Source organism: Meles meles, chromosome 13 (genome assembly GCF_922984935.1).
Source record: "Meles meles chromosome 13, mMelMel3.1 paternal haplotype, whole genome shotgun sequence".
Taxonomy (NCBI): Eukaryota; Metazoa; Chordata; class Mammalia; order Carnivora; family Mustelidae; genus Meles; species Meles meles.
Window position 1 is genome coordinate 78,813,057 of NC_060078.1, and position 120,244 is coordinate 78,933,300.

At 49.1% G+C, this 120,244-nt stretch overlaps 1 protein-coding gene across 38 annotated transcripts; it reads left to right on the forward strand.

Moving 5' to 3' along the window:
- Positions 1–39,455: 39,455 nt before the first annotated feature.
- DMBT1 (deleted in malignant brain tumors 1) lies at positions 39,456–119,884 on the forward strand. 38 transcript variants are annotated; one of them, XM_046026304.1, is made up of 46 exons: positions 39,456–39,544; positions 58,938–58,994; positions 60,513–60,542; positions 65,809–65,838; positions 67,971–68,282; positions 74,617–74,661; positions 75,166–75,210; positions 75,979–76,302; positions 77,247–77,276; positions 78,125–78,169; positions 78,957–79,280; positions 80,656–80,685; positions 83,555–83,599; positions 84,375–84,698; positions 85,321–85,347; positions 85,944–85,976; positions 86,953–86,982; positions 87,837–87,881; positions 88,649–88,972; positions 89,597–89,623; positions 90,220–90,252; positions 91,228–91,257; positions 92,113–92,157; positions 92,909–93,232; positions 93,677–93,703; positions 94,300–94,332; positions 95,311–95,340; positions 96,194–96,238; positions 97,012–97,335; positions 97,961–97,987; positions 98,584–98,616; positions 99,593–99,622; positions 100,478–100,522; positions 101,273–101,596; positions 102,083–102,109; positions 102,706–102,738; positions 103,714–103,743; positions 104,598–104,642; positions 105,414–105,737; positions 106,174–106,200; positions 110,487–110,507; positions 111,789–111,939; positions 113,170–113,378; positions 114,188–114,372; positions 116,375–116,763; positions 119,253–119,884. In XM_046026304.1, exons 1-46 carry the CDS (start codon positions 39,484–39,486, stop codon positions 119,545–119,547), a joined length of 5,274 nt encoding a protein of 1,757 aa, XP_045882260.1. In that variant the 5' UTR covers positions 39,456–39,483; the 3' UTR covers positions 119,548–119,884. The 38 variants fall into 38 exon arrangements, with proteins under 38 accessions (XP_045882260.1, XP_045882268.1, XP_045882267.1 ...); XM_046026305.1 differs by lacking the exon at positions 39,456–39,544 and adding an exon at positions 48,680–48,755; XM_046026312.1 differs by lacking the exon at positions 102,706–102,738.
- Positions 119,885–120,244: the final 360 nt, after the last annotated feature.

Here is a 120,244-nt window from a genome sequence, read left to right on the forward strand (position 1 = left end):
CTCTGCGACCCAAGAACTCTCCTGTCCTGAGTTCCCAGAAAGCACAGGCTGAAGCCGAGTCCTGTTGTCCTGGGTGCTGACATCAGAACCAGACCTTAAGTCTTGAGGGGGAGGTTAGGGCAGGGCTCCCCTCGACATGCCCTCAACCAGGTGCGGTTTTAAGCAGCTGGAGATGCCTCGGTCTCTGTAAAAGCTTCCAGGAGTCTGGGAGGCTGGACCCAGCTAGACTGTTGCAGAAACTTAGCCTGAAGGTCAGCGCAGGCGTTTGTCCCTGTGGGGAGCACACACCAGAGAGGAGGCCCTACACCAGGAGCAGAGGGGAAAGCTTTTCACATGTTCCAGGAAAAAGGGGGGCCTTGGGCTGGGGGGCGTTTCAGTTTTCTAGACTGAGAGCTTAATCCTTCCTTGACCAGTATATCGCCAAGGTCCAGTTCCTAACTGAAGAGGCTGTGGACAATGGCCAAGTTCAGTGTAGGGGACATCCAGTTAAGTGAGGCCCTCACAGCAGCCGGGGGCCTGGCATGCCTGGTACGTGCCTTTGCTCTCTACTTAGATGATCTCGGAAAGGTGGGAGAAGCCTGTTCCTTTCACCCTGGGCACAGGTTTTGCATGGCTTTCCTCTCCACCAAAGGTGATGACTCAGAGAATGGCTCCATCTGAGACATTTCCCCAGACATTCACCCAGCTGCTCCGGCTGGTCCCCGGCGCCGAGGTGCTGGCCCAGGTGGGGAGGGAGCACCGGGTGGCATTGAGGTCAGAGGCGGCCCCGGCCAGAGTCCATCTGGCCCAGCTGTCATGCACTTGGGAGATCACGAAAGGCTCTGCTGGAAGCCGTCAGCCTGGAGACCACAGGCTCGGCCCTCTGTAAACACTCCGCATCCTCTCCTCCTGTGGGGTGCGGGACTCCGGTGGGGCTGGAGTTTTGCCTGTATATGGGGTCGCATGCAAGGCCACAAAGATGGCAGCTTGGCACACGTTGACACACTGTGTTTGGTGCCACGGCCACCCTGACCTGTGGCACCCAGGGTCCCGTGCTGGCTGCACCCCACGCTCCCATGGCAGGTTCTCACAGGCCCTCTTAGGACCATTGTTTACTCTTCTTGCTTTGGGTGCTGATGGAGACTTTTGCAATATAAAGGAGCCTCACAGCCTGGGAGGCAGACTTGAGTTGAAAGCATAACTTTTGGAGTTAGACACACTTGGCTTCAAATCTATGGTCTGTGGGCGCCTGGGCGGCTCTGTGGGTTAAGCATCCAACTCTTTGATTTTGGCTCACGAGCCCCATGTCGGGCTCTGCAGTGGGTGTGGAACCCGTTTGGGATTCTCTCTCTCCCTTTCTCTGTCTCTCTCCCACCCTAAAAACAAACAAACAAACAAGCAAACAAAAAAACAAAACCCCAAACATGGTCTGCGTCTTACTGGCTGTGTGACTTTGAACAAGTTACTTAACCTCTCTGTGCCTGTTTTCCATCTGTACTACTTCCTATGGCTGTTGTGGAGAGTAAATGAGTTAATACACAGCGCGTGGTGAGCATTTGATAAATATTAGTGACATGGATGTTCACTGATGTCTTCAAGCCTCAGTTTCCCCCTCGATAAAGGAGGGACTGATAAGTGTCCCCCCCTCGCCCTGGAGCTGTGAAGGCTGACCCCGAGGGCGCAGGCTGGAGAGATGTGCAGCTGCCTTGTTTCTGCTGTTACCAGCCTGGCAGGCTCAATAGAAACATCTGTGGGGCCTTGCTGCACGTCAGACTCCACGCCGAGCGTTTTACATTTATTCGCTGTTCCATTCTCTGATCAACCCTGCGCTGGATGCTATATTTATTCCCTTTGACAGGTGAAGAAATTGATGCTCAGAAATTAAGCATCTTAAAAAAAAAAAAGAAAGAAATTAAGCATCTTGCTCAAGTCACAGTGCTGATAAGCGGGGGCTGGGACGTCAGCCCACGAGGTCTGAGCGCCTGACCCGTGTGCAGGGCTGGCTGCCCCTCTTTCAGGGTGATAACTCCCAGCCTGTCCACCTCTGAGCCAGTCTCCATCCACCCCCACTTCGAGAAGCTGGTTACGGGGGCCTGCAGCCTGCCCAGTGTGTGGTTCCTCCAGACCCTTTCAAACGCGTCCATGGTCCCTTAACAACCCTGCTGGCTGGTGGGTGGGAGGCAGCGGCCCCTTCTCTGTCCCCCGCAGAACTCCTGCTCACCCACACTTCTCCCAGTCTCGGCTCCACGGCTCCAGTCCCTGCTTCCAGCTTTTGTGAAACCTTGAGTGACACCAGTTGGCACATATGCATGGCGTGGCTGGTCCCCACCCAGCCCTACCAGATGCTTCTCTAGATGCGTGGGCCAGGAGAAAGGCCACAGCATGAAGGGGGCTCCTTGCCATATCTTCTGGGGCCCAGCTGAGCAGGTGCTGTGCCCAGAAACCATGCAGGGTCCTAGTCTTTTCTGGCTCCATTTCTGCCTCTGCAAGTTTTGAAGAGGGCTCACGTCTGGTGGGTGTGGTGAGGAGCAGCCGTGTTTTTAGTAGAACGTGCACCGCGCTTGTCTCCACCCGGTCAGCACCTCTGACAGGCCTGAGACTGGGACAGTGGTGTGTTGACTGGCTAGCGAGGTCACTGGACCATTTCAGCAAACGTCCCTAAAGGGAGCCGGCCTGAGTCTGTGCAAAAAGGTGTGTATATATGGGCAAATGGCCCAGTGCAAGTTCAAGGTCACTATTGGAAAGCTGGCCTCTCCTCGAAGGTGGTTCCAGGCGAGGTGAGAGGTAGGACAGCACCGGGATGGCCCACAAGTTTCTACTGTGTTCTACCAGCGTGGAGCAGTGGGGAGGAAATGCCCACAGCCTGGGACTGAGCAGGTGGTAAGACCTGTGTCTGGGTGTCACCCTGGGCCATCCTGGAAAATGGCTGGAGGGCGAGCTTGCTCTCCCAGCTGCTCTCGGCCCCAGGCCCCTCACCTCTAGGCAGCTCCTCCTCACCCTGAGACCGCCTGGCCTTCATACTCACCTCTGCAGCTGGCTCCCAAGGCCAGCGTCAGCCGCATGCACTTCCTTGGCCCTCCTGCTGGGACCAGATTCCCACCCAGCTCTGAAGAACTCTCGCTCCAACTGACTCATGAGACGTGACTGCCACCGGGGATCTGAGAGGACCATCAGGATGCTGGCTTGCAGAGCCAGGCCCCTGTTTTAAAACACGTGTTGTGTGTTGTGGGCTGCATTTCAGAGGCCCCCCTGGCGCTCCCCCATACCCCTGCCCTCCCCCACCCCCCATGCACTCAGCCACAGCTCATGGAGAGTAGTCTGGCTGCTAAGCAGGAGGCCAGTTCTTGGAATCAAACAATGCCTGCCTGTTGGAAGCTCTGACCAGAGGGCCCGGGGCTTTGCAGGGTGCGAGGCACAGTCCCGCAGGAGCCATTGGAGCCACCGACCCTGTCCGTGTCCTGCATCCGGGGCCCGGTTGGGCGGACTCATGGCTGTCCGCGCAGGCTCCCCCAGGGGGCTGGCCGTGGCCCTGGGCCCTTCCATCACCCCGCGGGTGGAGCGCACAGCACGGCCTTCCTGCCATCGGGCAGGGGTTTTACTTAGAGCTTTTCAAAGTGGTGGCCTCGGTGTGGTGCCTGCCGAGAAGCAGCTAAGGTCAGATGAAGTAAACACTAATGACAGCATTTTTAGTTAGAAACAAATAAAAGGCAACTCGGACTCTTGACAGAACCATCCCCTCCCCTCCTCCTGCTCCTGCCCCCATCCCCCATCCTCCTCGTGTACCCCCACGGTCTTCACTGCCACCCGAACGCCACCTGCCACAGGACTCTGCCGTATGCGTCTCGCTTCCCAGCCCACTGAGGAGGCCGTTGTTGCTCCAATCCCCATTTTACAGATGAGGACACTGAGGCCGAGAGCATCAAGTAGCCAGCCGGGGGTCACACAGCGAGGAGGGAGGTGAAGCCGGCGAGTCAGAACTCGGGCTTCTAGCTCCGGAATCCTCTCTTTTCACCACGAGGCCGTAACCTGCGACAGGTTTCCATGGGGCCGTCTCTGAAGCGGTGAAGGCAAGTTGGCCCCGCGCGGGCTCCGTGGCTGGTTCGTAAGCAGCACTTTGCAAACCGAGAAAGCTCGGCCCCTGGTTCATGGGCAGCGCCTCCACGACAAGGTCATAAACACTGTGAGGAGGAAGCGAGCCCGCGGGGGCCCCATTTCCTTTTCGCCCGCGGACTGCCCGGGCCCCACAGGCTCCCCCAGTCCTGCCTGTCTTGGTGCCCTTCGCACCGTGTTGTCTCCCAGCGAGCCGTGAGAGCTGGACACGAGGGCTGAGGCAGTTCCCGGGTAAAAGTGTGCTTCACTGTCGAAGGCTCTGCCCTGATACACAGCATCAAGAGTGCATCCTAGAAACCTCAGGGAAGGGAAGACCAGTGCATCATGTACGTAGGACTCAAACTTCCTCAGAAATCCCGACAATCAAGCTGCCTCAATTTTTTTTTTTAAGATTGATTTATTTATTTGTTTGACAGAGAGAGATCACAAGTAGGCAGAGAGGCAGGCAGAGAGAGGAGGAAGCAGGCTCCCTGCTGAGCAGAGAGCCCGATGCGATGCGGGGCTCGATCCCAGGACCCCGGGATCACGACTCGAGCTAAAGGCAGAGGCTTTAACCCACTGAGCCACCCAGGCGCCCCAAGAATCCTCAATTTTTAAGGTTATTTTCTGGCTTGTTATATCCTGTTTTCTTCATAAATTAATTGCACTGACATTTAATGACTGTGATCAAGAGAAGCCACGTCGGCGTGGAAGGTTCTGAGCTGCTCTCTCTCAGTGAAAGTAGAGTGAAGCAGATGGAAGCTTCCAGAGAATGTTCTGTTGGATTATGACAACTGAGCGAGGGGCTTATCAACTCAGCTGATTTTAATCTTGGCTGAGACTTTTCTCCTGCACTGGTTTCGTGCCTGGCACTGTATGAAGGCTTGGCAGCCACCGTCCCAAAGAATCTGAACAGCTGACCATTGCTGCCCCTCTTTTCAGAGGAGGAAACCAAAACTCAGAGAGGCAGCTTTCCCTGTTCAATGACACACAGTAACAAAATTCAGAACAGAGACTGCCTGGGTGGCTCAGTGGGTTAAGCCTCTGCCTTGGGCTCAGGTCATGATCTCAGGGTCCTGGGATCAAGCCCTGCGTTGGGCTCTCTGCTCAGCGGGGAGTCTGCTTCCCCCTCTCTCTCTGCCTGACTCTCTGCCTAATTGTGATCTCTTTTTCTCTGCCAAATAAATAAATAAAATCTTAAAAAAATTTTTTAAAAGATTAAAAAAAAAAAAAAAAAGGTCAAAGCAGAGGGTGAAAACCAAGATTCTGCCTCCAGAGCCCCTGAGCTGGTTCCCACAGCAGCGGCCACAGCACATCCTCTTGGTGGCACCCGAGGGGTCTTGTCGTGGCTGCCTCAGTGTTCTGAGCCCTGAGCCCGGTCCCCACTCTGGATTTAGGTGGGGAAGGGGTCAAACATCTGTCAGCCACAGTTTTCTCAACACAAATGACTTAAAACGCGTGAAACTGGAAACCCACAAAGAGTAAAAACATTGAAAAGCATCTGGAAAGAAAACTCGTCCACACAAGGTCTTGCACACAGATGTTTAAAGCAGCTTTACTCATAATTGCCAAGACTTGGAAGCAACCAAGATGTCTGTTGGAGGTCAGATGGATGAATAAACTGTGGTCCACCCAGACAGCAACATTTTATTCAGTGCCCAAAAGAAATGAGCAATCAAACGATGAGAAGACATGGAGGAACTTCAAATGCGTATTTCCGAGGGAAAGAAGCCAATTTGCGAAGGCTGCATACTGTAGGATTCCAACTGTATGACCTTCTGGAAGGGCACAATTCTTTGGAAACAGGGAAAACTAATCAGTGGCTGCCAGGAGTTAGTGGGGGGAGAGAGAGAGATGAGTGATTTTTAGGGCAACGAATAAGAGACCTGCACATCTTTCCAAACCCATCGAAACTACAACAGGGAGCGTGAACATAAACTATGAATTCTGGGTGATAACAATGTGTCCGTGTCGGTTGTAACAATGTACCAGTCTAGTGGGAGATACCGATAATGGGGGAGCTGGGGGCTGGGGGTGACGAGGTACGTGGGAACTCTGTACTTCCCGTTCAGTTTTGCTGTGGGCCTAAAACTGCTCTAAAAAAAAAAATAAGGTCTATTAATTAAAATTAAAAAGCAAACTTCGGAACCATATGCGGTTCTAGATCAAGCCCTAGAGCCAAAGGAAGCACCTGTGTGACCCAGGAAAATGCTTCAGATTCAGCGCACTCCCACCAGCCGCCCGAGCGGCCCCCCTCCGCTTCCTTTGGCCCAGACTACGGATCCAAGACAGGCGTCCTGGGCAAAGGTGAGAGGGGAGTGTCCTTCAGAGAACTTCTGGAAGCCGCAGTCTCTCCCATCAGGTTCAATCCTGCAGAGGTGACCTTAAAACAAAAAAGAAAAAGCCAGTCTAACTGCTGTGGGTGTGACCCCAGGCTCCTCCACATGGTTCCAAGCCCTGCTCCTCACAACCTGACCAGCCCCAGCTTCCAGATCCAACCTTTTCCCAGGACGGAAACATGTGTTCCGCGGGAAAAATAGTCTGTTCCTGACCCCGGAGGCCTGGGAACGTTATGCCTTGGGCTGGAGTGGCGTTGTGAGGCACTCGGAGGCTGGGGTGGGGGGGACCATTGCAGGAGTTTCTCTGCCCTGGTGCAGACCCCTCTCCTGGGGGAGTGCCCTGTCCTTGTGACAAATTCCTTACAGAAAGGACGAGGGAGCTCTTGATGACCAGAGCTGGTTCTACTCCACGAAGCCACTCTCATGTCCCTCTTGGGCTCTAGGGTCATGTCATTCGCCCCGGCGTTGTGCACCTGCCCGGCCCACATGCTCTCTTCTCTTTAGGCATCTCCGCCTCTGCACTGTGTGGGGCTCCTCGGTTTGGGACCACTTGGTCTCTGCTCAGACAGGGCCCCTCTCCTCCCATGGGTTGTTCTCATAACGTCCTCTTGATCTGTGAGGTAGGCACACTGCATCCGAGCCCTTGAGTAATTCCTTACTAGGTTAGCAGAGTTGCAAAGTTTCCCTTGAACACCTTGGCTGGGGTGACGGCAGAGGTGTGTCCACTAGGGGGCGAACTGGCCTCGGGAAACTCTGGGAAGGTGTCCCGAGACCTGGAGGTGAAGGGGAACGATGCCAGGCGGAAGCAGCCAAGAGAGCAGGAAGCTGCGGACAGGAGCGGGCAGCTTCCTCGGCCCGGCCTGTGCATTGTGCGGTCCTGGGCAGAGGCTCTGAGCCCACCGGCTCTCTGCTCCCTTCTGCCCTCTGGTCGCCGCAGCCCTTTCTTGTGCACGGTGCTCCTGGACCCCACTGACTTGTTTATTGCGTCTCTGGTGGAAATGTCAGCCCCCTTAAGGGCAGGGACCTTGGGCCACAGCCCCATAGGAGGAGGAGAGCGTGGTAGGTGAGGAATGCTGGAGGAGAGGCTGAAGACAGGCAGCCGGAGAGACACGTCTGCGGCGTCTGCCTGTTCTCTGGGAGGCATCCTGCAGCCTCTGGCAGCCTGCGCTTTGGAAGTTGGGGCTATTTAGGGGCAGGGGAGCACCGCTTGGCCCTGGGAGCACCGCTTGGCCCTGGGAGCACCTCTCTGATCTTCCATTTGGGTGGCTTCTTCTCCCTCCTGCTGTATTTACCTTGCCTTGATGGCTAAGCATTTCTCCCAATTTTGAAAGTTAGCAGGATTTAGGTGCCCCCTGGCACTAGGCTGTGATCTGGTTTAAGCCACTGTGCATTTGCTCGTGGGGACACTCCTGGCCCGAGGACCCCCCGCCCCCCCACGATGGGTGCCTGACCCCACACACCTACCCAGAGCAGAGCCTGGGAACCTGCCTGCTAACGGACACTCCTGCTGAGAACCCCTGCCTGCAGAGACCAGACAAGGTGTCTCCTTGTCACGCTGGGCCAGAAACACTGGGAATCAAGGCGACAGACAAGTGGGTCTTCTCCAGGGTGGCAAACTGTCAGGCCGGGAACGTTTATTCACGGCCATGTCTGCCTTCCTCTGTGCCCACCAGGGCCCCTGGGTCCCCACCACCAGCAGATGCTTTCTCGGGCTCTGATGTCTGTCACTTGACCCTTTCCGGGGTGCTCAGCAAGCAGTTCCCTCTCCCTGGGCCTCTTGAGCCCTCACTGGTATTACCAGTGGTAATACCAGCTCGGGTCCAGCTCGGGGTGAGGCAAAGGCAGGAGCTGAGCAGAACCGGGTCAGAATATGCACTTGCTGTTGGCCCACAGCCGGGAGCGCATCTTCACCAGCATCTCAGGGACGCTGGAAACATTCTTCAGCTGCCTCTGGCCTTGGGCTTCGGTTTCTTCCTGTCTCTGACTCTGAGCAAGCAAACACCCCTTCTCCGTCCAACCACATTTAACAATTGTTTACATTTTGCTCTACTTCCTGTTGATAAATAAAAAAAGAAACACCCCACAAACATATCTGAGCTCTCCTTTGTCTGCTTTTGCGCAATCGCACTCTCCCTGCCCCTTACCCCCTTGTTATTAGTTCCGCGTGTCGTTTTTTTCATACACGTATATGTTACAGACGTACCTATGGGCAGGGTGTATCGTGTATCGGTTTATGTGGCTTTAGGAATTTTGTTAATGATATCTAGTGTGTACTATTCTACAACTTGCTTTTTTTGTAACTCAACTTTGTATTTTGAGATCTACCCTGTGTGTGTGTGTTTTTGTGTATATACACACATATACATTTACATATATATGTAAAATGTGCATATATATGTAAAATGTATATATATGATAGGTATATATATAATAAGTATATATTATGCATAATGTATAATACAATAATGTATGTTATAAAATAAGTATATATACAAACATATATTTCTATTTTGCTCCGTGTTAGTATTCCATCATATGAACATGTCCCAATCGATTTTTCTATTTCCAGAATGATTGGACCTTTATGGCGATGGGGTTCGGCCTCTTGATCTGCAGCACGGGAATTGCTACATCTCCGTCACGCACTGTGGAGCTTACATGAGGGGGCACAGGGGACAGTACCTTGCATGGTGACTGGCCACAGAACCTTCTCAAAACCTTCCAGGGGGAGTAGTTTTCCAGCTCCCAGGATAAGTGCTGGTGCAGGACACTCTATGTCCAGTGTCTTCTCCAATGTCCAGTGATGGCGGCCTCTCAGGTTGACCCCATGAAAGGGGGGCTTGTGACCCAGTGAGTAAGGTCAACACTAGGCTCCATTTCACAGTGGAAGAAACATTAGGAGTCATGTAACCCAATTTCCTGCACAAGGGACCACCACGGGCTGCCCGCCCTTGCGTGCACTCCCCCCCCAACCAGGAATGGGGAACCCCTAGCCCCAAAGGCTGTTCAGGCTTGTATTGGGTCAGAAATCTGTGTCCTGGTGAGTTCCACTTTTCTGTCTGCGGCTCCACAGTACGTGGCGTATTTAGCAGCGGCTGGTGTACCGGCCCCGACGCTGGTCTTTCGTTCTCCAGGCTAACGTCACACTTTAGAAAGGAGACGCGACTCTCCGAGGACACCTTCTCTCACACCCTTGCCTCCTGCTCATCCTCTGAATGTGCTCTGTTCGCAGTCCTTGGTGGTAAATTCCTGGCTGAGCTGAGAGCCGGCTGGAATGTTGGGCCCTGCAGGACACACCAGGGACGGCACGAGGCGCCCTCTGCGGCTGCTTTCTGCTTTTGTACAAACAATGTCATCCTGAATACCTGCTGGCTTTTCTGTCCTCGAGTCTTCTTCCCATTCATCACTTGGCTTGGAACTGACCTTTCACCCAATTCGCACGGAAATCCAGACGGGTGTCTAGGTAGCCTCTTAATCAGTGCGGCCTCTCTCCTGGCACCGTGAGGGGACAAGGGGGCTGGCAGCTCTGAGAGCCTAGACCCTTCCTTCCTGGGCCTCTGAAGCCCACTCCCACGGGCCCCCATTCTTTGATGAAGACAAGTGATGTTCAACTTCGGATAACTTGCACTTGAAAGCAGTTGCCTTTTTGCTTGTCTTTTCAGTGAGAACCAAGAGCTTCTGGGCTCCAGGTTGTGGGTCTCTTGGAAGGAGCACATGCAAATGCGAGAGCTGTCGGCCAGCCGAGGTTTCCTTGAGAAGCAGAGAAAATGCAACGAGAGAGAGGGAGGGCGGCGAAAGCAATAGAGAGAAGGGCGTGGACGGGCAGAGCGAAGGAGGGGGTCCCGGTGCGTTCACGCCCTGGTTCCCGACCACTCGTGCGGCCCACCAGACGCCCCGGGTGCTCATGATGAGTCTTCTCTCGGCACGAGCCAGTTTTGAAACCGTGCAGCGTCTCTTCCTTGCAACCGTGTGAGCCTTGATTGACGCAAACACGAAGCCGAGACAACTTTCTTGCCCAAACCAGTCACTTGACAAACTCCAGAGCCACTCCTGCCCCCTCTCTGCCCTGTGCCCGTGGCCCCTTGGCTGCTGTCCTCCCATGTGCACTTTTGCAATGTGTTTTTATCGTGAGCCATGCCTATTGCCTTGGATGGTGGGAGGGACACCACACGAAAATTGATAAAACGTGGGAACACAAGAGGAAACTCCGCGTTAAAAGGACCAATCTGGACTTTGTTAGGGACCCCGTTCCCCTAGTTCATCTGGCCTGGAAAGAGGAAAACAGCTGCCAGATGGAAAACACCTGGGCTTAGAACCGGTCTTTGAGTTTACGCAAGCAGAACCGTCCAGCCCGAGGCTGCAGGAAGTGTGCGGCTATCTGGGCCTGGCTCAACGTCAGGCACGCCAAGTTGCTAGAAAAATCGCGTTACCTAAAGAGAAAGTCTGCCCCCGTCCCTGGCCCACTTCGGGCCACCCAGTGCGGCAGCTCGGAGCCTTGAGTTCTGGAGCAGCTCTGCTGGGACGCAGGGGCCGCCTTGGTTCTGGCCTGAGCTCAGCCCCTCAGCTGGCCACCTTGGCCAAGGGAACCTTCACTTCTGTGGGTTGTTGTTGTTGTTGTTTCTTTTTTTTTAATGGTTGTAATGAATCCTGGGCCCGCCTATTTTGTAGAGTTTAGGAGAATGAAACGGTAAGAATAAGGAGTGAAGGAGTTTTTGCCGAGCAGCCACATGCATGACAAGAACGGCTGCCATGTTTACAGAACGTGGAAGCGTGTGGACTCTCGTATTTCGTCCTCTACCACCTGCAGAGGATGAGATGAATTTGGATTTTTCCCGGGCAGCCGGAGAGAAAGGTTAGCAGGCGCAGAAAATCCAAGGGCAGGGGGCCGCCGGCACAGCAGGTGATAGGAAAACAATGGGAAGCTCTTGAAGGTGTGAAGAACCGAAGGAAGGATTTCTCCTCGGTGTCCTGGCTCTTCTGGAAAGTCCCTTCCTTGCCCCCAGACTTCAGTGCAGGTTTGCTCAGGGGTCAAAGCCTGGCAGAGAAGAGCAACGGGGGAGGTGGTGGTACCATGGCAAGACCAGCTGGGGAGCGCAGTGGGCACAGGAAGCTGGAGCCTATAGTGACCTTGAATACGAGCTACAGAAATCATGGGGATTGTCTGGATGCCCTCAGCAGGTGGCAGAGAAGCGGGAGCCCTTTCTGCGTAAATCTTACAAACCTGGGCGACTGTCATGAAGAAGGGCTTGGAGTCATGGGCACCCAACACCTCCATGAGGCGTCACCTCTGCTTTCGACTTCCCCTCCCTGTTCTGACGTCACCTCTCCATAGCACATCCAGAGGATACTGGGTGTCTATCTGTCACTTTCTTGTTCCTGTGAGTTTATTCTCTCCCCATCCTAGGATTCTGGCACGCAGAGAGGAAGAGCGTGAGCTTCCCATGCTCCAAACTCACTGGCTTTGCACTTTTAAGAATCTTCGAGACGTACGGCCGAGTCAGCTGCCAGGATCATCACCCACAGTCCCCATCAGACCGATTTGTTTGCTCACAAAACCAACCCAATGCTTTAAAAGAAAACCTTCTCGGAGGAAAGCGGAGGACAGAGCATTTCCCTTGGTGGGTGTGGACAATACCCAGCATGCAGGCACAGCCCAAGATGGCGCTGCCCAGGGGCAGTGTGTGCTGGGTTGTTATGGAAATGGTTTCCTGACTGGAGCCAAGGGCATTTCCTTTGGCTTGACCACACCCTCAGCTTCTTTTTATTTTGGATGAAAATAGCCAAGGAATTTGGCAGGAGACCTTGACCACTAGATGTGGAACTCGTAACTTCTGGGAAAGAGAGTAGCACCGTAAGATGTTTATATGGTGACTCTTAGGATGCTACATTTTTCATGGACAATTTCTCTTCTGTTGTGTTCTTTCAGCCTCGAGGAGGACCAGTCCATAATGAGTTAAGGTAGGTGTCATCTCTGATGTTTGCAAATGTTCTATAGATTAGTTCTCTAGCTTAGCTAGGCCCTTTACATATATTATCTTATTTAATCTTACCGTAAATGAAATAGGTTTTAGTCTACGTAGAAGAAAACTGAAGCTTCAGGTTTGCCTGACTCCAAAACTCTTCTCTTCTCCCCCCACCTGACGTGTCCTTCTAAGCTCAGCTGGAAAGCCTCTTGTTCTAGAAAGCCAATTCCTACCACTGCTACCTAGGGACGCCCCCAGCCCCAGCCCTCTTTCCTGGATTCTTAGATCTGTGCTTGTGTGATGTTGCTGAGCACCCCTACCTCACACCACTACCATGTCTTCATCCCAGTTCCTGAAATCTGTCAATATGCTACCCTAGATGGCAAAACAGATTTTTGCAGGTGTGATTAAATGAAGTATCTTGAGATGTGAGGATTATTCTGGACTGTCTGGATGGGTCTAGTGTGACCACAAGGGCCCTCAAAAGAAGGAGGCAGGAAGGACAGAAGGAAAGAAAGGAGATGTCACTACAGAAGCCGAGGTTTGAGGAATGCACTTTGAAGGCAGAGGAGGGGACACGAGCCAAGGAGTCTGAGTATCTCCAGAAACTGGGAAAGGCAAGGAAATGGCCCCTCTCCAGCACCTCCGGAAGGAATATATGGTCCAGCTGACACCTGGATCTTAAACTGTGAAGCCCAGTTTGCTCTTCTGCCCTCCCAAACTCTACGATGATAACTTTGTGTTGTTTTGAACTACCCAGTTGGTGGTACTTTGTTATGAGAACAATCAGAAATGAATACAGTCTGTGTTGGGATTTCTTTTCCCTGCACTTACATCCACCTCCCTGTCAGGATGTACGTTTCTGAAGGCTGGAACCACTTAAGTCAGTAGCTATATTTTGAGCAATCACTCTATTTTTGAGCATCCTGGAAAGCAAGGCAGACGTGAGTGACACATGTCTGTCCTCAAGAGAGAGAGGTTCGTAAAAATACAAACTTTGTATTTTTAGGGATCCCACTCAAAACCTTGCACAAAAGAGATGAGCGGTAATTAGTGACCGAGGGTCAGCATGATACAAAGAAAAAATTTTGATAATACGAAAGAAAACACGAATATATTTAGTAAGCTTTTATAAATGAAACTAGAAATAGGGGTCCTCTGATTTTTAAATTAATAGTCGTGAAAGTAAAAATATCCTTAAGCTTAATTTAATTCCAAATGAAAGAGAACAAGGAGAAGGGGAGGCAGCTGGAACCTTGGCCATGTGAAGGAGGGGGGCATTGGTGAGAGGCTGGGGAAAATTAGCTGAAGGCTGTGAAGGTCGAAGAACTGGGAGGTTCTGGAAAGAGGAGGGGCTTGGTAAACTCCTCTAATTAAGTCTGCCTTAATGACCTATAACTGCTTTTTCTTGCCTTTGAATTGCTAAGTAAACCAATTAGACCAAGGTTAGAGTGACCTTTATCTTTACACCTTAGCTCTTACCTCTGAAAAGAATAGCGGGGAGCAAGAACTGGAGTCATTAGCTTCTGCTCCCTGCACCAGGTGTGCCTTGACCCCTATGTCAAGGACAGGCATCCTGCCAGGGACACTGCCCTGTACCCAGATAGATCAACTGCTTCAATGTGCAATTCTCCAAGATCACCTGTATCAGAATTACTTGATTCATATTAGGGTTCCTGAACCTTCCCAGACCACTTTTTTTTTTTTAAATTTATTTATTTATTGCAGGGGTGGGGTGGAGAAAGAGAGGGAGTGGGGAGGGGCAGAGGGACAGAATCCTCAAGCAAACTCCCTGCTGAGCATAGGGCCCAACTTGGGGCTGAATCTCAGGATCCTTGGGATCATGTTCTGAGCCCAAACCAAGAGTTGAACCCTTAACCAACTGACCATCCAGCGGAACCCTTAACCAACTGAACCACCCAGCGGAACCCTTGACCAACTGAATCACCCAACGGAACCCTTAACCAATTGAGGCACCACCCAGACCTCTTGATTCTGATGTTACCTAAGATTTGAGAACAGTGCAATTTTATAAAAATAACAATCTTGATAACTTTATGAGCGCCATTAGCATGAACTTTGGGGTCTTATTACACTTAGACTGGACCAACTGATTTTTGTGATTGATTTTCCTTTTAATCTCTAGAGAATTGGAGAGTTGGATAAACCATACCTCGTAATTGCCCTCTATTAAACCATTATCAGGTGTAAAAACAGTAGACATTTTATGGCCATTTCCAGCATATGCCAGTTGCACGAAATAAAAATTTATTACTCTACCCGTTTGACACATCCCATCAGATCAGTACGCTACTCAATAGCATGATAGATGGCTCTTGGAAGCCCGATGCTTGAAAAAATAGAGGATGGTGGACTTTGCCTGGAATACCTTTGGGAATCAGTGCTATCCATAATAATAAAGCCACTGTTGGGAAAAAGTATATTCCCACACTCCGAGAGTTTGATGACCTGGATGTCGGTAATTTGGTTGTTTTACAACATGATGAAGCAATGAATATTAATCTTTCTGGCAGATTATTTCATCACTCTTCATTACTGGCATTATCTAAGCTATAAATGATTAACGGCCATGTAGAGATGGACACACTGGGTAATGTCCCTGCATGCGATGCTAGGAGGCTGGTAGGATTCCTTGTGCTCATTTTCATGCACAAGGAACGAGTTTGATCAGCTAAGGTCGGGCAGCTCCCCAGCAAGTGGGCTTCTAGACACTAGCCCTGGGCTTGTGGTTGGAGATATGAGTTACTAATGATAAAATGATCGGAGAGTGGTGAATGGTAGATTTCTTAAAAATAGCATTAAAAAGGAAGGTCAACACAAGGACTTTAACTTTTCCTAGATCATGGGTCCATGTCGTGTGGTGTTCACGTTTAGAATTACACTGCATTTGTTTTTTTTTGTTTTGTTTTTTTTTTTTTTTTAGAGGGAAGGCAGGGGGAGGAGCAGAAGGAGAGGAAGAGAGAGAATCTAGGCAGGCTCCATGCCCAGCATGGAGCCCAATGCGGGGCTTGAACTCATGACCCTGAGATCATGACCTGAGCTGAAATAAGAAGTCAAACGCTTAACCGACTGAGCCATCCGGGCACCCTACGCCATATTTTTTAAATTGCTATTTTGAATATGCTTCCTGGAAAATCAAATATGTAAAAGAGATGAGCCAGAGGGAGTGTTCATATTACAGCAAAAGTTTTAAAGCAGGAGCCAGTGGGAAGCAGGCAGGGCTCTGGAGGTGGATAGAATTGGGGTTCAGCTGGTGCTCAGCTAGCTTAGTTACTAGCTGTGTGTAACTGGGCATTTTTCTCAACTTTATTTCATCTCTAAAATGAGCCAATAAAGTCTACCTTACAGAACTCTGGCGGGGTTTTGAGACACTTCACATAACACGGCAGCCCTGACGTTGGTCCTTGCTAAATGGGGGTGACAGTAGTGATCTTCAACCCCATTATCACTCTTCAGTCTGACCCCTTAAAATATGTGAAACAATAATTCATTCCTAATTTTTAGAACAGTACTGAATACAGAAAACGTATTCTGTCTCTTTCCACCCCCCCCCCGAGAGGGATATATGAAATGTTTTATTCATCTTTGCGATCACCTTCCCTCCCACAGTTACCTGGGGCCTATGGCCTTGTTAAGAGATGCACACTACGTAGACTGTGGTTGAACTGGGTTGGCAAAGCAGTCTTGACAGGGGGTGGGGAACTTGGGTTTCTCACCCTGTAAGCAGAACATAATTAAATAGCTAGACCTGAGAAGAGTCAACAGAGACTATTATGTCCATATATTTACCTGTAGTTAGGATGCACAATGGTTCTTTGAAATAGGTGTGCACTGGGCGCCACAGCTCCTAGCACGGCGAGATCTTGGGAACCTGTCTGGGTTTCCTTTTTTTTCTAAATTCGATTTTGCCGGAGATGTCTTTGGGGCCTTCTGGCCCCCGGCTCTGGATCCAGTTTTAGCAGCAAAGGGAATAAGCTAGAGTCCCTTTGTAATCATAGGCTCCTTGGCTACCATGGGCTCCCACGGGAGGTGGCAAGCATTTCTGACCGTAGAAGAGCAAATGCAAGGTCAGGGTTAAGCATTAAGTCCCGGCGCCACTTCATTGCTCTGTAAAGAGGGTGTGATCATAGCCGTACTTATCTTGGAAGCTCTGTGAGGATACATGAGATAAATGATGCCACCGTTCTCAGCGCGACGCGCTGAGCCAGATAGAGCTTACTGCTGTCATGTCGTCTGGTCTTCCAGGCCAGCTGGGTGCCCTCCTGTGGGTGACTGTGACCGCAGAGCATGGATTTCTGCACATCAGGCAACAGCCTGTACAGCTCAGACTCTCCTGAGAATTGGAGGAAAGCCGTGAATTCTACCCATGTCTAGCAAACGCACACACTCCCCACTCACTAAGTGTTCATGGGGCCCTCGATCCCGTAAGTCTGTGGGACTGGGTTTTGGAACATGTGGCTCAAAGGAAATTACCAGTAAAAGTATGGGGCACTTACTGTGAACTAGCCTTGAAGTCCATCAGGATGCAAAATGGCAAGGGCATTTATTACTTTTCACCAGCCCTTTCTTCCTCTTCTTCTTCTTCTTCTTCTTTTTTTAATATATACTATTTATTTGACAGAGAGAGAGAAAGATCACAAGTAGGCAGAGGGAGAGGGGGAAGCAGGCTCCCTGCTGAGCAGAGAGCCCAATGTGGGGCTCGATCCCAGGACCCTGAGATCATGACCTGAGCTGAAGGCAGAGGCTTAACCCACTGAGCCACCCAGGCGCCCCCCACCTTTCTTCTTTTTGAAGCTGAGTGTCCAGTGGGCTGACCCCAGTCTTCTTCCTTGAATCTCAAATTTGACCAAGGTCAGAATCTGGATCCCCATGGAGGAGATGTCTTTCCCAGGGAAAGGTCTAAACGCTCGGATGAGAACAGCCATACTAACGAGAATTGCCTTTATGGCTCTTCACTCACATTAGAAGTATTTTTTTGGTCAAGTTCAAGCAAGCTGTCCCAGTCAACTTCTTATGGGGAGGGATGAGGTCAATCTTGAACAGATCACATGGTTCTTTTCTGGTGGTTAGTAGGTAAGTCACTGAATAAGGTACTTTGGGGAATAAGACAAAATAGGAGTGGGTAAAGGAGAGAAATGCCGGTTCAGTCCATCTTTACCCACATGCTTGCTTGTTCCTCCTACAGTCTCAGAGCCCCAGGTAGGCAGGACCCCTGTGTTCTTGGCTCGCTGCACAATGAGTGCCTGGCCCATAGGAAACCCAATAAACAGTCGTGCTGTAATTGATGAGCTCTGATTCTCAGACCGCTGTTCTGTGGCAGAAAATCCACCAACCGGCATAAGCGCTTCCACGGGTATTTTAAGGACCCATGGGATGGTTTTGGCGTCTCTATTTGTGGTAGAAAAATATATTAAGAGAAAAATCGTCGGCTCATATAGAGCACTGAGCCATCCAATATATCTTTCCCAAAGTTCTTAAAAATTCAAACAAGGCTGGCACAGCTTATGCGAATTAAAATGTTTCTTTCATGGTTGTTACGGTCATCTTCGCTTTAGTAACATTTGCTGAATCTGTGGCTAATTTGTTGTTGAGTTTTTGACAAGGAACACAACATCCAAATACGATATTGTTTTTGTAAGCTTTTCGGTCATTTTGCATTAAAGCTTCGGTAGTTGGTTTATTATGAATGTATTTTATGTATGTGCAATAGATTCAAATGATGTCAAAGTTTACACGGTAGGAGGGGGAAGTCCCCTTATAAATTTACATTGCCACTTTCAGGGGCAAATATTTTTCATATCTTGCTGTTTAGTGATCCTAACTTTTACGGATGTTGGCATTTACCGATACGACTGGAGGGCCAGGAGATGGCTTTGGCAATGCAGGTACCAGTAGGAAATAGTCTGAGATCTCCTAGTGAAAATATAGGTCTTTGTCTGGTCTTTTGCACTCTTTAAGTGAAGATGTCTTAGGCTGGTACTGGCTTTAGCATTCCCTTCACAACTACAGGTCTCTCTTTTCACAATGATAGAACAAAACTCAGGTTCTGATCCATGTTAACCCAATCTGTATTTTTGAAAAGCAGAGTGTGTCCTTATAAGCACATTGCTTATACCTAGGAGCTCAGAGTTCAGCTCAGGAGATGAGAAGTAGACATAGAAGAAATTTGACAGTGCTACCTGCCTATGTGGAAGGCCCATCAGTGGGCAGACATTTTCTCATGTTCCATCAAAGGCGACAGCTCAAGGTGGGTCTTGGGGGGTAAATAAATTTGCAGAAGGAGCTGAGCTGTTGTAAGGAAATGAGATGAGTTGAGGCAGGGTAGGTCTATGACTGGGACATGGGTCGGCCGGGAGGAAAGTTTGTGCAGACGCCAGTGGATTGAATGGAGATAGAGGAACGCCTTGAATGTCAAGCTCGGAAGTCTGTCTTGTAGACGATGGGCACTGAAGGTTCTAGAAGACTGTCTGATAGCAGCTGGACACAGGGCAAAAGGCTAAAGAACGGATTCAAAGCCCAGAGAAAAAGCCCAAAGCATAGGGGTGGCTATTCCAGGCCTCTAGGTCCATTCAAAATTTCTGCAGGGAGAAAGCGGAGCCTCATTCTGCAGCCACAGATGCACCGTCTCTCCTGGATCAGACGCACGCACGCGGCTCACCACGATCGCCCACCCCAATCGGGCTCCTACGTGCTTCTGAAACCCAAGCTCTTGCCACTTGCCTTCCTGGATGTTATGCTTCCCTTGCAATTTTCCCAGCGTGCCTGTGCTTTGTTTTTTGTTTTTTTTTTTTTTAAAGATTTTTATTTTTTTAATTTATTTGACAGAGAGAGATCACAAGTAGGCAGAGAGGCAGGCAGAGAGAGAGGAGGAAGCAGGCTCCCCACGGAGCAGAGAGCCTGATGTGGGGCTCGATCCCAGGACCCTGAGATCATGACCTGAGCCGAAGGCAGCGGCTTAATCCACTGAGCCACCCAGGCGCCCCTGTGCTTTGTTTCTAATTCATGCCCCTATGGATACTAATCCCCATGCCCTGAAAGCCCTCCCCACCCGCCCTCCCTCCCCGTGCCTCCCCACTGCCGCCTCTTTTCTTTTGTGACTTGGCCCAAGCACCCCCTTTATGATTAATGCTCTTGCCCTGTGCCCTTCCCTCCAGCTGGGAGCCTTTCCTAGGTGTCCACAGAGCCTCTCTGTCACCTTATCATGCTCTGTTGTCACCAGCTTGCACAAGTCTTCCCGTCACATCATACACTCTTCAAGGGGGGAGACCTTCTTTTCCTCATTTGGAATGCCAGTACCTGGCCCAGGACTTGACAGGGAGCGATCGCTCTATGTACTCTTACTGAGTTCATGATGGAGATGAACTCTTCACTTTCTCCTCCCAGGAACTGACTTGAGCTAAAGCAAAACATTCTGAAGGGAGAGCTTCCAGGATGTAAGGATAGAGAAACCCTAGGAGTGTGGTTCTCAAGCATTGGGCTGTGGCCCCTTGCTGTGTTACAAACTCTTCTCAAGAAGGGTCTGTAGAGATAATCATATCAAAAAATGGGCAGAAGATAGGAACAGACACTTCTCCAATGAAGACACACAAATGGCTATCAGACACATGAAAAAATGCTCATCATCACTAGCCATCAGAGAGATTCAAATTAAAACCACATTGAGATACCACCTGACACCAGTTAGAATGGCCAAAATTAGCAAGACAGGAAACAACGTGTGTTGGAGAGGATGTGGAGAAAGGGGAACCCTCTTACACTGTTGGTGGGAATGCAAGTTGGTGGAGCCACTTTGGAGAAGAGTGTGGAGATTCCTCAAGAAATTAAGAATAGAGCTTCCCTAGGACCCTGCAATTGCACTGCTGGGTATTTACCCCAAAGATACAGATGTAGTGAAAAGAAGGGCCATCTGTACCCCAATGTTTATTGCAGCAATGGCTACGGTCGCCAAACTGTGGAAAGAACCAAGATGTCCTTCAACGGACGAATGGATAAGGAAGATGTGGTCCATATACACGATGGAGTATTATGCCTCCATCAGAAAGGACGAATATCCAACTTTTGTAGCAACATGGACGGGACTGGAAGAGATTATGCCGAGTGAAATAAGTCAAGCAGAGAGAGTCAAGTATCATATGGTTTCACTTATTTGTGGGGCATAACAAAGAACATGGAGGACATGGGGAGAGGGAGAGGCTGGGGTGGGGGGGAGGTTGTGGAACCAGGTGGTAGGTGATAGGGAGGGCATGTATTGCACGGAGCACTGGGTGTGGTGCAAAAACAATGAATAGTGTTACGCTGAAAAGAAATTAAAAAAAAGTGAAGAAAATAAAAAAGTACTCCCGTGCAAAAAAAAAAAAAAAAAGAAGGGTCTGTAGAGGTGGATCAACACTTACAATACATTGTGGTTTTATCTTACTATCATGGCGCTGATTGTAGGCTCACCGGGCTAAGCAGGGCCTTTGAAGGGCTCTTTCCCTGATCTTGCTTCTAGGAGGCTTAGTGTGACATTGGGTCACAGACAGACGTGGAGGTGAGGATGTGCGTATGGAAGAGAATATAGTCGGCAATAAATACTCCTGATCAAAAGGAAATATGGTCGCAAAGGGCAATTGAGTGACTATCCCACTATCAGTGGATGCTTTTATGGAAGGCCTGGGAATTCTGTTGTAATCTTTAATGCTGTTTGTGTCTTGAATTCTTCGGGTTCCTTCCTGCCAATATTCTGGGTGGGAATTGCTGCCCTAGAAAGTGTTCCTGAGGGTTTACTAGGCCCCCAGTCAATAGGTCACAGATCTTAGGGTGCAGACCATGGGAGATGTTAGTGGCCTCCTTGTTCCCTAAGCCCTGCCCCCATTTTTTTTCTCAAACTGATGAAATGATAAAAAGTCAAGGACTGCTTTGCTCTTGTTTTTACAAAATTGTCTCCCTTTGGCAAGTCCTACAAATGTGTCTTGTATTCCAGGTTATGTAACCACTTCCCAGTAGCAATTATTTTTCAGTTGGGCTATTCAGGGGCAGATGATTTTCAAGCTAAGAGAAAGGACATTCACAATCACAGTGTGGAAACTTACTACCCCTTTTACAATTTTCCTACAATTGTGTTAGTGGTTGGCTCTTCATCATAGATGGTGACTAATGTCTCCCTTCCATATGTGTCTCTTCTGCTTGCTTGATCAGTAAGTGTCTGAGAAAAACATGCTGAGAAAACCCCCCACCAGGCTTGTGGTTTTATGAATTTTTCTTTGCAATTGTGTCAGTTTTTGCTTGAGGTGTTTCGAGATGATTTTGACAGATGCAACCGAAGTTTGGTGGGATGTTTCTTTTATTACTCTGTGGCACTCCTCTTTCTATTAGTGATTTTTACCATAAGTTGTATCATATTTTGCTATCAATTAACGTCCCCATGCCAATTTTGATTTAGCACTTACGTGGAATGTACAGCCTTTCCCAATATGTTCTATGCCATCTTGTTTCAGGCGTAACTTTATAGACAGGATATAGCTTGATATTTAATAAAAAAATACAAATGGATAGCCCTTTTCTTTTAAGCAGTGGGCTAACCTATTTACATTTATTTTGATTCTTTGTATATTTGAACTGATTGTAAAGACCTCTCTTACGTTTTGTGCTTACCATCCTTTCTGTTTTTATCCTTTTCCCTTTCCTTCCCGCCTTTACTTAGACTGATGACTTTTTATTATGCCCTCCGTTTCCTCTTTTTCCTTCATAAATTTTGCATTTCTTTTTTTTTTAAAGATTATATTTCTTTATTTGAGGGAGAGAGAGGGAACACAAGCAGGGGAGCAGCAGACAGAGGGAGAGGGAGACGCAGGCTCCCCGCTGAGCAAGGAGCCTGATGCAGGGCTTGATCCCAGGACCCTGGGATCACGACCTGAGCCAAAGGCAGACACCTAACCAACCAAGCCACCCAGGTGCCCTGAATTTTGCACTTCTTATTTTAATTCTTGCCATTAAATTTCAAAATATAAAGTTATTCATATCTATGGTTTTCCATCTTATAATAGCTATTGGCATTTTGATAACATCTGTCCAATGTATTTATTGTGTGTAAACATTCTCCAGGAGTGATGTCATCATAACTCATTACACCCACATGCAGACTTACAAATACTTTGTCGCAGATTTCTATTGTTTGGGGTATTCGTTTTCAACTCTTTTGAAAATAGCCTTCCTTTTGCTTTTGGAAACTGGTTCATCCGGGTGGGAGTTGCCATGTTCTTGAGACCTCAACAGCTGCCCTTTGACGACTGGATGACGGGTGAGCATGTGACCTCACATTAGGCCAATCAGAGTCCTTTCTTGATTTTTTTGAATGGAAACAGGAAAAGAAGAGGGCTTGTCCTCTGTAGCCATAGAGGCTGGGATGGCTTGTGGGTGGTGCGAGTACCGAGGCCTCGGGTAGCCGCTTCTTCCAATCCTCAGTGGAAGAGAATGAAGAAACAACACCACCCCTCTAAGAGGCACCTGACTGAGTGGTACTTGACTCCTCAGGAGAAAGTACATGAACTGTCTGGAGGCTGTCAGCCTGCGGAAGGACCTAGATGGTCAAATGAGCACCTACATTTAGGGAGGAAAAGCCCCTTTATGCCTAAAGTACAAATGGTTTTGACTTTTCTGTGGCGATCTAAAAAGGGTGGGGGGGGGGGCGTTCAGAATTGTAATCATTGTCCTTCAGGGAATCGTGGGAAGAGACTTAGAGGTTCATGCACACAGATATACCACCACCTGAAGAAAGAGGAAGGAAGCAGCTTTGGAAAAGAAGAGGAAGCTGGAGTGGGATTGGAGAAAAGTTTCTGGAATCAGGGAGGTTGAAAGGATCAAAGGGAGTTACTCTTTGAAGTCCATGGAAGTGGCCCCTTCAGAACAAGGGACGGGACCATGAACTGTGGTATGTGCTAGAAGGTGAATTCATATACCGTGTGAACGTGAGAGATGGCACTGTCTAAAAGAGAACATTCAAAATGAATTTTGAAGAAATTTTGAATGACAGGCTTGGTTTAATACCCGACCTCTGCCTGAATCTTCTCTTGTTCTCTGTGCTGGTTTGGAGGTGCCCATATGTGCACCTGCTTACAGTGGGCAGAGGTTATGTGCCTGCCAGGCGGGAGCTCAAGTGGCATGTTCGTGGCCGCTCCAGCTCATTCCTGTTTGTGCGGGTCTCCCAGGAGGATGGGGCGGGGGGGGGGGGGTGGATAGTATTGACCCAGCAGTGCTGGGACAAAGGGAAATGGGTGATTTCTCTTCCTTATTTTGGGCTGTGTCTAACAACTTTTATTCTCTTGGCTTTTGTGCTTTATTTTCCATGAGAAAGGGTGAGTGAAGAGAATGGGGCCTTGGCTTTTGAACACCTTGCACAATGTGCAGGTTTCACCGTCAGGGCCTGCTTCAAAGAAATATCCTATAGCTTGAAGATGGGGGGATACGTTGGCTTCTTAGCGAGTCCCTTCTTGTCCGGAGATCTCCAGAGAGTACATCTGTGTGTGCTGGGGTGAACGTGGCGATGCCAGCAAGCCCTGGCCAGATGCCCTTACGGAGGACACCTGAATGCAGACGCTGACGCTTGGAGTGTTAGCTCACAAGCTCACGATGACAGATGGCTGCAACCCTCTGAACACATCCCGAGGCAAAGGAAACAGCGAAAGGGATAGCTGGGAGGGAGACCTGCTCCAGGCACATGCCAACAGGAAAGCAATCAGGAGGAGATGGGCAGCCAGGCCAGGGACAAGAAGCCCCGAGCTCTCTGGCGGGACCAATGTGACTTCTGAGATGGGGCTGCCCACACACAGGGTGGGCTGGGAGAAGGCGTAGAAAAAGGTCCTGAGAGCCAGCAAGGCAAAGGGGAAGCTAGGACATCAGCGGCTGTGGTTCCAGAAGAGCATGAAAAGAAAGAGGGGGATGGACCCGGAAAAGGTTGGAAAAGGCTAAGGCCTCCCAGCATGGAACAGCAGACACAAGGTGACGGCGTTGAGGCGATAGAGGGGAGTTGGGCAATCGTGTTGGCAGCACGAACAGGAAGCCGCCCCCGGTCCCTCGGCAGCCTCTGCCATCGGCACTGCCACACAAAGGGCACTAAGATAATCTGACCCTTGTGCCAGGGCTTCTGGGGCACCGTGGGGGCTGTGATGGATACTCATTAATAGACCGTTTCCTCAGTCCTTCTTCCGGAACACACTAACTGCCAAGGGCACCTGCGTGGAGAAAAAGCTGCGTGAGCTGCCCCTTCCCCCCACGATGGCTGTCCCATCACACAGGTCCCCCGCCTGAACTGTCTGGAGGACCAGCAGCTCTGTGCCCCCGCCTGCAGCTGCCCTTCCTCAGGAGGCCTTTTCAGAGGCAGAGTGACCAGTGGGAGGAAGAGGGGTCACGTCTACTCTACCGACTTCCCTGAAGCTCTGTGGTCTCCTCTGTGAAATGGAGGGAAGGAGAGAGAGGACTGGGCATGGATGTTCGCCGGGGGCCTTGCTAGTTCTGGGATCCAGTGACTTAGGGGCACCTTTGGCTGCAGGTGTGCGAGTTTCCAAGTGGAGAAGGGAAGGGGTCCTGGAAACTGACGTGCTCTTGCTCTCTGGACACAAGGCCAATTAATTTCCCTTTCTCAGCCAACCAGAAAGAAAAATTTAAGCTAAAAGTGAAGGGAACTAAATTAACTCTTGGAGTGACATGATAAGTAAGAAGCCCGGCTCCAGTTAGGGGACAAAGAAACAGCAGGGCTGGGAGGCACAGCGTGACCACGAAAGTCGCCATGGCAGTTCAGAGAATAGATCCTAAGAGTTCTCATCACAAGGAAAAAACACATTCCTTCTTCTTCTTCCCGTTTGCTGCCTCTATATGAGAGGCTGGATAGTAACTAAACTTACTATAGTTGTCATAAGTAACGCACATCATTATGCTATAAACCTTACACTTAAAAATGCTGTATGTCTGATATCTCAATCAAACTGGGGAAAAAAATGTCTGACTCCCCCCACCCCCAAATCACTAGGAAACATTATTTTAAGGTATGAGAGGGGTCGTGATGGATTCCTTTAAATAACCAACTTCCCCAATTGCCGTACAAATAGGGTCCCATTAACGCAATGTTTCTCACAAAGTTTGAAGAGCGGGTCTGTTGGGTAAAGAAAAATGTAATTAAGATTCTTTCCGGGGCTGGGTTTGTGACTCATAAATTCTTTAAGAATAGGCGGGAGCCTGTGTGTGATGGGAAGCCATTAATTTTATTATTTTATAATCTACTTAAAACTTGTGCTCATCCTTTAGAAATTTGCTAGTATAAGTGATCCACAAATTAGTGTAATTGACGATATCATCAAAACACAAGTTTACTTTTTGTTTTTTTTTCCCTTAAAAATGTATTCAATGGGAATCTCTTCCCCTATTTCAGTAAGAAAACTTGGGCTGGAACTTCTTCAGAAATAGAATGCTGTGGTCCTTTGACTCACAAAGTAGTTTTTGGGCTAGTGGCCTGGGGTCACTAAGCCTGGGCACTAAGCTTAGGGCTCAGACACAAAGGTCATCCACAGTTTTGTGATTCAGCTAGCCGGGGCAGAAAGCAGGTGCAGCAAGACCTGCCTCCAGCAGCTTCAGTGGCAGGTGGATGGAAAGACCAGGAGTGGCACAGCGTCAGTTAACCACTCAGGGAGGGTCATTGGAGGAGGCAGGAGGAGCGCTGAGAGAGGGTGGGTGTGGGCCTTCTCGTCCGCACTGGTGAATGAGAGGCTTATGGCCAGAGTTGATTAGGAAAAATTACCGTGGAATTTCTTCCATCTCAGTATTACAGGGCAAAGACAAAAACGTATTCTCCTTTCTTCTTCTTCTTCTTCTTCTTCTTTTTTTAAAGATTTATTTATTTATTTTAGAGCGAGCATGTGCGCAGGTGCATGCGCGAGCAGGGGGAAGGGCAGAGGGAGAGAGAAGCTCAAGCAGACTCTGTGCTGAGTGTGGAGCCCAACGTGGGGCCCGACCTCATGGCCCCAAGATCATGACCTGAGCCAAAATCAAGAGTTGGATGCTTCACCGACTGACCCATCCAGGGGCCCCTACAACTGTATTATCCTTCTTAAGGATATTTATTTGGGAAATGTATTTAATACAAATGTAAAGTGAAAGATGGGGATATAGTTTGCTCTCTTAAATGAAATAAAGCATTTTCTCTTTTAAAAAAATTGGAATTTTTCTTCCATTATGAAATTACAAGATCTGGGAACTAAATTTTGATCACTGATTGCAATGATTGGTCAACAGGACTGTTTTTGGTTTTGTTTTTGTTTTTCGGTTTATTGTTTTTGCTTCTGTTTTTGAGGAGACTGTTTTAAACTTGGGCACAAGTGATAACTCGGGACTCAGACTTTACCTCATTTTAACTCCCTCTGGCTGCTGTCCTGTCAGTATACTAGAATTATCTGAAATGGTTTGTGATCAGGCACTTACGAGATCTGGGGCTATCTCTCCTAGAACTGTCAAGGATCTTCCCGTCCCTATCTGCGGGGCCCAGTGGAAGCCCTCACCTGCTCTGTGGAGCCTGGGTAGATCCTCCGAGTCCACAGAACCGGCTTCACAGAGCCCCCCTGGCCCTAACCACCCAGCAGCCCCAGCATAGGCAATCTTTGTACTGTTCGTGAGTTCATTTTTACTTTTTAAATTAAAAAAAAAATCATTTGTATAGATAACAGTTCAAACCAACTGGTGATTTTCTATTTGTAAAAAGTTAATAGGTAATTTAGATGAAGATACAAATTTTTTAATGTCTAGGCACTGCTAGTTACCGCCTCATAAATCTTTTACTATTATGGATCTAATTCTTATCTGTGCCCCAGAGACAAGCTTAGAAAGGTCTTTGAATTCACTGAAGTCTGTTTTCTTAAAGCCATTTGCATCCTGAAGTCTCCAGGACGCGTCTCTAGCGCCAGTCCTGATTCAGAGGTCTCTAAGAGGCCAAGTGGTTTTCCTGCGTTATTTTCCGCTGTGCCAGTGACATTTCTCTCCAGCTGGATTGTAAGTGCCTTCAGGCAGGGATCGTTTTCTTCTTCCTCATAGGTTTCCAGACCCCTGGCACGGGGCATTGGGTATGACTGTGTTCTCGAAATATGTGTGCCTCCGTGTACCCCAATACGGACATGCTGTCATGTCTTGTTCTGCCGTCTGTCTTTATAAAACTCACCTCTCACCACTCTCCTCCTCAAAACCCTGCCAGAGCTCCCCATGTCCCACTGAATTATATACAGAGTCCTTGAGGAGCTATTTAAGACCAGCAACCCAAACCACTTTTCTGCTCATCTCACATGAATCCCCTGCGGCCCCATTCTGAATTTCCTCCCAGCCCTGCTCAGAGCGTTTCTCTAGGGGTGTCCCCAAACCACCCAAGAAGTTTGAACAGAAACATCTCCAGGCCCAAAACCAAAGGCGATGCATCAGAATCTCAGGGTGGGGGGCCCAGGCATCTGTGTTTTAAACCGGGTTCCATGATGATTCTCCTAGGGGACCCACCACGGCTCTGTGACCCCAATCTTAGAATGAATCCTGGGGAACCCCAGCAGCCCACCATTGCATGTGGTTCTGTTGAAAAACAAAATGGAAAATCAGCCAGCTCCGACCCGTGTAAGTTTCTGTGATTAATGAAGATCCTTCTAGTAGGACCTGGAAAAAACAGCTTGTGGTTTCTCCGTCCCCAGGGAGAGCCCTTCTCACCTTTGCGCCACAGGGTTATGGGAGGCAAGTGGTTTCTGGTTCAACCCGGAAGCCAACTTGGAGAAATCTGGCTCTCTTATCTCTACTTTTATCTAGCAGATTTCTTTACAGCTTGCTACGGGCCAGCGGAGCATGATTGAAGAGTGGCAAGGAGACCAGCCCTGAGAGCTCTGTAGGGATGCCATAGATGGACCAGGAAGACCCTTGACTAGGGGATCGGGAGACCGGGTTCCAGACTTGGGAAGACATATCCCCTTCTGGGGCTCCATTTCCTCCTTGGAAAATAAGGGACATTGATTAGGTGACCTCTAAATTCTCTTTTTCTATTGGGAAGATATCTAAGAAAATAGTCATTTCTAACCAATCTATTTTTGTTGATTCTAACATATATGTGTTTTGTTCTGTTTTTAACATTTCTCAGATGGGGAATCATCCCCACTCAAGCGACACTTTTTTAAAAAATGTAAATTCAACTAACTAACACATAGTGTATTATTAGTTTGAAAGGTAGACGTCAGGGGTTCATCAGTTGCATGTAACACCCAGTGCTCATCCCATCACGTGCCCTCCTTCAGGCCCATCCCCCAGCCACCCCGTCCCTGGCCCCCACATCCCCCCAGCAACCCTCAGTTTGTTTCCTAGAGTTGAGTCTTTTATGGTTTGTCTCCCTGTCTGATATCGTCAAGACACCATTTTAACATGTCTCATCCTTCTTCCTCCCTCAACACGGTCACTCGATCCAATAGCAAGACTTACATATAACCCACAACATGCTGTGATCGAGGACATTCTGTGTCTTTTATGTGGGGGAGGCAGTTTTCTCTCCTTTGGAGTGTGTGACTTTTTCCCCTTCTCCTTGGCTTCTTGGTTTCTGAGGAAAGAAGAGACAACTCTATAGAATTCTTGAGAGAAATAACAAATGTTAGAAGAGAAACTACCTTTCCTGGAGGCTTCTTAGCCCAAGTGGGGCTCGAACACATCACCCGGGCTGCTGGCAGCGAGGAGGAAGCGGAGGAGGAGCAGGAGCAAGGGCGTAGGGCACCCACGTGTGCAACCTCGTGTGTGGGATTGAGATTTTGCACACCTGTCTGCGTAGCAGAGTGAAAGTCCTCCAGGAGTTTGGGGTGTTAGAAAATAGGATAGGATGGAAGGTTTTCATCAAGTCAAAGTCAAAATTCCTGTCAGGCAAGAACTGAAAGGCAGCAGATACCTATCTCTGGGCTGCACAGGCCACACGCTGGGTGGTCCTCGGCGTTCAACGGCGTCGAGAGAGAGCAGCTTCTCTGCTGGAGCCGAGGCTGGTGGGAAGGAGGATGGCACAGAAGCACAGCCAGCCCCTCATCCTCTTCGTTCACACAGTGGCACCTCTGGGTGGGGGACTATGCCTGACAGTCACTGTTCTTCACCTGGGTAATCTGTCCATGAACCCTTTGGGAAATGCTTTTTTCAGGTCTGGGAAACAAGAAGAGTTAACACCTCTCGGAACAACAGATGGGTTAAATCTTATGCTGATCTCGTTTCCTTCTTTGCTTGGGTGCTAGGAAGCAGGCAGCCACAATTCCAATCGATCTCTAGCAACTACAGTCCTCTAGGGGAGGGCCTTATGGCATTTCCAGTTTGGTTTGTAATTTTACCCTGGCCTCATTTTCCTAGCCCACCATCAGTTTTCCCTTTACAAGGTCTCAAAAGTTTCTTTCTTTGCTGTCACTTCGTATGTGGTTTTGAAAATTGCATGAAATTGTTTTGGAGCAAGGGCCCAGCCCCACATGGCGTGTGAGAGAGAGGAGGCCCAGGGTGATCGTGGGCCCTGGTGGCCAGCAGAGAGAAAAGTCTTCCCCGAGGCAAGCAAGACAGACTAATCCTGGTTTCTGAAACATGGTTGGGCAATGACAGAGAAGGAAAGAGACCTTGAATAAGTCTCTCGTGGTTGAATGAGAAAGCGTTAAGGCCCTTCCCATGCCCTGGCACTTTTGGCATGAGGAAAGGGTTGAACCCTGGCATGCCTCCCAGTCTGTACCCCCTCCACAGAGTCCAAGCCACTCTGGGAGCGACCCCAGAGGTGCTGGAGGGCTCAGCTGCTCCAGCCCAGCCTTGGGTAAGCATGGCGCTTCCCACAGGGCTAGGGCTCTCTGGCCTGGCGCCAGCTCCCCGCAGGGCACTAATCTCTCAGCCTGATCAAAATCACACTTTAAGGTCATGGAAAAAATGTGTTTGCCCAGTTACATCCAGTGAAGTGGTGGGTCCGACCTCTCCCGGGGGATCCTGTCCGGGCACACATGTGTGCACACACTGGCGCGCGCACACACACACACACACACACACACACACACACACACACACTTGCGTTGGCTCTCGGGCCTTTGTGTTGTAATAAGGAAGAAGGAAATAGGAACGAAACCTTTCTCACTCAAGGAACCAGCTTGAGAGTCAGAGACAGCTCTGTGGAGGTCATCAGTCGTGGCTTCCTTCTTCACTGGACGCACATAAGACGTCCATTATGGCTGGGCTGTTGTCAAGCTCTGGGGACACAGCGGGCACATTTGTTTCTTTGGTTTGGCTGAGTGTTGCGTGCTTGTCCTTACCCCTTAGGTATTTAAAATTCTTCCTTTGTTCGAATTTCCTTGGAGTCACAGCATTTGTTGTGGTTTTCAACACCACCTGTCAAGGCCATGACAGAGACTGACGTGGTGGTTGTTGATGAATAAAGCAGTGGATTTGAACCAATGCCTTGAACGCAAGGTGAACCAGTTCTCCAGAGTGGAAGGGCCATGGCGATGGCTTCCTCATCTGCGGGGCCATACCTGCCACCTGAGCTCCCTTCGGACTACAGGCAATGTGGGCCACAGATGATCTTCTTTTTAAAGAAAAAGCTTTCCTTCTGGGTGATGGCTGTCCTTCGGGCTGCTCCCCTTGGCCTATTTGTTTGGAGTTTAGAGCCACTGCCTCCCTCCTCAGAGTCAGAAGGAGAGCAGGACAGAGGCAGCCTCTCTGAGCCTGGAAAGCAGGTGGTGTGGGCCTGATGGATGTCCCAGTGGACTCCCCTCGTGTTGACCTCCAATCCCGGGGCACCGAGAAGTGTGAAGATCTGCAGCGCTGGGAATGGTCAGGCTGGGTTTGAATCCGGGTCCCCTTCCCACCAGTATCTTCCCTCCTGTGAGCCAGCTCTGCTCTCTTCCTTGTTCCCTTTCCCTCCTCTGTCCCCGGCTAGTGCTTCACTGGCTTGTAAGGCTTATACTCCTTGTTAAAGGCGAGAGAGTGAGATGGACAGAGAGTTCCGGATTCCAAGGGGAGATGCTCCATCAAATCATCCCACCAGGATACTGGTGGAAGCGGAAGTGGGTTCCAGCAGTCAAGATACAGAGTCAGGATACAGAGTAAGAAGCAGGATGGTCTTAGGACAACTAGACAGACATGTGGTCCCGACCCAGGCTCAGCTGTGGAGTTTGGTCTTTCTGTGAATGCACTAGGATTGCCCCCGAAGGCTTCAGCAGAACAACGGGATCCATCCTGTTTTTTCAAGCTCCCTGTAGCTGCTGGATGGAGTTGAGATTGGAAGGGGGCCTAGGGGCTGTGGGGTGAGGCCAGGCTTGAGGTGGGGGGCTGGCCCTGGGGCTGAGCAGTAGGGAGAGTAGCCCTCACCAGCAGGTGACTCTGAACTAACATCCCTCCTCTCTCTTGGTGGTTTAGTGTCCATTAATTTATGAAATGGTGATGAAAATAGGGATTTAAAAACCTTCTCGGGGCGCCTGGGTGGCTCAGTTGGTTGAGTGGCTGACTCGATTTTGGCTCAGGTCCTGATCATGGGTGCTGGGATGGAGCCCCATGTCAGGCTCCGTGCTCAGCCAGGAGTCTTCTGGAAAGTCTCTCTCTCTCCCTCTCCCTCTGCCCCTTCCCGCACTCTCTCTCTCTCTCAAATAAATAAATATATCTTAAAAAAATTTTTTTTTCATTTACCAAATACAGGATGGTAGCATTGTGCTAATCCCAAAATAAAATCTATTTGAAAATCAACAGGTTCATAACAATAAATATGTGGAAACAGTAGGCCTGCCTGGAGTGTGACAGCCCAGAACCTTTCATTTCTTGGACCCTCTTCCCAGTGACATTCCTTTATCCTCCACGGCCATTCCCCTGGTCTTTGGAACTTCTGGAACCTCAGCCTGATGCTGCCAGACCCCAGTCCTGGCACAGAGCCCATACCCTCTCCTGTCCTTGGTGCCCGCATACGGATGGTGACCTATCCAGACCTCACCTCATCGGTGCCTCTGCTCCTCCTCAGTTCATCAACCACCCCATGCCCAGCCTTTCAGCACACCCATGACCTTCATGTTCCAGACCCCTGGAACCACTGACGGTTTTCTCCACCTTACCCTGGGCCTGGGCCCCTCTGATTCGTGCCCCAATCTCAGCCACCCTGGCTGCTTATTAGACCTTCAATTCACCTTTCCCAGGGCCCCTCTCTGGTCTCTCCAGGCTTAAATCAACTGAATATGTAGATGAGGGTTTTGTTCCAGCAGGTAGCCAAAGACAGGGGAAGCCGGTTGGGTAGAGAATCAGGGTCAGAGGTGCAAAGCTGTGGGGGTAGATGGAATCCTTTAGGGGAGGAAGAACAGGGACCGGGGGCAGAGCTCAGGAAAGCGCCCATTATTCCCAGTGTCATCCCCCCTCCTTCCTCCCGAGTTCCCTGTCTCAGGTGGTGGCTCCTTTAGTTGGTGTCCCAATGACTCAAAGCGGAACCGGACATTCTAGGCTCCCCCATCACTGTTCCCACTCCTCTGGCATCTAGCTGGACCCCAGCTTATGGCTCTGACTTCAGTGATCTCCCCCTGCCAAAATCTTCCCCACGGCCACTGGCCCTGCCACATTCCTGCAGTGCAGGGCTGTACCTCACTGGACTCTGTGCCCCTGGTTGGGGATACGAGCCAGGAACGTAGGTGTGCTCCCTGCAGTTTGCTTAGTTAGTGTCGCTGTCCTGTGAGCAAGTCTTGGGGTTACCTGAAGGGCCTTCCAAAGCATGGATTGCTGGGGGCCGCTCTGCAGCCCAAGATGTTTGGTTTTGACAAGTTCTTGGGTGATGCTGACCCTGGGGGTTCAGGAAACTCACTCTGAGAACCAGCAGTTCAGTGTAACCAATGCCTGGATGAACCTACATGAGTATTGATGTTCTTGCCCATCCGGAGGGAACTGGGTGCTCCGTCCTTCAAGGCCACGTGCAGCAATGAGGACACACTTGGATGCATGTGCTCTCAGTGGCGCCTTGTTCCACTGGGCTCTTACTACCTTCCCAGTCAATTCTAACCCTGCAGGTGTTGTAGGAGACGAGCATGAGGGACCATCTTATGGTTCAGGATGCCCTCTGGGTAGACATTGACCAATCATCAGCCCCTTTGGGTCCCAAGACTTCTCCTGAAATAACTAAACTTCAATCTCTTCATGTAGCAAAGCGACCACCAAATGTTATCCTTCTGAAACAAATAATCATGAAGTGAACCACACTGGCTGTGGCCCAAGCTCACCCGTGCTCTGGCTGGAGGTGTCCTGCCTAAGAGTCTCCCATGCTTCTTCCATAGCAGGGACAGCATGTCTGGGAATTGGGAGCGCAGTCATGACCACAAGCATTTAGAAGTGCCCTGAATAGTTCCTTTTGCAGAGACTTCCAAGAAAGGACAATGACAGGCTCCATTATCTTGATGAGAGTTTCTTTTGGATACCATCCAGTTTCCTTGTTCTTATTCTTTGCTCACCAAACTATTGGCATATAATTTGGTCTTTCAAGCAGACTGATTCTGGAGCCAAAGTATACTCCTATTGTAAATGAATGAATTGGCCCCCGGCTTACCAATTAGTGTCTGGTGAGTATAATTAGTGTAACTGGATTTCCTAGAACCTGATCGCCCTGGGGTGAATTGAACTTGAAAAGGCTAACGCTCTGTGATGCTGACGTCTCACATGAGGGTGCCCCCACCGTCTCCCAGGCTCTTTCCCCTTGCTTCCTTCCTTTCACCACTGGACCTTCACCCTTGGGGGCTCCCTGCTCAGTTATAACGACCCCCTTGGAGAGGCAGTGCACTGGGCCTCACTAACCTGTGCCTCGTGGGAAAGAGTTGTAAATAACTCTTTCGAGAATGGTGATGGTTGTTGAAGGGGAAATGGCTCCCGAGTGTCTGATGGTAGGGAAAGAAAGGGGCAGACAGGCAGCAGAGAGAGACTGGGAAACACAGTTCTGATTTCCTTTTATTTTTCCATTTTGTTGTGAGCCAACTCTGGACTGCAGCTACCTATGTGGCTTCCAGTTGTCTTGGTCTAGAGCTAATGTTGTCCTTAAAACTACTCTCTCTTCACTCCTTTGGGGACCTAGGGTCTTTCATAGGGCATAGGTCAAAAAAAATCAGCACTTGTTCTGAAGACCTTAGAGCCTATCTTCTTTCTTTACCCATTCCTTTGAATGTTTCTGAATATCAGGATGGCCTTTGGTGGATGGCACTCAAACCCAGGGCTCACCATTGGATTGGAAATGCAGTCTCCTAGGGGTAGGACGAGGAAGGTTTTGGGGTTTAGTGAGAAAATACCAGGTATTAGAGTCAGACTTCTGGGTCAAGTTCTAGCACTGCCACTTCCTAGCTGTGTGATTTTGAGTAAGTTACTAGCCCTCTCTGAGCCTCAGATTTCTCCAAAGCAGTTATTGAGCTACTGTGATATTTGGGTCACCTCGTCCCAAGTACCTCTTATCACCAATACTCTATTCGATCACCTTGTTCACTTCCTTCCTAATTCTTCCCACAATCTGAAATACTCATCCCTGCTTGTTTATTTCTTGTCTGTTCTCTGTGTTACCCTAAATTATAAAGCCAGTGAGGGCAGGTAGCATGTCTGCCCGGCTTTGGACTTTAGCCCCATTACTTAGAGCAGTGCCTGGCACATCATAGGTGCCCAGGACATATTTGCTGAGTGAAGAAATGAATAAATATAATCTTTAGCATGTGGTTGGTACCCAGCACCCAGTTAATGTAGAGCTCACTCTGTGTAAACAGTCCTGGTCTCCTTCCAGATCTCCTCACACTCATTCAGTCAATTCAGTCTGCAAATATTTTGGAGGCACCTACTATGTGCTAACATAGATTCTGGGGTTACAGCAGTGAACAAAACAGACACAGATCCCTGCCTTGTAGAGCTTGTATTGTAGCAGACAAGCAAAACAGTAAAGACATAAACTATAAGGAGGCCCCAGCTGGTGAGGGGCACGTGGAGCATGATAAGCCAGGATGGGTTAGGGAGCATTAAAGAGGGGTGGTTAGGAAAGTCTGCAGGGAGGAGACATATATCAGAAAAAATCTGGGGCTCCTGGGTGGCTCAGTGGGTTAAAGCCTCTGCCTTCTGTTCAGGTCATGGTCCCAGGGTCCTGGGATCAAGCCCCACATCGGGCTCTCTGCTCAGTAGGGAGCCTGCTTCCACCTCTCTCTCTCTCTCTCTGCCTGCCTCTCTGCCTACTTGTGATCTCTGCCTGTCAAATGAATAAATAAAATCTTAAAAAAAAAAAAAAAGAAAGAAAGAAAAGAAAAAATCTTAGAGAGGGAAGGGAGTGAACTCACAGATTTCTGAGGGAAAGTGTCTTCCAGGCAGAGGAGACAGCAAAGACCCTGGGGCTGGACTATCACTGGAGTAAGCTGGCCCTGTGGGGCCTGTACACCATGCCAGGGCTCTTGGCATTATCCTGAGACAGAGGGGAGGAACATGATCAGAGTTCTACTTTTCAGAGGTCATTAAAGACTTCGTTTCTGGAAGATTCTTCAGTTGGCTTGTGTCCTGATGGACAGTAAGCTGTATCAATCCTCTTACTCTCCATCCTTATGATGGGAGGCAGTCTCTGCTGGAAGTTGTCCTAGACACTGGCCTGGCTTTCTGTTAACCCCCCCCCCCCCCACCAAGATCTCAGTGTCCCCATCTCGAGGCTACATGTCGGTGACCCTGGAAAGCAGGAGTGGGACCTCCTTCTGAGACCCACCTTCCATATCCAATGCCTCTCGAGCCCCAGTCTGCTTGAGACACAGTGATTTCAGAGGAGCAGCAGGGATGGGGAGACAGTTTGGTCTTCAGATCATGGCCGGGCTGCACAGGGCGGGGGTCCCTTGGAGCTTGGTTGGGAAGACAGGGTCTCTGAGAGCAAAGCTGAATGGCAACATAAGCATCATAGACACGGTGCCCCAAGGGTTGTTACCATGGTAACAATGGCTAGCAGGTCTGAGCTGTCAAATCAGATTTTGGGGTCAACCTGACACTGAAGGGGAGCCACGGTCACACAGACTTCTGGTACCCAGGGGCCAGAAACACACAGCTGTTTCTGAAGCTGTGGCAGCCCACCCCTTCCCACCCAGGCTCTCGGGCCTCCCTCTAGTACCCTCAGCTCAATAACCCTGGTTAGTCCCAGGTCACAGGGCTCCTGGACTCAAAGAGATTGAGACCCGGTGACGGTGGCGGTGTTGGGGAGACTGTATCGCCTCCAGCTCCCCCTGGTGGCCGGCCGGGCACTTGTCCGTGCGTAGAGCCCGTCTGCAGAGAAAGGGGGCTAGGCCACCTAAGTTGAGGGCAGTTGCTGGCTCTGGGGAGTCTGCCTGGGACCCCAGCTCAGCACTGGGGCAGTGCCTCTGGCAATCCCCGGAGGCTCTCTAGGCCTCCAGTTCCCTGTCCTGTAAAAGGAGGGGTGGAAATCCCTCCAGGAATTCACACAGGCTGCCCTATAGGAGGAAATGGGGTGTGCTGTAAGAGAGAGGGTGGTGAGGACAGAAAGGAGGAAGGGCTGGCGGACCCGGCAGGGGACTCCTCCTACCATGGTCTGAAGGGCTCTACTGACCTGTTTTATCTTTGGGGGCTTCCCATGAATTTCTATTTAGGAAAGGTTTTTGCTGCTGGAAAAGTAAAAACTACATGCAAACCTATAGGGTTCCAGTGTGGGCCGTGCCTCCTGGATTGAGGGAAGGGGGCAGGATGCTTGGTTTCACCTGCAGAGTCTGCAAGCAAGTGGCCATCAGGATCGTGTTTGCCTGGGGAAGGTCCTTCACACATGGGGCCTGGGGGCCGAGCCTCAGAGCTTTGATGAGCTTCTCCGCCCTGTTGCTCTTACCAGCAGCTCCACAGCTCTGGTCTTCCGCCCAGACATGCTGCTGACACACGGGCTTCTGAGCCAGTGGGCAGGGGAAAGGCAGGCCCTGAGAGGGAGCAGATGCTGCTGGAATGGGGTGGGGGTCCCCCCCAGAGCCTCTTACCACCCACAAAGGGCCTCGGGACAAGGGCTTCCTGGTGATGAAAGACCTCCATGATGGCGGCAGGTGCTCTCAGCTCCACTGTGGTCTTCCTGCTTGCTCGGGACACCCACCTTCTTCCTGCTCCATGACATCACCCATTTTCCCACCGGGGTCAAGTGGCTTTGAAATGATGGGCAGGTTCCCTCCACTTCTCTCTCCCTGGAGTCTTTTAAACAAAAAGTTCACAAGCTCTCCTTGTCTTAGGCTCTTTACTGCTGATGAAAGAGGAGGAAGAACGCAGTCACAGAAGTAATAAAAATGGGGGGAGCTGTGTTGTTAGGAAAATCCTACCGAGTTCCAAGAAAGATGTTCCCAGTCTGAGCTGAGCTGTCGATGGGGTTTATCCCCCGGTCTTCTGGCAGGACACCCTCTTGCCGCCTTTCTCACATGGTCCAGAGAGTGATGCCTTGGTCCTCTCCGGGTCTTCCCCCTGGTGGTCACCGGATGGCCCCTGTTTATATATGAAGACTATGTTTAGGTGTCCCCCTCTCTGAGAAACTGCCTCTGTCATCTGATTCAGATACTTTTTCTGTGTGTTCCCAATGCACCTTGCTTGAATGCTCACCGGCCCTGCTGTAATTGTCACCATGTGGATCAGGCAGTGTGCTTCAAGAAAGGGAAAGACACATTGATCCCCTTCTCCCTCACAGATATTTCATACTCTTACCACCCCTTTGCTCTGCTCTGCTCAAGGCAGACATCACTAAGCAATCGCAGCTCCCTTGTTCTGCTGATCCCAGACCCACTTCCATGTTCATTTTCCGCCCAGCCCACCAGGATTTCTGCAGAGGAATCCGACGTGCTGTGTGGTCTCAGGCATTCCTAGCAGATGGGCTTCCTTGCTCTCCTGTCACCTGATACGTACCAATTGTTGGGCTGACAGCTGGAGAAGAAAAAACAGTGAGGCTCTCTTCCAGAAATGTGCCTGCTTTCGTCAGGGGGAGAAGTGGAAGTTGAGAACAACAGGATTAAAAGTGAAATCCCTAGGTTGAATGTATCTTTCATCTGGATGAAGCCAAGTGTGGGACGCCCAGCATTAAATCCTGATTGGCACAGGTTCCCGGTATCCTTCCAGAATGAAGCACCAGGAAAGGATGTGTTAGCACCTAATGGCAAGGCAGCCAAGTGGCGTCTGATAGTCTCAGTGTATCAGTGGAGAGGAGGGACACCGCTCCTCCAGGTCAGGATAACAGAGGCAAACGCTACAAAGCCATATGCTAGGGCGACCAACCCCTGGGAACATTTTGATAAAAATAAATGACAGGTAACCTTCTTGGAGATGGTAGGGGTTTACCAGAGTCTGGTGATAGAGGGCAAAGTGATAGCTACATAAGAAACCCAAGAAGAGGGACGGTGTGTGAGATAGCAGGAGGTCAAGGATTGTGGGTTTGCCAAGCTCCAAGAGTTATACAACGTGAATGCCAAGGGCCAAGAAATCAAAGCCTGTGATAGGGTTGGAAGTGGTTCGGTTTGAGGTCACATGTTTCTCAGCTCCTGTGCTACAGGATTAGTGTGAGATCCAGAAGATGGTGGAAGTTATTCGAGCCCACAGAACCTGCGCACTCAGCCTTCACCTACGCGCTCAGCCCTCACACCTGCTACTCTTCCAGCATGTGGTTTCTCCAAGGCAAATGGCCAGGAGGAGAGTGCATTGCCAGGACAAATCATCCCAGAGATGCTTTTCCCCTTGGCACCACGTCCTGTGTTTGCCCAGCAGCCCACATCCTGCTCTGCCCCGCATCTTCTGACTTCTCACAAGTTAATTCAATTTCTCCACGATTAAAATTGAGCCTCTATTCAGAGAGCACCTGAGAGTCCTTGAGTTGCTCCTAAAAGGAAATGGGGAACTGTATCACTGCCCCTGCGTCTGGCACTGGAGAACTGCCAGGTCATTCATACAGCAATCAATCTAACACACCTAACTTGTTCCCACTGATTAGCCGTCGACTGCTAGCTCAAGTCCTCACTTCCTTCACGCTGATTTATAGCAGCAATAGAAATATACCACCCTGGGCGACACGCCTCCTTTCAGCAGGGAACCTATAAATGTCCACGTATTTTTATTCGAATTGAGAAGAGCCCAGCAAAATGGGGATCTCCATAGTCATCCTTGAAATATGTCTTTTACTGGCTCCAGTTCTTTCTGCAGGTATATATCTCTAACTCTTCTATTTGTTAATTTCACTCTTGTGAATCCAAGTCATGGCAGATTCTATCTACTTATTCCCTGGTGCTAGACTTTCCATCGTGAGGGGAGTTTTGTACCAAAGAGGAGGCAATGCTTTGCTCATAATTGTCATTGCATGTATTGACAAGGAATGGCTTCGCTTTTTTTTTTTGGTTGGTTTTGGCTGAGAAATACAGTGGTCATAGTTAGAAAAAGTCAATCATTATGTCGATGTTTCGAGGAGTAGCTCAACTAAGGAAATGATTGATTTGCCGTAGAAAAATTCCTGAAGTTAAGGAAAAGGGCATGTGTACTATTAATAGACTATAAAACTTTGACATCGCTAGTTAAGGACGTGGTTTGTGTAGTCTAAAATGGGCAGTAAGACGGCCCCTGAAAACACTCATTACGTGGTTTCTTTCTGCAGGTGTCTATGGCTTGGTAGTATTTACCAAGTAAACTCAGGTCAAGTTGCTGAGCACAGACAAGATCATTAAGACTCCAACTTTGTGCCTGTCACTGTCTGCTTTAGAGAAATGATCTGAAGCTTAGGGTGTGAAGGTATTGAATGTACACAAAAGAGCCACTGGCAAGTCAGTGTGGCTGTGGCATCTCAGCGTCGATGGAGGGAGAAACTATGTGAGCTGGCCGGCTAGCCAGTCTGCCTGTGAGCTATCTGTGTCTCTCCCCTTCTGTCTGTGTCTCTGCCTCAGTTCCTCCGTTCTGTTTTCTCTTCCTTCCTTCCTCCTCCTTTCTCTGCCTCCCTCCCTCTCTCCCTCCCTCCCTTCTTCTCTTCTACCTCCCTCCTGCTTTCTTTGGTGTCACCTTTTGCTACATTCATGAATTTCAGAAGACAGGGCAAAAGTACCCTAATTTGTAGAGAACTTCCAGAACTCTCAGTCCTACCCCCAGGTTTGATTGGGGAAGCTCTGGAGATGCAGGTTCGTTTGGGAAATTGCCTTCATGAAAGCAGCATCCCATAAGGACGCCCCCTCACCCTGGTGCTGGTGATGGGCGTGGGTCTCTTCTCTGCGATGTGGGGGGCTGGCATCCTGTCGCAGGCGGACGGGTGGACAGAGGACGCCCACCTTCTTTTCTTGTCAGGGGGACAGCAGTGGGCCCTGGCCCGGGGGCCATCTGGGGGCTGGAAATTGTGTCTCCATCAAAATACTTGAAAATGGCCACAGTGTTGTTAGCTCTAGCTTTCATCTCTAGAATGTGGATTCGCTGGGCTTGCTTGGGCGCTGAAAGGGGACGTGGGATTTAAGTTGGCCCCTGAGGGACAGGGTGCGAGCAGCCGCCTTATTATGTACAGAGCGGATGAGGGCAGCAGCGCTCGTGGATTGAGGGAACGTGTGGTTTTCCCACGACGTTCTGGGCAAGCGCACGCGCACGCACACACATGCGTGTCCACGCTTGCAGTTTAGACGTGGGAGCGGACCTCCCCAAAGTGCTTCCTCTGTCCGGAGTGCCCAGCGCAGCAGCGTGCGTGTGTCCTCCTGCGTCACTCTGCTGACCACCCCAGAGCTCCGTGTCACCACTTGCCCATGCGGATGCGGGCAACAGCCCCGGGAAGGGTGCGTGGCTTGTCCCAGGTCGGCCGCAGTGAGCGGCTGGGCCAGGATTCCTCCCTGGAGCTGGTACTGGCACGCGGGTAGTAGTTTGGGCCCAACAACCCTGTTGCTCCATGCAGAGAGCTGAGGAGATGATGCTAGGCGTTTGCCTCACGCTGGAGCCCCAGGGCAGGGCGGGGCGGGGGTCCCCGGCACGAGAAGGGCTAAGGCAGCTGGAACGGCCCTTAGCTCTGGTCCTTGCACAGGCCCTTGAGAAAAAGCTCAGTGCCCCCAGGGTTGTTCTGGGCCGGAGGAACCGTGGAGCCCTGCCTCTTCTAGCCACGTCTTCGGGGCTGTCTCTTCCTGGCTCTGGGACCCCTGCAAGCCTCTGTTTGCTCATCTCATCTGGGACCTTGTTCCAACCTTCCTGGTGGTGTGGACATGAGGTCAGCAAGCAGCGTCTGGCACAGACAGGGTGCCTGGGAGCCACTCACTGTTATTGCGCAGGGTCCCAACGTTGTTCCCAAACCTCACTTCCCAAGTGCCAGGTGGTGTCTTGGATTGGATCCTAGAACAGGAAAAGGAAAAGCTGGTAAAATCCACATCAAGGCAGAGTTCAGTGAGTGGGGCATGATCGAGGGCTAGACCAGCACCATGACAAATGCATCACGGTCTCCCTCGATACCCTCGGGCGGACGGCGGCAGGGTGTGTGGGAGCTCTCTCTCGGTATTAGCTCCGCAACTCTCTCTAACTCCAAAGTTACTCCAAGAAAATTTTTAACATCACTGCCTTGGGTCCCATTTCTTGCAGGCCAATGATTTGCAAAACGAGGAAGCAACAATTGCTTACAAATGAATTCCCAACAGATTGTTCAACCTTGTAGGCACCTTTTTCACAGCTTAGCAGGGGGTTTCCGATCAGTAATGCCTTAAATAAGAAGGAAATCGAATGAAGGGACATTCAGATGCTGTGAGAACATGTTTCATGTGGGTGGCATTTGGAAGGGGGGAACACTTCTGAATCATTTAAATAACAGGCCACCAGGCTACCTTCCAGAGAAGCTCTCCTTTCTTCAGCAGATGTTCATTATGCAAACTCACCCATGGGTATCCTGGGACTCAGCCTGATCTCAGTCTGCTGGCTGTTCTAGAATGAGGAGAAAGTTCATGGCGGTGTGTCAGACTGAGTCCAGGTGGGGGGACTGGCATCCAGAACACCGAAGCCCTGCTCAGTTGTCTTCTCCAGCCCCATGTGTCTCCACATCTTGCTGGGCATCTCCCTCCTTTGTCGCTGTTCCCCACACGGTCCTTGCTGCTTTTGACCCCGAGATTTTATTTGTTCTGCAGGATACCTTGGAGCTCACTGTCTGGTACAAACAATCTGTACTCCCTGCCTCCCCCACTCCAGTAGTGCTGCCTCTTTGCCTTGTTCACTGCATTCATGCTGTTCCCTTCCCCTGGAACAGTCTTTTTTAAAGTACCATAGATACTGCCTACACAGGAATCTCTCCCTCCTTGACATACACTCTCAACACACACACACATACACACACGGGGCACCTGGGTGGCTCAGTCAGTGAAGCATCTGCCTTCGGCTCAGGTCACGGTCCTAGTGTCTTGGGATTGAGCCCTGTTTGGGCTTCCTGCTCTGTGGGAAGCCTGCTTTTCCCCCTCCCACTCCCCCTGGTTGTGTTCCCTCTCTCGCTGTCTCTCACTCTGCCAAATAAATAAATAAAATCTTAAAAGACACACATACACCCTCTGACACAAACAAAAACACAGACACATATAGACACACATACTACACACAGGGACAGTGTCATCCTATGGTCGTCACTCTTATTCTCCCAAGACATCTTAACACTTGCAACAAATTATCTGTGAATTTATCCTGCTATGCTGGGGGTCTGTAGAGGGCAAGGACTGTGTGTTGCTCATTTAGTACCCAGCACAGCACCTTGCATGGCCAAGAGCCTCCAGCGTGCCTGGCTCCTGCTGAACATAAGAGAGTAACGTGGATGCCTGGTGCAGGGCCAGCTCACCCAGAGAGAGCGTGTGCCCATGAGCCATCTCCAAAGGCATGTCCCCAGGCTGGGTCCTGAGCAGGATTTCTGTGTCTTTGTGTATAGTTTATGGGGAGCAATATGACCCACATTACTGCGTATTATTACTTCAAGGTGTTTTGCTTTTTTGACACGTGGCAATGGAATCTCATCATTTTCATCTGAATTGGGGGAGGCACACAGCGGAGTTCTGTGGCACCCTTGCGCGGGGCTCTTGACCTCAGACATGAGTCTCCCTTCTTGGTAAGCTGTGTGACTTTGGACAAGCTGTTTTACCTTCTAAGTCTTGGATTTCCAGCTACAGAAGAGAAGTGCACAACACTTGTACTGTAACCGATTTTGTAAAGTGGGGTACTACGTGTCTAGCACTTAGCTCCATGCTGGGAATACAGAGCTTGCTCAAAAATATTAGCGCTTCCTCTTCTGCTTCTTCCCTTTGACCTTCCTCCTTCTCTGCTGCTCTCTACCATCAGTTTCATTTTCTTCCTTGGTCTTCAATTTCTCTTTCCCCATAGACTGTTAACTCAAGTTCTCACTTCCTTCACGCTGATTTATGGCAGCAATAGAAATATACCACCCTGGGCGACACGCCTCCTTTCAGCAGGGAACCTATAAATGTCCACGTATTTTTATTCAAATTGAGAAGAGCCCAGCAAAATGGGGATCTCCATAGTCATCCTTGAAATATGTCTTTTACTGGATCCATTTCTTTCTGCAGGTATATATCTCAACTCTTCTATTCGTTAATTTCACTCTTGTGAATCCAACTCATGGAAGATTCTATCTACTTATTCCTTGGTGCTAGACTTTCCATCGTGGGGCAATGCTTTGCTCATAATTGTCATTGCATGTATTGACAAGGAATGGCTATTTGTTTGTTTGTTTGTTTGTGGTTTTTGGTTCTGTTTTGGCTGGAAATACAATGTCGTAGCTAGAAAAAGTCAATCATTATGTCGATGTTTCAAGGAGTTGCTCAACTAAGAAAATGACTGATTTGCTGTAGAAAAATTCCTGAAGTTAAGGAAAAGGGCATGTGTACTATTAATAGACTATAAAACTTTGACATCGCTAGTTAAGGACGTGGTTTGTGTAGTCTAAAATGGGCAGTAAGACGGCCCCTGAAAACACTCATTACATGGTTTCATTCTGCAGGTGTCTATGGCTTAGTAGTATTTACCAAGTAAACTCAGGTCAAGTTGCTGAGCACAGACAAGATCATTAAGACTCCAACTTTGTGCCTGTCACTGTCTGCTTTAGAGAAATGGTCTGAAGCTTAGGGTGTGAAGGTATTGAATGTACACAAAAGAGCCACTGGCAAGTCAGTGTGGCTGTGGCATCTCAGCGTCGATGGAGGGAGAAACTATGTGAGCTGGCCGGCTAGCCAGTCTGCCTGTGAGCTATCTGTGTCTCTCCCCTTCTGTCTGTGTCTCTGCCTCAGTTCCTCCGTTCTGTTTTCTCTTCCTTCCCTCCTCCTCGTTTCCCTGCCTCCCTCCCTCCCTCCCTTCCTTCCTTCTTCTCTTCTACCTCCCTCCTGCTTTCTTTGGTGTCACCTTTTGCTGCATTCATGAATTTCAGAAGACAGGGTGAAAGTACCCTAATTTGTAGAGAACTTCCAGAACTCTCAGTCCTACCCCCAGGTTTGATTGGGGAAGCTCTGGAGATGCAGGTTCGTTTGGGAAATTGCCTTCATGAAAGCAGCATCCCATAAGGACGCCCCCTCACCCTGGTGCTGGTGATGGGCGTGGGTCTCTTCTCTGCGATGTGGGGGGCTGGCATCCTGTCGCAGGCGGACGGGTGGACAGAGGACGCCCACCTTCTTTTCTTGTCAGGGGGACAGCAGTGGGCCCTGGCCCGGGGGCCATCTGGGGGCTGGAAATTGTGTCTCCATCAAAATACTTGAAAATGGCCGCAGTGTTGTTAGCTCTAGCTTTCATCTCTAGAATGTGGATTCGCTGGGCTTGCTTGGGCGCTGAAAGGGGACGTGGGATTTAAGTTGGCCCCTGAGGGACAGGGTGCGAGCAGCCGCCTTCTCATGTACAGAGCGGGCGAGGACAGCAGCACTCGTGGATTGAGGGAACGTGTGGTTTTCCCACGACGTTCTGGGCATGCGCACGCGCACGCACACGCATGCGTGTCCACGCTTGCAGTTTAGACGTGGGAGCGGACCTCCCCAAAGTGCTTCCTCTGTCCGGAGTGCCCAGCGCAGCAGCGTGCGTGTGTCCTCCTGCGTCACTCTGCTGACCACCCCAGAGCTCCGTGTCACCACTTGCCCATGCGGATGCGGGCAACAGCCCCGGGAAGGGTGCGTGGCTTGTCCCAGGTCGGCCGCAGTGAGCGGCTGGGCCAGGATCCCACCCTGGAGCTGGTCCACTGGCACGTGGGTAGCAGTTTCAGGCCAACGACCCTGTTGCTCCATGCAGAGAGCTGAGGAGATGACGCTCGGCGTTTGCCTCACGCCGGAGCCCCCGGGCGGCACGGGGGTGCCCGGTACCAGAAGGCTAAGGGACCTGGAACGGAGGGTCCTCAGCTCTGGTCCTTGCACATGCCCTTGAGAAAAAGCTCAGTGCCCCCTGGGTCGTGCTGGGCCGGACGAGCGGTGGAGCCCTGCCTCTTCTAGCCACGTCTGTCTCGGAGCTGTCTCTTCCTGGCTCAGGGACCCCTGCAAGCCTCTGTTTGCTCATCTCATCTGGGACCTTGTTCCAACCTCCTGGTTGTATGTACATGAGGTCAGCAAGCGCGTCTGGCACAGACAGGGTGCCTGGGAGCCACTCACTGTTATTGCGCAGGGTCCCAGCGTTGTTCCCAAACCTCACTTCCCAAGTGCCAGGTGGTGTCTTGGATTGGATCCTAGAACAGGAAAAGGAAAAGCTGGTAAAATCCACATCAAGGCAGAGTTCAGTGAGTGGGGCATGATCGAGGGCTAGTCCAGCTCCAGGACAAATGCATCACGGTCTCCCTCGATACCCTCGGGGGGGGGGGGGGGGGGGGGGGACGGCGGCAGGGTGTGTGGGAGCTCTCTCTCGGTATTAGCTCCGCAACTTCTCTCTAACTCCAAAGTCACTCCAAAAAAAATTTTATTTATTTATTTATTTATTTATTTATTTATTTATTTATTTTTCAGGGTAATTGTATTCATTGTTTTTGCACCACACCCCATGCTCCAGGCAATACGTGCCCTCCCTATCACCCACCGCCTTGTTCCCCCAACCTCCCACCCTCTGCCCCTTCAAAACCCTCAGGTTGTTTTTCAGAGTCCATAGTCTCTCATGGTTCATCTCCCCTTCCAGTTTCCCTCAACTCCCTTCTCCTCTCCATCTCCCCATGTCCTCCATGTTCTTTGTTATGCTCCATAAATAAGTTTAACCATATGATACTTGAGTCTCTCTGCTTGACTTATTTCACTCAGCATAATCTCTTCCAGTCCCGTCCATGTTGCTACAAAAGTTGGATATTCATCCTTTCTGATGGAGGCATAATACTCCATCGTGTATATGTACCACATCTTCCTTATCCATTCGTCCGTTGAAGGGCATCTTGGTTCTTTCCACAGTTTGGCTTCCGTGGCTATTGCTGCTTTAACATCACTGCCTTGAGTCCCATTTCTTGCAGGTCAATGATTTGCAAAAGGAGGAAACAACAATTGCTTACAAATAAATTCCTAACAGATTGTTCAACCTTGTATACACCTTTTTCACAGCTTAGCAGGGGGTTTCCAATGAATAATGCCTTAAATAAGAAGGAGGAAATGGAATGGAATGGGTGGCATTTGGAAGGGGGGGGGGCCCTTCTGAATCATTTAAATAACAGGCCACCAGGCTACCTTCCAGAGAAGCTCTCCTTTCTTCAGCAGATGTTCATTATGCAAACTCACCCATGGGTATCCTGGGACTCAGCCTGATCTCAGTCTGCTGGCTGTTCTAGAATGAGGAGAAAGTTCATGGCGGTGTGTCAGACTGAGTCCAGGTGGGGGGGCCTGGCATCCAGAACCCCACAGTCCTGCTCAGTTGCATTCTCCAGCCCCATGTGTCTCCACATCTTGCTGGGCATCTCCCTCTTGTGTCGCTGTTCCCCACACGGTCCTTGCTGCTTTTGACCCTGAGATTTTATTTGTTCTGCAGGATACCTTGGAGCTCACTGTCTGGTACAAACAATCTGTACTCCCTGCCTCCCCCACTCCAGTAGTGCTGCCTCTTTGCCTTGTTCACTGCATTCATGCTGTTCCCTTCCCCTGGAACAGTCTTTTTTTAAGTACCATGGATATTGCCTACACAGGAATCTCTCCCTCCTTGACATACACTCTCAACACACACACACACACACAGACACACTCACACACACGGGGCACTTGGGTGGCTCAGTCAGTGAAGCATCTGCCTTCAGCTCAGGTCACAGTCCCAGTGTCCTGGGATGGAGCCCCATTTGGGCTCCCTACTCAGTGGGAAGCCTGCTTTTCCCCCTCCCACTCCCCCTGCTTGTGTTCCCTCTCTCGCTGTCTCTCACTCTGCCAAATAAATAAATAAAATCTTAAAACACACACGTACACCCTCTGACACACATAAAAACACAGACACATATAGACACACATACTACACACACGGACGGTGTCATCCTATGGTCGTCACTCTTATTCTCCCATGACATCTTAACACTTGCAACAAATTATCTGAGAATTTTTTCTAGGGATCCTGCTATGCTGGGGGTCCGTAGAGGGCACAAGGACTGTGTGTTGCTCATTTAGTACCCAGCACAGCACCTTGCATGGCCAAGAGCCTCCAGCGTGCCTGGCTCCTGCTGAACATAAGAGAGTAACGTGGATGCCTGGTGCAGGGCCAGCTCACCCAGAGAGAGCGTGTGCCCATGAGCCATCTCCAAAGGCATGTCCCCAGGCTGGGTCCTGAGCAGGATTTCTGTGTCTTTGTGTATAGTTTATGGGGAGCAATATGACCCACATTACTGCGTATTATTACTTCAAGGTGTTTTGCTTTTTTGACACGTGGCAATGGAATCTCATCATTTTCATCTGAATTGGGGGAGGCACACAGCGGAGTTCTGTGGCACCCTTGCGCGGGGCTCTTGACCTCAGACATGAGTCTCCCTTCTTGGTAAGCTGTGTGACTTTGGACAAGCTGTTTTACCTTCTAAGTCTTGGATTTCCAGCTACAGAAGAGAAGTGCACAACACTTGTACTGTAACCGATTTTGTAAAGTGGGGTACTACGTGTCTAGCACTTAGCTCCATGCTGGGAATACAGAGCTTGCTCAAAAATATTAGCGCTTCCTCTTCTGCTTCTTCCCTTTGACCTTCCTCCTTCTCTGCTGCTCTCTACCATCAGTTTTATTTTCTTCCTTGGTCTTCAATTTCTCTTTCCCCATAGACTGTTAACTCAAGTTCTCACTTCCTTCACGCTGATTTATGGCAGCAATAGAAATATACCACCCTGGGGGACACGCCTCCTTTCAGCAGGGAACCTATAAATGTCCACGTATTTTTATTCAAATTGAGAAGAGCCCAGCAAAATGGGGATCTCCATAGTCATCCTTGAAATATGTCTTTTACTGGATCCATTTCTTTCTGCAGGTATATATCTCAACTCTTCTATTCGTTAATTTCACTCTTGTGAATCCAACTCATGGAAGATTCTATCTACTTATTCCTTGGTGCTAGACTTTCCATCGTGGGGCAATGCTTTGCTCATAATTGTCATTGCACGTATTGACAAGGAATGGCTATTTGTTTGTTTGTTTGTGGTTTTTGGTTCTGTTTTGGCTGGAAATACAATGGTCGTAGCTAGAAAAAGTCAATCATTATGTCGATGTTTCGAGGAGTCGCTCAACTAAGAAAATGATTTGCTGTAGAAAAATTCCTGAAGTTAAGGAAAAGGGCATGTGTACTATTAATAGACTATAAAACTTTGACATCGCTAGTTAAGGACGTGGTTTGTGTAGTCTAAAATGGGCAGTAAGACGGCCCCTGAAAACACTCATTACGTGGTTTCTTTCTGCAGGTGTCTATGGCTTGGTAGTATTTACCAAGTAAACTCAGGTCAAGTTGCTGAGCACAGACAAGATCATTAAGACTCCAACTTTGTGCCTGTCACTGTCTGCTTTAGAGAAATGATCTGAAGCTTAGGGTGTGAAGGTATTGAATGTACACAAAAGAGCCACTGGCAAGTCAGTGTGGCTGTGGCATCTCAGCGTCGATGGAGGGAGAAACTATGTGAGCTGGCCGGCTAGCCAGTCTGCCTGTGAGCTATCTGTGTCTCTCCCCTTCTGTCTGTGTCTCTGCCTCAGTTCCTCCGTTCTGTTTTCTCTTCCTTCCTTCCTCCTCCTTTCTCTGCCTCCCTCCCTCTCTCCCTCCCTCCCTTCTTCTCTTCTACCTCCCTCCTGCTTTCTTTGGTGTCACCTTTTGCTACATTCATGAATTTCAGAAGACAGGGCAAAAGTACCCTAATTTGTAGAGAACTTCCAGAACTCTCAGTCCTACCCCCAGGTTTGATTGGGGAAGCTCTGGAGATGCAGGTTCGTTTGGGAAATTGCCTTCATGAAAGCAGCATCCCATAAGGACGCCCCCTCACCCTGGTGCTGGTGATGGGCGTGGGTCTCTTCTCTGCGATGTGGGGGGCTGGCATCCTGTCGCAGGCGGACGGGTGGACAGAGGACGCCCACCTTCTTTTCTTGTCAGGGGGACAGCAGTGGGCCCTGGCCCGGGGGCCATCTGGGGGCTGGAAATTGTGTCTCCATCAAAATACTTGAAAATGGCCGCAGTGTTGTTAGCTCTAGCTTTCATCTCTAGAATGTGGATTCGCTGGGCTTGCTTGGGCGCTGAAAGGGGACGTGGGATTTAAGTTGGCCCCTGAGGGACAGGGTGCGAGCAGCCGCCTTCTCATGTACAGAGCGGATGAGGGCAGCAGCACTCGTGGATTGAGGGAACGTGTGGTTTTCCCACGACGTTCTGGGCATGCGCACGCGCACGCACACGCATGCGTGTCCACGCTTGCAGTTTAGACGTGGGAGCGGACCTCCCCAAAGTGCTTCCTCTGTCCGGAGTGCCCAGCGCAGCAGCGTGCGTGTGTCCTCCTGCGTCACTCTGCTGACCACCCCAGAGCTCCGTGTCACCACTTGCCCATGCGGATGCGGGCAACAGCCCCGGGAAGGGTGCGTGGCTTGTCCCAGGTCGGCCGCAGTGAGCGGCTGGGCCAGGATCCCACCCTGGAGCTGGTCCACTGGCACGTGGGTAGCAGTTTCAGGCCAACGACCCTGTTGCTCCATGCAGAGAGCTGAGGAGATGACGCTCGGCGTTTGCCTCACGCCGGAGCCCCCGGGCGGCACGGGGGTGCCCGGTACCAGAAGGCTAAGGGACCTGGAACGGAGGGTCCTCAGCTCTGGTCCTTGCACATGCCCTTGAGAAAAAGCTCAGTGCCCCCTGGGTCGTGCTGGGCCGGACGAGCGGTGGAGCCCTGCCTCTTCTAGCCACGTCTGTCTCGGAGCTGTCTCTTCCTGGCTCAGGGACCCCTGCAAGCCTCTGTTTGCTCATCTCATCTGGGACCTTGTTCCAACCTCCTGGTTGTATGTACATGAGGTCAGCAAGCGCGTCTGGCACAGACAGGGTGCCTGGGAGCCACTCACTGTTATTGCGCAGGGTCCCAGCGTTGTTCCCAAACCTCACTTCCCAAGTGCCAGGTGGTGTCTTGGATTGGATCCTAGAACAGGAAAAGGAAAAGCTGGTAAAATCCACATCAAGGCAGAGTTCAGTGAGTGGGGCATGATCGAGGGCTAGTCCAGCTCCAGGACAAATGCATCACGGTCTCCCTCGATACCCTCGGGGGGGGGGGGGGGGGGGGGACGGCGGCAGGGTGTGTGGGAGCTCTCTCTCGGTATTAGCTCCGCAACTTCTCTCTAACTCCAAAGTCACTCCAAAAAAAATTTTATTTATTTATTTATTTATTTATTTATTTATTTATTTATTTATTTTTCAGGGTAATTGTATTCATTGTTTTTGCACCACACCCCATGCTCCAGGCAATACGTGCCCTCCCTATCACCCACCGCCTTGTTCCCCCAACCTCCCACCCTCTGCCCCTTCAAAACCCTCAGGTTGTTTTTCAGAGTCCATAGTCTCTCATGGTTCATCTCCCCTTCCAGTTTCCCTCAACTCCCTTCTCCTCTCCATCTCCCCATGTCCTCCATGTTCTTTGTTATGCTCCATAAATAAGTTTAACCATATGATACTTGAGTCTCTCTGCTTGACTTATTTCACTCAGCATAATCTCTTCCAGTCCCGTCCATGTTGCTACAAAAGTTGGATATTCATCCTTTCTGATGGAGGCATAATACTCCATCGTGTATATGTACCACATCTTCCTTATCCATTCGTCCGTTGAAGGGCATCTTGGTTCTTTCCACAGTTTGGCTTCCGTGGCTATTGCTGCTTTAACATCACTGCCTTGAGTCCCATTTCTTGCAGGTCAATGATTTGCAAAAGGAGGAAACAACAATTGCTTACAAATAAATTCCTAACAGATTGTTCAACCTTGTATACACCTTTTTCACAGCTTAGCAGGGGGTTTCCAATGAATAATGCCTTAAATAAGAAGGAGGAAATGGAATGGAATGGGTGGCATTTGGAAGGGGGGGGGGCCCTTCTGAATCATTTAAATAACAGGCCACCAGGCTACCTTCCAGAGAAGCTCTCCTTTCTTCAGCAGATGTTCATTATGCAAACTCACCCATGGGTATCCTGGGACTCAGCCTGATCTCAGTCTGCTGGCTGTTCTAGAATGAGGAGAAAGTTCATGGCGGTGTGTCAGACTGAGTCCAGGTGGGGGGGCCTGGCATCCAGAACCCCACAGTCCTGCTCAGTTGCATTCTCCAGCCCCATGTGTCTCCACATCTTGCTGGGCATCTCCCTCTTGTGTCGCTGTTCCCCACACGGTCCTTGCTGCTTTTGACCCTGAGATTTTATTTGTTCTGCAGGATACCTTGGAGCTCACTGTCTGGTACAAACAATCTGTACTCCCTGCCTCCCCCACTCCAGTAGTGCTGCCTCTTTGCCTTGTTCACTGCATTCATGCTGTTCCCTTCCCCTGGAACAGTCTTTTTTTAAGTACCATGGATATTGCCTACACAGGAATCTCTCCCTCCTTGACATACACTCTCAACACACACACACACACACAGACACACTCACACACACGGGGCACTTGGGTGGCTCAGTCAGTGAAGCATCTGCCTTCAGCTCAGGTCACAGTCCCAGTGTCCTGGGATGGAGCCCCATTTGGGCTCCCTACTCAGTGGGAAGCCTGCTTTTCCCCCTCCCACTCCCCCTGCTTGTGTTCCCTCTCTCGCTGTCTCTCACTCTGCCAAATAAATAAATAAAATCTTAAAACACACACGTACACCCTCTGACACACATAAAAACACAGACACATATAGACACACATACTACACACACGGACGGTGTCATCCTATGGTCGTCACTCTTATTCTCCCATGACATCTTAACACTTGCAACAAATTATCTGAGAATTTTTTCTAGGGATCCTGCTATGCTGGGGGTCCGTAGAGGGCACAAGGACTGTGTGTTGCTCATTTAGTACCCAGCACAGCACCTTGCATGGCCAAGAGCCTCCAGCGTGCCTGGCTCCTGCTGAACATAAGAGAGTAACGTGGATGCCTGGTGCAGGGCCAGCTCACCCAGAGAGAGCGTGTGCCCATGAGCCATCTCCAAAGGCATGTCCCCAGGCTGGGTCCTGAGCAGGATTTCTGTGTCTTTGTGTATAGTTTATGGGGAGCAATATGACCCACATTACTGCGTATTATTACTTCAAGGTGTTTTGCTTTTTTGACACGTGGCAATGGAATCTCATCATTTTCATCTGAATTGGGGGAGGCACACAGCGGAGTTCTGTGGCACCCTTGCGCGGGGCTCTTGACCTCAGACATGAGTTTCCCTTCTTGGTAAGCTGTGTGACTTTGGACAAGCTGTTTTACCTTCTAAGTCTTGGATTTCCAGCTACAGAAGAGAAGTGCACAACACTTGTACTGTAACCGATTTTGTAAAGTGGGGTACTACGTGTCTAGCACTTAGCTCCATGCTGGGAATACAGAGCTTGCTCAAAAATATTAGCGCTTCCTCTTCTGCTTCTTCCCTTTGACCTTCCTCCTTCTCTGCTGCTCTCTACCATCAGTTTCATTTTCTTCCTTGGTCTTCAGTTTCCCTTTCACTCTTGTTCTTGTCCTTCAGCGGGCAACTCCAATTCCTTCTGTGCTGAACAGACCCTGCCTCCCACAAAACCTGTCACCCCATCTCCATCTTCAGCTTCAAATCACAGCTCCTAATGCAGGGTCAGTGCAGAAGAAGCAGGAACTAGAGAAAAATGAGAGAAAAAGTAATAACACCCCAATCCATCACTCAAGATGGCTGTTGTTAAAATATGTGTTTCTTTTAAGATACATGTAATATAGTGTAACATACAGTTTTTCTATAATTTATCTTCATATCCTGAAGATTCTAACATGCCATTCATAGTTTTTGGACATTGAGGTCATTTTAGATTTTCTTCTTTTTTAAAAGTTTCAGCTTTAGGGGCACCTGGGTGGCTCAGGCGGTTGGGCATCTGCCTTCAGGTCAGGTCATGATCTCCAGGTCCTGGGATGGAGCCCTGAGTCAGGCAGCCAACTCTGTGGGGAGCCTGCTTCTCCCTTTCCCTCTGCCTCTCCCCCTGCTTCTGCTCTCTCTCTCTCTCTCAAATGAATAGATAAAATCTTTAAAATTTTTTCAGCTTTATTGAGGTATGATTATTAATAAACTTATAGGACACTTGAAGTGCACCCCATGGTGATTAGACAAAAGTATCCGCTGTAAAGAGGCTCCCCACTGAGTTAACACATGCATTACCCCACGTGTTTATCTCTCTCCATTTTATTTATTTTTTTGATGAGAACTATTCCCTTAATAAATTTCAACTGTGAAATACAGTGTGATCAACTGTAACCACCATGTTTGCGTTAGATTTTCAGACCTTACTCATAGCAATAATTGGTACCTTTTTACTAACCCCTCCCTTTTTCTTGTACCACTTTCGGGGTCTTTATGTAATGGGCAGTACTGTCAACACCCACACATCTTTGTTCACATTGTAGAAATTGCGATTATTTCCTTTGGCTATATTCTCTCTCTCTCTTTTTAAAGATTTTATTAATTCGAGAGAGAGAGAGCACGAGCGGGGTAATGGGGGAGGGGATGAGCTGAGGCAGAAGGAGAGGGAGAAGCAGGCTGAGTAGGGAGCCTGAGGCGGGGCTCAATCTCAGAACCCGGGGATCCAATTGTGTCCTGAGTGAAAGGCAGATGCTTAACCAACTGAGCCACCCAGATGCCCCTCCTTTGTCTATATCCTTTGAAGTAGAATTACAGAGTCAAAGAGTTGATTACTTCTAAGGCTTCTAAAACATATTGATAAATTATTTTCCCAGACGTGTACCCATTCTTTCCCCTATCGGTAAAAAACAAAAGTGGCAATTTTCTACGCTTTGTCTAGATCTGAGTATTATAGCTCAAAAATCTTAGCTGAATTGCTGGATGAAAATGGTATAGAGTTATTTCAGTTTGCATTTCTTTGCTTACAGTGAGGGTGAGCATTTTCAAGCCATTTATGTTCTCTTTCCTTGATTGTCTGTATATTAAAAAAATATTGTCCAATATTTTTGAAAGCTGGTGTCTTTGTCAATTTGCATAAACTTTCTATAAGAATTGATCATGAATACTTTGTCCATTATGTTGATGACAGATTCTTCCCGTTTGTTATTTGCCTTTCATTTTGGATTTTGTTTTTTTTTTTTCCTGAACAAATATTTTTTTATTTTTTATGTAATTAAATTTCTTGCTATTTTCTTTTGTGATTTCCTACTGGTTTTAAATCTAGAAATTTCTTACAGAAATCAGATAAACATTTAACTAATTTCTTATTTTTGTGGGTTTAAATATTTAGTTTTTTAGTTCTAAAAATTATTTTGCTTTTTGGTGCAGTGTCAATCTTTAAAATTATATATATATATAAAATAATATACTTACACACACACACACACACACACACACACATATATATATATAATAGAGATGCAAGTGGGGTAGGAAGGGGCAGAGGGAGAGGGAGAAAGAGAATCTTAAGGAGGCTCCATGCACAATATAGATCCCAATGTAGGGCTCATCTCAGGACCCTGAGATTAAGAGTTAGATGCTTAACCACCTGAATCACCCAGGCACCCTTTTCTCTCTCTATATATATTTTTAAAGATTTTATTTATTTATTTGACAGATAGAGATCACAAGTAGGCAGAGGCAGGCAGAGAGAGAGGAGGAAGCAGTCTCCCCGCTGAGCGGAGAACCCAATGCGGGGCTCGATCCCAGGACCCTGAGATTGTGGCCTGAGCCGAAGGCAGAGGCTTTAACTCACTGAGCCACCCAGGGGCCCCCCTTTTCTCTATATTTTAATTCACATTGCTTTATTCTAAATATTTTTGAGCTAATGATTTTTTTTTTGAATGCCAGCTACATGAGAGACACTATCTTAAACACTTGATGTATTTTTTTCTTGGTTTTGTCTTCACAATAACCTTATGAAGTAGTTCGTGTACTTACCCTTTTACAGATGAGATTGGGGTTGAGTGAGGTTAATGACTTGCTTGGCTTTAGAGAAAGAATAAACAGCAGAGCTAGAATTTGAACCCGTGGACCCAGTCCCAAGTCCTGGGTGTATAAGTCCCACTCCCACCAACCCCACTTTGCTCTGTCAGAATCTAATCCTTTTCAAGAACTTTAGCCTGTTAATTTTTCCTAAAGAACTTTGGCACCCCCTTTTTTAAAATTAATTAATTAATTTTTTTCGGCGTAACAGTATTCATTATTTTTGCACAACACCCAGTGCTCCATGCAATACGTGCCCTCCCTACCCACCACCTGGTTCCCCCAACCTCCCACCGCCCCCTTCAAAAAGAACCACTCAATCAAAGAAAAACCTTCGAACGGGAATTATAGTAAGCCTGTGGGTGGGTTTACAGTGACTGACATTTCTGTATTCAGTCCTTCCATTCAGAAAGCTCTTCCTCTGCAGGAGATTGCCAAGAAGATTTGCATGGAGTTTGTGTTTTTATTCTTTCTTTTTAATATATATTTTTAAAGTGGGATCCGCGCCCAATGTGGGGGCTTGACCTCACAGCTTTGGGATCAAGAGTTAGATGCTCTACCAACGGAGCCAGCCAGGTGGCCCTGTACTTTTATTCTTACAAGACTGTTTGGAAGGAGCCTTTATTCATAGTGTCCTGACTTCCTCAGAGTCTACTGTAAGCCCTGTCTTCACCCCTGCCTGGCTCACATCTGCTTGTAGTTCCTGGAGTAGTACCAGGGAACCACATATGATCTCCGCCAGACCCTGGGCACCTGTCAACCAAAGTCCCTTGCCCTCCATCTGGTTACGTGGCCATGTCACCCACTAGAGCAAACTCGCGAAGGAGGAAGGATGGTGGAGACACCCTGCTGTGTCAGATCTCCCCTGCCTGAGGCATCCAGCATACTGAGGGTCTCTGTAAGCAGTTGTTGAAGGAAGTGTATCTCACCTCTCTCTTGAAACTGCTGCTACATTTCCTTTACATAGGCTGCAACTCTGTGGTTTTCAAACGTATCAGAATTATCTGGAGTGGGGCGCCTGGGTGGCTCAATGGCTTGGGCCTGTGTCTCCAGCTCAGGTCATAATCTCAGGTTCCTAGGATCAAGCCCTGTGTCGGGCTCTCTGCTCAGCAGGGAGCCTGCTTCCCCCACTCTCTCTGCCTGCTTCTCTGCCTACTTGTGATCTCTCTGTCAAATAAATAACTAAAATCTTAAAAAAAAAAAAAAAAAAAAGAATCACCTGGAGTGCTTGTTACAACCCACATTTGGGCACTGCCTCCAGAGCTCCTGATTCGTAAGTCTGAGGGAGCCCTAAGGATCTGCAGTTTTAAGACGTTCTGGGTGCTGACTGCTGCTGCTGCTGATTCATGGCCCCCGCTTGGGGAACAGCTGCTCTGAAACACCTTTTTTTTTTTTTTTTTTTTAAGAAAGAGAGAGAGAGAGAAGAGAGAGTGTGAGCTGGGGCGAGGAGAGGGGCAGAGAGGGGCAGAAAGAGAGAGAATCTCAAGCAGTCTCCATGCCCAGTGCAGTGCAGAGCGTGATGTGGGGCTCGATCCCAGGACCCTGAGATCATGACCTGAGCTGAAATCAAGGGTCAGACGCTTAACCGACTGAGCCCCTGAACCAGGTGCCCCTAAAATAACTATTTCTAAAGTGACTGGGACAGGTAGTTTGTTGGTTTCTCAAAAATGTCATTTAAAATGGGGAACCATAAACTATGATACATACAGATTTTAAGTGTTTCGTTTTAACTGAAGACACATGAATACACTTTGAGTAGCCAGTTTGTTGCCTTTTGCTTTTCTCCCAGGAGGGATCTTCTGTGGTTCTGCAATGTCTCTCTTACATAAGGCATACCCATATGGCATATCTGTAATTTCTAGTTTTCGTTTCTTCAAAGGGGAGTGTGAAACGAAAGACGTGATGAAGTGGTGTGAGCCCCGAAGGTCTGTTTTACGTTTTTCTGGCACTCTTCACTGTCCCACCTGCCTGGTTTCTTTTTTAGCAACTGGGTTTTATTTGCAAAGCATTCAGCCTTATTTTTATAGAAGGTCATCTTTCTTTTTTGGCCCACATTTCTTTGGTTTATTTAATATTTAACTGAATTTAATGCCAAGGATAGCTGTCATAAGCAAGTTCAGGGCTCATACCTGTGTCTTGTTCATCATACAACGAAGTTGGTTGGGATGGAAGTTGCCAGTTAGGCTAGAAAACAGTCTACCAGTGCTCGTGATTAATAGATTTGCAGGGAGGATGGAGGGCATTAGTTGACCAGTGAGGGGCTTAAATAAGGTCAGTGAAGAGAACTTCTTGTTTACTGCCGCTGACTGGGTGCCTCTCTGCTAGAATATTCAGGTACTGGAAAAAAAATACAACGCACCCAGTTCAATATGAACTTCAGATTTATAAAGAAAAAAAAAAGTTTTTGTTTTACGTGTCTGTGTGTAAGTGTGTCTCAAGCAAATATATTTGGGATATACTTATACTAAAGAAGTATTCATTGTTTATCTGAAATTCAAATAAAAAGTGTTTTTTTTTTTTTTAGTGTAATATGCCCCATAGAATATTTGGGATATACTTATATTAAGACCTATCCTTGTTTATTTGAAATCCCAACTGGGCATCCTGTATTTTATTTGACAATCCTTTTGCTCCATTTTTTTATTGACATATGTATATGCCTTCTTTCAAGTCTAGAGGAAATATCTGACCCTGTCTGGAATCCTCCTGCTCCTCTTCTAAGCCTATGAATCGCTCCCTTTGAGATTCCTAGCCCCCTTACTCCGTGTTCCTGCCAGGGCAAGACCAGAGTACTGGCTACAAAGTCTGGCTGCCAAGTTGCCTCTGAGCTCCAGAGGACTGAGCCTTGCCTCGCTGATGGATCCCTCCCTCCTCCCTGACTCTCAGGGCAGTGTCTCCTGGGCAGTCAGGGATTAATCCATACCTGATGAGTGAATTATTTAATGAATGAGGCCCAGCTAACCCTCCAAAGTGAAGTCTGATGCAGCCCCCTCCCCTGCTTGAAATAGCTAGGTGGTCAGATCTAATGTTTGTTTTCGGAAGAGCTCTCATTTGGCCCTCTTTCTTTGTCTTTCTCAGCAACAGCAAGGACAAACGTCGCAGAAACCACTTTTGAGACGACAGAGACATCAACTGGTAACTCTAAACTCTCGGTGGTTGTGGGGCCCACGCATACCCACAAGGGCCTATGAGGGACCGCTGCAGAGAATCTTGCTGGGTCTTCAATGTAGGACAAGGAAGGTCCTCTTCTGATGGGGACCACATGCACCCTCAGTCCCTTCCTCACAAGGTTCCACACAGACCAGAAGACAGGCCCAGAGTCTCCATGCCAGCCTGTGCCCAGCCACACCTCTTTCCTAAGATTTCTGCTCCCCAGGGTGTCCCCCAGTAATGAAGTCTTAGAATATAAGTGAGGTTCTGTGGGGTGAGGTCCAGTGCCGATGACCAAGAAAGAATTCTTGAGACATCTTTGGTGCAAAATGGTGGTTTATTGAAGCACGGGGACAGGACCCGTGGGCAGAAAGAGCTGCTGTCCCAGGGCTGTGAGGAGTGGTCCATTATATACTTGTAAGTTGGGAGGGGTCAGGGATGGTGTGTCTCTAAGGAATTTTGGAAGCAAGTTTCCAGGACCTGGAGGGGCTAGCTGTTTTTGGGAAAAAGGTTATTCTTTACCAGTAATAAAACCTTTTTGTGAGACTCTTCAGATGTATACCAGTGGGCCATATGCTTGGGAATGATTATCAACACATATCTTGGAGGGTTTAGAGATAAAGGAAGTTTCTAAAGGATTTGTTTACGTAGACTTACAGGATCCTGATTGGGGGTAGGGATCGGTCAGGCTAGGATTGCCCTTTGCCCTTAGCAAAGTGTTAAGGTGGAGGCAGTTAGTCCCTAGGGGAAGGTCACTCTGCCTGTTGCAAAGACTTGTCAAGAATTTGATCCACATTTCTCATTTAATTCTCCCGATAGCCCTTTCAGGGTCAGTAAGTGTCACTAAATGACCATCTCTGTCATTTTATGAGAAAGGAAAGACATTTTCATCTCCTGCTGCCTTTGTCAACACAAAGTCACTTGACTGTGTTTTGGACAAAATGGTTGGCTAATCCATACTTTTAGTGATTTCAGTTGAGAACTGGGAAGTTAAAGTCCTCACTCTCAACGCCTTATGCCCATTCAACTCCTCATGCCCATTCATACAAACCAGCAAGGGTAAAATTTCTCCAAGAAACAAGAAAAGTAAAGGGTCCCCATTTGTACCAAATTAGGCACAAGCCTAATTTGCTTTTCTACAGTGCTGAAATGTCAATTTCTATTGTAATGAAATAAAGACATATCTGCAGCAGGAAATATATAGAAACAAATGCACCAATTATTGAAGGAATTTCATGGAATTCATCCTTAAGATATAAAAAGCCATTTTAAAATCACCTTGTTTCTTGGGACTTGGTTAGCATTTTGTTTTCCATATACTGGAGACTCAAGAAATCTTTATCAATTGAATTAAGTTTCAAAGACAGACTATAGATCTGTTGCTGTATCTCTACTTCAAAGTCAACCAGAAAAAAAGCGATGGTTCAAAGGTAGATTTCTTGGTCAGGATCCCTGTGGATGAAACACACACACATGTCTGATTTTTCTTTTATTCCTTTATAGCTTCCCAATCAGATCCTGTCACAACAGCTGGTGGGTACTTTTAAAACAATATCCAGAATTTGATTTAAAATTTATTTATTACCCTATACAGTTAGTTATATCTTAAGCATAAACACTGTCTATAGTGAATGGTAGGAAGTCTGCACAAAAGCAGGATTTGTCCTTTATAGAAATACAAAGGCAATAGAAACTTCTTTCAGTTATAGAATAAATGGACCTTGTAGTTATATTTTTAGGTTCTTCTTTAATTGTACTTTGCCTTTGCTTCAAATTTCAGTGTACATCAGAATTAATGAGGGTATTTTTTTGAATTCGGGTCCTTGGGATTTACCTTCCTTTCCTTCAGAAAGTCTCATTTAGAGGGTGTGGGTTGAGTGTCAGGAATCTGAATTTTTATATAAATGAAAATGAGGGTGGTCTGTAGACCACACTTTGAGCAACCATGCTGCATGGCTCAGTCCTGAATCAAGTTTTTTGTTTACAATGTAATTATGGAAGCACAACTTCACTAAGAATTTCCAAAGAAGTGACAGAGATATGTATATATATTTTGAGTGCTATCTATTTTTACATTTTCTTAATGTCTGTATTTTGCTTAACGTCTAGTGAATTTAGGTCCCAAATGGTTCATGGTTACATTGTAAGTCTGACTTGTAAATATTCCATAAGTGCATTGCTAATACTGAACTTTTGAACACATTGCAAAATGGCCTCAATGTCCTTGCTACCTCATTTGATAAGAACCAGTCCTACCAGGACCCTTCTATACAGGAGAGACTACACAGTGTAGGTTCTCTTTGCATTGTTTCAAGGGAATGTGTTCTCTGCTTTCAAGGACTTATGATCTAATGGAAAGATGGACAGTAACCAACTAACATATAGTTACAATTACAGCTGAGGTAAGTGCTGGAGCAAGATGTACATGGCAAGAGAGATGTGACCAAGATGTGAGAAAAAGGGCAGGTGAACTGAGGTCTGGAGCTGGTGCAGGAATTAGCTAGACAGGGCAAAAAGGAAGAGTGTTTTTCTGTTCTTCAATGGCAGGAATGGAAGGAAACAGATACAGACTCACGTTCAATGGCAGGAATGGAAGGAATCAGATACAGACTCACGTTCACTATAGCTACCCTGCCCCAGCCTTCAGATACTCCCCTCCTCCATGCTTAGCCATGCTAATACCTTATCTAGCCAGGGTAGTGCTGTTGTGAGATTATCGCTAGGTCCTATTTTCCAAACTGTGCCCTTGACACATTTTTCAAAGCTCGAGGGGGGAAAAAAAAGGTTTCTGATTAGTGGAGTTTTTGAAGTGTTGCCTGCCCTTGGTAGAATGTCATTTGTCTTTTGGGGCAAATGGGTGAAAAGCTACAGTTGTACTTGGTTCTTACTTGCCTTCTAAATTCTTATCTAAATCTGGATGGAGTTGGTGGAGTCAAATCCAGAGAAGTGTCCATGAGCAAATCTCTGGAAAGCTCATCATTTGGTCATATCTTGAATGGACACATTAAATAATGGACATTCTAGCACGATCTCTGCTTTGTGGCATCCTATCCCTCCCTACTAACCCCTTAGGATGGCCGTTTGCTTGGCAGCAGTGTGACTCCTTGAGGAGGGCTCATACAGGGCTCCCATCCACAATATCCTTAACTCTGCTGAGACAAATGCAGACTATATGGCAGAGAAGATGGTACCTGAGAAGATGAAATAATCTGGGTGCTTGTGACAGATATAAGATGAAAACCATAATAATCAAAAGCATTCTTATCCTCAAGTCATGCTTCACGCACAAAAACAATGTTGAATCTCAGTTAAGATTACTGGGTGACTTCATGTTGAAAACCCCATTTTGGTGGATTTATGGAAAGTAAGTTGGCATGGACCACTTTCCTTGCAAGAGCCACAAGGAGAGGGTTGGTGGCAGATAGTGATGAAGACAAAAGGCAGAGCAGGATGATAGCTGAAAGCATTGAAGAGTAGAGGTAGAGTCAGCATGTCCTTGGGCTTACTTGTTCAATATCAGTGCCTCAGTATCATTGTCTATAAGTGGGGATGACTGGGTTGGGGTAAAGATGAACTGAGATAGTGGGTATAAATTGTAAAACATGGTATTGTCACCCACCATGAAAATGTAATAATTCTCTAGCAAATGTTCGTTTAAGGTCCAGGGCCCTTTGAGTCACCACACAATTTCCTTAGGCTTCTCTTCTAGAATAACTGGAGTGGCCTACCCAGTAAATATGGCTGGTTTGATGATGCCTTGTTCGTTTTTATACTCAAGCTCTTCCTCGGTTTTCTTCCCACTAAAGCAATAATGTGTACAATGTGCAAATGTACACAACAGGTACTCTGGGAGATTTGGGCAATAGCCAAATCTGGAAGGGAAGGGACCATCTCCCTTGGAAAGTGACCAGGTCTTTGAGGAAATACCTTGAGAGATCTCTTTGTGGCTTTTCCTCAGTTGGTTCATTCTGATGTGTCAACTGTCTTGAAGCATCAAGAGATGAGATAGAGAACAGCCTATTTCCATTTCCTGGAAAACAAACAAGTGGAAGCTATTCTTTTCAGGTGATTTACAATCATTCCCAAAATGGCAGCTGACCTCATCTACAACTATGTTGTTGATTGATGGAAATTGAAAGCAAATTGGTCCCAATAAATTTGGGCAAAAGAGTGTTCAAACTGTGTGGACACAGCACAACCAGAGGCAACTTCAATGTTCTGTTTGGTTTTATGCCTCAGTTGGGACCTTGGAGCTCAGAGCTTCTGGGTTAGATGTAGATTCTGACATTGACTGTTGTGTGACTAAACAAGATATCTGGAACCAGACAATGGGAATTTTGTGGTGTCATCAGTGTGTTTAAATGTCTGAGTTTTGAATGAAGGACTCTCTCAGGCATGTCTGTCAGCGTGTTCTTGAGTGTGGGAGCAGGGATGGTATGTCAGAAATGAGGTGGGAATGTTCTGATGCAGATATTTCCTAGGTTTGTGGCCTGTGTTGGAAGAATGTTCTTGCTGTCTGTTTCTATCTCATATTGCTTCATCATCCTCAGGCATGTGCAGCCACATGTCTTTACTTGCTCTCTTACTGGGCCATCAACAACATGAAGCAGGGCAGCTGGGAAGTGCATTGTGCACCCCACATTCAAGGTGTTGAGACAAATGGCATAGTTCTCTGGCATCACGTCCCCTCATTGACCTCTTGGTTTTACTAGAGAGATTCCAACCTGTGAACCTCTGACTGTTGCTCCTGGCAGGACTCACATTTACAAAGAATCTGAGTTTGTTGGATGCCTTAACTTTCCTTATACCCGGAAGTAAGAAAAAAGGGATCGTGAAAACAACCTCATTAGAATTTTTAATAAGAATTTAAACCTAGCAGATCTTCTTTGAGCAAGTAGATTTTGGTATATAAGCATTAAAAAAAACGAAAGTTGCCATCTTATGTTCTTTTAGCAAAAGGAGATAGTCTGAGATCTTTTCTTTTTATTTGACAGAGAGAAATCACAACTAGGCAGAGAGGCAGTCAGAGAGAGAGGAGGAAGCAGGCTCTTTGCGGAGTAGAGAGTCCGATGTGGGGCTCGATCCCAGGACCCTGGGATCATGACCTGAGCCGAAGGCAGAGGCTTTAACCCACTGAGCCACCCAGGCACCCAATAGTCTGAGATCTTGCTAAAAAATATCACCAATGCAATCCTTTCTATTGAAGTGGTTGAGAGCACTATTTATTTATTTATTTATTTATTTGAGAGGGGGAAAAGAAAAAGAGAGAGAGAGGAGGAACAGAGGGAGAGGGAGAGAGAGAATCTTAAGCAGACTCCATGCCCATCTTGGAGCCAGATGTAGGGCTTATTCTCATCACTCTGAGATCATGACCTGAGCTGAAATCAAGAGTCAGATGCTAATTGACTAAGCCACCCAGGCACTCCAAGAGCACTGTATTTTACTTTTCTACTTAAGATTATATTAATGACTCCTTAGTTTTTGAATTTGAGGAAATTCATCTAGGATATTATTATTTGAAGGCCCAGAATCTGAGATTTCAGATGTACAAGCAATTTCACCATTACTGTTAGCATCTAAGGGGATATTCTCTCTGTCTTTACATTCCTCTTCTGATTCATCTAGTTATTGTGAAACATCCTCAATGTCAATTTTCTTCTCTTTGCCATTGGTAATAGACAATGAAAACTTCTAAGTTCTTAAGTGAAGTCAATGAATGCTGAAAGCATCTTACAAAGACAGTGCTTCCAGTCTTTTTAAAAAAATACCTTCTTGAAAGGTAATGTGGTATTTGGGGCACTAAAGAATGATGACCTGTCTTACCACTTCATCTTTCTTCTAGATAATGCCACCATTTTTTCTGTCTCATTATATAACTCTTTTTTTAGTGACAGTTAATAATTAATGAGTAATGATGGACCAATTCCTTGAATGATGAAATAGCAAATGTTTTCAAGCTATAGGAAAAATGAGATCATTAAGAGCCCGTAATGTATTTTGGACTTATAAAAGGATCCAATGAATCCATATAGTGACTATAAGATAGAATGATTTTTATTCTATTTTCTTTACACAAATGAATATTCTTTTTGTTCTTAGGAAGACCTTTTAAAACATGTAAAAGTCATGAAATATCAATCCTCACAAATAGAGTGAGACCTGCTGGAAAAATAAACTCGAGAAATAAAATTCAGTCTGTTGGACCTTGAAGGTGTCCTAAGGGTTAACTTAAAGTAGAGGGGCTTAGAGTGCTTTAGAGTGTTCTCATGGATAATAAAGATGCAGGGTCCTCTGCATGTTGGTTTTGTTCAAAACAGATTAAAATTTTCTCAGGATATGGATCAGAAGGCACAGGATATTGGACAACAAAATATGTACCTATTTAGGGAGCCTCTGCATGGCTATTCCAAATGCTAACTCCACTCAAATTTCAGACTGGAGGGAGGATTCAACTGGCATCCAGAGTCCTTGACAACCAGTCTGAACTGCGTGTTTTTGTCTTGTCCTTCTTCTAAGCACAGATTACATCCTGTAACTATAAACGAGCATTAAGGGACAGAGTAAAAGTCATGTTCTTTATTACATCTAAAATTATTCAACACTCCACATCCAACCCACTTGTAATCTACTATTGCATAATCCAGAACACTTTGCAAGAATGCAGGAGGCACAGATCCAAGAATGAGCCACTGTGCCCCCTGGCATGATTGTAAGGTGATGCTCAAGCCAATTTCTGTGACTGTAGATCATTTACAAAGAGTGGAACCTCCATTCCAAGATGAATTTGTTTTCTTTCTAGGTCTGGAGAGCTCCTCGACTACAGACTATGGTAAGACCTTTTTCTCTTTACTTGTCTTCCTAGAGTTTTGCTTACTGGTGAGACCAGTCAGTTCTGCTGTTGCTGTTGGCTTGTTGAGGCTGAGTACAGTTTTGGCCACAGAACAAATGCCTGCCCTTTGGAACACAGGGATGGGAAGGAAGGGGTCAGAGGATGCTGAGACCCTAGGCATGTCCCAGATGCACACTCAGCCAGTCTCATCTGTCATTTTCCTTCCTTCTTCTCTCTGCCTCTCAATTGTTTGGTGCATGGGATTAGCTTCAGCTTTGTGTCAGGAGACACAGATGAAAAAAGCCAGTGCCTCTTCTTACCACTAGTTACAGTTATCTGGAAGATGTCTAACATCCCACAAACATTTGCTGTGTACCCTGCACAAAATTATTTTCATATACCAAACGGGTTAATATGGCAAAAAATCATTTAACATGCTGCTTGGTGCATAATAAGGATTCAATGAATGCACATAGTAAGCACTATGGTCATGAAATCGTTCCAACATTTTGTGGTGGGCAGTATTATTACCCCCAGGTTGCAGATGGGGAAACTGTGGCATAGTTAGGTCACTTGTGAACAGCTTTATGTCCCAGGTCACATGGTGACTAAGTGTCTGGGCAGAAATTTGAACTCAGAACAGGCACCTTTGCCTCTGTCCACTATTTCTACTAAATCTATCCATCTCTCCTCATCCTCTGAGGGAATGTGCACACTTTGCACTGAGTTTGATATGTCAAAGTCCTTGATATGCTCTCTTAGGACAGTGGACCCTGCCACGGATTCTTGGCTCTGTTGAGGCCAATCCCTGCCCATTCAGAGCAGCTCTGAGAGTCCAGAAGTGGCCTGGGAGGGGCTTTAACAGAGCTTTCTGGTGACTGACACCCAGCAAAGGGCAAGTTGAGGCAGGGAGACTAAGAGTTCTTCTGCAGGGACATTCACAGGAGTGACCAAAGAGGGCAGCAGGAAGGGCTGAGGAGGGCTGCAGTGCACCTTGGAAGGCCTGCAGTGCACCTAGAAACAGCCCAGCTGGCTTTTCATTACAACAGCCTTAAAACAACCACAGAAACTGCCTGTCCCCTCATCTTACATCTCACTCCAACCTCTCTGGTCACTCCCTGACCATAGATTTCTCATAAATTCAAACTAACCCCTGAAAAGCCATACCTAGGACTCAGCTCATGCTGTCATGATGTTGGGCTGGATCTCTCAAGACCCGTTCCCTGTTTGGCTGGCATAATTAGTGCAGGTGGTTTAGTGGGCTCGTGTCAGGCAGGAACATGGTGCCCATTATGGTGGCACTCAGGTTCTGTCAGCCCTCACAGGAGGCTTGAAAGGTGAGTTGAGGCCCACTCCTGGATGAGTGCTGAGACTTGACCCTGATGGCAGTGGAAAGTACATTGAGGCATTCTGAGTAGGGAAGTGAGTTGAACATATCCGCATTTTATAAGGTAAAACTTGGGACATTCTAGGGGAGAGAGGTAAATCCTGTCAGCATAGGAGTGGGCACAGAGTAAGCATTCCATAAATGCTTATTGAATCCATCAATGTGGATGGATTACAGAGGGAGGACCAGGGAAAGGGAGATCCACAGGCAGGCCCCTGGTGTAGGTCAGGTTCAAGAACAGGAAGATCTAATCTAGCAAAATGGCAGTGTGAATAAAAAGAAAGACAGCCTTGTTGGTAAGTTAGATATAAGAGGTACAGAAGGAGAAGAATCAAATATAACAACCAGATTCCCAACACATTTCTTGCGGAGCAGGATGACACTGTTGGAAGAAAGAGACTGTGTTGGGTTTGGGACTTGGGGTGGATGTCCAGGAAGCCACTGGAAATGTTGGTCTAGAGCTTGGCTGGAGTTGTAAGGGCTGATCAGCATGAGAGAGGTGGATTTTGGGGTCTTCCTTCTAGAAAGCTCTCAGAGTACATGAGCTCTTTCAGAGGGAAGACAGCATGAGAAGAGACCCAAGACAGTACGTGGCAGAGCAGCAACACTTAAGGTATGGGAGAGAAGAAAACAGGTGAAGGAGATGGGGCAGTGGTGAGAGGAAGGAGGAGACCAGGGGGTGCTGGTGAGTGAAAACCAGGGAGGCAGAGAGAGTGGATGAGGGTTTCCTATTGTGTCAATGCAGGTTTGCCTCTGAGGCTGGTGAATGGAAGTGACCGGTGTCAGGGTCGCGTGGAGGTCCTGTACCAAGGCTACTGGGGCACCGTGTGTGACGACGACTGGGACATGCAGGATGCCGATGTGGTTTGTCGGCAGCTCGGCTGTGGCCTTGCCGTGTCGGCACCAGGCGGGGCCCACTTTGGTCAGGGCTCGGGGAACATTCTCTTGGGCTTTGTATACTGCTCAGGATGGGAGCCATACCTGTCAAGCTGCTCCCACAGCGGGTGGTACAACCATGAGTGTGGCCACAGGGAAGACGCCGGAGTTGTGTGCTCAGGTAGAGTTGACCTCACCTTGTCCATGCCACTTGGACAATAGGGGTTCCTGCTGATCTAACATCCCCTTGCATGTGGACAGGGCTTGTATTTTACCTGCTTTACTCCAGGTCATGTCTTATTTGATGTTAGAGGGCAGGCCCCTTTTCAGATAAATGGAGGCTCAGAGAGGGCAAGTGGCTTGCCTGGAGTCCTAAAGCTGGGGAAGTGGTGGAGGCGACTTTCACCCTCAGCCTCCTCCAGAGTTTGCCAGTGCCTTCACCCTGTGGTGTTGTTCTGAGGATCCTGCCCTGGGGTGACAGAATACCTTCCTACATGGCATTTTCTCCTCCTTTTACAGTCAGGAGAGAAGGACCAGAGAACTCTGGTCCTTAAAACTTAAATCTAAATCAAAAAGAGAAGTAAACAGTATGTTCTCTTTATTGGGGATTAAATGACCTGCTAGAGATATATATACCCGCAATGGAAGACAGAAATTCTTCCTGGCCCGACCTAGCGAAACCCGATGCTGACTTTCTCCTTTGTTCACAGAGGGCTGATTGGTGGTCACATACCAAGAGGACTTTTAATCCACAAAGAAACTCTGAAGATAACAATCATTGTGTCCCGCCAAGGGGGTTTCCTAGATGAGTTGTCCATCTTTAGAGTGACGTCTGGCGTTTGCTCTGTGGATGGACATGTGCACATGCTACCATGCATGGGCTGTGACCCTGATAATCCAACTATGACGTGAGAATGGCTTCTGCTAGAGAGTATGGCCCTCCAAGCAATCACTTTGGAGTGGGTTTATTTTAGCATTTGGGGATGCATCCTTGAAAACTGCCTTTCTTCTTAGTTGGACCCACCTTTCAGGAATTCTCAGCAATGGTAGATATTTCTCCTCTGAGGGGGTAGATAAGCTATAGAAATAAGAAGTTGGAATTTGAAATGTGAGCTTGTTAATCAGGTAGAGCTGTTCATTAATGGGGTGATTTTTTGTTAGAGACAGCAGGGGTGGGAAGTTGATGGCAGGAGCAAAAAACATCTCTGGTGGCATTCCAGCATTGCATAAGGGCTGGCAAAATGGCAGAGAGACGAACTCTCTCTGGTAAGTAAGAAACACAGGCTTTTAGCAGTGGGTAGGGTCACTGCATCCTGCCCTTGTTTCAGAGCTGAGGAAGTAGAAGGCCAGCTCTTCTCAAACGACGGCCAATGTCGAATGACTCTTCTTTCCTCCACTCTGTAGCTTCTTTGTCTCCCACAGAGGCATCTCTGGCAATCACTGAGGGAGAAGATAACATTGTTTTTATGTCGATCCTTATGGGCTCATCACCTGAACTCATAAGGTCATCTCTGATCCAGAAGAGGTACATAAGGTTTAAGAGATAGGGGTGCTCAGTTCCCAAGAGGGAACTTCTGAACAAGCCCTCAGGCCTAAATGGGTAACCCTCCCATGGGCCATGTCCCTGAGACTGGGAAGGGACTAACCTGAACAGCTACTTCCAAGGAGTTCCAAGGTCGAGCTTGGTGTCCAGTCCTTAGGGGGGGTCCTATTGCTCATGCTCAGTGCCTACCTTTGTGGTCCTCACCACTGCATGCTGATGCTTGGCCAGACTGGGGTGCCGGGTCTCTGGCTGCAGGACCTGGAAAGGCAAGTGCATCAGAGGTCCCATGAATCCCCCACCCCCTGGGGGTATTGCCAATGAGAGAACTGAGAGGTAGTCAATACAGCTCAAGTTTTTGTCAACCTGAGCTTTGGGAAGGAAAGTCACTGCCTATATCCCATGGGAAACTTTGACCCTAGGACAGGAGAAGGATAGCCTTCCCATGAAGGCCCCTGACCAGAAGTCAGCATGGATCATTTAGGAATCTTAGTGGTACACATGCCAGGCATTTCTGTTCCTCAGCTGTTATGCTTTCCTGTCCCTAAAGCCTATGGGGTGACATCTGACTTGGCTGTTTTCTATTCCCTATGATTAAGGACACGGATGTCACTAGAGCTAAGGATGAGACTGACTTTATTATAATTTAGCCTTGTCTCTCCCCAAGATTCTTATCTGCAGCAACTATAAGAGGAGAATCTACTCCTCGCTATAGTAGCTTCCCATGAGAGCCCTGCTATGTATTAGGAGTTACAGCTGGGCCTGACAAGTTCTTTTGCACAACTAGTCCATCCAGGGTGAAAGTGAGGGGCTCAGGGCTTTGGCTATCTAACTGTGACACAGGACTCCAGATAGAACTTACCTAGAACTACTCTTGCAGAAGCTCGACTGTGGGGTGGAGGTGGGAGACACACTTCCTCTAGATCCAAAAAAACCTCATGTAGAAGCCCAGCAGGGCGTTCAGAAATACAATGAATGCTCTGGTGGCAGTGGACTAAGAGGAGCCATCAGGTCATATCCTCTTCAAGCCCCAACACCCAGTAGGCTCTTACTGGGAACTGGGGCAAACAGCACAGTTTCTTGAAGCAATTTGAAAATAATAGGTTTGTTTTTTTTTTAAGATTTTTATTTATTTATTTGTCAGAGAGAGAGCAAGAGCGAGCACAGGCAGACAGAGTGGCAGGCAGAGACAGAGAGAGAAGCAGGCTCCCTGCCGAGCACGGAGTCCGATGTGGGACTCGATCCCAGGACGCTGGGATCATGACCTGAGCCGAAGGCAGCCACTTCAGTGTAAGTAAGTAATGAACTGAGCCACCCAGGCATCCCTGAAAATAATAGGTTTAAAGCCATAATCTTACTTAATGGGTAAACACTGGAAGCATTTTCACTAAAGTAAAAAGGAAAGAATGGCCTTCAGGCCTCTTGTCACTTAACAGTGTACTAGAGATACTAGCCAGTACAATTAGACAAGAGAAATCAATTGGAAGCATAAGGATTAGAAAAGTTATTTTCCCATCTGCACAGGTCACATGTGAGATGGTGAGTATCAAGGTCAGTAGGTTGGTAAAGAGATATTCCCCCAAAATAGCCTTATAGAATGAAAGAATTTGAGGTTGGAATGGTATGTTCCCTTTTCTAAAGTTACATAACAAGATAAAATCCAAGTCAGAAATGATATCTCTTAGCAGATTCTACTTTAATTTCAGTCCTTGAATCTCCTCAGAGGGGACCTAACTTTACATTTTCTGTTTTTCCCCTGTCCTTCTACAATTTGTCTATGCAGATAGCACTATAGAGTATACTATGGCTACTAGTACAATAAGTAATGAATAATTTTATTTGGTTCTCTCTCTGAAGGTAATTATACCAACTATATACATGGGTTTCACCCTTATACAGGGAGACGTCTAGGGGATGGGTTAAAAGGGTGTTGTATGCATATAGAACAAAGGAAGATCCCATGTGACCCTGCAGAAAACAGTTTTCAAAAGCTGCTTTCCATGATGTCTAACTCTAATCATTACCTTTGTTACTATATACAGCCACCACCTGGATCCCCAACGTTGCATCTTCAACAACAGATATAGATAAATATTTCAATCCACCACCCAAGGATCATTCTCAGCTTCTAAATGAAGTTTGGGTTTGCAAGTGACAGGAGGCATCTCAGGGTGTATCTTTCTTTAATCTTGTCCCTGTGTGTGTGTAGTTGTAGAGCTGGGAATAGAGAGAGAAGTCTCTGAAGATCAGATCCCGGATCTGATCTTAGAGCATGGCCCACTAATTCCACTGAGATCCTGGGCTTATGTTTTACAAAGATCCTCCCCACAGTGCTCAGTGTAAGTTCTTGGGGCCTCTCCAGGACTTCTGGGACCATGCAGGTCTTGTGGTTCCCAGACCATGAGGTAGAGCCCTGAAAAGAGCAGGGCCAGGTGCTGGACTGGCACCTTTCTTCCCAGGGTGCATCACATCCTGGGATGTTGGCAGAACCAAGTCAGGATGCCACAGAAGGCAATAAGTTGCCCATTCATGCACGGGTCTTGGCATGCCCCAGTAGCTGTAGAGCTCCATGATGGGTGTGCCCAGGGTGGATTAGGCTTGTCAACCCCCTCACCTTCATCCAGGTGATGGGGTGCTTCTTTACAGTGGAGCATCCTCAGCCTTGAGCTGATTAGGATGTCTCTGCTCTTTTACTGTGGTGAAGATTAACCACTGGACATGCTGAAAAGTCATAACCTACGCAGGGGACATAACCCAGAAAGAAGTCACTGAGTCTTACAAATGGTTTTAGCTTATGACCTTGAGATACACTCGGTGGGGGATTTCTGTTCTTTATCCCTCAGGAACTGAGTCAGGTTTGAAACTGAGACTGGTGGACGGAGGTGACTGTTGTCAGGGCTGTGTGGAGGTCTTGTACTGAGGCTCCTGGGGCACCATGTGTGTTGACAGCTGGGACTCCAATGATGCCAGTGTGTTCTGTAGGCAGTTGGGCTGTCAGCCCCTGGAAGTGCCCAGTTTGGTCAAGGTTCAGGGTCAATTGTGCTGGACGACGTGCACTGCTCTGGGCATGAGTCCTACCTGTGGAGCTGCCCTCACAATGGCTAGAACTCCCACAACTAGAGCCATGGAGAAGATGCTGGTGTCATCTGCTCATGACACCAGGTGGGGATGAAATATACCAATATCTCTCTCTGAGATTATCTTCAACGGAAAGAAACACATGACCCTCGATAAGACCCACATCCAACCCTCTCTGAGGTATTCCATGAATCCCAAGGTTTCCTGGTAGCAGCTGGCTACTGAGTACAATGGAAAGGAAAGTGTTGGGTCACTGTCCTCCCTTTTTGGCCAACAGAGAAGAACCATTATCACTTGGTAGCAAAATGCCATGCTGGGGGAAAGGGCCATCCACTATTCACTGAACAGAAAAAAAATGGGTCTCTTCTTTCTTGGTAGGATCATCTATTCTGCCCACACCCCTCTTCCAAGGGCCTGATGATCAAGGCACAACTTTTGGGAACATGTTGGAAAATAAACCACCTTCCCTCCTTCATGGTTGTATTCCTCTGGGTCCTCCATGAGGCTGACTCAGAAAACAGGATTGCCGTCTACACTGTGAATTTGGGAGGGCTATAAAGAGCAGTTCAGAAGTGAGCTACTCTGTAGGGAATGGCAGGTCGCTGGAACATGGAAAGCTTATGAGTCTGATGTAAATGTGGAGTGTGAGCCTGGCCCACTGCAGAAAGGTCAAGAAAGCTTGTGAAGCCTGTGAGCATTGCACCTGGGCTGGTGGAATTTGGCTCCTTCTAAACTAACTGCCCTGAATCATTCTTGTTGCGCCTCTACAGAGGGAACGCTATGTCTTTGATAGTCTGTCCTGGGCCTGCAGGGATATTCCTCCTCCTGGAACAGTAGTACTAAGGGCCAGCAAGGCAAGCAATGGGAGGGTGGGGCTCCCAGAGGACTGAGGGATTCAGGGCAGGCTCTGGTTCTGTCCACCCAAAGGCATGTGGAAGTGTGATCTCAGGCAGTATACACTGAGTTTCTTCAACCTTTGGTCCACTTGGGGCACCTGTGTGCTGTGTGTCTGACTCTTGTTTCTTTATCTCAACTGCTTGGCCTCAGTCCACACTCCAGCCAGGTGAGTCCTCTGCCACCCCACTGGGACTTTTCTCTCCCACCCACCCTTCTTCATTCAGGCTGGCCAACCCACTGCTCTTTGTGAAACTTGTGGACACTTTAATTTTCCCCACTGTCACTGAGATCCTAGCAGATGGTTCTTAAGTAGCTGTGGGATTTCCAAGAGTCTCACCCTCCCATGAGTCCATGAAGTTCCATTCAGTATGTGGAAACTGTCCCAATAAATGGCTGCCTGCAGTTTCAGAGAACTGGCCCATGTGCCATGAATCTCAGCTCTCATGTAATCCAGGCTGATAGGTTGAGTGGGAGAATGGATGCTGAGGACCGCCTAAGTCCTCCTGAAGAGCCACCAGGGCAGGCTGGCTCCTGTCCCAGGCTCAGGGCTTGCAACAGCCTCAGAATCCTTGGACACAGATGTGCATCCAACGAGGCAGGGACAGCAGTTGCAGGGGATGGGAGTGTCATAGTGACGGAGGTGCTCTAGGAACGGGGATACCTAGTTGGCTCCGTATTGACGCTCAACAGCCCTGACTCTTTTCTCCAAACTCCTGATATGCCAAAGCTCTCAGATCCACATGAGTCAAAGGACAAGGGTGGCAAACGTTTTCTATGGGACAAAAGAGAAAGCCAGGGTTAGAGATGTGGAGGCACCTGGCTGACTTCCACATGGCCTCTGTCCCGGAAAAGCTAGCAGAGCAGGAGACTTGAATAACCCACCCAGGGGGAAGGTGGCAGGATGCAGATGGGCAACTTTCACAATGCCTGCCTCAAATGGTTTTCACAAATGATTTCCATGATGTCTAACTATGGTCTTTACCTTTCTTACCCTATACAGACACTACCTCGTTCACCACCACCACAGCTGCAACCACAGAATTCGGTAAATATTTGGTCCAGCCTCCCAGGATCATTCTCAGCTTCTAGATAAAGATTGGGTGTGGAAGTGACATGAGGCATCATGTGGTGTGTCTTGCCTATCCTCCTCCCTGTTTTTGTGTATGTGTGTGTGTGTGTTCACATGCGTGCTCTAGGAACTAGGATATCTAGTTGGATCTGTGGTGACCCTTAATGACCCTGAATCTTTTCTCCAAGCTCCGGGTATGCCAAAGCCCTCAGATCTACATGAGTCAAGAGAGACGGGTGGTAAAAGTTTTCTACGGGAAAAAAGAACATGCCAGGCTTAGAGATGTGGAGGCACCTGGCTGACCTCCCCATGGACTTTGTCCCAGAAAAACTAGCAGAGCAGGAGACTTGCACAGCCCACCCATTGGGAAGGTGGCAGGAATGCAGTTGGGCAACTGTCATGATGCCTGTGACAAATGGTTTTCAGAAAATGCTTATCATAATGTTTAACTCTGGGTTTTACCTTTCTTGCCCTATGCAGACACCACCTGGTTCACCACCACCGCAGCTTCAAACACAGAATTCGGTAAATATTTCAGTCCACTCTGCCAGGATCATTCTCAGCTTCTAGATAAAGCCTGGGTTTGGAAGTGACAGGAGGCATCTCATGGTGTGTCCTTCCCTATCTGCCTCCCTGTATGTGTGTGTGTGTGTGTGTGTGTGCATGTATGTAGCTGGGGGATAGAGAGAGAAGTCTCTGAAGATAAGATCCGGGGTCTGATCTGAGATGGTGGCCCACAGATTCCATTGGGATCCTGGGCTCACGTTCAACAAAGGTCCTCCCCCAGGTGCTCAGTGTAAGCACTGGAGGCTCTCGAGGACTGCTTGGTCCATGCTGGTCTTCTGGCTCCCAGGCAATGAGTTTGAGGAGCGAGAAGAGGAGGACCATGTGCTGGGCTGGTACCTCTCCTCCCAAGGGGCAATACGTCCTGGGATGTTGGCAGAACTAAGCATACCACGGAAGGCAATAAGTTGCCCATTGATGAACGGGTCCCATCATGCCCCAGTGGCTGTAGAGCTGCATGTTGAGTGTTCCCAGGGTGGATTAGGCTTGTCCATCCCCTCACCTCCCTCCAAGTCATGGGGTCCTTCTTTACAGTGGAGCGTCATCAGCCCTGAGCTGACTGGGATGTCTCTGCTCTTTTCCCTGTGGTAAAGATTGACCTCTGGCATGTTGAAGGTCACTACCTGCCCAGAGGATTAGGCCAGAAAGAAGCCCTTGGGTCTTACAAATGTTCTAAGTTTATGAGCTGGCGATATACTCAGAGGGGGTTTTCTGTTTTTTATCCCTCAGGGACTGATTCAGGTTTGGCCCTGAGGCTGGTGAACGGAGGTGACCGTTGTCAGGGCCGCGTGGAGGTCTTATACCAAGGCTCCTGGGGCACCGTGTGTGATGACAGCTGGGACACCAATGACGCCAACGTGGTGTGCAGGCAGCTGGGCTGCGGCTGGGCCACGTCGGCCCCCGGAAGTGCCCGGTTTGGTCAAGGCTCAGGGCCGATTGTCCTGGACGACGTGAGCTGCTCCGGCCATGAGTCCTACCTGTGGAGCTGCCCTCACAACGGCTGGAACTTGCACAACTGTGGCCATGGAGAAGACGCTGGTGTCATTTGCTCAGGTGGGGATGAAGTAGACCCATATCTCTCTCTCAGATGGTCTTGGAAGGGAAGAAACCCACTACCCATGACAAGGCCCACATCCAACCCTCCCTGAGGTATTCCATGCCTCCTAAGCTTAGCTGGAGGCAGCAGGCTACTGATGTAAAATGCAAAGGGAAGTGTTGGGTCACTGTCCTCCCTATTTGGCCAACAGAGAAGGGCCAATATCACTTGGCAACAACATGGCATACTGGGGGAAAGGGCCATCCACTATCCAGTGAGCAGAAAAATGGGTTTCTTACTTCTTGGTAGGATCATCTCTTCTGCCCACACCCCTCTTCCCAGGGCCTGATGATCAGGGCACAACTTTCGGGGAATGGTTGTAACATAAATCACCTTCCCTCCTTTATGGTTGTATTCTTCTGGGTCCTCCATGAAGCCGACTCAGAGAAGAGGATGGCATTCTGCACTGTGAATTTGGGAGGGCCATGAAGAGCAGTAGGGTACTGGGGAAGGTACAAGGAATGGCAGATCACTACTACATGGAATGATAAAGATACACATAGGATTGTGGGGCTTGGATTGACCCTCTACAGAAACCCTGAAAAACTTTGTGAATCCAGGGGCATTGTACCTGGACTGGTAGAATTTGGCTCCTTCTAAACTAATTGCCCCAAATCATTCTTGTTGCTCCTCTACAGAGGGAACGCTATGTCTTTGATAGTCTGTCCTGGGCCTGCTTGGATATTCCTCCTCCTGGAACAGTAGTACTAAGGCCCAGCAAGGCAAGCAATGGGAAGGTGGGGCTCCCAGAGGACTGAGGGATTCAGGGCAGGCTCTGGCTCTGTCCACCCAAAGGCATGTGGAAGTGTGATCTCAGGCGGTATACACTGAGTTTCTTCAACCTTTGGTCCACTTGGGGCACCTGTGTGCTGTGTATCTGACTCTTGTTTCTTTCTCTCAGCTGCTCAGCCTCAGTCCACACTCCAGCCAGGTGAGTCCTCGGCTACTGTCCTCAGACTATTATCTCCCCCTACTCTACTTCCATCATGCTGGTCAAACCACAGCTCTTTGTAGATCCTGTGGACACTTTAATGTTCCCCACTGTCACTGAGATCCTGGTAATTCTTAACTAGATGTGGGATTCCAAGAGTCTTAACTGCATGTGAGATTCCCAAGAGTGTCACCTTCCCATGAGTCCACGAAGTTCCATCCAGTATGTGGAAACTGTCCCAATAAATGGCTTCCTGCGGTTTCAGAGAACTGGCCCCTGCACCATGAATCTCAGCTCTCATGTAATCTGGGCAAATAGGTTGAGTGGGAGAATGGACGCTGAGGACTAGTACCTTCCTACCAAAGAGCCACCAGGGCAGGCTGACTCCTGTTCCTGGGTCAGGGACAGCCTCCGATTCCTTTGACACAGATGTACTTCCAATGAGGCAGGGACAGCAGTTACAAGGGATGGGAGTGTCCCAGGGGACAGAGGTGCTCTAGGTCCTGAGAGAGGTATTTGGCTCTGTAGTGACCCTCAATGCCCCTCACTCTTTACTCGGCACTTTTGCTATGCCAAAGCTCTCAGATCTACATGAGTCAAGAGAGACAGTGGCAAAAATCTTCTACAGGACAAAAAAGCAAGCCAGGCTTAGAGATGTGGAGGCAAATGGTTGGCCTCCCCAACGCTTTGTCCTGGAAAAGCTAGTAGAGCAGGAGACTTGAACAGCCCACCCAGGGGGAATGTGCAGGATGCAGACGGACAACTGTCACAATGCCTGCCACAAACGGTTTTCACAAAATGCTTTCTGTGCTATCTAACTGGGGTCTTTCCTTTCTTGCCCTACGCAGACACCACCTGGTTCACCACCACCGCAGCTTCAACCGCAGATTTCGGTAAATATTTCGTCCACCCTCCCAGGATCATTCTCAGCTTCTAGATAAAGACTGGGTTTGGTAATGACAGGAGGCATCTCATGGTGTGTCCTTCCCTATCGTCCTCCCTGTGTTTGTGTGTGTGTTTGTGTGTGTGTGCGAGTGTGTTTGCGTGTGTGTAGCTGGGGGATAGAGAGAAAAGTCTCCGAAGATCAGATCTGGGGTCTGATCTTACAGGGCGGCCTACTGATTCCATTGAGATCCTGGGCTCAAGTTCAGTAAAGATCCTCCCCTCGGAGCTCAGTGTAAGCCCCGGAGGCCTCTCTAGGACTGCTGGAACCATGCTGGTCTCATGGCTGCCAGGTCATGTGTTTGAGCCCCGAGAAGAGCAGGGCCATGGGCTGGGCTGGCACCTCTCATCCCAAGTGGCATTACCTCCTGGGATGTTGGGAGAAACAAGTCAGCATGCCATGGAAGGCAAATAAGTTGCCCATTCATGCACAGATCCTGTCATGCTCCAGTAGCTATAGAGCTCCATGCTGAGTGCTCCCAGTGCGGACTAGGCTTGTCCACCCCCTCATCTCTATCCAGGTCATGGGGTGCTTCTTTACAGTGGAGCATCCTCAGCCTTGAGCTGATGGGATGTCTCTGCTCTTTTACTGTGGTGAAGATTAACCTCTGGACATGTTGAAAGGTCAATACCTGCCCAGGGGACTTAGGCCAGGAACAAATCCTTGGACCTTACAAATTTCTTAGCTTATGATCTTGAGATATACTCAGAGGGGGTGTTCTATTCCTTATTCCTCAGGGACTGATTCAGGATTGGCCCTGAGGCTGGTGAACGGAGGTGACCGTTGTCAGGGTCGTGTGGAGGTCCTGTACCGAGGCTCCTGGGGCACTGTGTGTGATGACGACTGGGATACCAATGATGCCAATGTGGTCTGTAGGCAGCTTGAGTGTGGCTGGGCCATGTCAGCCCCTGGAAGTGCCCCGTTTGGTCAAGGCTCAGGGCCAATTGTCCTAGACAACGTGCGCTGCTCTGGACATGAGTCCCACCTGTGGAGCTGCCCTCACAACGGCTGGAACTTGCACAACTGTGGCCATGGAGAAGATGCTGGTGTCATCTGCTCAGGTGGGATGAAATAGACCTGTATCTCTTTCTGAGATGGTCTTGGGTGGGAAGAAACACACTACCAATGACAAGGCCCACATCCAACCCTCTCTGAGGTATTCTGTGCCTTCCAAGCTTTCCAGCAGGCATCAGGTTACTGAGTACAATGGAAAGGAGAGTGCAGGGTCTGCTGTCCTTCCATATTTGGCCAATAGAGAAGGGCAATATCACTTGGCAACAACATCGCATACTGGGGGAAAGTGAGCAGAAAAAAATGGGTCTCTTCTTTCTTGGTAGGATCATCTGCTTTGCCCACACCACTCGTCTCAGGGCCTGATTATCCAGGCACAACTTTGGGGAGTATGCTTGGAACATAAACCACTTTCTGTCCTTCGTGGTTGTAGTCTTCTGGGTCCTCCATGAAGCTGCCTCAGAGAACAGGATTGCAGTCAACACTGAATTTCAGGGGGCTGTGAGGAGCAGTAGGGTACTGGGGAAGGTACAAGGAATGGCAGCTCACTACTGATGAAGTTTTAGAATAAAAGTGAGGCTCAGTTGGGTGGAGGACCGGAGCGGATGACCAAGAACAAATTCTTGAGATATCTTTGGTGCAAAATGGTCGTTTATTGTAGCCTGGGGACAGGTCCCGTGGGGAAAAAGAGCTGCTGCCACCGGATTGTGAGGGGTGGCCGATATGTAGGATGGGTTTGGGGAGGTAAGGAAGTGGGAGGTTTCAATAGAACTTTCATAACTAAAGAGGACATACAAGATACTGGATACCAGAGGCCTTGTTATTGTCAAGATCCTTTCCCCCTTTTTAGCAAGCTATTAACATTAAGATAGTTGGGAGATTCCTAAAGAATGTCGCATATGTCCCACCCAGGAGTGGGGTTGGAGGAAGGTTGCAGGGTGTCAGCTTTTGCTTTGTCCTCAGCCAGCCTTTTGTTCCCTCATCATAGTACATGGAATGCTAAAGAAACACATAGGAATATGAGGCTTGGATTGACCCCTTACAGAAACCCTAAAAAACCTTGTGTACCTTGGGAGAAGTGTACCTTTTCAGTTGGAATTAGGGTACTTCTAGACTAACTGCCCCAATTCAATTCTTAATGTTCCCATGCAAAGGGAACACAATGCCTTTTATGGCCTGTCTAGGACAGGCAGGGGCATTCCACCTCCTGGAACACCAACCGTCCGGCCCACCAAAGTAGGCAGTATCAGCAGGACAGAGGGTGGGGCTCCCAGAGGACTGAGGGATTCAGGGTGGGCCCTGGCTTTGTACACCTGAGAGCATGTAGAAACATGATCTCATGTGGTATATGCTGAGTTTCTTCAAACTTTGGTCAGGTTGGGGCACCTGTGTGCTGTGTGTCTGACTCTTGTTTCTTTCTCTCAGCTGCTCGGCCTCAGTCTACAATCCAGCCAGGTGAGTCCTCGGCCACGCCACTCAGGCTTTTCTCTCCCACCTACTCTACTTCCGTCATGCTGGTCAAACTACAGCTCTTTGTAGAACCCGTGGGCTTTTTTTTTCTTTTTTATTTCTTTTCAGCGTAACAGAATTCATTGTTTTTTGCACCACACCCAGTGCTCCATGCAATATGTGCCCTCCTTAATACCCACCACCTGACTCCCCCAACTCCCACCCCCCCCGCCCCTTCAAAACCCTCAGGTTGTTTTTCAGAGTCCATAGTCTCTCATGGTTCACCTCCCCTTCCAATTTCCCTCAACTCCCTTCTCCTCTCCATCTCCCCATGTCCTCCATGTTATTTGTTATGCTCCACAAATAAGTGAAACAATAGGATAATTGACTCTCTCTGCTTGACTTATTTCACTCAGCATAATCTCTTCCAGTCCCGTCCATGTTGATACAAAAGTTGGGCATTCATCCTTTCTGATGGAGGCATAATACTCCATCGTGTATATAGACCACATCTTCCTTATCCATTCGTCCATTGAAGGGCATCTTGCTTCTTTCCACAGTTTGGCGACCGTGGCCATTGCTGCTATAAACATTGGGATACAGATGGCCCTTCTTTTCACTACATCTGTATCTTTGGGGTAAATACCCAGTAGTGCGATTGCAGGGTCATAAGGAAGCTCTGTTTTTAATTTCTTGAGGAATCTCCACATTGTTCTCCAAAGTGGCTGCACCAACTTGCATTCCCACCAACAGTGTAAGAGGGTTCCCCTTTCTCCACATCCTCTCCAGTACATGTTGTTTCCTGTCTTGCTAATTTTGGCCATTCTAACTGGTGTAAGGTAGTATCTCAATGTGGTTTTAATTTGAATCTCCCTGATAGCTAGTGAGGATGAACATTTTTTCGTGAATCTGATAGCCATTTGTATGTCTTCATTGGAGAAATATCTGTTAATATCTTCTGCCCATTTTTTGATATGATTATCTGTTTTGTGTGTGTTGAGTTTGAGGAGTTCTTTATAGATCCTGGATATCAACCTTTTGTCTGTACTGTCATTTGCAAATATCTTCTCCCATTCCGTGGGTTGCCTCTTTGTTTTGTTGACTGTTTCCTTTGCTGTGCAGAAGCTTTTGATCTTGATGAAGTCCCAAAAGTTCATTTTCGCTTTTGTTTCTTTTGCCTTTGGAGACATATCTTGAAAGAAGTTGCTGTGGCTGATATCAAAGAGGTTACTGCCTATGTTCTCCTCTAGGATTCTGATAGATTCCTGTCTCACATTGAGGTCTTTTATCCATTTCGAATTTATCTTTGTGTATGGTACAAGAGAATGGTCGAGTTTCATTCTTCTACATATAGCTGTCCAGTTTTCCCAGCACCATTTATTGCAGAGATTGTCTTTTTTCCACTTATATTGAGATGAGGTTCCATATCTGAGCTCTCTACTCTGTTCCACTGGTCTATGTGTCTGTTTTTATGCCAGTACCATGCTGTCTTGGTGATCACAGCTTTGTAGTAAAGCTTGAAATCAGGTAATGTGATGGTCCCATTTTGTTTTTCTTTTTCAACATTTCCTTAGCAATTTGGGGTCTCTTCTTATTCCATACAAATTTTAGGATTATTTGCTCCAGCTCTTTGAAAAATACCAGTAGAATTTTGATCGGAATGGCATTGAAAGTATAGATTGCTCTAGGCAGTATAGACATTTTAACAATGTTTAATCTTCTGACCCAAGAGCATGGAATGGTCTTCCATCTTTTTGTGTCTTCTTCAATTTCTTTCATGAGTGTTCTGTAGATCCTCGAATACAGATCCTTTACCTCTTTGGTTAGGTTTATTCCCAGGTATCTTATGGTTCTTGGTGCTATAGTAAATGGAATTGATTCTCTAATTTCCCTTTCTGTATTCTCATTATTAGTGTATAAGAAAGCCACTGATTTCTGTACATTGACTTTGTATCCTTCCACATTACTGAATTGCTGTATGAGTTCTAGTAGTTTGGGGGTGGAGTCTTTTGGGTTTTCATTATAAAGTATCATGTCATCCGTGAAGAGAGAGAGTTTGACTTCTTCATTGCCAGTTTGGATACTTTTTATTTCTCTTTGTTGTCTGATTGCTGTTGCTAGGACTTTTAATATTCCCTGCTGTCACTGAGACCCTGGCAGATCATAACTAGATGCAGGATTCACAAGAGTCTTAACTGGATGTGGGATTCCCAAGTGTCACCATCCCACGAGTTTCATCCAGTATGTAGAAACTGTCTCAAGAGATGGCAGCCTTCAGTTTCAGAGAACCTGCCCATGTGCCATGAATCTCAGCTCTCATACAATCAGGGCTGAGAGGCTGAGTGGGAGAATGGACGCTGAGGACTGCCAACTTCCTCCTGAAGAGCGACCAGGACAGGCTGGCTCTTGTCCCGGGCTCAGGGCTTGCAACAGCCTCAGAATCCTTGGACACAGATGTGCATCCAACGAGGCAGGGACAGCAGTTGCAGGGGATGGGAGTGTCATACTGACGGAGGTGCTCTAGGAACGGGGATACCTAGTTGGCTCCGTAATGACGCTCAACAGCCCTGACTCTTTTCTCCAAGCACCTGATATCCCAAAGCTCTCAGATCCACATGAGTCAAAGGACAAGGGTGGCAAACGTTTTCTATGGGACCAAAGAGAAAGCCAGGGTTAGAGATGTGGAGGCACCTGGCTGACTTCCACATGGCCTCTGTCCCAGAAAAGCTAGCAGAGCAGGAGACTTGAATAACCCACCCAGGGGGAAGGTGGCAGGATGCAGATGGGCAACTTTCACAATGCCTGCCTCAAACGGTTTTCACAAATGATTTCCATGATGTCTAACTATGGTCTTTACCTTTCTTACCCTATACAGACACTACCTCGTTCACCACCACCACAGCTGCAAACACAGAAATCGGTAAATATTTGGTCCAGCCTCCCAGGATCATTCTCAGCTTCTAGATAAAGATTGGGTGTGGAAGTGACATGAGGCATCATGTGGTGTGTCTTGCCTATCCTCCTCCCTGTTTTGTGTATGTGTGCATGTGTGTTCACATGTGTGTCACTGGGGGATAGAGAGAGAAGTCTCTGAAGATCAAATCTGGGGTGTGATCTTCCAGGGTGGCTAACTGATTCCATGGGGATCCTGGGCTCATGTTAAGCAAAGATCCTCCCCCAGGGGCTCAGTGTAAGCCCTGGAGGCTTCCACATACCTAGGACTGCTGGAACCATGCTGGTCTCGTGGCTCCCAGGCCATGGGGTCGAGCCCTGAGAAGAGGAGGGTCATGTGCTGGGCTGGTACCTCTCTTCTTGAGGGGCATCCCGTCCTGAGATGTTGGCAGAACGAAGTCAGAATGCTGCGGAAGACTAGATGTTGTCCATTGAGGCATGGGTCCCGTCATGCCCCAGTATCTGTACAGCTCTATGCTGTGTGTGTCCAGGGCGCATTAGGCTTGTCTACCCCTTCACTTCCATCCAGGTCCTGGGTTGCTTCTTTCAGTGGAGCGGCCTCAGCCTTGAGTTGATTGGCATGTCTCTGCTCTTCCCTGTGCTGATGATTGACCTATGGTATGTTGAAAGTCATGCAGTGCCCAGGGGATTAGGCCAGGATCAAGCCCTTGGGTCTTACAAATGTTTTAAGCTTATGAGCTGGTGATAGACATGAAGGGGGATTTCTGTTCTTGATCCCTCAGGGACTGATTCAGGTTTGGCCCTGAGGCTGGTGAACGGAGGTAACCGTTGTCAGGGCCGCGTGGAGGTCCTGTACCAAAGCTCTTGGGGCACCGTGTGTGACGACAGCTGGGACACCAATGACGCCAACGTGGTGTGCAGGCAGCTGGGCTGCGGCTGGGCCACGTCGGCCCCCGGGAGTGCCCGGTTTGGTCAAGGCTCAGGGCCGATTGTGCTGGACGACGTGAGCTGCTCCGGCCATGAGTCCTACCTGTGGAGCTGCCCTCATCGTGGCTGGAACTCGCACAACTGCGGGCACCATGAGGATGCGGGTGTCGTCTGCTCAGGTGGGTCCTCAAGATTTTGAGCCCCTCTTTGGCTTGTTAAATCTCTAGAAGAACTATTGTCTCTCACTGTTGCTTCATCTTCCTGAGTTTGCAGAAGGGGGGCCATTTTCCCTCTTAGCGTGAGAGGAATGTGCATCACCAGTCACCAATCACACTGATGTGGCTGAATGTCATGGGAGGACACAGCCTCTTTATCAGCCCGTCGAACAGCTTCGTGTTAGTGGGCAGAAAAGTTTTGAGTTCTTTGTTTTTTTTTAAAAATATTTTATTTATTTGACAGAGAGAAATCACAAGCAGGCAGAGAGGCAGGCAGAGAGAGAGGAGGATGCAGGCTCCCCTCTGAGCAGAGAGCCCGATGCGGGGCTCGATCCCAGGACCCTGAGATCATGACCTGAGGCAAAGGCAGAGGCTTTAACCCACTAACCCACCCAGGCGCCCCCCCCCTTTTTTTTTGGTGGCATCCCCTGTGAGGCTACCATGGGACCCCTCTCTGAAAGTGTTATTAGCGACAGGGGTCAGGCACTCAGCATGTCTTGTTCTCTGGATCCCATGAGGCTTCATTCTGCACAGTCTTCCCAGAGACTGACAACGTGTCCTATTTTTTTTTTTTTTTTTTTTGCAGATGGACAAAGCACTACTACTACCCCAGGTGAGTAGCTGCATCCCAGCCCAGCATGTTTCCTCTCTGGAATTCAACTCTCATGTTTCTAGAAACTAAAGAAGAGGTCTGGCGGTTCTCTTCGAGGACTCTGGTATTTGTTACAGGGACCAGCTGAGTCCCCAGGACTTTGGCTCCAACTTAGCTTAGTTCAGGGCCCACCGGGATCCCCTGCCACTGTCGGCTGCCAGGTTTGCCCAGAGAAGCTGCAGTGGAAGGATTTTTGGGCTCCTCTGTTCATTTCAGAGGAGAGCAACCGCTCAAGTCAGAATTGTGATCATTTGAGAAATAAGACAAGGAAAACTACCACACCTTGTGTGTTCACAAATTCTATCCCGTTGGAAGAGTAGTCCCCAAGCTTTCCTTTACCCCGCAGTGAAAGCATTCAGTGCCCAGTCTGTTGCACATTGTAGCTGCATACTCTAGCCCATCTGGGCCATTCGCAGTGCACACTGGAATTGTCCAGGTTCTGAGAAGTCCTGCCGTCAGGGAGAGACTTGCGTGCAGTACTGTGTCCTTACCAAACTAATGACCATGGAACGAAAACTTTTCCAATAAAATCATAAAATCACTCATTCTCCTTTCAGATTGGTCGTACCCATCATCTGCAACCACTACACGTAAGTCTCACGTTTTTCCAGCTGAGGGCTTGGGCTTCTCATCCCAGGCTGACTTTTCATGGAACAGGTGTCGGTTCAATGCACAGCCCAGGTCAGCCTGTAAATGCAATCTCCCCTCTGTATATCGCTCCCAAGCTGTCCTCACACAGCTAGCCTCTGTCTTCCAGACACTCAGCCTTTTGATCCCCCCAGCTGGGTCGATGACTTTCGTTTTAGTAAGGAGACCTACTTGCCCTTCTTCTAAGGAAGTGAAATAAGTTGTTCTTCAAAGAATACACTCAAAGGCTGTATTTCTTGGGGTACCTCCGAAGCTTTGAGAGAGGGAAGGGAGACAATGAATGGATATGTTCACATATAATCGATCCTTTCCAAGGCAACTTTACCTCGAGGCTGTTGCTCAATAGCTTTCCCTCACTCTTAAGAAACGATATGGACACTTGTTTCTGTCATTGAATATTTTCTCCCCAGCCATTTAAATGCCTGCCCTGTATTTCATTACACAGCTATGACCATGAAATAGGGAACTAGTCCTGAACTGCTGGACACTTGCGTTGTTCACATTTCCTCATTCTTATGAATGATGCTCTGATGCAGAATAGTTTTTGAGTCTTTGCATCCCTCCCCAGTGTTTCCCAGAGGAAAGCAATAAATTTACTGGACTAAAGTTAGCATAGTGTCTGGTACATAGAATGTGCTTACTAAACGCTAACTCTTCTGATGTTAAGTATTCTAAGGTCTTTGTTTTATATGTGGTCCAATGGCCATCCAGTCTGATGTAAAATTTCAGAATGTGGAAGAGAAACTGAATCCTCCCTCAGGTCCCAGAGGACTGAGGGATTTAGTGTGGGCCCTGGCTCAGTCCACCTGACGGCATATAGACACAGGATCTCAGGTGGTGTACGTTGAGTTCCTTCAACCACTGGTCACGTTGGGGCACCTGTCTTCTGTGTGACTGACTCTTGTTTCTTTCTCTCAGCTGCTTGGCCTCAGTCCACAACCCCACCAGGTGAGTCCTCGGCTACGGTCATCAGGCTATTATCTCCCTCCAACCCTTCTCCTGTCACACTGGCAAAACCACTGCTCCTTGGAGAACAAGTGGACACTTTAATGTTCCCCACCGTCCCTGAGATCCTGGCAATCCTAAACTAGATGTGGCATTCCCAAGAGTCATAACTGGATGTGGGATTCCCAAGAGGGTCACCTTCCCATGAGTCCACGAAGTTCCATCCAGTATGTGGAAACTGTCCCAATAAATGGCTTCCTGCGGTTTCAGAGAACTGGCCCATGCACCATGAATCTCAGCTCTCATGTAATCCAGACGGATAGGTTGAGTGGGAGAATGGCCGCTGAGGACTGGCGCTTTCCTACCAAAGAGCCACCAGGGCAGGCTGGCTCCTGTCCCTGGGTCGGGGACAGCCCCCGATTTCTTTGACACAGATGTGCTTCCAATGAGGCAGGGAGAGCAGTTGCAAGGGATGGGAGTGTCCCAGGTGACGGAGGTGTTCTAGGTCCTGAGAGATCTCTTTGGCTCCATGCTGACCCTCAAAAGCCCTGACTCTTTTCTCCAAGCTTTTGCTATGCCAAAGCCCTCAGATCTACACGAGTCAAGAGAGATGCGTGGCAAACGTTTTCTACAGGACAAAAGAGCAAGGCATTCTTAGAGATGTGGAGGCACCTGGTTGGCCTCCCCAATGCCTTTGTCCCGGAAAAGCTAGTAGAGCAGGAGACTTGAACAGCCCACCCAGGCGGAATGTGGCAGGATGCAACGGACAGCGTTCTTAATGCCTGCCACAAACAGTTTTCACAAAATGCTTTCCATGATGTCTAACTCTGGTTCTTGACCATTCTTGACCTATACAGACACCACCTGGTTCACCACCAGCGCAGCTTCAACCACAGATTTCGGTAAATATTTTGTCTACCCTCCCAGGATCATTCTCAGCTTCTAGATAGAGATTGGGTGTGGAAGTGACAGGAGGCATCTCATGGTGTGTCCTTCCCTATCCTCCTCCCTGTTTCTGTGTGTGTGTGTGTGTCGCTGGGGGATAGAGAGCGAAGTCTCTGAGGATCAGATCTGAGGTCTGATCTTCCAGGGTGGCCCCCTGATTCCATGGGAATCCTGGACTCATGTTCAGCAAAGGGCCTCCTGCAGCAGCTCAGTGTAAGCCCTGGAGGCTTACACTTACCTAGGACTGCTTGACCCATGCTGGTCTCGTGGCTCCCAGGCCATGGGGTCGAGCCCCGAGAAGAGGAGGGCCAGGTGCCGGGCTGGCACCTCTCTTCCCGAGGGGCATCCCGACCTGGGATGTTGGCAGACCAAGTCAGAATGCTGCGGAAGACTAGAAGTTGTCCATTGATGCACAGGTCCCATAGTGCCCCAGTGGCTGTAGAGCTCTATGCTGGGTGTGCCCAGGGCCCATTAGGCTTTTCCTAATGGAAAAGCCTAACTTCTATCCCGGTCCTGGGTTGCTTTTTTCAGTCAAGCATCCCCAGCCCTGAGTAGATTGGGACGTCTCTGCTCTTCCGTGTGCTGACTATAGACCTTTGGCATGTTGAAGGTCATTCCGTGCCCAGGTGCTTAGGCCAAGAAGAAGACCTTGGGTCTTACAAATGTTCTAAGCCTATGAGCTTGAGATAGACACGAAGGGGGATTTCTGTTCTTGATCCCTCAGGGACTGATTCAGGTTTGGCCCTGAGGCTGGTGAACGGAGGTAACCGTTGTCAGGGCCGCGTGGAGGTCCTGTACCGAGGCTCTTGGGGCACCGTGTGTGACGACAGCTGGGACACCAATGACGCCAACGTGGTGTGCAGGCAGCTGGGCTGCGGCTGGGCCACGTCGGCCCCCGGAAGTGCCCGGTTTGGTCAAGGCTCAGGGCCGATTGTGCTGGACGACGTGAGCTGCTCCGGCCATGAGTCCTACCTGTGGAGCTGCCCTCATCGTGGCTGGAACTCGCACAACTGCGGGCACCGTGAGGACGCGGGTGTCGTCTGCTCAGGTGGGTCTTCAAGATTTTGGGCCTCTACTTTGGCTTGTTAAATCTCTAGAAGAACTATTGTCTCTCACTGTTGCTTCATCTTCCTGAGTTTGCAGAAGGGGGGCCATTTTCCCTCTTAGCGTGAGAGGAATGTGCATCACCAGTCACCAATCACACTGATGTGGCTGAATGTCATGGGAGGACACAGCCTCTTTATCAGCCCGTCGAACAGCTTCGTGTTAGTGGGCAGAAAAGTTTTGAGTTCTTTTTCTTTTTTTAAATATTTTATTTATTTGACAGAGAGAAATCACAAGCAGGCAGAGAGGCAGGCAGAGAGAGAGGAGAATGCAGGCTCCCCGCTGAGCAGAGAGCCCAATGCGGGGCTCGAACCCAGGACCCTGAGATCATGACCTGAGCCGAAGGCAGAGGCTTTAACCCACTGAGCCACCCAGGTGCCCCCCCCCTTTTTTTTTTGCTGGCATCCCCTGTGAGGCTACCACGGGACCCCTCTCTGAAAGTGTTATTAGCGACAGGGGTCAGGCACTCAGCATGTCTTGTTCTCTGGATCCCATGAGGCTTCATTCTGCACAGTCTTCCCGGAGACTGACAACGTGTCCTATTTTTTTTTTTTTTTTTTTTTTGCAGATGGACAAAGCTCTACTACTACCCCAGGTGAGTAGCTGCATCCCAGCCCAGCATGTTTCCTCTCTGGAATTCAACTCTCATGTTTCTAGAAACTAAAGAAGAGGTCTGGCGGTTCTCTTCGAGGACTCTGGTATTTGTTACAGGGACCAGCTGAGTCCCCAGGACTTTGGCTCCAACTTAGCTTAGTTCAGGGCCCACCGGGATCCCCTGCCACTGTCGGCTGCCAGGTTTGCCCAGAGAAGCTGCAGTGGAAGGATTTTTGGGCTCCTCTGTTCATTTCAGAGGAGAGCAACCACTCAAGTCAGAATTGTGATCATTTGAGAAATAAGACAAGGAAAACTACCACACCTTGTGTCTTCACAAATTCTATCCTGTTGGAAGAGTAATCCCCAAGCTTTCCTTGACCCCGCAGTGAAAGCATTCAGTGCCCCGTCTGTTGCACATCGTAGCTCCATACTCTAGCCCATCTGGGCCATTCGCAGTGCACACTGGAATTGTCCATGTTCTGAGAAGTCCTGCCGTCAGGGAGAGACTTGCGTGCAGTACTGTGTCCTTACCAAACTAATGACCATGGAACGAAAACTTTTCCAATAAAATCATAAAATCACTCATTCTCCTTTCAGATTGGTCGTACCCATCATCTGCAACCACTACACGTAAGTCTCACGTTTTTCCAGCTGAGGGCTTGGGCTTCTCATCCCAGGCTGACTTTCCATGGAACAGGTGTCGGTTCAATGCACAGCCCAGGTCAGCCTGTAAATGCAATCTCCCTGCTGTATTCGCTCCCAAGCTGTCCCCACACAGCCAGGCTCTGTCTTCCAGACACTCAGCCTTTTGATCCCCCCAGCTGGGTCAATGACTTTCGTTTTAGTAAGGAGACCTACTTGCCCTTCTTCTAAGGAAGTGAAATAAGTTGTTCTTCAAAGAATACACTTAAAGGCTGTATTTCTTGGGGTACCTCCGAAGCTTTGAGAGAGGGAAGGGAGACAATGAATGGATATGTTCACAAATAATCGATCCTTTCCAAGGCAACTTTACCTCGAGGCTGTTGCTCAATAGCTTTCACTCACTCTTAAGAAATGATATGGACACTTGTTTCTGTCATTGAATATTTTCTCCCCAGCCATTTAAATGCCTGCCCTGTATTTCATTACACAGCTATGACCATGAAATAGGGAACTAGTCCTGAACTGCTGGACACTTGCGTTGTTCACATTTCCTCATTCTTATGAATGATGCTCTGATGCAGAATAGTTTTTGAGTCTTTGCATCCCTCCCCAGTTTTTCCCAGAGGAAAGCAATAAATTTACTGGACTAAAGTTAGCATAGTGTCTGGTACATAGAATGTGCTTACTAAACGCTAACTCTTCTGATGTTAAGTATTCTAAGGTCTTTGCTTTATATGTGGTCCAATGGCCATCCAGACTGATGTAAAATTTCAGAATGTGGAAGAGAAACTGAATCCTCCCTCAGGTCCCAGAGGACTGAGGGATTTAGTGTGGGCCCTGGCTCAGTCCACCTGACGGCATATAGACACAGGATCTCAGGTGGTGTACGTTGAGTTTCTTCAACCCTTGATCACGTTGGGGCACCTGTGTTCTGTGTGACTGACTCTTGTTTCTTTCTCTCAGCTGCTTGGCCTCAGTCCACAACCCCACCAGGTGAGTCCTCGGCTACGGTCATCAGGCTATTATCTCCCTCCAACCCTTCTCCTGTCACACTGGCAAAACCACTGCTCCTTGGAGAACAAGTGGACACTTTAATGTTCCCCACCGTCCCTGAGGTCCTGGCAATCCTAAGCTAGATGTGGGATTCCCAAGAGTCATAACTGGATGTGGGATTCCCAAGAGGGTCACCTTCCCATGAGTCCACGAAGTTCCATCCAGTATGTGGAAACTGTCCCAATAAATGGCTTCCTGCGGTTTCAGAGAACTGGCCCATGCACCATGAATCTCAGCTCTCATGTAATCCAGACGGATAGGTTGAGTGGGAGAATGGCCGCTGAGGACTGGCGCCTTCCTACCAAAGAGCCACCAGGGCAGGCTGGTTCCTATCCCTGGGTCAGTGACGGCCTCCGATTATTTTGACACAGATGTGCTTCCAATGAGGCAGGGAGAGCAGTTGCAAGGGATGGGAGTGTCCCAGGTGACGGAGGTGTTCTAGGTCCTGAGAGATCTCTTTGGCTCCATGCTGACCCTCAAAAGCCCTGACTCTTTTCTCCAAGCTTTTGCTATGCCAAAGCCCTCAGATCTACATGAGTCAAGAGAGATGCGTGGCAAACGTTTTCTACAGGACAAAAGAGCAAGGCATTCTTAGAAATGTGGAGGCACCTGGTTGGCCTCCCCAACGCCTTTGTCCCGGAAAATCTAGTAGAGCAGGAGACTTGAACAGCCCACCCAGGGGGAAAGTGGCAGGATGCAGACAGACAACGTTCTTAATGCCTGCCACAAACGGTTTTCACACAATGCTTTCCATGATGCCTAACTCTGGTTCTTGACCATTCTTGCCCTATACAGACACCACCTGGTTCACCACCAGCGCAGCTTCAACCACAGATTTCGGTAAATATTTTGTCCACCCTCCCAGGATCATTCTCAGCTTCTAGATAAAGATTGGGTGTGGAAGTGACAGGAGGCATCTCATGGTGTGTCCTTCCCTATCCTCCTCCCTGTTTCTGTGTGTGTGTGTGTGTCGCTGGGGGATAGAGAGCGAAGTCTCTGAGGATCAGATCTGAGGTCTGATCTTCCAGGGTGGCCCACTGATTCCATGGGAATCCTGGACTCATGTTCAGCAAAGGGCCTCCCGCAGGAGCTCAGTGTAAGCCCTGGAGGCTTACACTTACCTAGGACTGCTTGATCCATGCTGGTCTCGTGGCTCCCAGGCCATGGGGTCGATCCATGAGAGGAAGAAGGCCATGTGCTCAGCTGGTACCTCTCTTCCCAAGGGGCATCCCATCCTGGGTTGTGGCAGAACCAAGTCAGAATGCTGCGGAAGACTAGAAATTGTCCATTGACACACAGGTCCCGTCATGCCCCAGTAGCTCAAGCTCTATGCTGGGTGTACAAAGGGCGCATTAGGCTTTTCCACCCCCTCACTTCCACCAGGTCCTGGGTTGCTTCTTTCAGTGGAGCGGCCTCAGCCTTGAGTTGTGGCATGTCTCGCTCTTCCCTGTGCTCTTGATTGAATTTTGGCATTTTAAGGTCATTCCGTGCCCAGGTGCTTCGGCCAAGAAGAAACCTTGGGTCTTATAAAAATCTAAGCCTATGAGCTTGAGATAGACACGAAGGGGGATTTCTGTTCTTGATCCCTCAGGGACTGATTCAGGTTTGGCCCTGAGGCTGGTGAACGGAGGTAACCGTTGTCAGGGCCGCGTGGAGGTCCTGTACCAAGGCTCTTGGGGCACCGTGTGTGACGACAGCTGGGACACCAATGACGCCAACGTGGTGTGCAGGCAGCTGGGCTGCGGCTGGGCCACGTCGGCCCCCGGAAGTGCCCGGTTTGGTCAAGGCTCTGGGCCGATTGTGCTTGATGACGTGAGCTGCTCCGGCCATGAGTCCTACCTGTGGAGCTGCCCTCACCGTGGTTGGAACTCGCACAACTGCGGGCACCATGAGGACGCGGGTGTCATCTGCTCAGGTGGGTCCTCAAGATTTTGGGCCTCTACTTTGGCTTGTTAAATCTCTAGAAGAACTACTGTCTCTCGCTGTTGCTTCATCTTCCTGAATTTGCTGAAGGGCGGCCATTTTCCCTCTTAGCGTGAGAGGAATGTGCATCACCAATCAGCAATCACATTGATGTGGCTGAATGTCACGGGAGGACACAGCCTCTTTATCAGCCTGTCAAACAGCCGTGTGTTAATGGGCATAAAAGTTGTGAGAACAAATTCCTGCAGTACATTTTTTACCCTTTTTTTTTTGTGGCATCCCCCGTGAGGCTACCACAGGACCCCTCTCTGAACGTCTTATTAGGGACAGGGGTCAGGCACTCAGCATGTCTGGTTCTCTGGATCCCATGAGGCTTCTTTCTGCACAGTCTTCCCAGAGACTGACAACGTGTCCTATTTTTTTTTTTTTTTTGCAGATGGACAAAGCTTTACTACTACCCCAGGTGAGTAGCTGCATCCCAGCCCAGCATGTTTCCTCTCTGGAATTCAACTCTCATGTTTCTAGAAACTAAAGAAGAGGTCTGGCGGTTCTCTTTGAGGACTCTGGTATTTGTTACAGGGACCAGCTGAGTCCCCAGGACTTTGGCTCCAACTTAGCTTAGTTCAGGGCCCACCGGGATCCCCTGCCACTGTCGGCTGCCAGGTTTGCCCAGAGAAGCTGCAGTGGAAGGATTTTTGGGCTCCTCTGTTCATTTCAGAGGAGAGCAACTGCTCAAGTCAGAATTGTGATCATTTGAGAAATAAGACAAGGAAAACTACCACACCTTGTGCGTTCACAAATCCTATCCCGTTGGAAGAGTAATCCCCAAGCTTTCCTTGACCCCGCAGTGAAAGCATTCAGTGCCCAGTCTGTTGCACATCGTAGCTCCATACTCTAGCCCATCTGGGCTATTCGCAGTGCACACTGGAATTGTCCATGTTCTGAGAAGTCCTGCCGTCAGGGAGAGACTTGTGTGCAGTACTGTGTCCTTACCAAACTAATGACCATGGAACGAAACCTTTTCCAATAAAATCCTAAAATCACTCATTCTCCTTTCAGATTGGTCGTACCCATCATCTGCAACCACTACACGTAAGTCTCACGTTTTTCCAGCTGAGGGCTTGGGCTTCTCATCCCAGGCTGACTTTCCATGGAACAGGTGTCGGTTCAATGCACAGCCCAGGTCAGCCTGTAAATGCAATCTCCCCTCTGTATATCGCTCCCAAGCTGTCCCCACACAGCCAGGCTCTGTCTTCCAGACACTCAGCCTTTTGATCCCCCCAGCTGGGTCGATGACTTTCGTTTTAGTAAGGAGACCTACTTGCCCTTCTTCTAAGGAAGTGAAATAAGTTGTTCTTCAAAGAATACACTTAAAGGCTGTATTTCTTGGGGTACCTCCGAAGCTTTGAGAGAGGGAAGGGAGACAATGAATGGATATGTTCACAAATAATCGATCCTTTCCAAGTCAACTTTACCTCGAGGCTGTTGCTCAATAGCTTTCCCTCACTCTTAAGAAATGATATGGACACTTGTTTCTGTCATTGAATATTTTCTCCCCAGCCATTTAAATGCCTTCCCTGTATTTCATTACACAGCTATGACCATGAATTAGGGAACTAGTCCTGAACTGCTCGACACTTGCGTTGTTCACATTTCCTCATTCTTATGAATGATGCTCTGATGCAGAATAGTTTTTGAGTCTTTGCATCCCTCCCCAGTTTTTCCTAGAGGAAAGCAATAAATTTACTGGACTAAAGTTAGCATAGTGTCTGGTACATAGAATGTGCTTTCTAAATGCTAACTCTTCTGATGTTAAGTATTCTAAGGTCTTTGCTTTATATGTGGTCCAACGGCCATCCAGACTGATGTAAAATTTCAGAATGTTGGAAGAGAAACTGATCTCCTCCCTCAAGTCCCAGAGGACTGAGGGATTTAGGGCGGGCCCTGGCTCAGTCCACCTGATGGCATGTAGACACAGGATCTCATGTGGTGTACGCTGAGTTTCTTCAACGCTTGGTCACGTTGGGGCACCTGTGTTCTGTGTGACTGACTCTTGTTTCTTTCTCTCAGCTGCTTGGCCTCAGTCCACAACCCCACCAGGTGAGTCCTCGGCTACGGTCATCAGGCTATTATCTCCTTCCAACCCTTCTCCTGTCACACTGGCAAAACCACTGCTCCTTGGAGAACCAGTGGACACTTTAATGTTCCCCACCGTCCCTGAGATCCTGGGCATCCTAACGTAGATGTGGGATTCACAAGAGTCATAACTGGATGTGGGATTGCCAAGAGGGTCACCTTCCCATGAGTCCACGAAGTTCCATCCAGTATGTGGAAACTGTCCTAATAAATGGCTTCCTGTGGTTTCAGAGAACTGGCCCATGCAACATGAATCTCAGCTCTCATGTAATCCGGACGGATAGGTTGTGTGGGAGAATGGCCGCTGAGGACTGGCGCCTTCCTACCAAAGAGCCACCAGGGCAGGCTGGCTCCAGTCCCTGGGTCGGGGACAGCCTCCGATTCCTTTGACACTGATGTGCTTCCAACGAGGCAGGGACAGCAGTTGCAAGGGATGGGAGTGTCCAAGGTGACGGTGGTGCTCTAGGTCCTGAGAGAGCTATTTGGATCCATGGTGACCCTCAAAAGCCCTGACTCTTTTCTCAAACTTTGCTATGCCACAGCCCTCAGACCTACATGAGTCAAGAGAGACGTGTGGCAAACGTTTTCTATGGGACAAAAGAGCAAGCCATGCTTAGAGATGTGGAGGCACCTGGTTGGCCTCCCCAATGCCTTTGTCCCGGAAAAGCCAGTAGAGCAGGAGACTTGAACAGCCCACCCAGGGGGAAAGTGGCAGGATGCAGACGGACAACGTTCTTAATGCCTGCCACAAACGGTTTTCACAAAATGCTTTCCATGATGTCTAACTCTGGTTCTTGACCATTCTTGCCCTATACAGACACCACCTGGTTCACCACCAGCACAGCTTCAACCAAAGATTTCGGTAAATACTTAGTCCACCCTCCCAGGTTCATTCTCAGCTTCTAGATAAAGACTGGGTGTGGAGGCATCTCATGGTGTGTCCTTCCCTAATCTCCTCCCTGTGTGTGTGTGTGTGTGTGTGTGTGCGCGCGTGTGCGCGTGTGTGTCACTATGGGATAGAGAGCGAAGTCTCTGAGGATCAGATCTGAGGTCTGATCTTCCAGGGTGGCCCACTGATTCCATGGGGATCCTGGGCTCATGTTCAGCAAAGGTCCTCCCCCAGGGGCTCAGTATAAATCTTGAAGGTTTACACTTACCTAGGCCTCCTGGAACCATGCTGGTCTCGTTTCTCCCAGACCATGGGGTCAAGACCCAAGAAGAGGAGGGCCAGGTGCCGGGCTGGCACCTCTCTTCCCGAGGGGCATCCCGACCTGGGATGTTGGCAGACCAAGTCAGAATGCTGCGGAAGACTAGAAGTTGTCCATTGATGCACAGGTCCCATAGTGCCCCAGTGACTGTAGAGCTCTATGCTGGGTGTGCCCAGGGCCCATTAGGCTTTTCCACCTCCTCACCTCCACCAGGTCCTGGGTTTCGTTTTTCAGTCAAGCATCCTCAGACCTGAGTAGACTGGGACGTCTCTGCTCTTCCCTGTGCTGACGATTGACCTTTGGCATGTTGAAGGTCATTCCGTGCCCAGGTGCTTCGGCCAAGAAGAAGACCTTGGGTCTTACAAATGTTCTAAGCCTATGAGTTTGAGATAGACACGAAGGGGGATTTCTGTTCTTGATCCCTCAGGGACTGATTCAGGTTTGGCCCTGAGGCTGGTGAACGGAGGTAACCGTTGTCAGGGCCGCGTGGAGGTCCTGTACCAAGGCTCTTGGGGCACCGTGTGTGACGACAGCTGGGACACCAATGACGCCAACGTGGTGTGCAGGCAGCTGGGCTGCGGCTGGGCCACGTCGGCCCCCGGGAGTGCCCGGTTTGGTCAAGGCTCAGGGCCGATTGTGCTGGACGACGTGAGCTGCTCCGGCCATGAGTCCTACCTGTGGAGCTGCCCTCATCGTGGCTGGAACTCGCACAACTGCGGGCACCATGAGGACGCGGGTGTCGTCTGCTCAGGTGGGTCCTCAAGATTTTGAGCCCCTCTTTGGCTTGTTAAATCTCTAGAAGAACTATTGTCTCTCACTGTTGCTTCATCTTCCTGAGTTTGCAGAAGGGGGGCCATTTTCCCTCTTAGTGTGAGAGGAATGTGCATCACCAATCACCAATCACACTGATGTGGCTGAATGTCATGGGAGGACACAGCCTCTTTATCAGCCTGTCGAACAGCTTCGTGTTAGTGGGCAGAAAAGTTTTGAGTTCTTTTTCTTTTTTTAAATATTTTATTTATTTGACAGAGAGAAATCACAAGCAGGCAGAGAGGCGGGCAGAGAGAGAGGAGGATGCAGGCTCCCCGCTGAGCAGAGAGCCCAATGCGGGGCTCGAACCCAGGACCCTGAGATCATGACCTGAGCCGAAGGCAGAGGATTTAACCCACTGAGCCACCCAGGTGCCCCCCCCCCCTTTTTTTTGCTGGCATCCCCTGTGAGGCTACCACGGGACCCCTCTCTGAAAGTGTTATTAGCGACAGGGGTCAGGCACTCAGCATGTCTTGTTCTCTGGATCCCATGAGGCTTCATTCTGCACAGTCTTCCCGGAGACTGACAACGTGTCCTATTTTTTTTTTTTTTTTTTTTTTTTGCAGATGGACAAAGCTCTACTACTACCCCAGGTGAGTAGCTGCATCCCAGCCCAGCATGTTTCCTCTCTGGAATTCAACTCTCATGTGTCTAGAAACTAAAGAAGAGGTCTGGCGGTTCTCTTCGAGGACTCTGGTATTTGTTACAGGGACCAGCTGAGTCCCCAGGACTTTGGCTCCAACTTAGCTTAGTTCAGGGTCCACCGGGATCCCCTGCCACTGTCGGCTGCCAGGTTTGCCCAGAGAAGCTGCAGTGGAAGGATTTTTGGGCTCCTCTGTTCATTTCAGAGGAGAGCAACTGCTCAAGTCAGAATTGTGATCATTTGAGAAATAAGACAAGGAAAACTACCACACCTTGTGTCTTCACAAATCCTATCCCGTTGGAAGAGTAATCCCCAAGCTTTCCTTGACCCCGCAGTGAAAGCATTCAGTGCCCAGTCTGTTGCACATTGTAGCTGCATACTCTAGCCCATCTGGGCCATTCGCAGTGCACACTGGAATTGTCCATGTTCTGAGAAGTCCTGCCGTCAGGGAGAGACTTGTGTGCAGTACTGTGTCCTTACCAAACTAATGACCATGGAACGAAAACTTTTCCAATAAAATCCTAAAATCACTCATTCTCCTTTCAGATTGGTCGTACCCATCATCTGCAACCACTACACGTAAGTCTCACGTTTTTCCAGCTGAGGGCTTGGGCTTCTCATCCCAGGCTGACTTTCCATGGAACAGGTGTCGGTTCAATGCACAGCCCAGGTCAGCCTGTAAATGCAATCTCCCCTCTGTATATCGCTCCCAAGCTGTCCTCACACAGCCAGCCTCTGTCTTCCAGACACTCAGCCTTTTGATCCCCCCAGCTGGGTCGATGACTTTCGTTTTAGTAAGGAGACCTACTTGCCCTTCTTCTAAGGAAGTGAAATAAGTTGTTCTTCAAAGAATACACTTAAAGGCTGTATTTCTTGGGGTACCTCCGAAGCTTTGAGAGAGGGAAGGGAGACAATGAATGGATATGTTCACAAATAATCGATCCTTTCCAAGTCAACTTTACCTCGAGGCTGTTGCTCAATAGCTTTCCCTCACTCTTAAGAAATGATATGGACACTTGTTTCTGTCATTGAATATTTTCTCCCCAGCCATTTAAATGCCTTCCCTGTATTTCATTACACAGCTATGATCATGAAATAGGGAACTAGTCCTGAACTGCTGGACACTTGCGTTGTTCACATTTCCTCATTCTTATGAATGATGCTCTGATGCAGAATAGTTTTTGAGTCTTTGCATCCCTCCCCAGTGTTTCCCAGAGGAAAGCAATAAATTTACTGGACTAAAGTTAGCATAGTGTCTGGTACATAGAATGTGCTTACAAAACGCTAACTCTTCTGATGTTAAGTATTCTAAGGTCTTTGTTTTATATGTGGTCCAATGGCCATCCAGACTGATGTAAAATTTCAGAATGTGGAAGAGAAACTGAATCCTCCCTCAGGTCCCAGAGGACTGAGGGATTTAGTGTGGGCCCTGGCTCAGTCCACCTGACGGCTTGTAGACACAGGATCTCAGGTGGTGTACGTTGAGTTCCTTCAACCACTGGTCACGTTGGGGCACCTGTGTTCTGTGTGACTGACTCTTGTTTCTTTCTCTCAGCTGCTTGGCCTCAGTCCACAACCCCACCAGGTGAGTCCTCGGCTACGGTCATCAGGCTATTATCTCCCTCCAACCCTTCTCCTGTCACACTGGCAAAACCACTGCTCCTTGGAGAACAAGTGGACACTTTAATGTTCCCCACCGTCCCTGAGATCCTGGCAATCCTAAACTAGATGTGGCATTCCCAAGAGTCATAACTGGATGTGGGATTCCCAAGAGGGTCACCTTCCCATGAGTCCACGAAGTTCCATCCAGTATGTGGAAACTGTCCCAATAAATGGCTTTGTGCGGTTTCAGAGAACTGGCCCATGCACCATGAATCTCAGCTCTCATGTAATCCAGACGGATAGGTTGAGTGGGAGAATGGCCGCTGAGGACTGGCGCCTTCCTACCAAAGAGCCACCAGGGCAGGCTGGTTCCTGTCCCTGGGTCGGGGACTGCCTCCGATTTCCTTGACACAGATGTGCTTCCAACGAGGCAGGGACAGCAGTTGCAAGGGATGGGAGTGTCCCAGGTGACGGACGTGTTCTAGGTCCTGAGAGATCTCTTTGGCTCCATGCTGACCCTCAAAAGCCCTGACTCTTTTCTCCAAGCTTTTGCTATGCCAAAGCCCTCAGATCTACATGAGTCAAGAGAGATGCGTGGCAAACGTTTTCTACAGGACAAAAGAGCAAGGCATTCTTAGAGATGTGGAGGCACCTGGTTGGCCTCCCCAATGCCTTTGTCCCGGAAAAGCTAGTAGAGCAGGAGACTTGAACAGCCCACCCAGGGGGAATGTGGCAGGATGCAGACAGACAACGTTCTTAATGCCTGCCACAAACGGTTTTCACACAATGCTTTCCATGATGCCTAACTCTGGTTCTTGACCATTCTTGCCCTATACAGACACCACCTGGTTCACCACCAGCACAGCTTCAACCACAGATTTCGGTAATATTTTGTCCACCCTCCCAGGATCATTCTCAGCTTCTAGATAAAGATTGGGTGTGGAAGTGATAGGAGGCATCTCATGGTGTGTCCTTCCCTATCCTCCTCACTGTTTCTCTGTGTGTGTGTGTGTCGCTGGGGGATAGAGAGCGAAGTCTCTGAGGATCAGATCTGAGGTCTGATCTTCCAGGGTGGCCCACTGATTCCATGGGGATCCTGGACTCATGTTCAGCAAAGGGCCTCCCGCAGGAGCTCAGTGTAAGCCCTGGAGGCTTACACTTACCTAGGACTGCTTGACCCATGCTGGTCTCGTGGCTCCCAGGCCATGGGGTCGAGCCATGAGAGGAAGAAGGCCATGTGCTGGGCTGGCACCTCTCTTCCCAAGGGGAATCCCGTCCTGGGATGTGGCAGAACCAAGTCAGAATGCTGCGGAAGACTAGAAATTGTCCATTGACACACAGGTCCCGTCATGCCCCAGTAGCTCAAGCTCTATGCTGGGTGTACAAAGGGCGCATTAGGCTTTTCCACCCCCTCACTTCCACCAGGTCCTGGGTTGCTTCTTTCAGTGGAGCGGCCTCAGCCTTGAGTTGTGGCATGTCTCACTCTTCCCTGTGCTCTTGATTGAATTTTGGCATTTTAAGGTCATTCCGTGCCCAGGTGCTTCGGCCAAGAAGAAACCTTGGGTCTTATAAAAATCTAAGCCTATGAGCTTGAGATAGACACGAAGGGGGATTTCTGTTCTTGATCCCTCAGGGACTGATTCAGGTTTGGCCCTGAGGCTGGTGAACGGAGGTAACCGTTGTCAGGGCCGCGTGGAGGTCCTGTACCAAGGCTCTTGGGGCACCGTGTGTGACGACAGCTGGGACACCAATGACGCCAACGTGGTGTGCAGGCAGCTGGGCTGCGGCTGGGCCACGTCGGCCCCCGGAAATGCCCGGTTTGGTCAAGGCTCAGGGCCGATTGTGCTTGACGACGTGAGCTGCTCCGGCCATGAGTCCTACCTGTGGAGCTGCCCTCACCGTGGTTGGAACTCGCACAACTGCGGGCACTCTGAGGATGCAGGTGTCATCTGCTCAGGTGGGTCCTCAAGATTTTGGAAGGCAGCTATGCTAACCACTATACCACCAGCGCGGTCCTCAAGATTTTGGGCCTCTACTTTGGCTTGTTAAATCTCTAGAAGAACTACTGTCTCTCGCTGTTGCTTCATCTTCCTGAGTTTGCGGAAGGGCGGCCATTTTCCCTCTTAGCGTGAGAGGAATGTGCATCACCAATCACCAATCACATTGATGTGGCTGAATGTCACGGGAGGACACAGCCTCTTTATCAGCCCGTCGAATAGCCGTGTGTTAGTGGGCATAAAAGTTGTGAGAACAAATTCCTGCAGTACTTTTTTTTTCTTTCTTTTTGTGGCATACCCCATGAGGCTACCACGGGATCCCTCTCTGAAATTCTTATTAGCGATAGGAGTCAGGCACTCAGCATGTCTGGTTCTCTGGATCTCATGAGGCTTCTTTCTGCACAGTCTTCCCAGAGACTGACAACGTGTCCTATTTTTTTTTGCAGATGGACAAAGCACTACTACTACCCCAGGTGAGTAGCTGCATCCCAGCCCAGCATGTTTCCTCTCTGGAATTCAACTCTCATGTTTCTAGAAACTAAAGAAGAGGTCTGGCAGTTCTCTTTGAGGACTCTGGTATTTGTTACATGGACCAGCTGAGTCCCCAGGACTTTGGCTCCAACTTAGCTTAGTTCAGGGCCCACCGGGATCCCCTGCCACTGTCGGCTGCCAGGTTTGCCCAGAGAAGCTGCAGTGGAAGGATTTTTGGGCTCCTCTGTTCATTTCAGAGGAGAGCAACTGCTCAAGTCAGAATTGTGATCATTTGAGAAATAAGACAAGGAAAACTACCACACCTTGTGCATTCACAAATCCTATCCCGTTGGAAGAGTAATCCCCAAGCTTTCCTTTACCCCACAGTGAAAACATTCAGTGCCCAGTCTATTGCACATCGTAGCTGCATACTCTAGCCCATCTGGGCCATTCGCAGTGCACACTGGAATTGTCCAGGTTCTGAGAAGTCCTGCAGTCAGGGAGAGACTTGCGTGCAATAATGTGTCCTTACCAAACTAATGACCATGGAACGAAAACTTTTCCAATAAAATCCTAAAATCACTCATTCTCCTTTCAGATTGGTCGTACCCATCATCTGCAACCACTACACGTAAGTCTCACGTTTTTCCAGCTGAGGGCTTGGGCTTTTCATCCCAGGCTGACTTTCCATGGAACAGGTGTCGGTTCAATGCACAGCCCAGGTCAGCCTGTAAATGCAATCTCCCTGCTGTATTCGCTCCCAAGCTGTCCCCACACAGCCAGGCTCTGTCTTCCAGACACTCAGCCTTTTGATCCCCCCAGCTGGGTCGATGACTTTCGTTTTAGTAAGGAGACCTACTTGCCCTTCTTCTAAGGAAGTGAAATAAGTTGTTCTTCAAAGAATACACTTAAAGGCTGTATTTCTTGGGGTACCTCCGAAGCTTTGAGAGAGGGAAGGGAAACTGAATGGATATGTTCACAAATAATCGATCCTTTCCAAGTCAACTTTACCTCTAGGCTGTTGCTCAATAGCTTTCACTCACTCTTAAGAAATGATATGGACACTTGTTTCTGTCATTGAATATTTTCTCCCCAGCCATTTAAATGCCTTCCCTGTATTTCATTACACAGCTATGACCATGAATTAGGGAACTAGTCCTGAACTGCTCGACACTTGCGTTGTTCACATTTCCTCATTCTTATGAATGATGCTCTGATGCAGAATAGTTTTTGAGTCTTTGCATCCCTCCCCAGTTTTTCCTAGAGGAAAGCAATAAATTTACTGGACTAAAGTTAGCATAGTGTCTGGTACATAGAATGTGCTTTCTAAATGCTAACTCTTCTGATGTTAAGTATTCTAAGGTCTTTGCTTTATATGTGGTCCAACGGCCATCCAGACTGATGTAAAATTTCAGAATGTTGGAAGAGAAACTGATCTCCTCCCTCCGCTCCCAGAGGACTGAGGGATTTAGGGCGGGCCCTGGCTCAGTCCACCTGATGGCATGTAGACACAGGATCTCATGTGGTGTACGCTGAGTTTCTTCAACGCTTGGTCACGTTGGGGCACCTGTGTTCTGTGTGACTGACTCTTGTTTCTTTCTCTCAGCTGCTTGGCCTCAGTCCACAACCCCACCAGGTGAGTCCTCGGCTACGGTCATCAGGCTATTATCTCCCTCCAACCCTTCTCCTGTCACACTGGCAAAACCACTGCTCCTTGGAGAACCAGTGGGCACTTTAATGTTCCCCACCGTCCCTGAGATCCTGGGCATCCTAACGTAGATGTGGGATTCACAAGAGTCATAACTGGATGTGGGATTGCCAAGAGGGTCACCTTCCCATGAGTCCACGAAGTTCCATCCAGTATGTGGAAACTGTCCTAATAAATGGCTTCCTGTGGTTTCAGAGAACTGGCCCATGCAACATGAATCTCAGCTCTCATGTAATCCGGACGGATAGGTTGTGTGGGAGAATGGCCGCTGAGGACTGGCGCCTTCCTACCAAAGAGCCACCAGGGCAGGCTGGCTCCAGTCCCTGGGTCGGGGACAGCCTCCGATTCCTTTGACACTGATGTGCTTCCAACGAGGCAGGGACAGCAGTTGCAAGGGATGGGAGTGTCCAAGGTGACGGTGGTGCTCTAGGTCCCGAGAGAGCTATTTGGATCCATGGTGACCCTCAAAAGCCCTGACTCTTTTCTCAAGCTTTTGCTATGCCAAAGCCCTCAGACCTACATGAGTCAAGAGAGACGTGTGGCAAACGTTTTCTATGGGACAAAAGAGCAAGCCATGCTTAGAGATGTGGAGGCACCTGGTTGGCCTCCCCAATGCCTTTGTCCCGGAAAAGCCAGTAGAGCAGGAGACTTGAACAGCCCACCCAGGGGGAAAGTGGCAGGATGCAGACGGACAACGTTCTTAATGCCTGCCACAAACGGTTTTCACAAAATGCTTTCCATGATGTCTAACTCTGGTTCTTGACCATTCTTGCCCTATACAGACACCACCTGGTTCACCACCAGCACAGCTTCAACCAAAGATTTCGGTAAATACTTAGTCCACCCTCCCAGGTTCATTCTCAGCTTCTAGATAAAGACTGGGTGTGGAGGCATCTCATGGTGTGTCCTTCCCTAATCTCCTCCCTGTGTGTGTGTGTGTGTGTGTGTGTGCGCGCGTGTGCGCGTGTGTGTCACTATGGGATAGAGAGCGAAGTCTCTGAGGATCAGATCTGAGGTCTGATCTTCCAGGGTGGCCCACTGATTCCATGGGGATCCTGGGCTCATGTTCAGCAAAGGTCCTCCCCCAGGGGCTCAGTATAAATCTTGAAGGCTTACACTTACCTAGGCCTCCTGGAACCATGCTGGTCTCGTTTCTCCCAGACCATGGGGTCAAGACCCAAGAAGAGGAGGGCCATGTGCTGGGCTGGCACCTCTCTTCCCGAGGGGCATCCCGTCCTGGGATGTTGGCAGACCAAGTCAGAATGCTGCGGAAGACTAGAAGTTGTCCATTGATGCACGGGTCCCATAGTGCCCCAGTGGCTGTAGAGCTCTATGCTGGGTGTGCCCAGGGCCCATTAGGCTTTTCCACCTCCTCACCTCCACCAGGTCCTGGGTTTCGTTTTTCAGTCAAGCATCCTCAGACCTGAGTAGACTGGGACGTCTCTGCTCTTCCCTGTGCTGACGATTGACCTTTGGCATGTTGAAGGTTATTCCGTGCCCAGGGGCTTAGGCCAGGAAGAAGTCTTGGGTCTTACAAATGTTTTAAGCTTATGACCTTGAAATATACTCAGAGGGTGTTTCTGTTCTTGATCCCTCAGGGACTGATTCAGGTTTGGCCCTGAGGCTGGTGAACGGAGGTAACCGTTGTCAGGGCCGCGTGGAGGTCCTGTACCAAGGCTCTTGGGGCACCGTGTGTGACGACAGCTGGGACACCAATGACGCCAACGTGGTGTGCAGGCAGCTGGGCTGCGGCTGGGCCACGTCGGCCCCCGGAAATGCCCGGTTTGGTCAAGGCTCAGGGCCGATTGTGCTGGACGACGTGAGCTGCTCCGGCCATGAGTCCTACCTGTGGAGCTGCCCTCACCGTGGCTGGAACTCGCACAACTGCGGGCACCATGAGGACGCGGGTGTCGTCTGCTCAGGTGGGTCCTCAAGATTTTGAGCCCCTACTTTGGCTTGTTAATTCTCTAGAAGAACTATTGTCTCTCGCTGTTGCTTCATCTTCCTGAGTTTGCTGAAGGGCCGCCATTTTCCCTCTTAGCGTGAGAGGAACCTGCATCATCAATCACCAATCACATTGATGTGGCTGAATGTCACGGGAGGATACAGCCTCTTTATCAGCCTGTCGAACAGCCGTGTGTTAGTGGGCATAAACGTTGTGAGAACAAATTCCTGCAGTACTTTTTTTTTTCTTTCTTTTTGTGGCATACCCCATGAGGCTACCACGGGATCCCTCTCTGAAATTCTTATTAGCAATAGGAGTTAGGCACTCAGCATGTCTGGTTCTCTGGATCCCATGAGGCTTCTTTCTGCACAGTCTTCCTGGAGACTGACAACGTGTCCTATTTTTTTTTGCAGATGGACAAAGCACTACTACTACCCCAGGTGAGTAGCTGCATCCCAGCCCAGCATGTTTCCTCTCTGGAATTCAACTCTCATGTGTCTAGAAACCAAAGAAGAGGTCCGGCCCTTCTCTTTGAGGACTCTGGTATTTGTTACAGGGACCAGCTGAGTCCCCAGGACTTTGGCTCCAACTACTTAGCCGCGGGACCCACCAGGATCCCCTGCCACTGTCGGCTGCCAGATTTGCCCAGAGAAGCTGCAGTGAAAGGATTTTTGGGCTCCTCTGTTCATTTCAGAGGGGAGCAACTGCTCAAGTCAGAATTGTGATCATTTGAGAAATAAGACAAGGAAAACTACTACACCTTGTGCATTCACAAATCCTATCCCGTTGGAAGAGTAATCCCCAAGCTTTCCTTTACCCCGCAGTGAAAACATTCAGTGCCCAGTCTGTTGCACATCGTAGCTCCATACTTAGCCCATCTGGGCTATTCGCAGTGCACACTGCAATTGTCCAGGTTCTGAGAAGTCCTGCAGTCAGGGAGAGACTTGTGTGCAGTAATGTGTCCTTACCCAACTAATGACCATGGAACGAAAACTTTTCCAATAAAATCCTAAAATCACTTCATTTTCCTTCCACATTTGTGGCACCCATCACCTCCAACCACTACAGGTAAGTCTCACGTTTTTCCCCAAGGGCCCGGCTACTTATCCCTAGGCAGACTGGCCATGCAGCAGGTGTCTGTCAATGCACAGCCCAGGTCAGCCTGTTAATACAATCTCCCCACTGTATACCGCTCCCAATCTGCCCCCACACAGCCAGCCTCTGTCTTCCAGACACTCAGTCTTTTGTCCCCCCAGCTGGGTTGATGACTTTCGTTTTAGTAAGGAGACCTACTTGCCCTTCTTCTAAGGAAGTGAAATAAGTTGTTCTTCAAAGAATACACTTAAAGGCTGTATTTCTTGGGGTACCTCCGAAGCTTTGAGAGAGGGAAGGGAGACAATGAATGGATATGTTCACAAATAATCGATCCTTTCCAAGTCAACTTTACCTCGAGGCTGTTGCTCAATAGCTTTCCCTCACTCTTAAGAAATGATATGGACACTTGTTTCTGTCATTGAATATTTTCTCCCCAGCCATTTAAATGCCTTCCCTGTATTTCATTACACAGCTATGACCATGAATTAGGGAACTAGTCCTGAACTGCTCGACACTTGCGTTGTTCACATTTCCTCATTCTTATGAATGATGCTCTGATGCAGAATAGTTTTTGAGTCTTTGCATCCCTCCCCAGTTTTTCCCAGAGGAAAGCAATAAATTTACTGGACTAAATTTAGCATAGTGTCTGGTACATAGAATGTGCTTACAAAATGCTAACTCTTCTGATGTTAAGTATTCTAAGGTCTATGTGGTCCAATGGCCATCAAGACTGATGTAAAATTTCAGAATGTTGGAAGAGAAACTTATCTCCACCCTCGGGAAGCTCATAGTAGTAAATATTTACTGCTGAATTTATGATGTAATTTCAGGTGTGGCAGGCAGTTGAAGGGGAATTTCGGTGTGCAAAGAGGGCATATTCGCAGAGGCTTAACTTAATGAAGGGATGAGGGGATGTTCTTTACAAAGGTGTCACTTCTGCCTCGGCACACAAGGAGAAGCCAGTACACCCGCCGACATGTCTTCTCGCCAGAAGGAACACTTTGTAGTCCTGGGTTAGAAGGAGCTTGACTGTTGCCAGATCATTTGGGGGAGCTTTGTGCACAGGTTAGAACTCCTGACTTTACCCTAAGACAGTCAGAGCTTCTGACAAGTTTTAAGCTGGGGAACTGTGAAAGCAGAAGTCTCTTTGCAAAAGATCATCCTTAACTTTTATCCCTGTGGTCCGAGACCATATCTGCCTTTTACCCTCTTGCATCCTTATTACTGAGCATTGTGTCTGGCCCAACATAAATGTTTCTAGAAAGAATAAATGAACACATGATTGAATGGGTGAATATTTAATCACAATTGGCATTTTGATACATTCATTGGTGTGGACACATACACAAATGACAGCCTGCTTTATGCCTTATTTTATAAGATTGTTTTCACATGAACATAGAATACTTATTTTTATGTCCTTAACATTGGCATTTTTATGGTATTGAAATTATTTTTACACCATAAAGTTTAATGGGCATGCAGTTTTTCATCCTCTGGATCTATCATGATTTCATTAAACAATTACTAATCACAGGACAAAAGAACTAATTCTTCTAAGTCTATTCTATGTACTTAGGTAATCGCATACAGTAACACTTTTATTTTACAACTGTGTCTATTATTTTTAGAAATCTGTATTTCATACCTGGTGTTATGAAACTTTGGCTTCGTTTTTGATTACTTCCTAGTGTAGAAATAGAACTTAAGGGTCGGCATATTAAAGGCTAAATTATCTTCAAGAAGCACCGTTTTCCCACAGAAACAGAGGAAATATTTGCAAATCACACGTCTGATAAGAGACTTGCATCTAGAATCATAATGGACTTTTAGAAGTCAATAATGAAAAGTCCAATAAGCCCCTGAAAGAATGAGCACAGGATCTGCACAGATATTTCTCATGGGGGAGATATCAATAGTCAAGAGCATATGCAAATGTGGCCACTTGGTTATGTCATTGAACTTTTTCAGTGGAAATGTATGTCGCATCACTACCCATCAGGGAAATGCAAAGCACATCTACAAAGACATAGTACTTCACACCCAGTCGGTTGGCTAGAATCAAACACTCAGTTAATGACAAGTGCTGGTAAGGATGTGGAGATGTCCGAGCCCTCACGCCCAGCTGATGGGAATAGAAAACGGTACCTCCACTTGGAGAAACCCTTTGGTGGCTTCTCAAAAAGTGAAACTTTGAGTTACCATATGACCCAGCAACCGTAGCCCTAGGCATAGGAGAAAGGAAAGCATGTGACTGCTCGCAATGTTCACAGGTGGGCAGCTGTGTTCCTAATAACCCTAAAGTGGGAACAATCTGAATCGTCATCCTGGTGAATGGATGTACAAAATGTGGTCCTTGCATACGCCAGAACAGTCCTTGGCCATGGAGGGAGGTGAAGTCCTCGTGCTGGTTCATAGATGCTACAACAGGGACCAATTTTGAAAACAAGATGGGAGTCGATTTTGATTTCTGTTACCACTGAGTGTCTAGGTATTTTTGAATGGTCTATTAAACCGACCAACCGAAGTTTGAATGCTTAATATTATTAATATTATTTAGCATTCTGTGATAGATAATAGCAGCTGATACCGTTGGGCGCTTGCTATGTGCCAGGCCCTGCTCTCAGAGTTCGTGTGTATTATCTCATTTAATGCACACAGGACTCTGATGAGGCAGACTTTATTAGCACTCCCATTTTTCAGATGAAGAAACTGAGGCAGAGTTTCTGTAACTTGCTCGAGATCGTGGAGCTGATAAAGGCAGAACCATTATGCAAGCCCAGGCCTTCTATGGCAGAAACTGTGCTCTAGACCCCACTTCCCACCGCTTCTTGTCAACTGGCTGGAAACCTGGGGTATCAGTTACATGCTGCAGAGTGCTTTCCAAGGGCCAGCACCCGCTCAGCCAAGACGATCCCTGTACTCCACTGAACAAGGACAATAATCATTTTGTTGCTTTATTGGTGTTTTTGCCCCGAGGTGACTCGTGCTCCCTCTGAAGCTTGGATCAACTCTTAGCAGAGAGTCGCTTTTCTAGGCCCTTGGAGGGAGACAGATCCTCAGATCAAGGCCTGTAACGTGGGGCAGTCCAGCTGTGCCCTTGGTCTTCCCGCTCCAGGAGGCCATGCAGGGGCCACTTCATCTCTGGGGGTTTCCAGACCTTGGGGCTGTTATGCTGGTGCACAGCTGGCGTGCATGTGTGTTCTCACGCTTCCGTTCGCTCTGGGACCCTTAGCGATGACATCACGTCTGTCAGCCTGAGTCTCCTCCTGTACAAAGAGGAGATAGTCACAAAGCACCTGCTTCCGATGGCGATTACAGACCCAGGTGGCTCGTGCATGTAAACACTTAGGACAATGCCAGACAAGTAGGAAAGGAGGAATAAGTGATGCTGTGACCTTGGCTGTGGCCCTGATGACCCCCAAGTGATGATGGGGCTGGGGGAGCAGCTGGGGAGAACTGCCTGAAGCCTCCCGCTAGTAGCAGAGGCCTTACGGCCATAACTCCATGACCCACCGGTGCACTCATAGAAGGGATCAGACTGTGCAAGCCCCTTGCCACGTGCAAGCCCCTCCTCCTGCCACACTTCCGAGACTTCCGAGACTAATGCTTTTCTCCTCTCCCTTTCCAGGAAGCCCGCCAATAATGCACGGTAAGTCCCCACGATTTCTATCCAGCCGCTTGGCTGGACCTCTCCACGGCTGGTACCAGGATGCCCCTCGCTCTCCCAGGAATTGCCCCTTATGTCTTCCTGGCACTGGTATCCCGTGCAGCGGATGTCCCTATCCGAGCAGTGCTGGGCCTCTCTCTGGGCTCCTCTTTGAGCAGCAGGAGCCTGGCCAGCCTAAGATTCAGATCTCGAGTCAGCCCCCAGGAGAGGCCAGGCACTCGTGTAGGTCCTGCCTGTCCCCTCGGACAGCAGGCCCTGGTCAGTGAAGGCCAGTGGGTCCTGCCTCATCACTGAACTCCGTGTGGAGCCACCAACAGCTGCGATGGCCCCCTTCGGAGCTGCTGCTGCACGTGCTCTAAGCATTCTCAGCAACTCGTGGTCCTGAGGGCTTTCCCCTGCATCCCCATCCTCCCTCCTCACCACCTGCTTCCTGCAGCAGTGACCCCTCAACCTTGTCCCCGTCCGTTCTTTACACAAGAGCTGGGGGCGTCCTTTCGAAATGCCGGGGTCAGTCCCAGCCTCCACACCTTCGCACGGGGCCTCTGGGTGCAGATCTCCACGGCTGGGCACACAGCCGCCTCCCTGTTCGCTTCCTCCCCCACCCCTCCCGCTCCGTCCATACTGACGTTCGTTAAGTGTGCTAGTGACTCTCGGGCCGGTCTCTCTGCATGGAGAAGCCCCCCTCTACTTTATTGCCTGACCGCTCCCCCCCAAACACTTGTCCCATTTTCTCCGTTCAGTCTCGGTCAGAAGCCAATGCTCTGGGCTCCCACCCTGTCCTGGGCTTACCCTGATGACAGCCCGCTCCTGTTACGCTAGGATTTCCTCATTTCCGTGCACCGCTCCAGGCTGCGAGCTCTCTGAGGGCGAGCGTCCAGCATCTCGCTGGGAATCCAGGGTTGGCTCATTTCTGCACAGAGCCAGTGAGCGCTGAACAGTTGTGCCAACAATCAGGAAACTGATTGTTACCTTTTTTCTTGTTCAACAGCTCCTGTTCACAATGTCACCCACCCAAACAATAAGTTCTGGGCTCTCCGACAAAACCCCCTTTCCCTTCCCCTCGATGACAGTGCCCCTGGGTGGGGTGGTGAGGGGACAGTGACAAAAATGAGAAGGTGGCTTCCCTAAGTAGAGCCTCCCTGGACAGTCCGGGTCTACGCCACCTCCTGCCGAATTTCTGGCCAGGGGGTTGTTTAAAAATTTTCCCAGGTGACTGTACAGTGGGCTCTGGGGGCCCTCCACATCTCCATTTCTTCTCGACAGCAAATTACTCCTGCGGAGGCTTCCTGACCCAGCCATCTGGGTACTTTTCCAGCCCGTTCTATCCGGGGAACTATCCAAACAGCGCCAAATGTGTGTGGGACATTGAAGTCCAAAACAACTACCACATCACCATTATCTTCAGAGATGTCCAGTAAGTGCGTGGGTGCGGAGCCGAACAGGTGGGGGGTCTCACAGGTGCCTTAGAACAGAATGAATAGCACCTAGCCCTCTGGAGGGATGTCAGCCCCATTGACATTTACAATTTTTTTTACCCAGAGGCAGCCTGTGGAGGTGGGATCAGCACAAGAGCCTTGGTTTAAAGTCCCAGGTCTGTCACTGACTTGCTGTGTGACCACAGGAAATCACTTAATTTTTCTGAACCTCAGTCAAAACAAGGGAATAAAATACCTTCTTTCCTCTCGTCTCTGCCTACTGGGAAGGTCACGAGAGAGAAAGAGGTGAAAATGCTTGGAAATGTTATCCTGCGGGAATGGTGATGGTTAGGAGTAATGGTAAAACACAGAATCCTATTAACCACACCAGTTGTTGTTTTTTTAACCCTTTTCTCTCTATTGCCTCCTTTCTTGGGGGGTGAGTTCTGGGGGTGAGGTCAAGCAGTGGTGGAGAAATCTTGGCTACAGAGGCTACATTATCCGTTCCTCATTTAATAAAGAGTGGGAATCACTGCTTTAAGCAGAGGAGACGCATCAAAGCCCCAATACTATATGACTGGTCCAAGGAGAGGGTCACCACGCAGAGGTACAAGTATTTTCTGGTGTCCAGGAAAGAGGGTGCAATCATTTCTTCTGTGAAAGCCACTACTGAACACATCAGTCGTCTCTCTGGCTCTTTGGTTGCTGTGGCCTTACGAATCTCTGCCTCGGATATTCATCCGGGTTTTGCATAGGTTATAATATTAGTTTAATCGCTTCATCATTGCAATTCATTTCGGATCCCAGATACTGTACTTCGAGCTCATGTAATCTGTGGAGAAGGTCAACCACCTAACCCTCAGAGAGCTTATTTGACTTCTCCGATATTCATTGTCCAGTTAGGTTTTTCTATCACTATAGATTCATGATTACTTATTTTATTCAATGGGAAGCCAGGGTCTTTTTGATCGAAGAAGCGGTCTAGGACAGGCTCTGACCCCTTCCTTTCATGATGCAAAGGACTGTCAGGAGAGGGGCCGTGGGTTTCGTGTGTGCGGACGGAGATTCATGTGTGCAGGTCACGGCATGATTATCCTCCTGTTATCCTCAGCTACTACTTTTGTCAGCATTTCTGCCACAGAGGTGTGACCCCCCCTCACTGAGCTACGACTCCCTGCCTCCCGTCGCCGCTGAAAGGCAAGTTGAAACTCTGCGTTCTGTCCCCACAGGCTTGAAGGGGGCTGCAATTATGACTATATTGAGGTGTTCGACGGCCCCGCCCACAGTTCCCCTCTGATCGCCCGTGTTTGTAGCGGATCCGTGGGCCCCCTCACTTCCTCATCGAACTTCATGTCCATCCGCTTTGTCAGTGATGGCAGCGTCACGAGGAGGGGCTTCCAGGCCGACTACTACTCCAGCCCTTCTGAAGACAACACCAGTAAGTCCCCTGGTGGGGGCTCGTGGTGGGGGGGACCCGTCTGCTCAACCCTTCTGTGGTTGCGGAATAAGACACAAGAGCAGATTTGTCCCATCACCAAGGCTTGATCTGGTGTCGAGAGGGGCCACAAGCAGAGGTCTTGGGACTCCGCTGCCCAGAAATGAGGTCCAGGGCCAGAACGGGCTGATGAGCAGGACAGTGGTCTTCCTGTGGTCAGCAGAGACTGAAAGGAAGGTGTGAGGTCATACCTTTAGCAGATGGTGAGACGCCAATGCCAAGGACACAGGCGACCACCTGGCCGCTGTGACTGCATCCGGAGACTTAGCGAGTTTGGCTGCTCTCTGAAGATGGACTGAGCCGGTCCTTCGGCCACTTGCAGCTAATGGCCACGATTTGAGCTGTTAAATGGACTGATTTACAGATTCCCTGGGGACTGGGTGAGGGGACATCCAAGCTCTCTTTTGCAGTCAGGATTTTAAGCATGACCCATTCCATAGCTAAAGGACTTTATTTTATAACATCACCTTAATTCAGCTGGAGCATTACTTTACTTCATGAATAAATGGCAGGTTGGCAAAACATTTTACTCATCTCACATCAGGGGAATCCTAAGTTCCCGTGCCCTCAAAGGGGTCTTGTGAGAAAGACACGGACCTGAGCCATGGGGCACCTGCAGGGTTGTGGCTAGGCCTATTCCGATATGGACCATCCTTGTCCGCCATCTTGGTCTCTGCACCTTTATGTGGGAGGAGCGCCTAGTGGGCTTGCTGGGGTGCTGACTGCCTGCATTGTTTGCCCTCGGCCACCAGAGTTGCTCTGTCTGCCAAACCACATGCAAGCCAGTGTGAAGAGGAGCTACCTCCAATCCCTGGGCTATTCTGCCATGGACCTTGTCATTTCCACCCTGAATGAAAGCTCCCGGTGTCAGCCCCAGATAACAGCCAGCCAGGTGTCGTTCACAATTCCATATTCCGGCTGCGGCACCACCAAGCAGGTAAGTCTGAGGCTTCCTACTCGATCTCCTGATGAATAAGCTTTCTTATAGTGATGTGTGCTGTGATTCTTGAATTCTGGGCACCCCAGAGACGTGATGATGGTATAACCAGGGTAATGAGGGTGAAGATTGAAATCTGTCCCTTAGTGCCATGATGTGTAGCTATAGCCACTTTGAAATGTAAGGATGAGGAAGGAAGGTCAGCCCGCCATTTTCCCCTACCATGTCGGGCACAGAGGGTGCATGGCAGGCTGCCTTCCCATCAGCAAGGACCACAGCAGCTCTCAGGGACAGCTCCAGGCTTTATAGGGCCTGAAGCTTATACAATTTGGGGTTGATGTTGGTGAAAGGGGTGGGTGCTTCATGAAGCAGAAGAATGCAAATGTATCTTACTTTTGTAAGTATAGAAACATGGGGCTGTGCCAACACACTGTGGCCTTGGAGGAACCTGTGCCCGGGGGAGGCCCAGAGGCTGAAGCTTTATTAGCTTCACAGTAAATCAGCCTCTGCAGCGGAGCGCTCACCATCTAGGGTGACCAGCTGTCTTGGGTTGCCTGGGACTTCTCAGATGTCAGCATGGAAAAGTCTGTAGAATGTTCTACAAAACTCCTCGGTCCTGAGCAGTCTGGGTGGTTGTTCATCCTCCCATGACATTCTCTCATTGTCACCCCACTTTAAATATAGGGAGGCTGGACTTCGAGGGGTCCAGCAGGTGGCCCAGGGCCACTTGGCCAAGAAGTAGCAGGACAAATGTCAGACTCTGAAAATCTCCAGAACCTTACACTGGGTGAGAGAAGCCAGCCACATAAGAGTACCCACCCTGTGATTCTATTTCTATAAAATTCAGGAATAGGGAATAAATGTAGGACAGAAAGCCAACCTGGTTGGAGGGGATTGCCTGCAAAGGGGCAGGAAAACCTTGATTTGGCTTGCGGGCCATGTTCTGGATTTTATTGTGGTGGTGATTATCATCAAACCGCACTGGATGGCATGCTTACAATGCTTGCATTTAATTTTATGTAAATTTATTTGAAATCATCTAAAGTCTGAATTTTGGGATGATACCTAAGTAACAGCGAATAGACACCGTGCAAATATTTTTATGTGGCTTAGGACTACAATAAATACACAACATGAAATGCTCGAGTACGTACAATGTGCATGACCCACACACTCAGAGGACACCAATTTGTCCTTCACCAAAGATGTACGGAGCACTTGCCAGGATCCAGTACTGGGCTAGGTGCTAAGATGACACTGTTTGTTACCCAGCAAGGTCATTGCTGATCCTGTGACACATAACAAACAGTGGGAGAGGAAGGGGATAGTCATTTAGCCCAACAGATCCCCGTGGCTGGGGGAGTGATACAGGAGTGTGTGACAGGAAGGGATCCAGCGTCGCTCAGCTGTCCACAGGAGTCTCTGGGGGAGCCCCTATCCCAGAAGTCAGAGACCCACTGCAGCTAAAACTCCACCCTCTGCCACTTCCAGTCCTGGCAGCCTGAGATACCAAGCTGTAATCGCTACTGAGCCATCCAAACAGCACAGTGAAAACTAATCCCACCAGCCCTTCCTTCGGGTGCATGGCTGCCTCCCTTGGTATCTCCCAGCCACAGCGAGAATGAAGCAAAGCAAGCAAGAAAAGCCCTGAGCCATGGAGTCTGGACTCAGCGTGGCCATTCAGCAGGGCAGGGGGGCATCCAGACACACCCATCTTCTCACAGGGAGCAGCTCCTAGGAGGCCCCAACACCTGGTCCGCACTGCGCTCCCCATTACGTGGAAGAGGAAGGGGTTGTATGAAAGGAGGGAGTCCTCCTAGTTACACAGCATGTCCAGCCCAGATAATGGGAACATGGCACCCATGCGCCTTCCCTGTGTGGTCCTGGGAGGGTTCTGAAGTCTGGCTGAGTCACTTCGCTCTCATCGTAACCAAAATCAGCAGTGAGCTTCCCTTAGCTGGTGACATTTGCTTGACTTTGCTCTCCTGCCTTCCTCTCCCAGGTCGATAACGATACCATCACCTATTCCAACTTCCTCAGAGCAGCTGCTCCAAGTGCCGTCATCAAGAGGAAGAAGGATCTCCACATTCACGTCAGCTGCAAAATGCTCCAGAACACCTGGGTTGACACTATGTATATCGCTAATGACACCATCGATGTCAATGAAGTGCAGTACAGCAATTTTGACGTGAACATTTCCTTTTATGCATCATCTTCATTTTTATACCGGGTGACCAGCAGCCCCTACTATGTGGACCTGAACCAGAACTTGTACCTTCAGGCTGAGATCATCAATTCTGATACCTCCCTGTCCTTGTTTGTGGATACCTGCGTGGCGTCCCCGTATTCCAATGACTTTACATCTTTGACTTACGATCTAATCCGGAGTGGGTAAGCAGTGTCTTCGTGGGGGGGGGATGTCAAGCTTCACCCGACAGTTCAAACATGAGTTGCCCAAAGTCTCAAGGATTTTGGGTTCTAGTAGATCCAACTTAACCAGTCAGGTTGTCCTACCTGGTTAACATCTAGGGAAATGGATGTGTGGAGAAGTAATGAGCCACCAGCAGTCACCAAGCAGGTTAGCTATCACTGGGATTCGGCCCAGGTGGCCAGACTCCGTAAGAAGACATGCGTGTAGCGGGAAAAGCCTTGATTCTGCAACAGCTCGAGACTGAGACACCGGCTCCGCCATGTCCCCGTTGCATCACTCTGGGCAAGCGATTGTATCTCTCTGAGCCAGTCTCTTCACCCTTCCGATGTGAAGTGTGTTGCCCACATCATAGGCTGTTGGGAGGATGAGATGGGAAGGAGGCGAAGGGGCAGCCCTGGGCAAGGAGTGTGCACAGCAGATGGTCCACAAGGAACGCTGCGAGTAGCAGGGTCAGCAGGGGTCTCTTGACCTTGCAGCTGAGAATGGTGGGTCTAACCAACTCGAGAGATGCAGAGGTCAGGTCAGTGTCAGGTGTCAGGTCAGGTGTCCAGGCTGGGGTCAGCGGTGCCCAGATTGGGCTCGTCCACTACAGTCCTGCTCCCCTGGATGCCAGGACTCTGGGGAAGTAGAGTTTGCTTCTTCTGAGCTCATCAGTGAGTCCTGGGATGGTGGGATGTTCAACTCCCATCTCTCCTCTTCCGTCCCTGCCCATCGGTGTGTGCACCCTTTCTTTGCTGATAATTTGACCTTGGCACTTCAGTAACAATCACACAGAAGAATCATATAGAAGTTGTACTGATAGGCAAAGGGTCTGTGCTAGGAATCAGGGTTGGGAAGTGCGGGGACTCACTTGTTATCCCTGGGCACCCGCCAGGTCACCTGCCTGGATGCCCATTAGAGGAATTGGGAGCTTCGAACACAGCCATGCCCGGGCCCCACCTGCACATTCACCTTCTTTGGTCTGTTGTGGGGCTTGGGTACCTGTGGTTTGAAAATCCACACCCCCCGGCCCAGTGATTCTGAAGTGCGGCCTGGGTCATGGGGCCCTGGCTCCCCCAGACCACACCGACTGGCGTGGTTTTATGCAAATGCAATTATTGCCCCGCAGCCCTGGGGTTACCTGACCTCATTTACAGCTGTCCTGCTTCCTGACAAGGTTCTGGATACTTTCTTTCTCATCTTTGCTGCTAAACTGACCCCTGTGGAAAAAAAAGAACACGGTATTTGAGAGGATGTGCCCTGAAATCGGAGGAAGGAGACTCTGGAAGGAGGCAGGAAGCTATCGAGGGAACCCTGGGCCACATTTCCAGGCAAATCAGGCTGCCCTAGTGACAGCTCCCAGCCACCCCAAAAAAACTTCCACCCTTAACCCCAAGGACCAGTTTGCTTCTGTCGTTCCATCACCCCAAATCCTCCCGTTAAGAGATGTCGTGGGTTACGGAAGCTGCTTCCTCCACCGGTATAGAGCTGGGAAGTGTTCCTGATCTTGATCTTTCAAGAGATTCTTTTTTTTTTTTTAAAGATTTTATTTATGGGGGCGCCTGGGTGGCTCAGTGGTTTAGGCCACTGCCTTCGGCTCAGGTCATGATCTCAGGGTCCTGGGATCGAGTCCCGCATCGGGCTCTCTGCTCGGCAGGGAGCCTGCTTCCCTCTCACTCTCTCTGCTTGCCTCTCTGCCTACTTGTGATCTCTCTCTGTCAAATAAATAAATAAAATCTTAAAAAAAAATATTTATAAAGATTTTATTTATGTATTTGACACAGAGAGAGAGCAAGAGCGAGAGAGGGGACACAAGCAGGGTTAGTGGGAGAGGGAGAAGGAGGCTTCCTGCTGAGCAGGGAGCCCGAAGCGGGGCTCAGTCCCAGGACCCTGGGATCATGACCTGAGCCAAAGGCAGAGGCTTAATGACTGAGCCCCCAAGGCACCCCTCTTTCGGGGGATTCTTAACTAATCTTGCTGCTAACAGCGGTGGAGATGAGGCGGCCTCTGAGGAAACAAGGAGGGGGGCGATATTGGAGTATGGGTACTGGAGAGCACTCAGGCTTGTGTGGAAAGCAGGGCCACCCAGGGCTCGGGGCAAGCTGAGGTGGGCCAGGAGACACGGCCCCAGAGACTTTGGTGGGGGCGGGCTGCTAGCCACCAAATACACCAGAGAGTAGCCCAGTGTGGCCTTGCCTGGCCCCGCGGGCAGGGAAGGAAAGGAAATGCCGTCTTCCTCAGCGCCCTCTCCCTGGCCCTGTGTTTCCAGGCCCCCCAGCACCCAGGGGCACGGAGCCCCCTGTGCCACCTGGGGCTGCTGGCGTGTGTGGAAAGCCCGGGCCGCTGTGCGGCTTCAGGATGCTGCTGCCGCAGCTGCCGGGGTCTCGACAGTCGGTGTGGGGCCCCACGTCCTGCGGAGGGCAACGCGCCCCCAGCGCCCCCCCAGCTGACGGCCGCTCTCCTCTTGCAGGTGCGCCAAGGACAGCACCTACCGCTCCTACCCCCAGCCCTCGCCTCGCATCGTCCGCTTCCAGTTCAGCTCCTTCTTCTTCCTGCGGCGCTTCCCCTCCGTGTACCTGCACTGCAAGATGGTGGTGTGCAGGGCCGACGACTACTCCTCCCGCTGCCGCAGGGGCTGCATCGCCAGGGCCAAGAGGGACGTGGGCTCCCACCAGCAGGTGGACGTCGTCCTGGGACCCATCCTGAAGCGGGCCCCGGGCACCGAGAAGGGGGACCTGGCGACGAGCCGGCCCTCCCGCCCTTAGGCCCCAGAGCCGCAGGGACCCGGGATGTTTCTGTGGGCGTCGCGTCCCCCCTCCGACTGGACACTCCCCACGTGCCAGGCCTGCTGGGCCCCACGGGGCGACATGGAGTCTGCTAGATTGTTCCCCGCCTTCTTCCGGGGGTTCTGGTCTGTGGGGGACCACGTGCGGCGCTCGGCCAAGAGAGTTCTGATCTGGGACACGGACCCACTTGCCACCTTGATCATCTGGCTCCTGAACTCCCCGCACCTCACGCTCCTTTTCTGTGAAACAAAGACGTGAATATCTACCGGTTAGGACTGTTGAGGGGGTGCAATAAAATAACGTTAGTTAAACTGCCTTCGCGTCTGCCTGGGTCAGGTTCTTGGGTGCGACGACCGGCGGGTCTTGGTACTGTTGTTACCGTCATTGATATCAACAACACAACATGAATGGTGACATCAGTGCTCATGACGGTGATAACAAGAGGCCCCTGTGTCCCCAGGCAGGGGTTTATCCAGCGGTGCGGATGCAGGCAGGATGGGTTTATCCAGCGGCTCGCAGGGCTGACATTGTGGGGGTCAGCCATCCCATCTCCTCATCTCCAACGGGGCTCGCATTCCTCGCTCTGCTGTTTTCTTGTGGGTGTGGGCGAGGAAGTGTCCTCAGACTGAGACCCAGGGTTTCTGGTCTAGACTGAGGACAGGTCAGCAGATGCGGT

Bases quoted from the DNA above. Each gene is read 5' to 3' on its own strand.
- DMBT1 (XM_046026304.1), top strand. From the start codon at position 39,484: ATGGGGATCTCCATAGTCATCCTTGAAATATGTCTTTTACTGGCTCCA. The intron at 58,995-60,512 runs GTAACTCTAAAC...ATTCCTTTATAG, and splicing joins GACGACAGAGACATCAACTG to CTTCCCAATCAGATCCTGTC. The intron at 104,643-105,413 runs GTAAATACTTAG...TTGATCCCTCAG, and splicing joins AGCTTCAACCAAAGATTTCG to GGACTGATTCAGGTTTGGCC.